Source organism: Gadus chalcogrammus, chromosome 18, assembly GCF_026213295.1.
Source record: "Gadus chalcogrammus isolate NIFS_2021 chromosome 18, NIFS_Gcha_1.0, whole genome shotgun sequence".
Classification (NCBI taxonomy): Eukaryota; Metazoa; Chordata; class Actinopteri; order Gadiformes; family Gadidae; genus Gadus; species Gadus chalcogrammus.
Window position 1 is genome coordinate 21,482,207 of NC_079429.1, and position 144,179 is coordinate 21,626,385.

The following is a 144,179-nucleotide window of genomic DNA, read 5'->3' on the forward strand; positions in this document are numbered from 1 at the left end:
CTAGTATTTTTTTTCTGGCTACGCCACTGCTGAGTAGGCCCTTGCTTTACCCCAGAACCCACTGAGTAAATCAGGGAGAGAGTGAGGGGGGAAAAGTGAGACGGAGAGAAGAGAGATGGGGCACAGAGTTAGGGGGAAAGAGGGAGAGGGAGAGGAGGGAGATGGGGCACAGAGTAAGGGGGAAAGAATGAGAGGGAGAGGAGGGAGATGGGGCACAGAATGAGAGTGGAGAGAGATGTAGAGAAAGAATGAATTGGGAGGGAATGAGATTGAGAAATAAAGAGCGGATTTGGGGAGAGAGGAGAGTATGAAGGACATTGCAGGGTTGAATAGAGGAGACCTAGCGGAGATGTTTTAGATTAGAGATCAGCATAGCAGTTTAATGTAATTAAACGTGTAACTGTTACCCCAAAAACCATCAAAATCAACGTCCATGTAAAACCTCAGACAAAAAAGGCTTGACCTTGATACAAAATCCATCCCCCTGGTTAATTTGGGAGTAGCCCTTTAAACTCTGGCCATCCAATGCCCTCTTAAAGGACATGCTCAGTGTTTACCATGATGCGGTCTACTTTTTGGCTTTAAAGTTTGAAAGTTTTTAACCATTATTTCACTGTAATTTTACCTTGATAAGTTTGCAGCGGATCTGTGCTGACACCATGTGGCTGTCCCTGAGGTTCCCCACCCGGAACATGAGGCACAGCCGACCGTCCCGCCGGGAGAGCACGGCGGTGCGGCTGAACATCAGCGTCTCGGCGCGCTTATTGGGCTGCGACATCTTGATGAACATGCAGCCGATGAGGAAGGCGTCCACCACGGAGCCCAGCAGCGACTGGAAGAGGAACAGGACGATGCCCTCGGGGCACTTCTCGGTGATGTACCGGTAGCCGTAGCCGATGGTGGCCTCGGTCTCGATGAAGAACAGGAAGGCGGACGGGAAGTTGTACACGTTGGCGACGCACGGCGTGTGGGACGCATCGTGGCCGCCCGGCCGGAGGTCGCCGCGGATGAGGGCAATGACCCACCACATGGAGGCCATGACCAGCCAGGCCACCGTGTAGGTCAGGATGAAGATTAGCAGATTCCAGCGCCACTTGAGGTCCACCAGGGTGGTGAAGAGGTCGGAGATATAGCGGCCGCTCTCCCCTCCCAGGTTACCGTGTTGCACGTTGCAGCGGCCGTTCTTCTCCACGAGCCGCTGCCTCTTCTGCCTGGCGGGCTTGGAGAGAGGGGCGCCCTGGTCGGTTTGGACCACCTGGTCGGTATGGACCCCCTGGTCGGTGTGGACCAACCGGTAGTCCTCGGCAAACTTCCTTCGAATCGTAGACATGTTAGGCTATGACTTCCTCAGTCTCCCCAAACTGGGGCAGAGAGAAAGACGCTGGCTATCCTTGAGAGAAGTTTGCTAGTACTGACCCCCTCACTGACATGTGATTCTAGTTCATGGAGAAAGCGAGCGATCCCGTCTGCACCTCCACCATCCAAACCACTGCGTCTGTTGTGCGGAACACGGGTTCCGAGTCCTGCAGCCTGCGGTGTTCCACCACCGCAGCAAAGTTTGGGATCTGACGCCTGCTAATAATACCGCTCAGAAATCCAATGCATCATAAATACATTTCTCCAGGCGGGCCCGTCCCCGGTCATCCAGGTATGACTCCGGCGAGGAGCTGCGGCACTAGTGCAGAGCCCGGAGATTGTTAGTGGATGAGAGGACGGTGTGGAGGACAGTAGTATATAGCCCTGGGATTATCCTTTTGTCCAATCAGGCAGCCCCTCGGAGTCGATCACGGTCAAAGGCTGTAGGATCTCCACCGCGGACGTCAACATAACATGCAGTCAGTTTGCAGTATTTTTTTTTACCCAGTCCGATGAAGAAAATGCGATAGTTTTTGAAGGTCCATTGGTTGCGGTCGTACATAAGCTCATTGCAGCCCTCTAGTGTTCACTGAACAGAAGTACACCTTGGTGCGCACGTCCACACGCATTGTTTGATAATGACCATTTATACAACCACCAAATAGTTCAGTCAGAGCATTCGTTCATGTTTAGCAGCATTTGTAAACAATATAAAAAAGTGTAATTATGAATCAGAATTTTATTTTCAGGAAAGCTTTCATGGTTTACAAAATAAATAAGATGCCAGAAAAAATAAAACAGTTTTTCTCTCCATCTTTATCTATCTTACTACCAACCCGTCTAAGCCAGCCGTCCAGTAGTCTAGCACTGGTCATTTAGCAGAACTACCAACACAAGTTTTGGAAGATCATTTCAAACATGTGTGCCACTCACAAATTTATTTTTCAGACACTAGGATAACTTTACTAAACCATGTGGTGGTTAAAAAGCGTTGATTTTAAATAGGATCAAATGTGTTTTTGCTGTAGTGTATATAAAAGCAAATATATATGTCTGCATTGATAGCCTACTTCTTTGATGATTTGGAAATCATCTTGCGACCACAAAATATATTCTCCCAACATCCACTTTGAACTGTCAGTTGGTGCTTTGACCCATAGCTCTCTTTCTATGGTCACCAGATGCCACAGAAAGAAACTGTTTCATTTCAAGATTGCTGGTGAATGCAGGTCAGAATAATAATAATAATAATAATAATAAATGACATTTATATAGCGCTTAATATGGTACTCTAAAACGCTTTACATGTTGCCCTATCCAAACTATGTAACAGACATATATTAAGACAGACTAGGATTAAAAGAAAAAAAAGTTCAACATGAAGAATAAGGTGGGAGTTAGGTGGGGAAGGCTAGTGTAAAAAGGTATGTTTTGAGTGCAGATTTGAAAGAAGAGAGGGTTGGAGAGACTTTGATGTGGGAGGGGAGTGAATTCCAAAGGGTGGGGGCAGCAACTGAGAAGGCTCGATAACCCCAAGTCCGGCGCTTAGCCCGGAGGACTTGTAGCAGGTTGGCAGAGATGGACCTGAGGAATCGGGAGGGGGCGTGGTGATGGAGGAGGTCGGTAAGGTAGGGAGGGGCTAGGCTGTTGAGGGCCTTGTAGGTGATGAATAAGATTTTGAAGTTGATCTGATGTTTAATTGGAAGGACTCTTTGCTTCATGACACGATGGTGTGCACACACAATTATAATATAGCATGAGTCATTGGTCACTTCAAGAGCTGTATTATTCTGTGTAGGCTCCAGCTGGTCACCTCGTGTCCAGGGGTTCAGGCTCCGATCCAATCCAGAAACTCAACAAACACAAACTTAAAGTAAGGGCTTGATTACAGAAAATGTCAAACAAGGATATTATATAGATATACTAGGATGGTTATAAGAAATGTTTGCAACATTTCACACACTGCACACAGGAACAATATCACATGGATAATAGGTTGAAGAACGTCACATGGAATAATTCATCAATAGATGGTTGGCTACCTGCCCCAAGATCATATAAAATAATCTGCAGCCTAGCTGTAGGCCCTCTTCAGAATGACACCCTAACCCTACTCATCATAACTAACAAAGGCCGTTTCTAGACTTAACAGGGCCCAATGCAAAACATTGGGGCCACTAATTTTTGAAACAACAAAAAACATTTAACATTAAAATGGACCTTCTTGTGCACTTTAAGAGGAAAGGAGACAATAAACGGGAATAACTGGGGCCCACATACAAGAAGAAAACATTATGAATGAATTATAACATCTTCCAAGACTGGTGAGACTGAGACTACTGCATTATCCTCACTTTTTTTTAAATGTTAAGAACAAATTTGTTAAAGGGATTGTGTAGGATTTACTCCAATCAAATGGTAAAATTGTATATTGCATTGAAACGAATGGTGCTCGCTTTTTAAAATTGCAAACTGGTTGCCAAACGGAGCGGAATAACCAGGAGATGGAGAAGTCCCTTCATCGTATGACCTCTCAGCACCCATCGTCCTGGACTGAGCGGCTCTTGTGGGTAGAATACGGCCACAACAGACTGACCAGTTCCGCCACGAGCCTCTCCCCCTTCCAGTGCGCCTACGGCTTCCAGCCGCCTCTGTTCCCGGCTCTGGAAAGGGTGGCTTCCTCCCTATCGGTCCAGGCCTTCATTCACCGATGTTGCCGGACCCGGGTCCAGGCCCGGGCAGCCTTCCTCCGAGCTGCTGGCCGCTAGCCTCCGACCGTCGCCGCTCCCAGGCTCCGGAATACCAGCTGGGTCAAAAGGTGTGGCTCTCCACCAGTGTTGCCAGTAACGAGTAATCTAACATGTTACTATTTCCAAACCAGTAATCAGATTAAAGATACTCATCAAAGACACTGTGCGTTACAATTTTTTTACCGGATCGACGATTGGATTGGGAGCGATGGAGTGGTGTGTGTGTGTGTGTGTGTCTGTCTGTCTGTCTGCCTGTTTGTGTGAGAGTGCGTGCGTGTGAAGCGTATGTCTCTGTTACGGTTGCGGACCGACGCCCCGCCCTCATGGGTAAAACCCACCGTTTGTCGATGGCCATGCAAATTACCATGTGTTTTTCCAGGCATGTGATTTGTTTACATTTATGTTAGTTTTGATGTTCCTTTCCCCGGACGTGATTGGTTGCTGCATCGGAAAGCCGAGGATCCAGAGGGGTGTTCCACGAACGGAGGTTTAACAAACACTGAGTTAACGCTGAACTCTAGGTTGATTGACCCTGTACCGACCAACCCAGAGTTTTCGGTTCCACAGCAGCGGTTATGCATTAGTTCAATCAACTCGGGGTTGGTTAACACAGGGTTGTGCGCGTCCACGCCAAACTTAAAAAGACGTGATGTAGCCTATGGATCATGGAAACCCTGATCGATATGGCGAAACGGGCCGCTTATTTCAATGAAATGGAACTCCAGGGGTGTGTTCGAAATGACTTACTAATTACTACTTACTAGTCTAGTGTACAACCCTACTGTCCACAAGCATCACCCCCCCCCTCCCCATATGGATTTGGAGAATTGTTGCCACGTCCCAGTGGTGGAGGTATCATGTATATGAAAGAGGGCATTCAATTATACTACAATGATCAATTAGGAGGCCGAAGCCCTAAAGGAAGTGATGCAATAGGTGACTGGGTCGACAACATTCAAGTAAGCTGTACTTTGAGGTCTCTTATATATCAAAGGGGGTCTCAAAGGACGCATACGCTTCAACCTGTGGCTCCAGCCCTACAGGAAATTACTCAGTAAGTGCTCCATCTCGTTGCACCTGCACCCAGCGGCTCGCTTGCAAGATTTTGGCCTGAAGTTCCTCCCAGACCAACACCCTAGCCATCCAACACGCATATCTGAGAATCAGGCTTCTCTTTAATAATGACAAAAAGTTACGAGAGAAATACACATTAACTTTTTGTTATCTCATAAGCGGCGTGGTGCCGGCTCCTTTTGACCTTTTGACCCCAGACTTCAAAAACGTGGCCACAGGCCAGCTGTGTCTACACACCTTAAGCCACAAATGTACACCTCCATCTCACAAAAAATGGGGACTAGAAACTAACCTCTGTCTTATGTACATTTACTGTAATGTTGGAGGTCACGCCCCTTTTCCGGCCTTTTCGAGATAGCTAGGGAGGCTAAAATATTTACACACATTTCCCGGGGCCCCGAGAACGACATATCCGAGATTTGGAGTTCTAGCCCTTAGAGAAAAAAAGTTTTCCCAAATGGACTGTCACCGGCCCGAAACTTGGGCCGGTCGGACCCCGAGGGCAGGAAGGGGTGGCCCTTCCTGCCCGAAACTTGGCCCAGTCGGACCCCGAGTGCAGGAAGGGGGGGCCTGGACTTTCATAATCCTCGCTCGGTGACTGTAAAGGATGTTTGGTCGGATGTTATGACGAAGAATCATAATGTGAATGGGAATATTCTATAAATGTCTTGATATCATCTTTCGTCTCAACACTTCTGCTGCAGCCGCTTAAAGCCTCACTCCGAGAACCTTAAAATATGAATCAATCCATTAGAAGTATGAAAATATCTTCCCGGTGGCGTAACGGGGGAAACAAGGTGTCCTTTGACATCTACGTTTCGAGGTGATTGCAACAGTGCCACACATATTTGAATATGTTTCGGGGTAGTAATTAGCTGTCGATTTTTGAGGCCTTTATCAATAATGACCAGCTATAGATTTGCTTCCCGATGGAGATTTTTGACAAATTACATGTTATTTAGCATCTACACATTAAGCTGAGTCCAATGAGATCAAGCTCGCCCTCTTGCTACACCGAGATCATGTCCTAGACCTAGGTGTACCATGTAAAATACATGTTACCATTTGCTAGAGTGTCATGCTTGGTGTCATTGGACTCAGCTCAACGTGTAGATGCTAAATAACATGTCATTTGTCACAAATTTCTGTCGGGAAGCAAATCAATAGCTGCTCATTATTGATTAAGGCCTCCAATTTCGACAGCTAATTACTACCATTAAACATGTTCTAATATGCTCATGTGTGGCACCGTTGCAATCGCCTGGAAGCGTAGATGTTGAAGGACACCTTGTTCGCCCTCTTACGCCACCAGGAAGTTATTTGCATGCTTCTGATTGACTAATGAATTGATTCAGCTATTCCCCCAGAAGTCTGGGGTCAAAAGGTCAAAAGGAGCCGGCACCACGCCGGCTGAGACAAAAGTTAATGTGTATTTCTCTCATAACTTTTTGTCATTATTAAAGAGAGGCCTGATTCTCAGATATGAGTGTTGGATGGCTAGGGTGTAGGTCTGGGAAGAACTTCAGGCCAAAATCATGCAAGCGAGCCGCTGGGTGCAGGTGCAACGAGATGGAGCACTTGCTGAGTCATTTCCTGTAGGGCTGGAGCCACAGGTTGAAGCGTATGCGTCCTTTGAGACCCCCTTTGATCTATAAGAGACCTCAAAGTACAGCTTACTTAAATGTTGTCGACCCAGTCACCTATTGCATCACTTCCTTTAGGGCTTCGGCCTCCTAATTGATCATTGTAGTATAATTGAATGCCCTCTTTGATATATATGATACCTCCACCACTGGGACATGGCAACAATTCTCCAAATCCATATGGGGAGGGGGGGGGTGATGCTTGTGGACAGTAGGGTTGTACACTAGACATAAATAGGAAGCAAACTCAGGAGAAGGAATGACCTCTCATAAATATTTATTTAATAAATTGTTTCAAATAACCCTGCCTCCTTAAATCAATGAGCTTGGTGTTTTGCTTTCAAAAATAGGTTATAGAAGAAGTCTAAACTGCAGAAAATAAAAACATCCAAGCTGCCTTTTAAGGATACCTTGGAATATCTGTCTATTTTTTAACCATCGGACCCTAGTTGACGACGAAAACAACACAATTTACGGCAGCTCCTTTGCCGCGTGGTTTTTAGAGCCATGTAAGGATTAGAGGGGCTGGTCGATAGCAACCACCATAGCAACCATGACGGTCAAGTGACTGGATGCAGCCCCGTTGAAAAAAATAGAATACCACCCTACACACTGAGGAGAATAATGATATTTAAATTATCATGACCATGAAGTCTTTATTTGCATGGGTTTGCATTTCGTTCTGTGTAGCATGGAAAATCGGAGAAACACTCCCATTCAGAATGCATTGGTTTACATTTCGTTCTTTGGAGCACAGTTATTTTTATTTATTTATTTATTTTCAGTTTTTGTGGAGGTGCTTCAAAGATGCAAATTTTTCTGCAATAATCCAAAATCCAATGGAAAAACCTGTTGGCTTTTTGTCAAGGGAAACACAGGTCGACGCTCACTTCCGGGTTGGCCAACATACGTCATCCCTCCACCACTCGATACTGTAAAAACACATGTTCAAGTTGACTGATAATGCATGAATCTATTCTTTATTCTGCCATAGTATTTATTTAAGGGGGGGCAGACAATTATTTTGGCCATGGTGGATCCAGATCTGTTCCGGAGCATTTCTGCACCTCGGGCAACAGCGCAGGGTTGCCAGGTCCTGCCTGCAAAAAACGTCCTGCCCACATACCGTTCAAAATCCACCCAAAATGTCCTAGAAGCAGCCCAAGTTGTTGTTTTAGCAGCGAAATGCATTGTGTGTGTGTGTGTGTGTGTGTGTGTGTGTGTGTGTGTGTGTGTGTGTGTGTGTGTGTGTGTGTGTGTGTCAATACCTCGCCTGTGGTTATTACAATATCATTAAAAGTTACATAAAGTAACGGTTTAATAACACAAACGCAGGAAACACGTGAGCTGCTAGTTTAGCGAAAGCAGCGTCCCTAGCAACCTGACGTCGTTGAAACATGCGAGCGAGCCGATTAAATCTTCCTAATAACTATAAAACTAAAGATCAGACACAATCACTGACCGAAGATTATGCAAGTAAAAAGTATAATTCTCGCTAGAAATGTCATTAGAAACACGTTTAATGGTGTATCTGTCCTAAAATATTGCATTTCCCATTCAGATAATAACGATTAATATGGCTACGTAACAATTTCACCAAATGCTAGGAGAACGTATCGCCCCCTGTTGGTGCTATTCCCCCATTCATTTCGAATGGAGAAGGACGCGTGTTCAGGGTGACGCTTTGGTCAGGCAAAGCGTGACCCTGAACACGCCTTGCGATGTGGACAGACGTTTTACGCCTTGGCGTGATACCGGGTTCAGGGCCGTTGCTACAATTCCTGGGCCCCTAGACAAGATTTACTGATGGGCCCCCCTGCGCTGAATTGTTGACGGGGGGGGGGGGTACTATGGTAGTACTATGGGCTGGTGATATAATAATAATTTATAATAAAAAAAAAAAAATTTTTTTTTTTTTTGTGGGCCCCCCCTGGGCTGTGGGCCCCCTGAATCGTCATCACCTTTCACCCCTTATCGACGGCCCTGACCGGGTTGGTGTGTGTGTGTGTGTGTATGTGTGTGTGTGTGTGTGTGTTTGTGTGTGTGTGTGTGTGTGTGTGTGTGTGTGTGTGTGTGTGTGTGTGTGTGTGTGTGTGTGTGTGTGTGTGTGTGTGTGTGTGTGTGTGTGTGTGTGAATACACACACTGGCCCTCATTTATCAAACGAGCGTACGACAGAAAACGTGCGTAAAATGGACGTACGCTCATTTCAACGTTGAGCTTGGCATTTATCAATTTGAACGTGAGCGCAGGCTGCGATGAAATCTCACGTCAGGTCTGAGCTTGTGTACGCAAGTTTTTTTGGCGCAACATACGGGTATTTCAATGATGAATAGTGCAGCACAAGTAGCCCATGTTCAACATCTGGATTAATTACTAAATAAATTGGAATTAGCCCAGCCGTTCAAACAATTACAATCAAGTCAGGCCTAATTAAAAACAGTATTGCTATGAAAATAATTAGAATGTGACAGGTGAAATGTTTATTCAGCTGTCTATATTAACAGGAGCTTTGCCAAATAGGTGGTCGTGTCTCAGCGATGGCAGATCTGGCTCTGTTAAGGACCTCAACGCACAGACGAGAGAGTTTTTCGAGACTGCGCCGATTTTTTTAAGGAGGGCGATGAATGGCTCTTGAGTCGTTTTCGTCTCCCAAGGCATCTCCTGATGGAGCTATGCAATGCTTTGGAGCCACAGTTAAGGCGAGAAACTAGGCGATCAAACGCAATACCTGTGCAGGTTTGCTCTACCTTGGGATTTTTGGCCACCGGGATCTTGCAGCGGGAGATCGGGGACAGGTCTGCTATTTCCCAGCCAAGTATTAGCCGAACCATGGCAGCAGTTTTGGCAGCTATAATGTCCCTCTCCGAACGTTATATTAAATTCCCATATAATAACGATCAGCAAACTGGAATCAAACGGGATTTTTATTATATTGCTAGGTTTCCAAATGTGATTTGGCGGTTGATTGTACCCATGTGCGTATGAACCATCTATTAATGATTACGCGTACATCAACCGCAAAAGTTACCATTCAGTTCAGATTATTTGCGATGCCAGAATGTCAATCCTGAACATGTAGCCCGATGGCCTGGGGGCACGCACGATTCTTTTATTTTCCAAAATAGCAACGTTGGGCATCGTCTACATCAGGGCGCACTACATGGTCAGAGTCATCTCGGTGAGTTACGCTGCAGTCGCACTGCACCGGCCTCCTCCCGTTTCTTGCTTGGCCGGCTTCACAGCCGCAACACGTTTTTTGGTGCTGAGCTTCATGTCGGACCATTTTTTCTTCACCTTATTCGGAATTAAATAACTTTAACGGAATGCAAACAATAGCATATATGTGAAATGTTTTAAGCTGGATAACAGAAGTTGTACATTTAATTTATTATTTAATTAATTTAATTAACAAACCTCTTCCGTAGCCCGACGAACATTGGAAACACTATTCACTGGCCTTTAATGCCAGCTTTTAGGCTACCAAATAAAACCAGACGGTTCGCATCCACCAGTGACCCGAGCGTCTCCATTTGGGTCTCGGAAAAATTCCTCTATTTTACCGTTGGACGTTTCTCCATGTCGTAAAAGTTAGGGGCGAGACTTCTGAAGACGTGCTTTTATATGGGCGTGTTACGTTAATTACGATCGATCTCAGCCGCCGTATTTATCAACACCAAGATCCTTCGTCCGCTGGGATTGGTGTGATACGAAGGTTTCGTAAATCTCACGTGGGTCCTATCGTAAGATGAATCATGCGTTCAGATTTGCGCTAATTTCTACTTTGTTTGATAAATGAGGGCCACTGTAACGCAAGTGTTTCTTGTCGGTTCTTTGACGTGTCTTGTATTTCCACAACGAGACTGTTGTGGGGGTTATCTGAGCCATGGTTGAGAAGGAATTGGGGGAAAGGAACTTTGGCTTTGACTCGCTGAAGTACATGAACTGCGACATGCCGCCGGTTGCCGCGAGGCACCATCGCCCGGCAGCGGGCAGCGGGCAGCAGGCAGCGCCCGGTTCAGTCGACTTCAGGTTGATGTGAAAGTGGAAGAACCAGAGACGTCGCAGAACCCGACAAAGTCGTTTGTGATTCATTATATCGTCTGGAGGCGCACACAGCTTTTGGCCGTGATAATATGTATTAAATGATATATATTTCTATGTATTATATGATATTATTTAGATATAGAGCTCCAGGACTGTAACGCAAGAGTTGTAGGGCCTACACTTCCTTATTATTTGGATAACCGTTCTGCTTTTGGTGTTATGGCGCATAACACGTCGGACTCTCGTCTCTGGTATTTCTACAACGAGACTCGTATTGGGGGTTATCTCAGCCATGGTTGAGAAGGAATTGGGGGAAAGGAACTTTGGCTTTGACTCGCTGAAGTGCATGAACTGCGACATGCCGCCGGTTGCCGCGAGGCACCATCGCCCGGCAGCGGGCAGCCGGCAGCGGGCAGCGGGCAGCGGGCAGCGGGCAGCCGGCAGCCGGCAGCGGGCAGCGGGCAGCGGGCAGCGGGCAGCGGGCAGCGGGCAGCGGGCAGCGGGCAGCGGGCAGCGGGCAGCGCGCGGTTCAGTCGACTTCAGGTTGATGTGAAAGTGGAAGAACCACAGACGTCGCAGAACCCGACAAAGTCGTTTGTGATTCATATTATCGTCTGGAGGCGCACACAGCTTTTGGCCGTGATAATATGTATTAAATGATATAGATTTCTATGTATTATATGATATTATTTAGATATAGAGATCCAGGACTGTAACGCAAGTGTTGTAGGCCTACAATTCCTTGTTATTTGGATAACCGTTCTGCTTTTGGTGTGATGGCGCATAACACGTCGGACTCTCGTCTCTGGTATTTCTACAACGAGACTCGTATTGGGGGTTATCTCAGCCAAGGTTGAGAATGAATTGGGGGGAAGTAACTTTGTCTTTGACTCCCTCAACAACATGAACCACGACATGGAGGAGAAAGGGATTGTTGGCGGCGAATGTCTCCCGCTTGAGACCCGCTGAGGGACCACCGCCGTAGGCGGAGGTGCCTAAGCGCTGCCCGGCAACGATCCCTTTCTCCTCCTTGTCGCGGTTCAGTCTACTTCACATTGATGAGAACGTTGAAGAACCAGGAACATCGGAGAACCCAACGCGGTCATTTGAGATTCATAATATCGGCTCACACAGCTATGGCCGTGATAATATATATTATATGATATAGATATCTATGTAGGCTATATGATAATATTTAGATATAGAGCTCCAGGACTCCCGTGTGTTCTAGAACAGGGGTTTTCAAAGTGTGAGAGAGTGAGCCCCCCCTCAGAGAAAAAAATTCAGCTGAGCCCCCCCCCCCCAATTTTTTTTTCTAAATACCTGTGTTTTGAAAGCTATTTTAATTATTTTACACATTTCAAACATCTCCGATCATAATTTTAAAACATTTGGAACATATTTTTGAAACATTTGAAACAAATTTTTTAACATTTTTTTAAACATATTTCTGAAACATTACAACATCTTTTTGCGTTTTTAAACAACACAATTTAACAACTTTATCTAAGCAAGTTTTAGCTTAACCTTTTTTAAATACATTTGAACATCTTAATCTGTGTAAACTGCCAGTTTACAGATTCATTCAGGGTCCCCGACTCTGAATTTTCTGAGTCGAATCAGATCTGCCTTTTCAGTCCAGAGATTCGGCGGGGTTTGTTTACCGGCGTTGCTATGGTGACCTAAATTATTATAAGCAACTGAAAATGACGCCGGTTTGAAACTAAAACTGTGATTCTGAAAAAAGTATAAATGCTATCAAAATTCCGTTTCGATAGTATTGAAGATACAAGTGTGTAGATTTGTTTAATGGTTTGAACGATGGTAAACGGTTGAAAAAGGAATGAGTTACGATGTCTAGAAGTAGGTGTCAGAATGGGCTGACGTCTTCACTGAAAACAGCTGAAAACGAAGCGGTATAAAACTAAAACTGTGATTCTGAAGACATTTTAAATGATATCGAAATTCTGTTTAGATATTATTGAAGATACAAGTGTGTAGATTTGTTAAATGGTTTGCACGAAGATAAACGGTTGAAAATTGATTTAGTTATGTTACTTCTACAGTTGAAGTACGACTGATGATTTGAATCATCGTCTTTCAGGGTTTTTTCGGGTTTATTTTTTTCTCACGTCGCGCCCCCCTGAAGAACTCTGGCGCCCCCCAGGGGGGGCGCGCCCCACAGTTTGAAAACCACTGTTCTAGAATATTTACAGAACACGGCTAAAGGCTGTGCGCCTCGCCATTGCGATACATCCACTGTAAACAGAGCGCATGGTACCGTGGCTGCAAGCTGCTCAGGGCCACACCCCCACCCTCCTCCTTGACCCGCCTCGCTCCTCCTTATTTGCATTATAGCTACAGACACCAAAACAGCTCATTTGGGGGAGGCTTAATGTGCGACTGGCTCGGAGTGGCTGTAACTCTGCACCACGGCTGAATTTCGGGAACGTCTTTGAATACTGTGTTAGTTGCCCACTAATACCTATATTAAAGAATACATAAAATAGCATGTCATGGGACCTTTAAGAAACACTAGGCGCACGTGTATTTTGGGAGCTTCTCTTTGGTTATATTAATTTCTTTGATTTGGACAGCACCCAATGGTCCTTTTCCTTTTGTAGTTTTGCCTCCTCTGTTAGTGTTTAATTGATTACCCCAAGCTCCGGGTTAAATCAACAACTTTAAGTTAACCAACGACATCTGGTTTTATGTTGCCACCCCTTCCCCTAGCGGGGGACGTAACGGTCTCCAAAGTGTCGACATTGACTCTCCAGAGTCCGCGCCACCAGTTGTTATTAGCGACGGTATTAGTCGCGCGGTGCTGCGTGTGTGTGTGTGTGTGTTGCGCTGGAGCGACGGCAGCAGAGAGATCGTGTGGGAGCCTCTACGTTATCGCCAGAGAACCAAACCCACGGGGAGGTCCGATCAGCTCGAACGCTAGAACGCGCTGTTTACGTCACGCACGTGGAGATGCGTCCGGTGATCACCCCGTAAAGCGCACGGTGATATTTTGTCTAGCGGTTGAAAGCCGTGTGTCAGTGTGTGCATCCCAGGCCGTAGCACCAAATTCTGGGCCCTGTATACAAGAGGTACTGATGCCTCTTGTGGGGGGGGGGGGGGGGTGGAAGGACAATTGTTGAGGGGGGGGGCAAAAAGTTAGTCTTGGCAAAACCGGTTGTAATCTTTTATTTTGAGGCGGCAGGGGGTGTTTTCGCAGCTAAATGTAACTAATAAAGTAACTTGTAATCTAACTTAGTTACTTTTAAAATCAAGTAATCAGTAAAGTAACTAAGTTACTATTTTAAGGAGTAACTAGTAATCAGTAATCAGATTACTTTTTCAAGGTAACTGTGGCAACACTGCTCTCCACCCGGGACCTCCCCCTGAAGGTGGAATCAAAGAAGCTGGCAACACGGTTCATCGAGCCATTCAAAGTGGAGAGAGTCATCAACCCGGCGGCTGTGCGGCTCAAGCTCCCCCGGTCCATGCGTGTTCATTCCACCTTCCACGTGTCCAAGGTCAAACCAGTTCGGGAGAGTCCCTTGGTCCCCGTGACGCCCAGGGCTGTAGTGGAGGGTAAACGCACGTAAACGCAGTTTACGCACCTCTGGAATTTAGGAAATAGCGTTTAGGCACCTCTAAATAGCGTTTACGCACCTCAAAGTTCCCTGTGCCTTGTATTCTGCCGTTGGAATAATCGGAAGTAAATTCAGCATCATTTTAAAACACCTAAGACAAGGTTTCATATTGTTGAACAAATAAACGCTGTAATCTGAATCATTTTCATCTGCGCTGTAGGCCTATGCTATTATGGTCTGTGACCCTCCAATCAGTGCCTTGCGGCTGCGGCAGCGACACCAATCAGGATCCAGGAAAATATGTAAACAGGAAGTATGTAAACACATGGCCCTGCGCGTTGTGGATTATCATGCCTGCCTACCTGTCATTAATTAGCCATGGATATCAGGCGATTTTTGAAGAGACCTTCGAGTGCTCCCACTCCAACAGATGCCCGAAAAAGGCCTCAAGTACAAAGTAAGACTGAAGATGATCAATTCACATGAGTTGTTTTTGTGATTTATAAATCAATTTTACTTGACAAACTATTAAGTGACTACGAGCATTCAGATTGGCCAATGCGTAGTCATGCTATCCGTGTACTGCCCACGTCAAAATGAGTGAAAGTCAGTCAGAGTTTTACTATCCATATTAAACTCCGGTTTCGGTGTATCAACTTCGCTATAGCTTGGTCGCTATGTTAAAGCCTCAATTTGGAGATGCGAGGTTGGCGGTTGCAGCCGTGGACTCCGCGGCTGAACCGTGGATCGGGCGGATGACGCGACAAAAAAATATATTTTAATTAAATTCGGGCGGTGGGCGGTTAAACCCAATAAAAATTAAAATATTTATAAATATTTGTATTTTATATATTATAAATATTTTTATTTTATTATTTATTTTCTTTAAAGTTATTTTCCCAGCAAACTGGCCTGTTCCCTAGAGGAGCAGTATGGGGAATCCAAGTTGAAACAACTTGCCCAAAGGTTCAGACTTGATGACAGAAAAATTCTTGAAGGCTATAGGGATTTTAAGGATAACATTCCAGAAAACCTTGCACCACTCCTGAATATCGACCATCTCATTCCAGTTAGCACTGCTGAGTGTGAGAGGGGGTTCGGCTTAATGAACATCATAGTGTGCCCCCTGAGATGCAGTCTGCATTTGGTCACAGTGTCGTCCTTGATGTTTATTCAACTGAATGGCCCACCACTCAGCCACCACAAAGTTCAATCCAACACGTATGTGAAGTCCTGGCTGGTGAAGCACAGGGGAGCCATGAACTCCAGAACACGCCCCTGCAAGGCAGGACCTGACGTGGAGGACAAGGAGGCCCTCTGGGTACTACTGTGAAAAGCATGCATACTAATACACACACATACACACATGCCATAGATAGATAGTTCTTAATCTACACATACTTTTCTTTACTGTTGAATTTGAATAACTTGAATAAGCTACAAACACATTCATTGACTGTCATTGATTGATTTAATATGACTTTAATTGATAACATAATGGAATATAGCCAGGCTAGCCTTACAGAGTCGCAACACTTTGCGTTGCGTTGCGTTGTGTCGAGGTCGGTCTGATCAAAAAATTCATAGTTTACCCACCTCTAATTTGACCACTACAGCCCTGGTGACGCCTCCTCCTCCTCCCCCTCGTCTCATCGACGGGGGTCCTGCCTAACCACTCCGCGGCCTCCTACGGCCCCGTCGGCGGGGTATAGGGCACCTGGACACCTGGTGGACTGGAAGGGCTACGGTTCCGAGGAGAGGTCCTGGAAGAACCGTACTGGACCATGCCCTCTTCAGATGGTTACACCAGGAGCATCCTTCCAAACCCACCGGCCGTATTCCTCAGCCTCTGGGTTGGCCTCCTCAACCACCTCCTCTGCTCGACCCGTCTGAACACTAGTCCAAAGCCGACAACGTCAGCTCCAGGGACCCCTCCTCTGACGAGCGTGACGCGCTCCTGAGAGCCGAAGATGAGAGGATGGAGGTCTCTGAAGATTATTAGCTCTCCTCCGGACCCCCTCCTCCCAACGACTCGGTGTGAGGTGGTTTTTGTTTTGTTTATTTTGCGCTTTTTAGGACGTCGGGAGCCGTCCCTTGAGGGGGGGTTCTGTCATGATCTCCACTCTCAGTCATCTCATTCACTTTAGCTCCCAGTGTTTTTCCACCGGCCCCTCCTTCTCACCTGCCTTCCTGCCATTCTCCACTATCAGTCTGACTCTCCTCACCTTTTGCGCTCAGCGGCCTCTGGTCCACCAATCCACCCGGCATATAGAATCTCCTCTCTGTTCACTCAGTGCCAGAATGTCCTATGTCTTCTGTACTATTCTCTCCAGCGTTTTCCGGTCTGATTCCCTGGTATCGACCTGGCCTGTCCCCGACCTGCCTGCTCTGTCTCTGTCCCTGTGATCAACTCTACCACCCCTCCCCCCGACAACGGAATATTGACCCTGCCTGTCCCTGACCTGCCTGCTCTGTCTCTGTCCCTGTGATCGACCCTGCCTTCCGCCCAGAGGCGTCGTCAGCCCCATTTTTTACTTGGGCAAAAGTCTCCAGTGCCCAAGTAAAATTCCAGTGATCATTATTAAATTAATCTCGCTATGGAACCGGCAGGAATCATCGCGCATCTCCTGCTGCCTCGGGAGTACTGAGTCGAGCCTGCCACTTACCAGCCAATCAAAAAAAGAAAGGGGCTACATAATAGCCAATCAGAAAATAGCACTATTGTATCTGGGCAAGATTTAACGCAACAACCCATGAAACAAGCATAGTAATTCTGGAACCGTTCACGTGATTCTTCTGAATGTTTCATTGTAAACACAGTGGAAAAAAAGGGAGCTGGAAAGAGCGCAGAGTAAGTCGTCTCCTGTTTTAATGTTACAACAAATTCACAACTTGTTTTACCCAAATAAATGACAACTTCATTGTTGTTAGAGAATGTTGCCCACATAATTAGCATCAGTTTTTCAATACTGACCGTCAGTATTGACGCTCAGTGTTGACGCTGAGCGTTGACAGTGTTGACGCTGAGCGCACACACGCGGAAAATTAATAATGAATGAATAATTGTCGGTCTTCAAAACTTGAGGGCCCTGTAAAAGTATAGGCCCTTGTTTTGTGAAGCTGTCCTGTAAAAATACATATTAGCCTTCTGAAAAACGTTTCAGATGGACATCAGGAAATTCTTCATGAACAGAGGCAGAGGGAGAGGAGCAGTGAGGAGAGCTGAGGAGGACGAGGGAGGTATGATAATTGCCCACATTAACGTTAACATTAATATTTATGCTGGTAATAGCCAACAATTGCTAGTATAATATGCTGTGATTTGATCAATGGTTTAATGGCAAACTTAAAGGTTGGGTATGGAATTCTCTTTTTTGGTAATTTTTGCAAAATTACTTGAAATCCTTGTCATAACCCACTTACAGCCACTGAGTTAGAAGGACTGCCATGACAATTAAACAAGATATAGAGATCTGTGGAATAGTCATCTGTGTATAGTCATCTGTGGAACGGGCAGGGCTCGAAAAACTTCCAGAACCACCGAGTGGCATTGGACAGTAAGTACGTCGGTATTTTCCCCGGGTCCTATGTTCCCCGGGTCCTATGTTCCCCGCTTTTCCCAAAAAGGGTCCTATGTTCCCCTGTAGCAATACATACCGGGGAGCAAAGGACCCTTTTTCTGAAAAAGGGTCCTATGCTCCCCACTGTTGCGGGAAACATAGGACCCTTTTCTGAGATAAGGGTCCTGTGTTCCCCGCAATCTATCAATCTTTAAAAATATTTAAACTTTGACGCGACATTCGCGTGATGATAGCCAAACAGCGTTCAACAGCGTGACCACTGAGTGCCATGTGTAACGTAACAGCCAATCGGCGTTCATCTGGCCAACTCAGTGCAGTGCAGTCCGGGGTGAACTGCAGCATGGAGGAGAAAGTGATCATTGCCGTTTGCGACTCCCGGAGCTCTATATATAATAGTATATAATATAATATAATTGTAATATATAATATCACGGCCAAAAGCTCTGTGCGCCTCCGGATGGCCGTAGCGCGGGGAGCTCTCGTAGGGATTGGGCTCCTCGAGGTTTGTTTACCGGCGTTGCTATGGTTTCCGGTCTTGTGTGTTCCAACGGTTTATTGGCCTATCTAATAAATCTGTCTAATCAATACACGACGTCGCGACGTCTATCCCTCTTCCACAAAAGGTAAAGACATGCAATGGTGGTTATCTCGGCCGGAATTTGGCAGTAATGGTGGAAAAAGAAACAGACCGGGGAACATAGAACCCTTTTTTTGAAAAAGGGTCCTATGTTCCCCGGTCGAATACATATCGGGGAACATAGGACCCCTTTTGGGAAAAGCGGGGAACATAGGACCCTTTCTTCAAAAAAGGGTCCTATGTTCGGGTAATTAGGCTACTTTGGGGCAACCCAGGCCTGGTTCCAGAACAGAATGCATTTGGGTGCATCAGAGATTACAGGGGGTGCACCAGTAGGCCTACTATACTAAAACCAGCTACCCAGCTTCAGTTCAGACTTCGCTTTTTACACAGGCCTTTCTACCAGTAGATAGACAAGCACTCCTGGGTAGTTCTACTGACATGTTGGGACAAAAACATTTACTTTGCTTAATAGATGGTATTACATCATGTCTTGTGATGTGGAGAACATTTCAGCTGCAACATTAGCTTATTGATATCCAAGCTTTGGATATGAGATAGGTTTTTGATATGTGTGATGGGTGAGGTGTAAAAAATAATGTGACTGCAAAGCAAAAATAACAATTTTTTTAATAAATTGTGGCAGGATATTTGACATAGCCAATAATTGTCGTTCACATGTTGTCCAGTATTCATGAACAACAAGCTGGAGATCCTGTGCTCCCTGGATCCACTAGGGGGCACAGGATCCTTGTTGCACAGTCAAAGTCAAAGGTTAAACGATATACATAACAAATTGTACATTATTACATTTTCAATACAAACTAGGTATTCCCCCCTCAGTAGAATAAAATTACTAACATTACCCAACAACTATAGCAGTGTAGGATACATAATCATGTTAAAATAAACATAATACTTGATAAAATAAAATGTGTGATTACAAAAAATATTTCTTACCCTCAGAAGAGCTGCAGCCTCCTTGAAGCTGTGCTGAATCTTCTATGCAGCGTCTCTTTCCACTCTCCAGTGAACATTTTGGTGATGAGTTGAAAATGAATTTGTGCATGTTGCAATTGATGCACCTAAGGTAAGGCTCAGCTTGAGTCTTTTTAGCACAGTAGGCATGGCTGCTAGAGTCTCAGAGTATCTTGTCAAAATGTCCTGTGTAGTCCAGTTTTTATTCGATTGGGTCATTTCGTCCTGCTCAAACTGCTGTGCTACAGCAAACTCAGCTTCCTTCATCTCTGTGCCTGTGAGTTCAAGCAGTGGTCTCACTCTGTTTGCATCCAGGAAATCTTCGCTCCCTGGTTGTAAGGTGAACAGGGCCTCCACCAGTTGGCGGTTTCTTACGCTGAATCTAGCTTTAATCTCTCCCACTACAGCATCCAGAGTACTGAAATTCAGTCTTTTACACCCAGTCCTCTCTTCCGCTTCTTTTTGACGGTGATCAACTGTGGTGTCCACCACATAGTCACTCAAGTGGCTCATATTTCTTGGTCGTTTCTGTGGGGGTGCTGCTGCAGGAGGTTCTGTGGTCTGTCTGTCTTTAGAGAATTTCTCCCAAAATATGTCAAACTGAGTGTCACATCTCGGCTTCTCAACACACACCATGGCACTGTGGACCAGTCTGACACCAGTAGAGGTCTGTGGATTTGGCTTGGAGTGCAGTGTTGGGAGGATCCAGCAAACTCAATATTTGACGCGTCATGCAGGCAATGAACAGGAAGCTGGGCTGGGTATTGGCCTTCAAAAGCCCTGTGGCCTCTATTCGCACCTCTGCTGCACTGGTTTGGGTGCTTTCGATCCCACGAAGCAAGAGGACAATGTTTTCAAAGGATTTCAGGATCACTGTCACTGTGGCCAGGTGGCCTGTCCACCGTTGCTCGAGCTACCTCTTCAACTTCTCTCCTTTGTACACTGCAGCCACTGTAGGTTTCTTGAAATACTTGTAGAGTGAGTTGAATACACTGAAAAAGTTTTCCAGTGTGAAATCAGAAGACATGCTGTGCACCACTACCAAATGCACCTGATGATTAAAGCAGTGTACACATGGCACCTCTCTCTGCAATTCTTCCTGCACGATATTCTGCATTCTGTGTACTCCAGACATGACACTTGCCCCATCGTAACACTGACTGAGCACCTTGTGCCAAAAGCAGCTGAGTCAGAGACTTGGCATCACATTGCTTGGAGGTGGACATTGAGACAAATCACTCCCTCACAGTGTTGTTTGTGTCCATGTAGCGAAGCACTCTGGATATATTCTCGCAGACAGTGGGATCTTTGGTGCCATCAACCTTTAATGTGTACCAAGCCTCTCCTATATCATTCATTATTTCCTCTGTGATGATTGTACTCATGATTTCAATAATGTAATTTTGTATGTGATGTGATGTGCATGTGGCATTCGCAGGGATGGTGCTAAAAATCCTAGCAAGGTCCTTTTTAAGGGTGTAGTCCATCTATGCAAGAAAAATGCCACTGCTCACCTCACCTCTTGCATCCAAAGCATCATCTGAGCTACGAAAAGGCAGCTGGTTTAAAGCTATAAATTGAATGATGTGAACAATAGCTGCTACATAGGTGCGGTTCCTCTCCAGTTGTGCTGTATTTACAAGTGTAGAAATCTCTGTACCAGTCACACTCCTTGCACGCCTCTACTTCCACAATGCCACTGACTTCATGTGCTCTTTGCTGGACTCGTGCCTTCCCAGCCCCTTTCCACGTACAAGAGCATGGCGCCAGTTGTTGTAGCCAGTCGTGGTGAAAGCATCGGTGCTGTTTTTATTTGACCCAAAGTTTCTGCAGGCATAGCAGAAAATTGAATCTTTCTCACACGAATACTCGTGTGTGTTGTTTTATTTTTTAAGAAATACCTGGGTAGGCTGTGTTGTTCCGAGATCCCCTGGCACTTGCGGGCCGCCAACGGGTGGCAGTGTTGAAGCCGAAGGCTGCTTGTCCGGGAGTGAGGGCGGCGCCGGCAAAGGCAGCAAGTCGGGCAGGATTGAGCTAGCGTTGCTAGTGCTAGCCTTGCTAGCCGTCACCGTGCTAGCCTCCACAACGGTTATACTAGTAGCGCTGACGTTGACAGAAGCCGAAGTAACGTCATCGTCTGCTGTGTTCTTTTGGAGCTATTTTCGGATATCCATTGCTAAATGCTTAATTGTTGCTGCCGAAGAAGTTCAATGTCACTGCCGTGCACGCCATATAAATGGGTGCGCGCATTTTGCACACGATGCCGGCTGCCAGCCGGGGCACAGTTCACGCGCACCTTTCATAATAATAACGTTCTTTAGCAAAACAAAATAAATGCAGCAAACAACGGTATTTTATGAAATTGTCACAAGTTTGATTACAATTTGTTTTGTGAGCAAGTATTTTATTATTTTTATCATATTTATAAAAAATAAATTCCCTCCCTCCTTTTTTCAATTAAGGGTGTAAACAATTTTTTTGGGGGTACAATGCATGCTTATGCACCCCCATAGAACCGGTCCTGGGGCAACCCATTTAGATTTGCGTCGGAGTCAATTATCCACTGGTATAATAGCAACAGTGGCAGAGACCCGTCCACAAAGCTACTTCCGTTATTTCGGCCATGGTTAAGAAACCATGAACCGCTGCCGGGGCACCTCCGCCGGGGCACCTCCGCCGGGGCACCCCCGCCAGCGCACCTCCGCCGGGGCACCGCCGCCAGCGCACCACCGCCAGGGCTACTTCGCAGCCGGGGCTCCGTAGCGGGGCTCCGGCGGGAGAACATCACGGGCAACAATCCCTTTCTCCTCCATATCGTGGTTCAATCTGGACTTCAGGGAGTCAAAGCCAAAGTTCCTTTCCCCCAATTCCTCCTCAACCATGGCCAAGATAACCCCCACTACGAGTCTCGTTGTTGAAGTACCAGAGACGGCAGAGAACCCAATGCAGTCGTTTGAGATTCATAATATCAGAGGCTTTTGGCCGTGATGATATATATTATATCTATACATAATATGATAGTATTTAGATATAGAGCTCCCAGGACTCCGCCGGAGTACCCGAAGTGTTCTAGAATATTAACAGAACAAGGCCAAAAGCTGTGGGCGCCTCCGGATGAAATTATGAATCCGAGCCATGGCGATCCATCCACTGTAAACACTAGCGCATGGTACCATGGTCAAGCTGCTCAGGGCCACACACCCACCCTCCACCTGGACCCGCCTCTCTCCTACTCGTTAGCATTTAAAGCTACAGACACAGAAACCACACTTTTGTGGAAAGCTCATTGTGGGACTGGCTCGTAGTGGCTGTAATTCTGCACCAAGGCTGAATTTCGAGAATGAGTCTTCAAATGCTGTATTAGGGGCCAGTAACACCTATATAAAAGCATCCATAAAGTAGCATGCCATTGGACCTTTAAAGATTATTATTACTTATTTTTGCATTTAGGTGATTTGACTCAACATACAAAGGCGCTTGGTCAACATATGGAAACCGGTCCTTCTAATCTCCAGAAAATAAATATGCAACCGCATAGTCTGCATATAGCGAGTATCGGCCATGGATACCTTCATTTAGCTGATTAAATGGGGATTGGTGAATGGGGATGTTATTCTCGGTAGTGTGTGGGTATTGGAGGTTTTTTCTGTTATTCGGTTATGTGAGGTTAATCATTTTCATCATTATCAGCGATATTATGTTGAGATATATTTGATGCGTAATGTTTAATTTAGATACAGGCCTAGTCACCATCCATATATATTTAGGAATTTAAATATACTCATTCACATATGTTGGAAGCAAATTATTGAAATTATAGGCCTTTCATTGACTCATTGCCTACATAAGGATGAGGGTCTAGTGGTCAAATGTGCTTTAAATCACCGATACGTTCAAAGTGTGTAATGTGAGTGAAATGTACAGCTCTGGACGCCATACAATAAGCCTTTTCTTATTGTATGGCACATCACAGAGCTCTTATTATTGTATGGAGCATCACAGAGCCCTTTTCTTAATGTAGGGAGCATCACAGAGCCTCTAATTTTTGCAGGGGAACAGCTTCACCTCCGCCTGGCTCCTCTCACGACCCGTCCGCGCGGCGACCCACAATCCCCCGCGCCAGGACAAGATGGAAGAAAGCAGCGCCCGCAGGAGAACAATGTTTTGGCAATAAAACCCCGAAACTGGCGAACAACGGAAGAAAATACACTCGTTTCAAACCCGCTGCTGCGATGTGTAGGTGAGTGGAAAACGCGTAAACCCATACTCAGGATTAAACTCCTGAATGTGGGATGTGTAGAGAAGAGCGGCGCTCGGCGGCAGCATTGTTTGTGTTGCATGGGCCGTAATGTGGCGGCTCCCTACCGGAGGAGTTAGCCGCTAGCTTCTGGCCGGAGGAGTTAGCCGCTAGCTCCCGGCCGGAGGAGCTGTCGGCTAGCTCGCTCATGTGCCTTTCTGATGTTATACTGTTGATTTTTTGTATTCATTTAGCCTCCTAATGTGAGATCCAAAGGCCAGATGTACCGAGGAATGCACGTTGGAGGCTAAATGTAGCGGGGAACGCTAGCAGCTCTAATTATACCACCGATAAATAGAGCGCCAGACTAGTGGACCTCGTCAGAGACCTGGATATAAGAGACTCTGGACTGGATGAGGACTCCTTCTGGGCACTCGGGTCACATTAATACATCCAATCTTATGGTGGTTTTCGGCCCCTATGATTTTGTGTGATGGTGTTTTTAGACCCGACACGGTTTGTTAAACCGTCCTTTGTGTCACAATAAGGACTGATCTGGCGTCAGGGAGTCTTGGTATCAGGGTTGAAGTACAAAGGCTGTGGGATTGAATGCTACGAGTCGTTGATATTTGAAGTTGGGGTGCGTACACAGTGATTGTTTCGGTGGGTTTCCGAGGTGAAGGGTAAGCCTTCAGGAAGCTTCTAGGAAGACTGCTTTGATAAGCTCGATTGTCTCATTGTGACTAGCTGGCTAGCTATGCTAACTAGCTGGAGTGCTACTATGCATCACAAAAGACTCCTCGTCCGCCACACAATAACATGTCGCCGAGCCCAACGGTCGGTCTGAGATGGGACCCGACAGTGTCCTTTAAGAGCCCTCGACTCATCGCGATAGGTGCACCAGGACGAGCCAGAAGCGTGCTAGACTAGACCTTTAATATCGCCTGTTTATGCCATGGGATTGGAGCCCAATCCCACCGAGCAAATCGGGACTAAACGAATACAGACTAGACCTTTTAAGAATGTGAGATACTACGAAGTTATGTTATTAAAAATGGTGGAGCGGCTCCTCTGTATCGGCTGTGGTCACATCCAGGGTTGATGTGATTTAGTAACATTTGCTCCATATGTTTAATTATTGGAACCTAGCTGATTGATTATTTTTACCATCTGAACACATAACCGATGGCGCTCCATCTACTTAATATTATTCTAGTGTGTTGAAAGGTGTATGCATTTAGCTTTGTCTTTGTTTAACGTATTACAATATTATATCCCATTTTATTCAGAATATGAACATAATCGGACTAGTGTTAGTGTCTAGTGTTTTATGGCATATGGTTGCATTCTACTCTAGGAGAAAAGTACCTTTGGGAGCTCGTATGCTTCACATGTAGTTAGTTTCACCAGTTAAGTCTTTCTTTTTGGTCTTTAAAGTTAATCTCTTATTTTCTACATGGTCAAATGTATGCCCCTTTTCCATTTTAGTTTAGAGTGGTCCAGACTACAATTGTTTTATCCAGAAACGGGACATGAGGTTCCCCCAGTACTTCTGTAACTAAAGTCTCTCATTATTTCAATGTGTATTTTCTGACACAACCGATACAGATTGAAAACATTAGAATTCATTTTATTTAATTGATTTTGTATTGGTTTAACACACTGAAGTCAGTAGCTCACAGCTAAATGGCCTTTATTTAGCCCTAGTTAGAATTTTCCAAGATGATTTATCAGGGTTTAAAGTAACTGTCACTCGCTAGTAGACTATAGCCCTATTAATCCTTTGAAGTCATTATTGGTGACAAAGGATAAAGGTGGACTTGGGTACCAATAGACAAGATAACTGGTTTACCGAACTAATTTTTTTGTCCTAAAGTTGACCCAGCCTTCTCTCCCCTCTCTCTCTCTCTATTTTCTTGTAGGATATCCTCCTGCATCCTTTTCTAGTTTTCTCACCTCCCTTCCTCCCTCACCCCTCCTGCACGGCCCCCCGCCGCCATGAGCATCATCCAGGACAAACTGGGAAACGAGTTTTTGCGTAACAGTGGAATGGACCCCAACTTTGCGCCGGGCATGTTGATGTTCAGCCACCTGCCGCCCGTCACCAGCTTCACGCGCCTATCTTCCCAATCGGTCATGGGCGAGCTGCCCCAGGAGATGGTGCTGAAGAAGGAGCGGGACTCGCCGCCCGACCACCCAGGAGTTCAGGGCGCCAACGGTGGCTTCCTCCACAGCATGGGCATCAAGCAGGAGCGCCTCAGCGAGCTGGACTACCGCATGCCCGTGTACGCCTCGAGCGCGGGCAGCTGTGGCGCTGCCGGCGGGAAGGACATGCTGGAGATCTCCTTCGGCAACCATCACCACAACCACCAGGGCATGCTCCTGCATGACCTCAGCCTGGCCAACGTGCGGCCGCTGGGGGAACCGGTGAGCACGGCGGGTTGTTTATATAATCTGTTATGATCTCCTCATCCTCTGAGGCCCATCTTCTCAGGCAGATTGTGGGTAGTGCTTGAGGTTGATTGTGAACCAGACTCTACAGACTCCCCATTTGTTTTGAAAACGCATCACTCTTTTGTTTGAATTGTTTTCCATTTGATTTGAGGCCCCAAGTCTGTTGTTGTTTCTAGCCTCTATTGAACCAGAAAATTTGGAATGGAATCCTTGTCTTTTTTTATAACAGAGAACATGGTTGTATTGTGAAATAAATCGCATTTAGTGAACCAGGCTAGGAATCCAAGAACCATTAACAAACGGTAACCGAAGACGGGATCATCTGCATTATGGTCATTTTAGCCTGTTTTGTACTGTAGTACGGAGGCCGGTCCGACTGTGTGGGGGCTAACCCAGGGTTTTGTGTCTCCTAGGTACCGGGCCGCCCCGGCAGGGAACCCAAGGAGCAGACGGGCCGACGCGGGCGCAAGAACGGAGACGGGCAGGGCGGGAAGTCCCGGAGAAAGAGAGGCGATGCAAAGGTCAGACGTTTAATCTTCTCTGAAATAATCCCGTTTTTTGTCAGATCTTCTTAAAACAGAAAGAATTGTCTTATGTGTCTTCCTTTGAGCTACTAAATCTTTTCCTGTATATGTGGTATTAAGCAATTATCAATTTATTATATTAAAATCAGATTTTCCTTTAGACTTAGACTACAACAATTTGTTCACAGACAATTATTTGCAGCGATATGTCGCCCCAAACAACTCGATTAACTCTTGTCCCCCAGTCCAGTGGTGTTGGTAATGCATCAGATGGCTAGTCAGAAATCACAGACGCCATAGTTTATGAAGGAAGAAGAAGAAATCAAACGACAACAATTGCGGCAGCAAGCAATATCAAAAGGAAATACACGGTGCTCTGTCAGGTTACTTACTTGCGTTGTTTTGCTTAAACCGGAAGTGTGTTTTATGTGTCCCTTGATAGAATATGACGCAAATAAGACTTATTTTCTGTCTGATAGGCTGTCTAAATTAATCGTTAGATTAGTCTATTAATCAAACAAATAATCGCTTGATTTATCGTTTGAAAAATAATAGTTTGAGACAGCTCTAATCTACATATATTTCCTCATTGTTAAACGTTGTCTAATCTAATTACGACAGACAAATAATTCCTTAATGTATCCAAATTAGGGCTATCAAATAAGGATCATTTTTCAATCGCGATTAATCGCATAGTATTGGTGAGTAAACTCGCGATTAATCATACTTTTAAAATTATATTTTATATCCACTCCAATTTTAATTAAATTAGATTATCAAATGGAATTCAGGGCTCTAAACTAACATTTTTCACTGGTTGCACTGGTGCGCCTAACTTTTTTTCTTAGGTGCACCAGCACAAAAGTTAGGTGCACCCAAATTGTCGACCATATCGCATTCAACACTGCAGTTTTACAGGTTCACGTTTTTTAAATAGCTGTCCATGTAGGCAATATTGACTTGTAAATGATGAACTAAGAATCTGGTCAACCTAATGTTCTTTATTTGAATGTTTGCACAAGAAAGGTAATTTCACTGAAACATTTTGGTGCTGTAAGTGCTTCACTGAGCTGCAATTTAAACTTAAAACATCTGAAGATAAATGAAATAAAAAGAAAATCTAAATTAAAAGTGCAAGTGTTTTAAACTGAAACTTCAAACTGAACATCTCATGGCTCCAGGTCTTATGGACTATCCTCAATTGCAGTCAAATGCCCCTCTGATGGCCAACTCATGTAGTTTGGCCTTCTTGATCTTTGGCAATAGCCCGGGCTATTATTTGTTTTCTATCACTGAACTTTCGAACAAAACTCTTGCTCAGCAACGATGGGAAATAGCCTACTATCAAATGCATTATTTAAACCAGTATGAATATTACCGTAGGCCTATATGTTTACCAGGCAATTGAATAACGCCTGCACACACACACACAGGCACGCACGCACGCACGCACGCACGAACACGCAGAGTGGTAATCGGGAGAGTTGGGAGAATTCCCGGTGGCCCGTTAACGTTTCGGGCGGCGCCGGGTCAACGTCGCAACCAATTCCGTTTTGTCTAGAGGGGAGTAACTGAGCGCCCCCTCCCGAAGTGGAACAGCCCAGGTCGGCCTTGAACTGCGATTGGCCAGAAAGACGTAACAGCTAATGACAACATTGAACTCTCATGCAGGCTCGAACAGAGTGACACACAAACACACACACATAGTTTTTCACCCACTCCGTATCCAGCTTATTCCATGCTTAAAGCACCCAGGCTACTATGCGGCGAGCTGGGGCTCTCATGTTCTCCCCTGCGGTGTATACCTTGTCCGCATCCCCTGCCATCCAGTTGTCATACGATTCATGCAGACTGGTTTTGAACGGCTGATTCCATGGATGTAGCCTACTTTGCGTGTGCCGTGTTTTCCCGCCGATGTGGCGAAGCTGTATGGTTATGCTGTTGAGAGCTTAAATAAATGCACGATATAAGTTGACTGAACAATTATTGAAGTTTAACATTTTGTTCAGCAAATTTGACAACTGACAGATGCAATATTGTAGCCAGTGAAAATCGCAAAATTCTGACGCGCATTCTTAAATGAAGTAGAATAAACAGGAATATCTGGACCACGGCCAATCAGAGGGGGGTCCCGCTCTTCATTATCTCTGATTGGTTTGGACCATGATATGGGCCTTTCAGAGTCGCAGAGTTTTTTTCTTTTTGAACGGCTGGTTGCACCGGTGCGACCTCAGATTTTTTTTAGTCGCACCATTGAGAAATTAGGTCGCATGTGCGACCAAATTGGTCGCACTTTAGAGCCCTGGAATTACACATTATCATTCTTACCAAGTGTACTAAATAAGCAAAAACTAGACCCAAGTGATCCTTTTATTGACTCACTCAGAGTTGAATATGAAATTTACGGAACACCATAAATTTGGGAATTGTAGAAACAGGCAGTTAATAAGTACAATACAGGTAAATACAAGTGTATTTTAATTCAAATAAGTAGAACAGATTTTGGAATTGTAAACAGGCTGTCACTTGCTGCAAGTGTAATTGAATGTAAAGTAAGTGGGACTAAAAACAAAAATGATTTCTGATATGAATGTTGACATTCTGCAGGCGAAAACGTTCAAAATCACAATAGAAAGAAAAAGCGTGCATACATTTTTATTAGTGCTGTCAAGCGATTAAAATATTTAGTCGCATTAATGTCATAGTTAACTCGTGATTAATCGCAATTCTTTTTTCTAGCTACAATTGTTTAAGAAAAATGAAGACACAAAACCAAAAGTGATGCAATTTAAATTGCCTCATTCTCTGAATCATTCTATAACATCCTTTCCTCAATATCAAACAACGGTCAGAGTAACAAACAATTAAAAGAACCAGTACATTATTTCACAACTATTTACATGGGCTGTAAGCTTAACATTGTTTAAGCAAATGTGGATGTTAATGGATGTTTCAGAATGTAGGTCAAGGTGTTAAGCCATTATAAGATTCATTTATAGAGCAACTCAATCCTCATCGCGGCCTCCGCAGCTTGGCCCTGGGCAGCCCGCCAACACTTTCAGGGAAATTAATGGGTGTCAATGGAGGCTGAGGGAGGGACATCCTCCCTGAAGAACATTTCATAAACGAAGGCATTAAAGTAGTCATATTTAAGGGCATTAATTCATTACAGTAGTCTGGACAATCTCCATTTTTTATTCTCAACAATGTTATGGAGGATCTTCCTCCCTCTCCTCACTGGAGAAGCCGCCTATAAATTATTTGATCCCTCACTGATTTTGTAATATTGCCCACTGACAATAAATTGAAAGGTCTATCATTTTAATGGGAGGTTTATTTCAACAGTTAGAGACAGAATCTCAAGTAAAATACATTAATTGTTTTGCATTTCATTAAGTGAAATAAGTATTTGATCCCTTATCAAAACATTGCTTAGTACTTGGTGGAGAAACCCGTTCTTGGCAAGAACAGAGGTCAGACATTTCTTGTAGTTTTTGACCAAGTTTGCACACATCTCGGGAGGTAATTTGGACCAATCCTCTTTGCAGATCCTATCCAAATCGTTAAGGTTTCGAGGCTGTTGCTTTGCAACTTGAAGCTTCACCTCCCTCTATAGATCTTCAATGGGATTAAGCTCTGGAGACTCGCTAGGCCACTCCATGACCTTGATGTGCTTCTTGTTGAGCCACTCCTTTGTTGCCTCCTGCTGTGTGTTTTGGATCATTGTCGTGCTAGAAGACCCATCCACATACATTTTTATTAACCCTGGCGGAGAGAAGTAGTTTGTGGGCCCGACCGAGGGAGCCCCAGACCAAGGGAGATTGACAGTCATTTTGTGCTTCCATTTTCGAATAATCACACCTATATTTGTCACCTTCTCATCCAGCTTCTTGCAAATAGTCTTGTAGCCCATTCCGGCCATGTGCAAGTCTACAATCTTATCCCTGATGTCCTTAGACAGCTCTTAAGTCTTGCTCACAATGGAGAGGTTGAAGTCTGATTCTGATTGATGGATTCTGAGGAAAGGTGTATTTTATACAAGTAGGGAGATAAGTGCTGCCACTAACGACTAATTTTCTAACGACTAATCTTTCGACAAATTTTTCGAATAGTCGACTACCGTAATTTTCGGACTATAAGCCGCGCCTTTTTTCCCATTTTTTGATTCTGCGGCTTATATAACGGTGCGGCTAATCTATGGATTTGTACAGCTATTAGTATTCAAAGCTTAAATCAGTATTCAGAGCTTTGTTGTTTCTTTTCACGTACTTAACGTTACCAGAGCAAGGGAGGCAAACTAAGCGTCAGCGACACCAAGCAGAGAAGCGAGAGAGGTGGAGGAAGACTAGATATCTTGTTTCCCTTTACTTTATAACACAACATTAGCAGGATCTCGGGAGGTAAAGTAATACTTAGCGAAATGCTAACCTTAGCTTAGTGGTTTGTTTACGTTCGCTGTACAGCGCCGCGCCAATCAACTGTGACTGGCTTGCTGCAGAGCGTGAGCGGCTTGGGAATACCCGGTCAATATAATGGATATTAGGGGTGTGACCGGTAGGCCTGTCGCGATATGCAATAAATCAATTAATTGCGCGATAAATTTAAATGAGCGATAATTTTTTGCCGGCCACAATAATTTCCATTCGCACTCTTTTTTTTTTTTAAATCATTGCTTTATTGCCCTAATCTGAGAAGAAATATATGCCATAAACAGAAATATTATAGGCCTTTATTACACGGGTCTTCTCAATGCCGTGGAACGCTCCGTTCACTTGCAAAGATAGTCCGGTAACTTGTCAACCCCAGCGTCTTCGTTTGCTAAGCAACGTCAACGTCTTTGAAGGACTATTTCTCTGCTGATCAACACTACGAATGCTGCTAACGAATAAATTGTAAAAAGACACACCATGTGAAGTTATTTTTTCGTCTTGGCAAGTAGCCTTGTAATAAGCGGGATGATGTAGTATAGAACGTCGCCGGTCATTATCTAAAATAAGCCCCTTCAGGGTGAGACACCTCCGCTGCGCGTCGGTCGCCTGTTCGCCCTGTCAGGGCTTATTTTCCCGATAGTGACCGGCGTTCTATGCATTATATATATTTATATATATTATATATATTTAGCAGGGTAGGCCTAAGTAACAAATGTCGGGTTGAAATCGGGCTCCGGCTCATAATTACAGGGCACAACGAGTAAACCCCCTCGTCAAGTGTCAGTAGCCGCGTTGACATGGACACATCTGTTCCGCATAGATTTCTATGCGGAACAGAAAATGATCATGTATACGCCTCATTCGGAATACAATTATCTGTTCGGCATAGATTCTATGCCGAATAGAAGAGGTGGTGTAGTCCGTTTTAATCGCCATGTATGCACTTATTCCGAATAGATTGGGGTTTAACTTGGAGCAGCCACAGTAGTTCGCAATTGGTCCACTGAGCTCCGTCGGTACTTTTAAGCACACCGAACTTCACCGCTTTCAAGGAAAGTGGATTTATTGCCTATTTCACGTCTTTGTTATCACTCCGTAAAAGTAGTCCGGTAAGCGTGTCCGGTTGCTAAGCGACGGGACATGGGTGTTTATTAATGACGTGTTCGCGTATCGTAGTGTCCGCGCGCGTCCGAGGTAACTGTAAATGAGTAGGCTACTAGTAGTACTTTTGCAGGCTGAACGTTAAAATACTTCTCAACTTAGAGAGATGGCAGCTGCAGTAGTTCGCAAATGGAACTTCGAGGATTCCTGGTCACTAAATTCCTGTAAGACCACTCTCTCCCACCAGTCTTGGCTGCAGACTCGCATCCAAATTCCTCTTGTTTGCGGCGGAGCTTAAGGTAAATATAAAGATCTGACGAGAAATTGACGTTGCTGCGCTGTCCTCCTCCTTCTTAATTGAAGGAGCAGGCAGAGAAAAGCTCTCTCCTGCTGTGCTTTCATTAAAATCAAATTTAAAATCCCCGATAGTGATAAGACATCCATTATGTCGCCGCCGGTCCAGATATGTGTCAGGTGTGTGCGAGAGACAGAACGGACACTTTTGTTACTGCCATGTACACAGTAGCCTACATTGGGAACACATTTTAGGAACAGATCTATGCCGCATAGAAATCTATGCGGATCAGATGTGCCATGTAAACGCGGCTACTAACTTGTTGCATTGTCTGTGTGGGAGGCGGAGTCCTGGCGCAATCGTGTTTACATCCTTTTATTTCAATTGTATTTATTGTTTTTGGTGGTGTTTGGTTTTTATTCAAGAGCATTTTTTGTTCATAATAGATTGTTTTTGGTTGTTTTGTTCATTTATTCTGGATATTTTAAATGTCTTCCAGACGTCCAGTTCCAGTGTTCTTTAAAAATAAAGGTTTATTGATCTTCGAAAGGGTGTACTTTATCATTATATTAGTTGAAAAACTGCAATATTATCGCTTATCTCAATAATTCCTGGGGCAATTAATCGCCCAGAAAAATTTGTTATCGTGACAGGCCTAGTGACCGGGTACACGTGTAACCGGTTAGTAAATCATAACCGTTCAGGAAAAATCTGTAAACGAAAACCGAAAAAATAAAATAATAATAATAATTTTATCAAAAATAACACATAGGCTACTATTTATTTAGCGATTAATAAAGCTATAAATGTTCCACTTGGACAACATTAAGGAGCTAATAAATGCATGCGATAAATGTTGGGTAACTGAACACCGGGCATAGGCTACGTCATGTAACGTTGCCACTGAGTCACATGTGTAGCGTAACGGCCAATCAGCGTTCAATCGTCAAACTCAGTGCAGTGCAGTCCGGGGTGAACTGCAGCTTGGAGGAGAAAGTGAATGTTGCCGTTTGCAACTCCCGGAGCTCTATATATAATATAATATTTATCTATATAATATCACGGCCAAAAGCTCTGTGCGCCTCCGGATGGCCGTAGCGCGGGGAGCTCTCATAGGGATTGGGCTTCTCTGGGTTTGTTTACCGGCGTTGCTATGTTTCCGGTCTTGTGTGTTCCAACGGTTTATTAGGTAGGCCTATCTAATAAATCTGTCTATTCAATACTTCTTTCACTGCCTCTTCCGTGGTCATTACAATATTATGAATATACTGCGTCGGGTCCTCCGACGTCTCTCCCTCTTCCACAAAAGGTAAAGGCACGCAATGGTGGTTATCTTGTTGTGACACGACAAATTCGAAATTAGGCCTACCCAGGGCTCTACGCTAACTTTTTTTTTCAGGAGCACTCGTGCCCCTAAGTTAAAAAATTTAGGAGCACAGGAAAGAAAATGGGGGCACAATAGGTTTTTGTTTAGAACATTTATTAGCGTGCAGAAATTGCACACACCAGCAGAACCCACTTACTAAAGCAAAATTAAGACAAATAAATAGACAAGATTACATTCAGGCTACACAAAACGGCACCACTAACGCATGCCGTGGGCTAGGGCTGGGCGATATAGACAAAATCTTATATCACGATATGAGTAATTTTTATATCACGATATGGTTTTTTTGAAGTAAATTAAAATAATAAATGGCTTAAAATAACCATACTTCACATTTGATCAGTTTTTCCTTTTATTTTGAACTTGAATTTCCATGCTTACAAAGGAGTAAGTAGCGAACAATCGGTCATTAACTGCAGTGTCATATAGTGCAAACATCTTGTAAACATTGAACTGTTTTTTCAATACAAATAACATATTTAAAGGTGTGCTTCACACCTGCCTGGCTGTCAGTCAGTGCAGTGTAATATAAAATAAAAATCACAGCATCACACAAATATTTTAAATACTAATTATACACTTATAAAATAAAGTTATGTGCTGTGCAAATAGCTGGTGGTAAAAATAGAACTGTTTCTTCAATGCAAATGAGATTTTTTTTCAAGTTAACAGGTGAGTCTCACACCTGCCTTGCTTCAGTCAGTGCAGTGCAATATAATTTTTTTTATTTGTATTTTTTCTCTCTCGGTATAAACGATATGGCCAAATCTCTCCCGGTAGACACTTTCATATCGTCCACGGTATCATATCGTCATATGGCCCAGCCCTACCGTGGGCACAAAGCAAATTAAATGTATCAAATTTCTGTGTAGTGTGTGCCGTTCCGTGTGCAGGCACGCCAGAATTCAAAAAGTTAAGAGATGGCGGTTAAAGCAAAGCGCAGCGAAGAAATGAAATAGGAGATCATAAGGTGAAATGTAAAATATGCCAATCGAAATCGAGCTACCAGAGTACTACAAGTACTATGCGGCAACAAATGCTCCTGAAACACAACGGTGAGTTCGGGAAAGCAGACCCGCAGCAACCAAGTGTGTCGGCTATTTTCACCGCCGCAAGACGCAGCTGTAATCCCGGCCGTGTAGAGAAATCACAACGCTGAGTATTTCCATAGTCCATTTGCTGCCGTTTTATTTGCAGCTTTAAATTAATTGCAATGGTTAGGCTACTTGTTTCGTTATTATTATTTTTTTAAACCGTTACAGGCGGTAAACCGTTAAATTGTGAGAAGCATATTTATTTTTGTAAGGAAAATGTGTTTTGAACGTTTGCAAAAATAAATAATGAATACTCTGATAACTCTGACTGTTTTGATGGAGAATAAGCATTACATGTTTGGTTGGTAATATTGCCGTTCATCATAAGGCCTATTCCTGCTGCAGATGCGTTACATTCTAAAAATAGATTTGATGAAACGGAAGGAATTCCGGAGGAATTCCTTCAATCACTCGAGTTTGGAATTTACTACTCATGCCCATCCCTAGTTTCCACCACTCTACTTATTATTTGCGCCGTATTTAATTCCCAAGTTCTGAAAAGAAAAGTATTAGAAGAGAATAAGCAACGCTGTTTTTGATTTTGTTTATTTTGTTCTGAACAAAGTTTTGGATGCATGCATAGTTTTTGAGTTTGTTTGTTACTTTGAAATCGCATACGTTCGCAACACACACGTTCATTCATTCACGCACGTACCCACTACAGCCTGCCAATCTTCAATCAAAACAACATCATGTAAGTGATGCCGCAGCGCGTCGACCAGTCCGTCCCGAGGTGTCCATAGACTTTATGGTTCATACAGTATGTTTGAAAACCGGGACACACCCTTTTACCAGTTGGTCTGATTTGCTCGACTTGATTCTGAGAACTCAGACATTTTTTCATATCAAAGCATTGACGGGGAGGGGAAAGAAAGAGGATGGCAGATTAACCAACAGTTCGCGCACAGCGCACAGATTTGTGTGAAGGTGAATTACGGTGAGCTGTTTGAGAAAGAAGGCCCTGAACATAGAAGAACAAAAATAAATAGGCAGTAAATAGTAAAAAGACTTGTCTCCTAAAGAAATTCTGTCTACAAATTTAAATTGACTAATCGCAACAGCACTAAACGAGATCGGGAGTACTTTCTTAAAGCAAAAGGACTAATCTGTGGGAGCCAGAATCCTTTATGATTGATAGGGGATGAAATGCTTTTTTCACTCATGAAATGCAAATCAATTAATGTATTTGTTTTTGATGATTTTCCTTTTGATTCTCTGTCTCTCACTGTTAAACAAACCCACCATTACTATTATAGACGATTCATTTATTTTTCAGTGGGCAAACTTAAAAAATCAGTGAGGGATCAAAGTGTGTGTGTGTGTGTGTGTGTGTGTGTGTGTGTGATGAGGAAGGGGCATTGTTATTCGAAATGACGTGGGTATTCGACTTTAGCTGTAGCGGATTCTTTTAAAATTTTGCCTAAAGTTAATTAAATATATTCATTAGCTATATTAATTACATATTGTTCATTAAACGTGTATACAAATGCCATTTAATACTTGGCTATACCGGCAACCTCCGTTCCAGCTGAGTCTTTTCCACGGCGGGCTTGATTGTAAGTCGCCTCTGCACACGCCTATCCCCGAGCACGTAGATATGCTCATTCTTTTGAACAAGAATGAGTCAAGCAGTAGGTGGGCTTATATGTTGTGTTAACTGGAAATGTTTTAGACAAACTGTATTTCCGTCATACACATTCTGTTATATGCGCATCATGCGTAATGCAAGGCAGGCCCATGCACTGCAAGTGGAGTTCTGTAGATATCCAAGCCCACCAGTACTTTTTGCTGTTGTGCTTCAGTTACTTGAATCTATTCAGTTTGTGCCTTAAATTTACTTTAATCTCATTTCAGTTTGTGCCTTAAGTATGCAATACTGTTCATTCATATTCTTGTCAAAATTGATTGTTTAATTTCAACTCGTTTCGAGGCAGCATACTGATTTCAAGTGTTTTTTTCCTTCTAAAATGCTCAATAAATTGAACAAATTGGATCTGATTTCCTTATTTATTTGACTAATAGATGGAAAACGAATATATTTGTTTGGTGAAGGCCAGATCAAGGAAGTTCTTCAGGCTTCATTATGAGTTGGCTACACTTTTCTTTTCTTTTTTCGTAGTTCGGTTAACTGGTAACTCGGAAAAAATAAAATCGAAAAATTGATATGCCTTCAAATGCCCGTCCCTAGTGCGGTGTGTATATATGGCTCTCGCTCTCTCAGTGGCGGCTTGTGGTTTTTAAAGTGAGGGAGGAAGGACTGCACACTTGGTTGCCATTAGCCTGCTTGCACTGTTAGTGGCGTGTGGTGGCATAAGTATGTGAGACTCAAGTTATTTCAGGGTGTTTTGGTGAACTACAAAATAGCACCGAGGGATTAAGTGAATTGATACAAATCCACCAGTGGCAGCATTGTACTTTGAAAGCTGGTGGGCAGCATGTCTTGGACTACAAGGACAGAAGGAAAGGATGCAAAAAAAATAGTCAAATCAGACCTACTCTTGATTTGTAAAACTAAATAATAAAATCTGGGCCTATCATTGGGCCTACTTTTGCCCTCAATGACTGAAGCTATTGGTTGTAATTTGGCTATTTTTATTTTCAGCAACAATTGTTTTAAGAAAAATGAAGAAACAAAACCAAAAGTAATGCGATTCAAAATTCATCATGCTCTGTATCATTCACTAACAATCTATCCACAACATCAAACAGAACGGTCAGAGTAACAAACAATTAAAAGAACAAGAACATTATTTCACAACTATTTACATGGGCTGTAAGCCTATCATTGTTTGAGGCAAATGTGGATGTTAATGGGTGTTTCAGAATGTTGGTTGTTCAAAGCGGGATGTTTATTGCCGAGGAGGAGCCGCAAATTTAAATATTGCCCCCGTGTGGTAAAATGTTTAATTGCACACTGCATTAGTTTAATCGATGAAAAATGTACGTAATCGACGAAATTCTTAATGATCAATTAGTCGATCGTCGATTAATCATGCCCATTCCTAATCCGCAAGGTATTTCTGGACAACAGCGAAAGCTTAGTTTATTGAAGAAAACGTTGCACAAAAGACATCCTTCTTGGATGTCCTTCATTGTTGATCTTTGTTCATTGTGTGCGTTCATCTTTTTCCTTGGATTTATTGTCAGGCTACAGTGTGTCGGGCTGCTATGAGGTCAAATTGCTAACGTAGCTGCTGCGGCTATCGTCATCCAGTTTAGTCTTAATCTTTCCCTTTCCCTGGGTGAGTTACATTTTTGCCTATCTAGGGGGTTAAGTGCAAGGTACTTACCGCAGGTCAACAGCCATCGTAGGCAAACAGCTCTCTGTGTCACGCCGCACCGGCACCTCGTCTCCAAGTGTCCAGTCCGCGCTTTGATTCCCGCTGTGTACAGTGTTGCAACCAAAAAGTTGTGTCCTCAACAAAACCTTGGTTTTAATCCAACAAACTTCGAGTCTCATCTACAGAGACCCACCTCCAGAGACTTTCAACTAAGAGGCTGTTTCCCAAAGTGAAGGCTGCAGCCTTACTAGAACACTTCCTTGCTAGTCGCGTCCTATGGAGATGAGGCTAGAGTGCTGCCTAGTGTTTGTAGCTTTCAGAGTTTGGAACGACTTGCTAATGTGGAAGCGCTTCCGCTTTTTAAATATTGCTCCAGTGTTAAATATTTTAATAGTTGAAAATGTTATTGGCGACAGTAGTTTGTTTAAACACCACCTACTTACTAGGGTTGTAACGATACACCTACTCAGGATTCGGTTTGTATCACGATTTTTAACCCACGGTTCGAAACATCCCACGATTTTTTTAAATTTAAAAAGCAGTTTATTTAAACAATACTTGTATAACAATTAACTTAATGTAACTTTTAATAACAAATAATTTGGAACACTGAATCTTATTTAAGTATAGAAAAATTTATAAATAACTAAAGATTGCAGTTGGAGGATGCTTGCAGGTAGGCAAAAACCCTCAACCCTCAACAAAACCCCCAGTTTTTTGGTTTAGGCTTATGTATTTGAAAATATTAATATCAAATAAGTAATAGTAATTTGAATAGTTTGGTATCACTAACCAGCGTTCCCGCTAGGAAAACCGGTGCCGGTCAAAGTGACTGCATAGGTTTTGTTTTCGGTCAAATATCCTATTATCGCTTATTAGTCTATGTAGCTTAAATAATGAGATAATCAGGCCGTATAGAATGCAACATGTTTAATAGCCTAACTTTCAAATAGATGGGAAAAACATGAACGTCTGATTCGCAATAACGAGGAATAGTGATTCGAGTAGCGTATGTGTGTGCGCAAGGGTGTGTGGGAGTGACGTCAACGAGTGAGTTGACGAGCGAGGAGAGCGAGCGGTAGCGTGTGTGAAGAAACAATCGAGTCCGGTAGAAAAAAGGACCCAGCCTGTCAATAATCTGTGGCCGCTTCATTCCGACCTATAAGCAGACCAACTGCCGGTCAAAGCAAACAAAACACTAGAGACAGGGATCACACAGGCTATTTTTACGCGCTTGGCCCACTCTGGATAAATGTCGTTCATATCGCATATGAGGACGTCGCAGGCTGTGGAGAAATGCAATCCTCCGTAGCCACGGAGCGCTGTCATCACAGCGAGGGCATCTCGTCGCAGATTTGCGGCATCGATAAGAGGGGGCAGTGTCAGCAGACTGGTATTTAGACAGATTATAAGCAAATTTCAATCTGACAATTTGACCGGAGAGATACAATTTTGTCTGACACTTAATTTTTCTATTACCGGACAACGGAAACCCTGGTACTAACGGCTCATATCACGTGGCTGGATCTGGACTTGAGGATAATGGGAGTTAGAAAGGGCGTGTCGCGCTTCTGCCTTCTCACACCGCGAGACAGGTTCGTGGCTTTGAGTGTCGTGATTTCGGTTTCGATACGCATATCGTTACAGCCCTGCTACTTGCATATTAAAACAAATCAATCAATGCAAAATATAGCCTAACATTACGTTGCAAAAACGTTTGAAAGAAATCGCACCGGTGAATTTTTTTGCATTTACATGATTAATCTATAAAAAGCAATATGGCACAAAGATTTTCTGAAACGCTCAAATAACTTCACTTGTGTAAAGCAATGTGTATTGTTTTCTATACGCAATTTTTAATTATCCCGCGCCGCTTTTGAACTTGGGATGGGCAAAACGATTCTTTTCCGGGAATCAGTTCTTTAAGTTCCGTTCACGATTCGTTTGTTTGATTCGTTCGTTTGGTCAGATGGTTTGTGACGTCATTTGCCAGAGAATTGGAAATTATGGAATAAATGGTAATCAACATGCATGTAACCTACTACTTTCTAACGTTCTGGTGAAATTACCCAGGTTAAGTATAAATATTAAGTATATATATTGGTGCTGTCAAGCGATTAAAATATTTAATCGTGATTAATCGCAGTGATGTCATAGTTGACTCACGATTAATCGCGAGTAATCGCAATTTTTTTCTATGCTAAATATCACTTGATTTCTTGGTCACATTAATTTTTCTAATTTTAATGCTTATCAACATGGAGAAGTGCATCGGCTTGCCTTGTGCAAATGTTTTTTTATTGATAACATTGGCATATACTGATCAAAACAGACCGTGCAAAAAAATATTACAAAGTGCAAAGGTAAACTAGGACTCAGCCTATAGTGCAATTAAACAATGAACAAACGAACATACTGCCTTTTAACATAGCAGTCAGGCTACTGCTTCTTTGTTTTGAGCCAAAGAATAAAAAATAAAGCGTTAATCGCCCGATAAAAAAATTAAAGCCCTTAAAATTGGTTTGCGCTAACGCCGTTAATAACGCGTTTAACTGACAGCACTAATGTATAGATATACGTGCCTTTTTTTTTCTCGGTTTTGGGGCCTCAGTGGTGGAACGAGCTCCCTGACGCTCTCAGGACCGCACAGTCGCTCACTTTTTTTTTGAAAAAGACTCAAGACTCACCTGTTCAGAGTCCTCCTCGACACTGCATAGCCACCCTCTCCCTTCTGGCCACCATTGTACACTGTATTGTATTGTGTTGTATTGTATTATAATACTTGTAGTACTAGCAACTGCAGTAGCTGCTATCATTGCTGTAACACGGGGAATTGGTTAGCCAAGCGATTGTTGTACTTGCACTTGGTTCTATGAACATCCTTTCTGTACCGACAGAGATATATTGATGTACTTATTGTAAGTCGCTTTGGATAAAAGCGTCCGCTAAATGCCCTTAATGTAAATGTCTTCCAAGTAGCGCTAATAAGCAGTGAAGCACGTTGGCAACTAGACCAAAAAAGACTTGTAATGGTAGGTAAAAACAATACTTTATTAAATCATGCAATTGTGATGTAGAACAAAATAAAAAGAAAACATAAAGTGCTTCCATGATATTGAAGCCTACAGCTATCGTTAGTTAACTTGTGTGGCGGTGCCTTATCATTTGTTTACCCATGGGCCATGGCAGCGCGATTGCTACCTGCTCTCATTGGCTGATTCGATGAGAACGTATTAGACTCAATCAATGTAAGGTCGCAGGGAGACAACGCTCTGTTCGTTTGTATATTTTATTCATGTGACCATATTTTTGTTATGTTTTAAAAAAAGGAATAAATAATCAGTTCTCTTGTTTTGGGAATCGGTTCTTGTCGTTCACCTTCAGGATTTGTTCGTTCTGACCGAATCTTTCGCGACCGACCCATCACTAGTGTAAACGCAAAGGATTGTGGATCATTTTGTTCATTGAGGATCCTCGATGCATCCTTGAAAAATCTCGGAATTCTCAAATATAAAGGACGCGAAAAGGGCGTGAATTTCCGAGTGTTCTCAATATTGGAACAGTGCTTGTCGGCGTTCTATGACGTAGCGTCCTTAAAAGGCAAGCCGTTGCGCATGCTTCCTTCACATTGGGAATAGAGCTGAAACGATTCATCGATTGATTCAAATAATTCAATTACAAAAAAGGATCAATGAATTTTTCTTGCCTCGAGTCATCGTTTATTTAATTTTACAGCTGAGGTCACAGTTTTCCGTACGGACCATTTTTAGTGTGACACAACCGGCGCATACGCAACCCACAGAACGGACAGACGCGGCATGTTTTGACTTGTTTAGGGGCCAACATTAGCACTTGCTAAAATGGAAGACATGAGCGAAAATAGTGAGGAGAGCCAAATGGGCAGGAGAAAGCGACAGCGAATGTCCAAGGTTTGGGATCATTTCACGTTGAACATTAATGAGAAGACTGTGGTGTGTGTCCACTGCAAGACCGAGCTGGCGTACCACAGCAGCACGACATCCATGCTGCAGCATCTCAACAGAAAACACCCATTCTACTTGGCAGACCGCCGAGTAGAATGGGTGTTTTCTAAATTGGTACTTTTGGTAGAAAATATGGTTTGCTACTCCATGCCTTTTGAAATAAAAAATGTTGATTTTTCAAAAAAAGGAAACAAATTGGTTGTTCATTATTAATTGACATGTGTTACTTATTTTCTCATGTTTATTGGGTGTCAAGCAACTATGTTGCGAGACAACCTATTGTTTTTGTATGAATTCCTATTATTGGGTGTCAAGCAACTATGTTGCGAGACAACCTATTGTTATTGTACGAATTCCTATTATTGGGTGTCAAGCAACTATGTTGCGAGACAACCTATTGTTATTGTACGAATTCCTATTATTGGGTGTCAAGCAACTATGTTGCGAGACAACCTATTGTTATTGTACGAATTCTTCTTCTTATTATTGGGTGTCAAGCAACTATGTTGCGAGACAACCTATTGTTATTGTACGAATTCTTATTATTATTATTATTATTATTATGCTGCCATTGGAGTCAATGGCAGCCCATAGAACCGCTTGGCGAAAAGTTGTGAAATTTGGCACACTTGTTCAGGACTGCCCCATTAGCCCATTAAGCCAATCTAAGGTCGCTAGCCCAACAGCTCTAGCGCCACCAACAGGTCAAAGTTGGGCATGCATTCATGTTCATAACTTTTGACCTATTCGACCAATTTTCACAAACCAGGTATCATTGGATTCCTTGAACCAAGCCCAGTTCAACAAACCCTATGACGTCATTGCGCCATGACGTATATGTCCGCCATCTTGGTTTATGTCAAAAACCTTCAAAATGCTACTCCTATCACAAATCTTGTCCAATCATCTCGAAACTTGGCACACATGATCTTCTGGCCATCCTTGATGAAAAACATCGAATAGATTTGTCAAATTCAAAACCGTTTGCCCGCTAAAGCCAATCAAATTTGGCGGCGAAGCCGCCAAACAGGAAGTGAGCCGATTTCTCAGCATCCCTTTGACATATCATAACCAGACTTGGTATATAGACCCATGGCCTCATAAAGGTGACACTGATTTAATTTGGTGACCTTTGACCTGTAGGGGGCGCTGTTATTAATGTCCATGTGTTTTGACCTCTTTCCCTTCACATGAGTACATTTACAACTTATTTTCAATGTCTGGTGATACTATCAGACCTCCCCGTATAGCTAGTATATTATAACTTGCACAAATATCCGCGACAGCCAATGATATTCAACCGCGAAGCCGCCAAACTGGAAAAACGCCAATATCTCAGTATCCCTTGGACAAATCATAACCAAACTTGATACCTAGACCCATAACATCATTATGGGGACACTCAATGAATTTGGTGACCATTGACCTCTAGGGGGCGCTATAATTAATGAAGACGTGTTTTAACTCCTCTCTCTTCACATGAGTACATTTCAAACTTATTATCAATGTTTAATGATACTGTCAGACCTCCCCATATATCTTGTAAATTATTTTGTTGATATTGTTCCGAATACCCCTATGTATTTGTGACATTTGTTCTGTCAGGCAGACTGCATTGCCCCCTTACCTCTAGGTGGGGTCCTTTTCCCATTTACTCATCCCACCGGCTGTCGGTATTGCCGATTTCCGAGGCGGTCGTCATGTAGCCCCCTGGCCGATTGCGTCCATCCGGCAGAATAAGCCTACCGAGTCCGATTATGCTTGACACCCACATTGCTGCTCGCAGCTATATTTATTATTATTATTATTATGCTGCCATTGGAGTCAATGGCAGCCCATAGAACCGCTTGGCGAAAAGTTGTGAAATTTGGCACACTTGTTCAGGACAGCCCCATTAGCCCATTAAGCCAATCTCAGGTCGCTAGCCCAACAGCTCTAGCGCCACCAACAGGTCAAAGTTGGACATGCATTCATGTTCATAACTTTCGACCCATTCGACCAATATTCACAAACCAGGTATCATTTGATTCCTTGAACCAAGCCCAGTTCAACAAACCCTATGACGTCATTGCGCCATGACGTATATTTCCGCCATCTTGGTTTATGTCAAAAACCATCAAAATGCTACTTCTATCACAAATCTTGTCCAATCATCTCGAAACTTGGCACACATGATCTTCTGGCCATCCTTGATGAAAAACATCGAATAGATTTGTCAAATTCAAAACTCTTTGCCCGCTTAAGCCAATCAAATTTGGCGGCGAAGCCGCTAAACAGGAAGTGAGCCGATTTCTCAGCATCCCTTAGAAATATCATAACCAGACTTGGTATATAGACCCATGGCCTCATAAAGGTGACACTGATTGAATGTGGTGACCTTTGACCTCTAGGTGGCGCTGTTATTAATGTCGAAGTGTTTTGACTCCTCTCTCCACATGAGTACATTTCAAACTTATTTTCAATGTCTGGTGATACTAACAGACCTCCCCGTGTGGCTAGCATATTATTTATTGCAGAAATATCCGTGACAGCCAATGATATTCGACCGCGAAGCCACCAAACCGGAAACACGCCAATATCTCAGCATCCCTTTGACATATCATGACCAAACTTGTTAAATAGACCCATAACATCATCATTGGAACACTCAATGAATTTGGTGACCATTGACCTCTAGGGGGCGCTATAATTAATGAAGACGTGTTTTAACTCCTCTCTCTTCACATGAGTACATTTCAAACTTATTTTCAATGTTTAATGATACTGTCAGACCTCCCCATATATCTTGTAAATTATTTTGTTGATATTGTTCCGAATACCCCTATGTATTTGTGACATTTGTTCTGTCAGGCAGACTGCATTGCGCCCTTACCTCTAGGTGGGGTCCTTTTCCCATTTACTCATCCCACCGGCTGTCGGTATTGCCGATTTCCGAGGCGGTCGTCATGTAGCCCCCTGGCCGATTGCGTCCATCCGGCAGAATAAGCCTACCGAGTCCGATTATGCTTGACACCCACATTGCTGCTCGCAGCTATATTTGGGTGTCAAGCAACTATGTTGCGAGACAACCTATTGTTATTGTACGAATTCTTATTATTATTATTATTATTATTATTATTATTATGCTGCCATTGGAGTCAATGGTAGCCCATAGAACCGCTTGGCGAAAAGTTGTGAAATTTGGCACACTGGTTCGGGACAGCCCCATTAGCCCATTAAGCCAATCTCAGGTCGCTAGCCCAACAGCTCTAGCGCCACCAACAGGTCAAAGTTGGGCATGCATTCATGTTCATAACTTTCGACCTATTCGACCAATATTCACAAACCAGGTATCATTGGATTCCTTGAACCAAGCCCAGTTCAACACACCCTATGACGTCATTGTGCCATGACGTATATTTCCGCCATCTTGGTTTATGTCAAAAACCTTCAAAATGCTACTTCTATCACAAATCTTGTCCAATCATCTCGAATCTTGACACACATAATCTTCTGGCCATGCTTGATAAAAAACATCGAATAGATTTGTCAAATTCAAAACCGTTTGTCCGCTAAAGCCAATCAAATTTAACCGCCAAGTTGCCAAACCGGAAGTAAGCCCATATCTCAGAAGCCCTTTGACCTATCATAACCAACCTTGGTAGAGAGACCCATGACCGCATCACGGTGACACTGAATGAATTTGGTGACCCTTGACCTCTAGGTGGCGCTGTTATTAATGTCGATGTGTTTTGACTCCTCTCTCTTCACATGAGTACATTTAAAACTTATTTTCAATGTCTGGTGATACTATCAGACCTCCCCATATAGCTCATATATTACGTCTTGCAGAAATATCCGCGACAGCCAATGATATTCGAGCGCGAAGCCGGAAAACCGGAAACACGCCAATATCTCTGCAGCCCTTTGACATATCATAACCAAACTTGATACATTGACCCATAACATAATCATGGGGACACTCAAAGAATTTGATGACCATTGACCGCTAGGGGGCGCTATAATCAATGAAGACGTGTTTTAACTCCTCTCTCTTCACATGAGTACATTTCAAACTTATTTTCAATGTCTGATGATACTGTCAGACCTACTCATATAGCTTATAAATTATTTCTCATTGCAACATCAGAACTTGGCCGCCATGTTGAAAGTTGTCAAAATCAGTTGTAAATTCCCACAGGCCACAAATTATGTCCAATCTTCATGAAACTCTGCATATATGATCTTCAGACCAAGCTGAACTAATGTGTTAAACAGCTTTCTCAAATTCAAAACCGTTTGGCCGTGACAGGCAATCAAACTTGACGGCGCTCATTAATGGGTAGACACTGCACTCGTGTGGCGATAAGCGGTACTTAATGTATAATGCAACAATGACTATATTTACCATTCCGCCCACTTAAAATATAAACTGCAATTCCCACTGGATCAGATGCTTCACGAACCACCTCCAGAAGGGATGCTTGTTTACATGGTGTCTCTTTTAGGGATATTGTTCCGAATACCCCTATGTATTTGTGACATTTGTTCTGTCAGGCAGACTGCATTGCGCCCTTACCTCTAGGTGGGGTCCTTTTTCCCATTTACTCATCCCACCGGCTGTCGGTATTGCCGATTTCCGAGGCGGTCGTCATGTAGCCCCCAGGCCAATTGCGTCCATCCGGCAGAATTAGCCTACCGAGTCCGATTATGCTTGACACCCACATTGCTGCTCGCAGCTATATTTATTATTATTACGCTGCCATGGGAGTCAATGGCAGCCCATAGAACCGCTTGGTGAAAAGTTGTGAAATTTGGCATACTGGTTTAGGACTGCCCCATTAGCCCATTGAGCGAATCTCAGGTCGCTAGCCCAACAGCTCTAGCGCCACCAACAGGTCAAAGTTGGACATGCATTCATGTTCATAACTTTCGACTCATTCGACCAATATTCACAAACCAGGTATCATTGGATTCCTTGAACCAAGCCCAGTTCAACAAACCCTATGAAGTCATTGCGCCATGACGTATATTTCCGCCATCTTGGTCTATGTCAAAAACCTTCAAAATGCTACTTCTATCACAAATCTTGTCCAATCATCTCGAAACTTGGCACACATGATCTTCTGGCCATGCTTGATAAAAAACATCGAATAGATTTGTCAAATTCAAAACCGTTTGCCCGCTAAAGCCAATCAAACCGGATGTAAGCCCATATCTCAGCAGCCCTTTGACATATCATAACCAACCTTGGTACATAGACCCATGGCCTCATAAAGGTGACACTGATTTAATTTGGTGACCTTTGACCTGTAGGGGGCGCTGTTATTAATGTCCATGTGTTTTGACCTCTTTCCCTTCACATGAGTACATTTACAACTTATTTTCAATGTCTGGTGATACTATCAGACCTCCCCGTATAGCTAGTATATTATAACTTGCACAAATATCCGCGACAGCCAATGATATTCAACCGCGAAGCCGCCAAACTGGAAAAACGCCAATATCTCAGTATCCCTTGGACAAATCATAACCAAACTTGATACCTAGACCCATAACATCATTATGGGGACACTCAATGAATTTGGTGACCATTGACCTCTAGGGGGCGCTATAATTAATGAAGACGTGTTTTAACTCCTCTCTCTTCACATGAGTACATTTCAAACTTATTATCAATGTTTAATGATACTGTCAGACCTCCCCATATATCTTGTAAATTATTTTGTTGATATTGTTCCGAATACCCCTATGTATTTGTGACATTTGTTCTGTCAGGCAGACTGCATTGCCCCCTTACCTCTAGGTGGGGTCCTTTTCCCATTTACTCATCCCACCGGCTGTCGGTATTGCCGATTTCCGAGGCGGTCGTCATGTAGCCCCCTGGCCGATTGCGTCCATCCGGCAGAATAAGCCTACCGAGTCCGATTATGCTTGACACCCACATTGCTGCTCGCAGCTATATTTATTATTATTATTATTATGCTGCCATTGGAGTCAATGGCAGCCCATAGAACCGCTTGGCGAAAAGTTGTGAAATTTGGCACACTTGTTCAGGACAGCCCCATTAGCCCATTAAGCCAATCTCAGGTCGCTAGCCCAACAGCTCTAGCGCCACCAACAGGTCAAAGTTGGACATGCATTCATGTTCATAACTTTCGACCCATTCGACCAATATTCACAAACCAGGTATCATTTGATTCCTTGAACCAAGCCCAGTTCAACAAACCCTATGACGTCATTGCGCCATGACGTATATTTCCGCCATCTTGGTTTATGTCAAAAACCATCAAAATGCTACTTCTATCACAAATCTTGTCCAATCATCTCGAAACTTGGCACACATGATCTTCTGGCCATCCTTGATGAAAAACATCGAATAGATTTGTCAAATTCAAAACTCTTTGCCCGCTTAAGCCAATCAAATTTGGCGGCAAAGCCGCTAAACAGGAAGTGAGCCGATTTCTCAGCATCCCTTAGAAATATCATAACCAGACTTGGTATATAGACCCATGGCCTCATAAAGGTGACACTGATTGAATGTGGTGACCTTTGACCTCTAGGTGGCGCTGTTATTAATGTCGAAGTGTTTTGACTCCTCTCTCCACATGAGTACATTTCAAACTTATTTTCAATGTCTGGTGATACTAACAGACCTCCCCGTGTGGCTAGCATATTATTTATTGCAGAAATATCCGTGACAGCCAATGATATTCGACCGCGAAGCCACCAAACCGGAAACACGCCAATATCTCAGCATCCCTTTGACATATCATGACCAAACTTGTTAAATAGACCCATAACATCATCATTGGAACACTCAATGAATTTGGTGACCATTGACCTCTAGGGGGCGCTATAATTAATGAAGACGTGTTTTAACTCCTCTCTCTTCACATGAGTACATTTCAAACTTATTTTCAATGTTTAATGATACTGTCAGACCTCCCCATATATCTTGTAAATTATTTTGTTGATATTGTTCCGAATACCCCTATGTATTTGTGACATTTGTTCTGTCAGGCAGACTGCATTGCGCCCTTACCTCTAGGTGGGGTCCTTTTCCCATTTACTCATCCCACCGGCTGTCGGTATTGCCGATTTCCGAGGCGGTCGTCATGTAGCCCCCTGGCCGATTGCGTCCATCCGGCAGAATAAGCCTACCGAGTCCGATTATGCTTGACACCCACATTGCTGCTCGCAGCTATATTTGGGTGTCAAGCAACTATGTTGCGAGACAACCTATTGTTATTGTACGAATTCTTATTATTATTATTATTATTATTATTATTATGCTGCCATTGGAGTCAATGGTAGCCCATAGAACCGCTTGGCGAAAAGTTGTGAAATTTGGCACACTGGTTCGGGACAGCCCCATTAGCCCATTAAGCCAATCTCAGGTCGCTAGCCCAACAGCTCTAGCGCCACCAACAGGTCAAAGTTGGGCATGCATTCATGTTCATAACTTTCGACCTATTCGACCAATATTCACAAACCAGGTATCATTGGATTCCTTGAACCAAGCCCAGTTCAACACACCCTATGACGTCATTGTGCCATGACGTATATTTCCGCCATCTTGGTTTATGTCAAAAACCTTCAAAATGCTACTTCTATCACAAATCTTGTCCAATCATCTCGAATCTTGACACACATAATCTTCTGGCCATGCTTGATAAAAAACATCGAATAGATTTGTCAAATTCAAAACCGTTTGTCCGCTAAAGCCAATCAAATTTAACCGCCAAGTTGCCAAACCGGAAGTAAGCCCATATCTCAGAAGCCCTTTGACCTATCATAACCAACCTTGGTAGAGAGACCCATGACCGCATCACGGTGACACTGAATGAATTTGGTGACCCTTGACCTCTAGGTGGCGCTGTTATTAATGTCGATGTGTTTTGACTCCTCTCTCTTCACATGAGTACATTTAAAACTTATTTTCAATGTCTGGTGATACTATCAGACCTCCCCATATAGCTCATATATTACGTCTTGCAGAAATATCCGCGACAGCCAATGATATTCGAGCGCGAAGCCGGAAAACCGGAAACACGCCAATATCTCTGCAGCCCTTTGACATATCATAACCAAACTTGATACATTGACCCATAACATAATCATGGGGACACTCAAAGAATTTGATGACCATTGACCGCTAGGGGGCGCTATAATCAATGAAGACGTGTTTTAACTCCTCTCTCTTCACATGAGTACATTTCAAACTTATTTTCAATGTCTGATGATACTGTCAGACCTACTCATATAGCTTATAAATTATTTCTCATTGCAACATCAGAACTTGGCCGCCATGTTGAAAGTTGTCAAAATCAGTTGTAAATTCCCACAGGCCACAAATTATGTCCAATCTTCATGAAACTCTGCATATATGATCTTCAGACCAAGCTGAACTAATGTGTTAAACAGCTTTCTCAAATTCAAAACCGTTTGGCCGTGACAGGCAATCAAACTTGACGGCGCTCATTAATGGGTAGACACTGCACTCGTGTGGCGATAAGCGGTACTTAATGTATAATGCAACAATGACTATATTTACCATTCCGCCCACTTAAAATATAAACTGCAATTCCCACTGGATCAGATGCTTCACGAACCACCTCCAGAAGGGATGCTTGTTTACATGGTGTCTCTTTTAGGGATATTGTTCCGAATACCCCTATGTATTTGTGACATTTGTTCTGTCAGGCAGACTGCATTGCGCCCTTACCTCTAGGTGGGGTCCTTTTTCCCATTTACTCATCCCACCGGCTGTCGGTATTGCCGATTTCCGAGGCGGTCGTCATGTAGCCCCCAGGCCAATTGCGTCCATCCGGCAGAATTAGCCTACCGAGTCCGATTATGCTTGACACCCACATTGCTGCTCGCAGCTATATTTATTATTATTACGCTGCCATGGGAGTCAATGGCAGCCCATAGAACCGCTTGGTGAAAAGTTGTGAAATTTGGCATACTGGTTTAGGACTGCCCCATTAGCCCATTGAGCGAATCTCAGGTCGCTAGCCCAACAGCTCTAGCGCCACCAACAGGTCAAAGTTGGACATGCATTCATGTTCATAACTTTCGACTCATTCGACCAATATTCACAAACCAGGTATCATTGGATTCCTTGAACCAAGCCCAGTTCAACAAACCCTATGAAGTCATTGCGCCATGACGTATATTTCCGCCATCTTGGTCTATGTCAAAAACCTTCAAAATGCTACTTCTATCACAAATCTTGTCCAATCATCTCGAAACTTGGCACACATGATCTTCTGGCCATGCTTGATAAAAAACATCGAATAGATTTGTCAAATTCAAAACCGTTTGCCCGCTAAAGCCAATCAAACCGGATGTAAGCCCATATCTCAGCAGCCCTTTGACATATCATAACCAACCTTGGTACATAGACCCATGACCCCATAAAGGTGACACTGAATGAATCTGGTGAGATTTGACCTCTAGGGGGCACTGTTATTAATGTCGATGTGTTTTGACTCCTCTCTCTTCACATGAGTACATTTAAAACTTATTTTCAATGTCTAGTGATACTATTAGACCTCCCCGTATAGCTAGTATATTATTTCTTGCAGAAATATCCGCGACAGCCAATGATATTCGACCGCGAAGCCGCCAAACCGGAAACACGCCAATATCTCAGCAGCCCTTTGACATACCATAACCAACCTTGGTACATAGACCCATGACCCCATCACGGTGACACTGAATGAATTTGGTGACCATTGACCTCTAGGGGGCGCTGTTATTAATTAAGACGTGTTTTAACTCCTCTCTCTTCACATGAGTACATTTCAAACTTATTTTCAATGTTTCATGATGCTGTCAGACCTCCCCATATAGCTTATAAATTATTTCTCATGGCAACATCAGAACTTGGCCACCATGTTGAAAGTTGTCAAAATCAGTTGTAAATGTCCACAGGCCACAAATTATGTCCAATCTTCATGGAACTTGGCGTATATGATCTTCAGACCAAGCTGAACAAATGCATCAAACAGCTTTCTGAAATTCAAAACCGTTTGGCCGTGACAGCCAATCAAACTTGACGGCGCTCATTAATGGGTAGACACTGCACTCGTGTGGCGCTCATTAATGGGTAGACACTAGGGCTGTCACTTTTTCCAAAAATGAAATTCGAACGAATTTAGTATGTCCATAATTAATTCGAATACATTCGAATACATTCGACCCCCGCCCCTGCCCATAGAACTATTAAAAAAAAAAAGAAAAAAAAAAAGAAACACGACAACGACTGTTGTCGTGTTTCTTTTTATTTCTTGTGGAAATCACGTATACCTACTGAATTCATAACAGCACAGCAGGATAAAAACACATCTTTGATAACACATTTGTAAACACAACAAGAGGAAGCTCCGACACACAAGTGCGGCTGTCTTTTACGCATTAACAATAACTGCTCGGAGCGCGATATGCGGAGCGCATGTCGTCCATGGCACACACAGCCTATATAAACGAACAATCTGTGAGGCCGACCTCCAACACGGCATGCTGCTCTTTTTATTCCTTACGGAAAGAAAATTACATGTAGTCTCGCAGCTCTCCGTTACCGCTGCAGCTGCTTCTGTCACCCGTGCTGTATAAGTCCCCAAACAGGCTGCCCATCGCGCCCAGCGCAGCAGCGGACTTTTCTCCCTGTCGTGTGCGATCAGTGTAGGTCTCCGTTTCAATGAGCTCGTGTGAGAGGCTTTCAGTCACGAGATGTTTCTGTGCAGGGGAAAGGTGGACTAACCGGGAGAAGCGGGGATCCAGGAGGGCCGCTTTATTGAGGAAAAGCCACTCGCCGCTCTCTTCTTTATAGCGCATTTTTACAGTTCGAATGGAGAATTACACTTCGAATTCGAACTTTTCACCCCACCTTCGAACGAATATTCGAACTTCGAATAAAAAGTGACAGCCCTAGTAGACACTGCACTCGTGTGGCGACAAGCAGTACTTAATGTATAATGCAACAATGACTATATTTACCATTCCGCCCACTTACAATATAAAATGCAATTCCCACTGGATTAGATGCTTCACGAACCACCTCCAGAACGGATGCTTGTTTACATTGTGTATCTTTAAGGGATATTGTTCCGAATACCCCTATGTATTTGTGACATTTGTTCTGTCAGGCAGACTGTACTGCGCCCTTACCTCTAGGTGGGGTCATTTTCCCAATTGGTAAACATTGACGAGTACTCGCATAGCGCTCATCCCACCGGCTGTCGGTATTGCCGATTACCGAGACGGTCGTCATTTAGCCCCCTGGCCGATTACGTCCATCCGGCAGCATTAGCTTACCGAGTCCCATCATGCTTGACACCCACATTGCTGCTCGCAGCTATATTTTATAATTACTTTTCAATTAAGCAATGCATGTTTTATCCGATTACTCGATTAATCGATTACTAAAATATTCGATAGCTGCAGCCCTAATTGGGAAACATGTAGTGTCGCACTTCCTGAGACTCACCTGCAGCCTCAGCACCACACCCTCTGTGATGTCAGTTCTGACCCTATCCATAAGCACTCTAAAGTTAACTCTAGTCCTCATTTCGATAAATAGTAAAAAGGTTCAACACGCGTTTGGTTTCAGGCAATGCTGCTGGACCCAGACGGCTCCTGCCTGTCGCCGAGCTCCAAACCACACATCTGCGAGCACTGCAGCGCCGCCTTCCGCAGCTCCTACCATCTGCGCAGACACGTGCTCATCCACACAGGTGAGTGGCTCTCGGTGGTCCCAGCAGCTTCACCTCCCTGCACCAGCCTCATCTCTGTGCCCACTGTTTTACCCTCCTGCTCTTTGACTCAGGAGGTGCCCTCAATCGTCCCAGATGAACACGGTCCAAGCCCGGCAATGTTGTCTCAGAAATTAAATATAACAGGCAATTGACTCAACACGTTATGAGCAAGGATACTAATAATAATGTTGCCCTACTCCGGAGATGGCAGTGACCTAGTCCGTGTGATATGTTTTATGTCCTACACTGCAAGCCTCTGGTGCCAGGTCTATAAGCAGACCTAGGACTGAAGCGAGCTGGGAGTCAGCTGTGACTCACTAGTGTGGAAAGCCTTGATCGGCTGTGACTCACTAGTGTGAGAAGCCTTATGGTGCGTTTCCACCGGCCGGTTAGGCACAGCTCAGATACGGCTTGCGTTTTCACCGCCGACAATACCTTTATGGTAGGGCTGGATAAGCTGGATGGCGATGCCGCGGCATCTACGTAAGCATTGTGACACCTCATAGCAGCCCGACACATTGTAGCCTGCTAATAAATCAAAGGAAAAGAAGAATGTTACACAATAAACAAAGAGCAACAATGTAGGATGTCCAAGAAGGACGGCAAACTTTTTCATGACATTTTCTTCAATAAAAAAGCTTTTGCCGTTGTCCAGAAATACCTTGAGGGTAATGTGTATGATTTTTATTATCCCCCTGTCGCACGGGAGTGATGATTCTCTCGACCAATCAACACACTGCGTGTGTAGTTTGAACTTGTTGGCAACCTCTCAGACCGCTTGGTACACCAACGGAGGAGCACTGAGAGATAAGTACAGCTATACCCAGCTAATGCCGCTTTTCCACCGCACATGTAGCTCGACTCGACACGGTAGCAGCGCGGGTCCTTCTCCACCGCAAATAGTACCTCCGGGACGTGGGCGGGGTCGTCTGCGCGAAAGGGCCGTGACGTATTTTTGTACGCGACGCAAACAACACCTACGTAACCCACACATGGACAGAATCCACATACCAACAATGGAGAACATTGATGCGATGGTGTTCGTATTATTAGCTGGCATGTTGAAGAAGTGGAATATGTTGGCTGCGGCGCTGCTATGGCTGTTACCAGCATGGTTGCCATGTCGCTCTCGTGACTTCGTCACACTCTCTGGCCAATCAGTGGCCGGCCGTCTGCCGACGTCACCTTTTAGCATCGGCTCAGCCGCTTGGAACCTAGAGCGAGGCGGTACTAGAAAAAGCAGCCACTTGAGGTACTAGATCGCGGTGGAAACGCAAAAAAGGCGAGCTGAGTCGAGTCGTGTCGAGCTGGTACCATGCAGTGGAAAAGCGGCATAAGTCTGGCCCCCGCCCACTTTGGGCGATGGAAACGCGAACAGTTCCATACCTATTCTTACCTAACCGAACCGCACCCACCGGTGGAAAGGGCCTATCAAGCCTGTAGCTATCGGTGAGCAAGTGGCCTCATCCTGTCTAACTGCCTTTTACGAAGGAGCACTGAGCTGGGGGAGGGGCGGTGTGACGGGTGCAGGTAGAGTGTAAAATAATGTGGTGAGCTGGTGGTTGTACTCTTGATCGCACAGGTGAGAGGCCCTTTCGGTGCAGTCAGTGCAACATGAGCTTCATCCAGAAGTACCTGCTGCAGAGACATGAGAAGATCCACAGTGGTGAGCCTCCACCCTTCTACCTCTCCATACACACTGAACACTAGACCACGTCCACAGTACGCCACGTCCACAACTGAACGATTGAAAATATTTTGTTATAAAACCAAATAGCTTTTTGAAAAAGGATGTCTTTCAGATTAGTCTTGTTCTAAAGACATTGAACGATCTGTCACACTGTTAAACCACTGATATTGTTAAGAAAGAAGTGTTTCTAATATCACGGTCATCGTATGGCATTGGGGAAATATGTGTTAACGAGACCTATCTGAAATAAATCTGCTCTCAATGAGCTATTGTGCTTAGGAAGCAAAAAATAGTGAATATTGAACATCACACTGAATTTATACTGCAGATAATATTGCATGTTGCGATTGTCAACAAACCAAATGACCAAACTAAAAATGTTTCAAAATGAATCAGATTTCATGATGGGCCACTATACTATAATGATTGTACCTCAGGACTGTCTGTAAAGTCTCAACGGCGTGATTTGTTGTTTTTCGTTTGCATATATAATTACAATAGTAGCCTACCAGTATTGACATGTCCCCTAAACTAAAGGAATGTGTCTCAAATTTTACAATATAGCCTGTGAAACTAACTCATTGTGTGTTTTGGTCATGTGACAAACACGCACCAGCAAAAGCACAGTAGACTTATCAAGTTTATGATTATACTGCAGTGTTTCCCACAGACCAAGGACCAATGTGTGGTGCGGGGGTGGGTGGGGGGGGTTGGGACGGGCGGGCGGCGCGGGCGGCGCGGGCGGCGCGGCGAGGCGGCGGCGTCAGCGCATAAGTTTAGTTTTTACCAGAACTTTTGATTCTGTGACATTCAAGGAATGAATTGCAACAGACAACTAAAGCTGGAGGTTTTTATTTCAAGTACAAATTATCTCAAGACCTACCTGAACCAATATTTAACTTTTTTGGAAAAATAAAATAAATAGTAACAATATACTACTAGTTACAACAAGGCAACTAACTAAAATAATGAATGCAATGCACATATTGTCAGGGAGGGCAGCCGACTGAGGTCTAAGGACTTGGAAGGCTCCTAGGATGTCCAGCTCCTGGAACCTCCTTTTCAGTTCTGTCTCCAGGCCAGTAATGTAGGGTTGGATGACCTACAATGAACAGATCAGCACATTTTCTCTACCAGGAACGGAAGGATCGAAATTACTTTCCCTACTTATTTTTTTTAAGTTAAAATCTACACTAATCTGTTTCCACCTCACCTGTTGTTTCTAGGGCTGAACGATCTATCGTTTTCGACCGAAAATCGCGATCTCAAGCATTACGATTTTGGGATCGTCAAAGCTGCGTTTTTTTTTTATTTGTTTTTAAAGAAATAATAATAATAATTTTTTTTTTTTTTTTTAATATTTTACAAAAGTGCAATTATTTTGATGCTGATGAGCCATTGAAGCAAGTTTACTTAAGAAAGAGGGCTCCCTTTTTATTTGACTTTTTTGGTTGTTGTTTCTTAGGTACTTGAATAAACAGTCTTGCATTTGAAATCTGTTGCCAGCAGTTTTCATTATTGCATTACCTTAATGGAATTCATTGGTTATATTAATTTATACTGAAACTTGATTTAAAGAAAATAAATCGTGGTTGAAATCGAAACCGCAATCTCTACCAGAAAAATCGCAATTTCAATTTTTTCTTAAAATCGTTCAGCCCTAGTTGTTTCAGCAACATTTGTCTGCTGTCCTCCTGGCCTATATTAATCAGTATCTCTCCTGAACAGCCCGGCCCCTGAGAAGCACTGTTTGATGCCTGGGAACATTCAAAATAAATTTATTATATATTTAATAAACATTTACTAGCCACAGCCATTTGACTGTTCAACTTGATTTCAGACTAAGCTAACTACCTCCTCAAGCTGCTCCGCGTCGTCTGGACGAGGCCTTTTTTGGTGCAGAAAAAACTTTTCAATACTCATCTGGATTAAAGCAACAAACATTCAGAGTCAGAATAAAATAATATTAAGAATAGAATGTAATAATTGTTTTCTATTCTTTTTGATATGGGCACGGTATAGGTCTATCTAAACTATAACCGTATTTCCTCTTAATCGCAGTGTTCGCTGCGTTACCAACGACGTTGTCTATGATGACGGGTGCGGGATGTTCAATATCAATAACGTTAAGTTCATAAAGCTAATATTACCTTTTCTGAGTTAACAAAAAATTTGGGCAAGTGTGTTAGACCACAGTATATCATACTAACCTTTGGTAAACTGCAAATGTCGCAGACCGTCTTCTCTGTGCCAAATATATTTTTCCATTGACCTCAAGCATTGCGCGTGGACAGGAGGAGCGGGCGAATCAGCCGTCAGTGAGTGTGCATGTAACTGTAACTGTGGAAGAACAGCTCAATCGGAATAGAAAAGTATCATATACATACGCCTCAATCGGTTCGGAATAGAATTCTATGCGGAATAGAAGAGGTGGTGTAGTCCGCTATAAACACTTATTCAGATTAGTTTGGGGTTTAACTTAGAGCAGCTGCAGTAGTTCGCAATTGGTCCACTCCGTCTGTACTTTAATGCACACCGAACTTTACCGCTTTCAAGGAAATTGGATTTATTGCCTGATTCACATCTTTGTTATTATCACTCCGTAGTAGTTACAGTAGTCCGGTAACTTATCAACCCCAGCGTGTCCGGTTGCTAAGCGACGGGTGACATCGGTGGGTTCATGTGTTAGCGTATCGTCGCTCTCGCTCCGTGTGTGTGTGTGTGTGTGTGTGTGTGTACGAGAATGACAGGGAGAACGAGTGCTATGCGGAGATGAATGGACGGAACAATTTTTAGATTTCCAAATCGCGTTATAAAAAAATAAATAATAATTTTAATTAATTAAAAAAAAACGTCAACTTAAAGCATGTCTGTATGTATAGCAGCCATACTGGAACGATTCGATTCTGTAAACCACGATTCGATACAGTAACTTTGAACCAAAATTCTATATCCGTGAATGCAATAATGTGAGTGAGACTCTATATTCTTCTGAAAGGTGAAAAAAATGAGCTGACTAGCTGATGACGAGTTACGGATTACCAAGCTGCATTTCACAAAATAAACGTGTAAACTAAAGTCTTAAAACATTAATCATAATCGATTCATACGATTTAAAGCATTTATATTGATTATTGGTGAAGCCAAAGCGATTCATTCTATTTATTTATTTTAGCAGATCGATTTAGTTGAATCGGTAGGACTGACAATCGATGCATCGCATGAATCGTTACACCCCTACTGAGTAGGCTTATTTCTCATTAGACATGGCATTGTAGGCTAGAAAGTCAAATATGGTACAATGACTTCTATCACCAGCAGTTCAGTGTCAACCTTTATTTATATTCATGGTTCTTTGTGCACAAATACAGTGCTTTACTGTGACATCCGGGAAATGTCAGGAAGGTAGGGCAGAAATTAACCAACCTAGACTGAAGCATACAAGGGTTGATAGTTTTTCCAACAAATGTTTTTAAAGTGTTACAATATAGCCTTTAAAACTAACCAATTCTGTTCTTGTGACACAAATATCAATACACACTTGTACGATTTTCAACTCGGTTTTCATTAGTTCTTTCTGAATACATGTAAAATAATAGGTCTTACCCTTCTGTAAACTCAAAGCGACAGAGCTGTTTTAAACTTAAGCACTCTGAAGCTCTCAGTTCGAGATGCACAGAGTAGACAGGTGGGGAAAGAAGGAGCTAATGTTAAATTTATAGTAATCACAATGCTCGAAAGACCCTTTGGGGTCAGAGATCCAAGTTGAATGCTGCATAGTTTCTGTTACAACATGATTACAACACACTGGAACTTCAGATAGAGGTTACTTTTTGATTAGGGTATTTGCTATTGACCCCATGCAATAACCAGCTAGGGGGGATGGGTCCAAACTTCGGACATTTAACAATAAGCATTGGTACTTATAAAAATGTCGATGTAGTAAATGGTGGCGGCTCTGTTAGCAGTGAGTAAGGTACATGAAGCCTGATGTCACCATAGATAATTCTCTGAACCCAGGGATCATTCTCTCTCTATATATTAATACACATCGCTTCATTCTGCAGGAGAGAAGCCCTTCTGCTGTGACCAGTGCAACATGCGCTTCATCCAGAAGTACCACATGGAGCGACACAAGAGGACGCACAGTGGCGAGAAGCCTTATCGCTGTGAGACCTGCCAACAGGTAGGGCTCATCAGGGGGCCAGCAGCCACTCCTGCTAAGGCGGCTGATGATTAATCCAACGGGGCAGGATAGTGTGGGTCTAACCCTAACACCAAGGGTCTAACCCAAACCCAGCCTAAATGTTCTGGGTTCCAGACCCAAATCGTAGTCCGATGCCCTTTCCCTATCCTAAATGTTAAAATGCGCTGCTTGCACAGAGGAAATGCCTTATTAATCGATATTCATAATGTCAATACTATAATAGAACTGTTATTTTGTATACAAGGTGTCCCACACTATCCCAATCTTTCAAGCTGATTACTACACGGCCTATACTGAGAATTGGATGATTTAAGGCATAACATGTCAAACTGTTACATTCCCCCCCCTCCCCATCAGTTCTTCTCGAGAACCGATCGGTTACTGAAGCACAAGAGAACCTGTGGAGAAGCCATAAAGAGGGGCCTAGACCCCAGCATGCTGGAGCTCAGCGAAGCGGAGCTGGGCCAGGGCAGCTTCTCGCTCACTCAGGGAAACGCCCCCGCCTCAGGCCGCAAGCGGGCCAAGTCCAAAAACAGCGAGGGTGGCGAGCGCAAGAGGAAGAAGAACGTGGCGGGCGCGTCGTCGTCCTCCGGGGACATGGGCGTGCAGAACTTTGGCATGGAGCAGCTGTCGGGATCCGGCCCGCAGATACGCACGCCCAAGCTAATGTTCAAGAAAGCCGGCCGCAAGAGCCTGATTCTGGGGGACGACGCCGGCGGGCAAAAGCTCCTATCCCAGAAGCCCGGTGCCACGGAGCACGCGGCGGGGTCCGGGGACCCAGACGGCATGGGTCTCCTGCTGGGCCCTGGGCCAGCCAAACAGGGCCCAGCCACCACCAGCAACTATGACGACGCCATGCAGTTTGTGAAGAAGCGGCGCTACCTCCACGCGGCCAATAGCGACTACGGGGCGGGCGTCCAACAGGGCCCCCTGGGGCCCGAGCCCACGCTGGCCATGCTGGACAACTCACCGTTGGAGCTCAAGCACGACAAATCAGGCATCCCGGACGAGGTGCTGCAGAGCCTGCTAGAGCACTATTCCCACAAGACAGATGGCGCACAGCACCACCACCACCACCACCACCACCACCAGCAGCAGCAGCACCACCAGCACCACCTCGACGTCAACTTTGACCTCTCAGACCACCCCCACCACGTGGACCTGCAGCCGGCCGCCCCCGTTACCCCCGAGCTGGAGGAGGACGAGTCGGGCGGGGACAAGACGGTGGTGATGAGCGAGTACTCCAAGTTCCTCCTGCAGGCACTGGAGCGCACCAGTCACAGCGGCCCGTTCCCCAGCCTGGGCCCCAGCGGGCCCTTCCCCACGCCCTTCCCACTGCTGGCGAGCAGCTCCAGTCCCACGGGGCCGCTGTTCTCGGAGAAGCACGTGTACTCCACGTCGACGCTGGAGTGCGTCTACCCCCCCGCCATCGCCTCCCCGCTTCCGGTGGCACCACCACCGTCCGCCAGCAGTTCCGCCTCCTCGACCGCCGCCGCCTCCTCCTCCGCCAGCTCCAAGTCGAGCCACTACGGCCTGCTGGTGGGCTCGCCCGCCCCGCCCGCCTTCCACCTGGGCGTGGAGCAGCAGCAGCTCACCCCCTCCCAGGAGCTGACGGAGCAGCTGGAGAAGCAGCATTCCCCCGGGGGCTTCGGGCTGCCGCCTCCCCAGGACCTTTCGTCCCCCGGGGAGGGCCCCAAGAGAGCCCCGGGCCCAAAGGCCGGGGGCGGTGGAGCCACTGCCAACGGCTTGGGATACCCGGACCTGGCGGCGACGCTGGACGGGCCCAAGGAATCCCCCTACCAGATAGAGAACTTTGCGCAGGCCTTCGGTTCCCAGTTCAAGTCCGGGCGCCACACGCCGCTGGGGGGCTACGGCCCCGGGGGAGAGGCGGACCCCCGCATACGGACGGCCGTCTCCGAATTCTCAGGGTACACCAGTCTGCTGGCCGATGTCGGCGAGCCGGTGAGCGCGGGGGTCAAGACCCCGACAAGCCAAAGTTTCAGATAAGGGTCAGGTGTCGGCCCTGGGTCCGGCAGGGGACAGGGCTTCCTTGAGGGGAGCCCCTCCCCCATTCTCTTACTTTGCGTCTCGTAGCGCGGCAACATACAGGAACAGATGAACAGAAGAACACGGAAATGAAACACTGCCAATGTCGATACTCTACCAGGGAGGGTCTTCCATGGCCTCAAATGCAATTTTAAAAAAATATTCATTTTTTTTGTACTATGTATTTAGTCTTTCTTTTTTTGTAGAGTAGTGGGTAAAATGAACATAAACCGTAGATATAAATGTAATTTAAAGACATTTAGAGGGTAGCTATGAACATGCTTGATTTATTTTTGTTGAATTTCTTACTCTGAAACTTGTGTTTTAGTGATCACCAGGCCATTGTAAAGTAATAACTGATGATGTTGATCGTTTCAATAATGTTTGTTGCAGGGAAAGGCCCAGAATTCAAATGGCAAAAAAAGTATATATTGTCTGTTACAAAATGTATTAACTCAGGAAATAGGCAAAATTGTGTAATAAGAATTGTATTTTGAGATGCAATTAGTTCACTTTTTACAGGTGTACTTTAAGACTAAAAAGCTTTCTTTTTTCTTATTTTTTTTTTTTTTTTTACTCACGAAAAAGTTCCAGAAGCTTCCATTTTGTTTCATGTTTTGATTTCTGTACAGCTTTGTCGAGATTATGGTACAGTTGTGTCGATGTGAAGATATCCACTGACGCATGTTTTACTTTTAAATATTTCTTTTTTATAAAGGGCCACTTGTGCACAATAGTTCAAATGGATTCTTGTTGTTTTTAAACGCTCGCTCACACCAGACTGTTAACCCAAATCCAACGATCGATATTTGGTACGTTTTAAGGCCAGCGGTCAACGAAAATACCCCCCCCCCCGTTACATGCGGTGCCCCTGGTTAACCATGTGGCCCCTGGTTACCCACGGTGCCCCTGGTTAACCATGTGGCCCCTGGTTAACCGCTGTGGCCCCTGGTTAACCATGTGGCCCCTGGTTAACCATGTGGCCCCTGGTTAACCGCTGTGGCCCCTGGTTAACCGCTGTGGCCCCTGGTTAACCATGTGGCCCCTGGTTAACCTTGTGGCCCCTGGTTAACCTTGTGGCCCCTGGTTAACCTTGTGGCCCCTGGTTAACCGCTGTGGCTCCTGGTTAACCGCTGTGCCCCTGGTTAACGGCTGTGCTCCTGAGCGCAGGACTCCTGTACGTCGGCAGGGCGTGCTGTATACCTGGTCTATTCCAATCCTCGCTGGGACTTTCCAGTTCGTCAAATTAATCAAAAAGCACTTTTTTCTTTTCTTTTTTAAACAAAAACAATGTTTGATCTGACAGGAACCCATCCGGACGTGCGTGTTGACTGATGGTTTATATTATTTTTTAATGAGGAGAAAACTGTGAACGGGGAGTAAGGAGTCTATGGGCTTAGATAAGAGTTGATATGCATGGGCATTTAGATGTACTCTTTTAATGGGTGGGTGGGTAATGTAAAAAATATGAAATGCCATAACTTTCTTACTATACAATATTCTGCGAGTACCAATTTTGTATTTAAGTTGTCTTGAGAGAGGGACAGAAATGCTGGAATCGCTGTTTATTTTTTATGACAATGTTTTTTTGTTTTTTTTATATCACACTGTTGGGAAGTTCTGACCGCTGGATGCGTCCATAACCTGTTACATTGTATTTATTCTCCTCTCGCTGCACACGCCTAGTTTGAAGCGTGTTCAAAAAAACAATCCTGTTTCGCTTTAATGCCACCTCCTTGATTTATCAACCCCAAAGATCACACACTGCAGTGATCCAGGGCACACTACGCCTCTTATCTCCCCCACACCCCACTGCAACTACCAACAACTAGTATTTTATACAGTCCCCCACGCTCTTGTGAGGGCGGTCGTGTGCTCACAATAGAACCATGGCCATCGCTGTCTTCCAGGGGCGCTGTCCGGCCAGCCAGGGTCTAACTTCTCCTACATCTGTGAGCTCTACAACCAAGAGACTTTGAAGCACATCGGTTTGCAGGGAACAAAGACTGACTGATGACCAGCTTTACTAATTCACGTGCACACACACTATGCTTTCAGCGAAGAGGGAGGAACAAGCAGTTAAGAGATGGAGCAAAAGATGGACGGGGGAGAGAAATGTCCACCAATAGGATTGACCTAAATATACCTCATATCATTGACGCGTTAAAAGGCAGGGATGTGCGTTTCTTGTATGTTATGGAAACATTTGTAGGATAGGTTGTTTAATCATCTGACACAGCACCCGTGTTTACATTGTTTCTTTTTTTGAGACTGCAATTGACTTGTTGAAATGCAAATGTATAATTTTATTTTTATTTTATTTTGGGTCTGTAAAAGCATTCACGCCGTGCAGTGTTCAATTCTCGATGCCTAGGGGAGAACGATTTTTTTTTTCTCATCTTATATCCGGTATTTCTGTTACTCGCCATAATGTGTTTTTATATGATCTGTAGAAGGACATTGTTTACAAAAATGTACAAAACACTAAAAATGTGTTAATTTGTTTTGGGTGTCTTGATCTGACCTGCATGACGATACCATGTTTCTATGGCTTCCTTCAGGTCATCTCAACACCAGATTTTGTAGCAGAACCTCCGTTCTCCCTTTGGTTGGATTTCTTGTGCATCCCTTTGTGAAATGGTTTCCAGGGCTGTAACGGTTAACTTTATGAATGGATTAGAAAAGCCAATAAAAAAAAATAAGCATTTGTTATAAAAAAAAATGGTTGGTTTTTATTTTTATTTTTTTATGGTTTAATTTAGAAGGTTTTTCCTCTACTGACTTTAGACATTTCATAACAGATGGACACTTACAATAACAAATACTATTACAACTAATGAAGAGTGGCACACTTTACTTTCTTTGAAGTGTTTTCACCATTTTATGGTAAGAAGACCCTGGCGCTGACACCATTATGAGATATATTCATATTTAATGGTCTAATATAGATGCCATATAAAGGATAGAAACGAGCTAAGAATCTCAATGAGAATAACCCAGAAAGATTTACTTATTAGACCTGCTTTACGTTTTTTTAGTCTATGTAGGCAAGGCAAGGCAACTTTATTTATATAGCACTTTTCATACACAAGGCAGACTCAAAGTGCTTCACATATAAACAGTGTCATACAATAAAATAAAATAATAGGTAAGTAAAAGAAAAACATGCAAAAAATAGAAAGTTAAAAAGACATTTTAGTATTATAATAGAAAATAAAGGCAAAGTTATTTAGCAGAAAGCTAAAGCAAACAAGTCTTCAGTCTTGTTTTAAAGGTGCTCAGAGTTGGGGCAAGTCTTAAATCCTATGGGAGTTTATACCAGCTATTTGTTGCGTAGTAACTAAATCCTGCTTTCCCATGTTTTGTGTTTACTCTGGGGATAATTAACAGATTGGTCTCGGAGCTTCTTAGTGGTCTAAAAGGCTGATGTAGTGGAAGCATATCAGTTAAATATTTTGGGCCTAAACCATGTAGGGATTTATAGGTAAGCAACATGATTTTAAAATCAATTCTCTGACTTACAGGAAGCCAATGTAACTTTCAGAATTGGTGTAATATGATCAAATCTTTTGGTCTTTGTTAGAACTCTAGCAGCAGCATTCTGAACAAGCTGAAGCTTCCTCAGAGTTTGTTTTGGGAGACCTGTAAGGAGACCATTGCAGTAATCAAGCTTACTAGTGATAAAGGCATGTACAAGTTTTTGTAAGTCTTCGGTGGACATGAGCCCTCTAAGTCTTGCTCCATTTTTAAGGTGATAATATGCCGATTTTGTAACTGATTTGATGTGACTGTCAAAATGTAAATCTGAATCCATGATAACCCCTAGATTTCTGGCTTTGATGAGGTTTTCAGGGACAGAGAGTGAAGGTGTTGGGTTACTTTAAGCCTTTCCGTTTTAGAACCAAATACAATTATCTCTGTTTTGTCCTCATTTAGTTGAAGGAAATGTTGGCACATCCATTCCTTCACTTGCTCAATGCACTGACACATCAGATCTATGGGCCGATAGTCATTTGGTGATAGCGTTTCATAGATTTGCGTGTCATCAGCATACCAATGATGGTCAATATTGTTATTTTGCATGATTTGCCCTAGTGGGAGCATGTAGATGTTGAATAAAGAGGGTCCTAAGATCGAACCTTGTGGGACTCCACATGTCACGTTGGTTGATTCTGATACAAAGTCGCCAATGGAAACAAAGTAGTTCCTATTTTGTAGGTAGGACCTGAACCAATTTAAGACAGTGCCTGAAAGCCCCACCCAGTTTTCTAACCTTTCCAGAAGTAATGTATGGTCTACAGTGTCGAATGCAGCACTGAGGTCAAGTAGCATTAGTATTGAGGTTTTGCCAGAGTCTGTGTTAAGACGGATGTCGTTTACAACTTTAATAAGGGCGGTCTCAGTGCTGTGTAGGGGTCGAAATCCTGATTGGAAGGTGTCATAGCAACCAGTTGATGCCAGGAAGTAATTTAGTTGCTGGAGGACAACTTTCTCAATGATTTTACTTGTGAAGGGTAGATTCGATATTGGTCTGTAGTTGTTAATAATAGAGGCATCTAGGCTCCGCTTTTTTAAAAGGGGTTTAATAACTGCAGTTTTCAAAGCTTTTGGGAAATTGCCTGACTGGAGAGAGTTGTTAACTATCTGCAATATGTCTACTGCTAGGCAGTCGAAAACATTCTTAAAGAGGTTGGTAGGTATAGTATCAAGGCAACAGGTGGATGGCTTTAGTTGTGTCACAGTTTCCACAAGATTTTGAGAGTCTATAACATTAAAGTATGCCATCCTTGCCACGTAATTTTTGCCTGAACAGGGTGGTAGTCCAACATTTTTGTTTGAAGTGGAGATATTGATGGCGCGTCTGATACCTTCAATTTTATCAATATAAAAAGCTGCAAACTCATTGCATTTCTGCCTGTAATGGAGGTCAGGTGGAATTTCTGTTGGGGGGTTGGTCAGTCTGTCAACAGTTGCAAATAGGGTTTTTGCATTATTAGTGTTGGTTTTAATGATATTGGAGAAAAATGTTTCTCTAGCATTTTTTAAGTCTAAATTGTATTCACGGAGGCTCTCTTTATAGATATCATGGTGAATGTGAAGTTTTGTTTTACGCCAGATGCGGTCAACCTTCCTGCATTCCTTTTTATGTGCTGTTACAGAAGCAGCTTTTCTCCAGGGTGCCTTTTGCTTTCCAGAAATCGTTTTAACCTTATAAGGTGCAATGACATCTATGACTTTCAAAAATGTCAAATTAAAGTTTTCTACAAGATCATCAGGAGAACATGGGTTTAGAGGTGGTAGCAAGGAGATGGCCTTTTTAAAAAGTACATTTGAATCTTCATTGATCTACCGTTTTTTGACAGTGTTTGATTTTGTCTGTATATCGGGAATAAAAGATATGTTAAAGAAAACACAAAAGTGGTCAGACAAGGAAAGATCAGTCACAGAGAGATCAGAAATATTGAGGCCCTTTGTGATAACCAGGTCTAGAGTGTGCCCCTTACAATGAGTAGCCTCTTTCACATGTTGAGACAGTTCAAATGTGTCCAAAATGGCAAAACGTTTTTTTGCACACTTGTCATTCAAATCATCAGTATGAAAATTGAAGTCACCAGTTATATTCTGTGGAGATGCTAGACAATAGTTCTGTGAAGTCATCGAAAAAATTTCAATACAGCACTAAGGTATTCGAACGATGGAAAATCACCAAATAACATCTGTTTCCCCTGAAATACATTTTTAAATATAGCAGCAACCCCTCCACCTCTTTTTCCAGATCTACATGCATCAAAAAAGTTATAGTTGGGAGGAGCTGTCTCTATCAGAACGGTTGCACTGTTAATTTGTTCCAGCCATGTTTCAGTTAAAAACATAAAATCCAGTTTAGAAGTGGTAATAAAATCATTAACTAAAAATTATTTCTTATTAAGAGACCTCACATTAAGTAGAGCCATCCTGATGGTGTTGTTGATAGGCTTTAAGGTTGTTTTTGGTTTGGAGGCAATAGATATGAGATTTGTGAGGGGCCTGTAGAGTGGACCACGGGCCGGTACAGTGGACCACGGGCCGGTACAGAGGACCGCGGGCCTGTAGAGTGGACCACGGGCCGGTACAGAGGACCGCGGGCCTGTAGAGTGGCCCGGTACAGAGGGCCACGGGCCTGTAGAGTGACCCGGTACAGAGGGCCACGGGCCTGTAGAGTGGCCCGGTACAGAGGACCGCGGGCCTGTAGAGTGGCCCGGTACAGAGGGCCACGGGCCTGTAGAGGACCACGGGCCGGTACAGAGGACCGCGGGCCTGCAGAGTGGCCCGGTACAGAGGACTGCGGGCCTGTAGACTGGGCCTGTACAGAGGGCCACGGGCCTTTAGAGTGGACCGCGGGCCTGTAGAGTGGACCACGGGCCGGTACAGAGGACCGCGGGCCTGTAGAGTGGACCACGGGCCTGTAGAGTGGCCCGGTACAGAGGACCGCCGGCCTGTAGAGTGGCCCGGTACAGAGGACCGCGGGCCTGTAGAGTGGACCTCGGGCCGGTACAGAGGACCGCGGACCTGTAGAGTTGCCCGGTACAGAGGACCTCGGGCCTGTAGAGTGGACCGCGGGCCTGTAGAGTGGCCCGGTACAGAGGACCACGGGCCTGTAGAGTGGGCCGGTACAGAGGACCACGGGCCGGTACAGAGGACCGCGGGCCTGTAGAGTGGCCCGGTACAGAGGACTACGGCGCCGTGCACTAGGGCCCCACTCTGGGATGTCGTATGTTCTGATTTGACGATCAAAAGCTACATCGGGAGTTTTTTTTGTCATAAATATTTATTTATTTCGTTACCATTTAAATAATGGGTAGGCCTAGGTTATGTAGTGCCTCCAGAGGTCATTATCCATTTCATTGTTATTTGTAAACACTTAATTACCCTTGGAAATAATTGTAAAATAATTTTGTGCTACATTTATTCTGATAGATTTTATTCTGTTTAATTTTATACTCCCATCAATTTCTAAATCTGACATCATTCAGAGATTGGTGTAAAGAGCAAGACCCCTAACCTGCCTCTTAAAGTTGCTTTACTAGAGATTTAAGTGCTGTACTTTGAGTGCCATGGGTTAGAAATGCCATGCGATAATGCAATGAGAAACATGGGGAGGTAGGGGACATCTTTTGGGGTGGTTCAGTTTCTAGTCATGGTCTTTTCTTCTCTTTACAACTCTCTAATCTTACCTGCAGCAGCCCAAATACCATACAGCTATCTGGATTCACTTAGTCATTATGGTTAAATGCTTTGACTAAACACAAAAGTATCAAATGATAAAATCAATATTATTCAAAAAGTATTTGAATAATATTGATCCAAATATTGATCTAGGAGCTCATAGCATTACAACCACTGTCGTAATTTCATAAAAGCAGAGCTCACTTCAATGCCCATTTACCAGGTAGTGAGGAGTGGCACGATCGCGGGACGCCCAGTAATTGCATGCACTATACTTTGGACTTTGGCTGTGCAACAGGACACGAAGGCAGTATCCTTTTTATGGCACGGTGTCAATATCTTGGTTCCAATAAAGAGATCCAATTTGAATCCAATGATTATGTTGTGTCCCCCACCCTCTGGGGCAGAAAGGGCCACATCCAAGATCGAGAGAGGCACACCTCTCCTAAGGGCTGGTGTCTAGGTGACTGCCTTGTACTGTACATTAGCTTGTAGGTTACTGGTCATAGCTTCTAGAAGATTGTGTTTGATTTATGTTGTTGGCCATGTACCACTCTAATCTTCCTCGCTGGTCCCTCCCCTGTTGACATTGTCCAACCCTTTGGGAAAGTCTTGGAGGAAAACAATGTCCTAACTGGGAGAAAAAAACGTTTTTCTGGGAATGGCAAATATTTGCCTTCAATTGGCACACAAGCGATCAAAACAAGAAAGGCTCTTATAATTCCTTATTTGTTAAAGGGTAAATGACCTCCAAGCCCAGTCTACTGGCACCTTCATTCGGGTAAGAGTGTTTTCAATTTGGCACTATGTCTGATTGGATGGAACTGGTTTCCAGCCTAGACATAGAACTAGCCTATAGGTAACTTATGGCATTTATACAGTGCCTTTCAAGATACTGAAATACTTTGCATAGTGAGTGTTTGTGTGGGGCGGGGCATGTGCTTGGGTGGGGGGGTTCGAGGAAGCACCCATGATACAAACTTGCGATGAGTGTCATGGGATCTTTAGTGACCACAGGGAGTCAGGACCTTGGTTTAAATTCTCATCCTAAAGACGGTGCTCTGGACGGTGACCAGGATAGAACCCCGGTGTCTGTCCTGGGCACTGGGGATATGACATAATTCAATTCAATTAAATTTTATTTGTATAGCCCTTAATCACCATTACAGTCTCAAAGGGCTTAACAGGCCAAATATTCATGACACCCCCCTTTACCCAAGCCCCCACACGGGCAAGAAAAAACTCCCTTGAAATCAGCAAGGAAGAAATCTTGAGAAGAAACGCATAGTAGGGGATCCCTTCTTCCAGGGATGGTCAGGAGTGCAATGGGTGCCACAATTGACATACAGGTAAATACATGCACATCATAATAAAATGGTGAATGGGATCTGGCCGGTTATCCATGAGGAGAGTCCAGGCATCCAGTCCAGCACCCGCAACAAGCTAGAACAGACAGAATAGTGAATTAAACGGAGAAGTACGTAGTGGGAATGTATACTGTAATAACAAAAGCGCAAGCAAATAGAGTGGTCATCACGTCACATCTGTCATTTTCAAACTCCTATGTTCCAAATGCAAGATTGTAGAGAGTGAAGAAGAGTGCTGTGGTCGATCGCGTCGAACGCAGCGCTGAGGTCCAGCAGCACAAGCATTGAGCTTGTATTTTTATCCAAAGCAAAAAGGATGTCATTTACAACTCTTGTAATAGCAGTTTCAGTTGAGTGGAAACTCCTGAATCCTGACAGGAAAGGTTCGAAGAGATTGTTCCTCGTCAGATAATCGATGATTTGCTTTGCTACAATCCTTTCCTGTACCTTGGACAGGAAGGGCAGATTCGATATAGGTCGATAGTTCCTGACTAGTTCAGGATCTAGGCCAGGCTTTTTGAATAGCGGTTTTATCACCGCAGCCTTGAAATTGGAGGGTACAATTCCTGTTGAAAGTGAGAGATTCATAAGTGAGTGGATTGCAGGCCCCACCATGGGAAGAAGTTCCTTAAGAACCCTGGAAGGGAGAGTATCCAACATATAAGTTGTTGGCTTCGATGCCTTTATCACCCTTTCAAGTTCCACCAGAGAAATTGCCTTGAACTCCAGGAGAGCCGCGCAAGAGGTCCCCATCCTGCCCCGCAGGATGCGCAGGACAAGCCGTACGGCAAGCATACATTTCCTCTCTGATTGATTGAATCTTATTCTCAAAGAAATCCATGAATTCACCTGCCACGATCGAGGAGCCTACGGTCTGAGTCGGTTTCTGAGTCAGACTGTTCACCGTTTCAAAAATAAACTTGGGATTGTTTCTATTCAAGTTGACCAGACCAGAGCAATGAGCCGCCCCTACTGGCCCTCCCAACACCAGCAATAAATGGGGACTCATTTGCTAAGGCTTGCCTGGATTTCTTACTGAAACTTTGCGCACGCAAAAATCTGTAAAGATGCGTCAGAAAAAAGAAATCTGGATGTATCAATCCTTGCGAGCCAAAAAAATCATAGAAGTCGCGGAACACCCGTTCCCTTTGAATGCGACCATTCGCAATATCTTCTAACACTTACAACACTGCCATTGTCGACCTATTGATTATTGCCTCATTTTGCGCATGCTTTTATATCCTCATTTATTTGAATGCATGGTGATAATAGGTTGTTCCCATACACCCAAGGTGTCAATATATTTACATAATTCAAAATCGACCGACTGGTTCATTGATGGATTGATTTTAAGTAGCAATGGCTTGTGCTTACGCCACGCAACATCAAATAATACTATTGCAGTCAAGAATTTCACGACAAATGCGTGAAGAGATCCATTAGCGCAGTCATCACTGAAAATAATATTGCTGGGGCTTCAAATTTCCTATTAATTCCAATATTGACATTATAGTTTTATGGGTCTGTTTAAATGCTACTTTATAGATGCTTTAATATAGATATTAGTGGGCCCCTAACACAGTATTTGAAGACGTCCTTGAAAGTCAGCCGTGGTGCAGAATTACAGCCACGAGCGAGTCGAACATTGAGCTTTCCCCAAACTTTGGCTGTGTCCTGTAAATATTCTAGAACACTCCGGGTGCTCCGGTGAGCGAGCGTGTCTAAAAAGCCACAATCCTGAAAGACCGTGAATATTTTGATTAAGCGCAAAATAAGTCAAGACATTTAAGTCCTGGAGCTCTATATCTAAATAATATCATATTATACATAGACATCTATATCTATATACATATCATATAATATATATTATCACGGCCAAAAGCTGTGTGTGCCTCTATACGATATTATAAATCTCAAACGACTGCGTCGGGTTCTCCGACGTCTCTGGTTCTTCCAAGTCCACATCAATCTGAAGTACACTGAACCACGACATGGAGGAGAAAGGGATTGTTGCCCGTGATTGTTGACCATGATTGACTCCCGCCGGAGACTCGCTGCCAAGGGACCACCGCCTCGGCAGCGGGCAGCGTTTAGGCACCACCGCCTCCTGCAGCGGGCAGCGCCGAGGCGGTGGACCCTCGGCAGCGGGCAGCGGGAAGCGCCCAAGCGGGAGGCAATCGCGGGCAACAATCCCTTTCTCCTCCATGCATTGATTCATGTACTTCAGGGAGTCAAAGCCAAAGTTTCTTTGCCCCAATTCCTTCTCAACCATGGCTGAGATAACCCCCACTACGAGTCTCGTTGTTGAAATACCAAAGAGACAAAAGTCTGTTGTGTTATGCGCCATAACACCAACAGAAGAAAGGGTTATCCAAATAACAAGGAAGTGTACAACACTTGCGTTACAGTCCTGGAGCTCTATATCTATATAATATCATCTAATACATATCATATAATACATATTATCATGGCCAACAGCTGTGCGCCTCCAGACGATATTATGAATCACAAAGGACTGCGTCTGGTTCTCCGACGTCTCTGGTTCTTCCACTTCCACATTAATCGGAAGTAGACTGAACCGCGCGCTGCCCGCTGCCGGCTGCCCACTGCCGGCTGCCCACTGCCCGCTGCCGGCTGCCCACTGCCGGCTGCCGGATGCCCGCTGCCGGGCGGTGGTGCTTCATGGTGGTGGTGTCTCGCGGCAGCGGGCGGGGGGCAGCGGTGCTCAACGATGGCTGAGATAACCCCAACTACGAGTCTCGTTGAGGAAATACCAGAGACGAGAGTCCGACGTGTTATCCGCCATAACACCAACAGCAGAACGGTTATCCAAATAACAAACACTTGCGTTAGTCCTGGAGCTCTATATCTAAATAATATCAGAAAATACATATCATATAATACATATTTTCACAACCAAAAGCTGTGTGCGCCTCCAGATGATATGATTCACAAACGACTGCGTTGGGTTCTTTGACATCTCTGGTTCTGCCCGCTGCCGGCTGCCTGCTGCCGGCTGTCCGCTGCCCGCTGCCCGCTGCCCACTGCCCGCTGCCCACTGCTGCCTGCTGCAGGGCTCACCAATCAGATCAGAATCAGAAAGGATTTAATTGCCAAGAAGGATTTTACACCAACCAGGAATTTGGCTTGGTGATCAAGGTGCATACATTAAGACAATAACAATGAACAATGAAGAAGATATATATATATATATATATATATATATATATATATATATATATAACACCATATAAACAAGCAGGAACATAAGCAATCAATTAAAAAAGGATCAAATAGAATAAATAAATTAAAAACTAAAGTAAAGATACAAGAATTTAAGAATTTAAGATACAATAATATAAGAATTTACATATTGGTGATGGGTATGAATGCCAATGGCTGAGATTACCCCCACTAGTCTCGTTGTGGAAATACCAGGGACGTCAAAGAACCGACGTGTTATGCGCAATAACACCAAAAGCAGAACGGTTATAAGAAATGTACAACACTTACAGTGTGTGTAAGCACACACCCACACACACATGTGGCGCTCGCACTGTCGTAGCTCATTGGCGGGCAAAATTCTCTGGGCTGGCAAGGCAGAGAAAGGGGAGATGGGATCTCCCCTTATGACGACATACGGCGCGTCTGAGCTTAGTTTTTTCAAAGGCGGAGCAGAATGCCTAGTGCTCGTTTTACACCCAACGAAATGTCTAGCTACTGGGGGAGCATAGGTAGGCTAGGGGAACTCATATTAATGTTAGAAAACCTCAGAAAGTGACATTTTCATGCCATGGGATCTTTAAGTTTAGCTCAATGACATGTGGAGTCCCACAAGGTTCGATCTTAGGACCCTCTTTATTCAACATCTACATGCTCCCACTAGGGCAAATCATGCAAAATAACAATATTGACCATCATTGCTATGCTGATGCAAATCTATGTATCGCTATCACCAAATGACTATCGGCCCATAGATCTGCTGTGCCAGATCTATGGGCTGTGTGAGGACAAAACAGAGATAATTGTATTTGGTTCTAAAACGGAAAGGCTTAAAGTAACCCAACACCTTCACTCCCTGTCCCTGAAAACCTCAATCAAAGCCAGAAATCTAGGGGTCATCATGGATTCAGATTTACATTGCGACAGTCACATCAAATCAGCCACAAAATCTGCATATTATCACCTTAAAAATGTAGCAAGACTTAGAGGGCTCATGTCCACCGAAGACTTACAAAAACTTGTACATGCCTTTATCACTAGTAAGCTTGATTACTGCAATGGTCTCCCAAAATAAACTCTGAGGAAGCTTCAGCTTGTTCAGAATGCTGCTGCTAGAGTTCTAACAAAGACCAAAAAATTTGAACATATTACACCAATTCTGAAATCGTTTAATTCGCTTCCTGTAGGTCAGAGAATTGATTTTAAAATCATGTTGCCAACCTATAAATCCCTACATGGTTTAGGCCCAAAATATTTAACTGATATGCTACATAAGCCTTCTAGACCACTAAGATCCTCTGAGACCAATCTGTTAATTATTCCCAGAGTAAACACGAAACATGGGAAAGCAGGATTTAGTTACTATGGAACAAATAGCTGGAATAAACTCTCAGAGGATTTAAGACTTGCCCCAACTCTGAGCACATTTAAAACAAGACTGAAGACTTTTATGTTTGCTTTAGCTTTCTGCTAAATCTTAAATACATTGCACTTTCTAAAAACCTTTTTTAACTTTGCCTTTATTTTCTATTTTAATACTAAAATGCCTTTTTAACTTTCTATTTTACCCATTTCTTTGCATATGATTTATTACTTATCTATTATTTTATTTTATTGTATGACAATGTTTATATGTGAAGCACTTTGAGTCTGCCTTGTGTATGAAAAATGCTATATAAATAAAGTTCCCTTGCCTTGCCTTGCCTTAAAGAACAACAGTGTCACATTATGCATCTCAACAATGACGCATGATTGAAAAGCATTTAAGATCACGCATCCTGACGTTCAAATCCACTTTAAACTATTCTCATATTGCAATATTACGTCATGATACGTGATCGAGTAGGCCGATTGTTGTTGTGCTGCATTGCCTCTTTGTGCCGCCAACTGACAAAATTCACCCGAAATGTGCGGACGGCAGACATGAAGTTTGCGTGGAGGACCGCACCTTCTCACATCAAGTCAGTCTTTGTACATCCGATAGTTTGTGTGAGAATCGGCATACGCAGCTTTTTTGTGCATACTTTTTTGTGCTTTGTACATGAGTCCCCTGGTCTTCCATCCAAGGCTGGCCCAGTACCAGTCTTGCTTGGCAGTATTGAAGCCTTTGTGCTGGATTCATCCTGAAGCCTATGAAAAAAAGAATGGATGAATGATACTAATACACAACGAAATAATTAATAGAACATGATATTTTTAGAACATGAATCCATCATAATTCAGTGACAATTAAATCATTCCATGTCAGTTCGTCTTTTCATTAGGCTCCGACTAGATGTCTCCACATGGAGCTGCCCCAACATGCAAGATGCCCCCACATGCGAGCTGCCCCAACATGCAAGCTGCCCCAACGTGCTAGATACCCCAAAATGCTAGATGCCCAACATGCTAGATGCCCCATCATGCTAGGGGCCCTACATGCAAGCTGCCTCAACATGCAAGCTGCCCCAACATACTAGATGTCTCCAAACTGAGCTGCCCCAACATGCCAGATGCCCCCACATTCGAGCTGCCCAAACATGCAAGATGACCAAACATGCAAGCTGCCCCAACGTGATAGATGCCCCAAAATGTTAGATGCCCAACATGTAAGCTGCCCCAACATGCTAGCTGCACCAACATGCTAGATGCCCCAACATGCGAGCTGCCCCAACATGCTAGATGCCCAACATGCTAGATGCCCCAACATGTTAGCTGCCCCAATATGCTAGATACCCCAACATGCTAGATGCCCAACATAATAGCTGCCCAATCATGCTCGCTGCCCCAACATGCTAGCTGCCCCAACATGCTAGGTTAGGGTGACCAGACGTCCTCTTTTTCCCGGACATGTCCTCTTTTCGAGACCTAAAAAATGCGTCCGGCAGGGATTCCAAAAACGTCCGGTATTTTGCCTCGTCGGTCTCTTATAAAAATATATATATTATTGTTATTATTATCTTTTTATTTTTTTTTGCCTCGTCGCATATTTGTGTTTCTGGGTCTTTCACATAACCTACTAGTTATTACCATTGTATATGTCTATGGTTGTTACGGCCTTCCAAGTTCTGGAAATGGTATCTCCCTTACGTTCCACCTTCTTGCGCGAGTTGACTGTAGAGAGAGTCTGTCATTGGGCGACCGATCTCATGTGCTCGTTGAGAAGGTGCCGTGTATAGACGGAATGAAACCCCCACTGAAGTACGTAGGCCCACGATACAAACCCCCACCCCCCCCCCCCCCGTCAACAATCTTGCCCGGGGCGCAATTGGACCTACGATCGCCTCTGTCTGCAGCCATGCCTAAACGTAAATGTAAGTTCACGGACGAACTAAAGAAAAAATACCCATGTTTTCGCCCCCCCCCCCCCCCCCCCCCCCCCCCCGCGACGAAGTGTCCTCTTTTTCACAAACTCAAATCTGGTCACCCTATGCTAGGTGCCCCAACATGCTAGATGCCCCAACATGCGAGCTGCCACAACATAGTAGATAGTAGCTCTAAATCTCAACAAAGTGTGTTCTAAGGACTTAGACCTTAAGATTCCAATAGTTTAAATATTTTTTGTGTTCTCTTTGTCATCATGATTCATTGTTGCAGTGACGCCCATGATGACACCTTGGGTTTAGGGCTGTGAGTGTTTTATCGTACCAAAGTTCAGGTATGCAATGAGGTGCAAAGGTTACCAAGAGATTATACAAATTATCCAAGCGCAGTTGATGGGCCTTTTCAGATAAGATGTTCTTCAGGTGGTTCTCACTTGTCCATATGTCAACAACATCCATATGTCATCATGTTTAGCCACCATGAACTACAATCAATCCTAAGAATAAAAAGAAAACCAAAACAGGAGGATTGGTGAATGATTGATAAATAAATGAACCAAACAAAAAATAGAATGAATCAATCATGATCAATTAAATAACAAAGAAGTCAGAAGGTTGTTTTATGGCTAATGCATCTACAACACATGCATCATGGCCTCATTTTAGAATCAAATAGTGATTATTAATGTAGCCTCATAATATTACGGACTAGAGACACAAATCATAACTATGTCTGTACGTATAAACCTTCATTTTTTTGGATCCAATGACAATTTGTCAATCTTTTTGTCTAAAGAGTTATGTCTCTAAGTAAGGTTGCCTGGTTGACAAAATGCCTGTAGTTGGGGGGCCCAGTGGGAGTGTCCTGTTCACACACCTGGGCCGCCCTTTGGAGGTGTGGCGACAAGCGAGTCATCAAAACCTCCAGCGGACGACACCTGCTTAGTCTTCCTCTCACTACTGCTCGCTTAGCGGAGTCTGTTCTCAGCTGGCTCCTCTACACTTGTGCGGCTCGCTCAGCATCTTCTGTTCTCACCTTGCCCCCCTGCGCTCGTGCTGGCCAAAATGGCGCGATTTAAGGGTTGTGCGTTCTTCATTGTGTTTTTGCTTTTGGTAGCCGGGTGCCAAACAGGTGAGCAGGCCTTTTGTTCTCACCCTCTCTAACAGCCGAGTTGGTCTTATTATCCAGTAGCCAATATTTAAACGTGGCATAATTTCAATGTGTATACATCGTAGGCCTCTCGTTTACATTTGCCTGTAACATTGGTTGAGATATTCATTTGAATAGCCGGAAGGGTGGGCTGCATGTTGAAACAGAGCTTTTCTTTAGCGGGCCTATCCTATTTATGCTAATGAACTATAGTCAAAATTGTATATCATTAAAAAATATAATAATATAATAAAGGTAGCCAGATTATTCTTATGTTGAATCATTGACTGCCTTTATCCATTATAGGCCTATTCATTTTTATTTCAGCTATCTAATACGCTATTTGGGATTTAGGATTATGACCATTGTAGTTATTGAAAAATCATATATGGCCTATTTATTTGTGATGTCCCCACCACCCCTCCAGATTTCACCACCACCACTCCATATTAGGGATGGGACAGAATATTCCGATATTCGATGATTCGTTCCCCAGGGTCAAAGTCGATTTTTAACATTGGACCGTTAACATTTTTTCCCATTCAAATAAACAAGAATTAACGGACAGAACTAATGTTGGACACCTCGTGGGACATTATCCCGCTTATACCATGGTCACTTGCCAAAGAGAATAAATTAAGACCATTCATTGATATTTTCATGCCTTTTACAATCCAAATATAAAGTTTTTCACAAGCCATAACTTTTTCACAAGCCATAACCATCAGGCGTTACATAACTGTAACGCCTGAGGGTTTGACTAATTCCTGGAACAATCATTACCCTCCCGTAAGGTTCTTATGCAACGGAAACGTTGTTCACTCCAGTAAATAGGACAGTCCTTAGCTTCGGCTTGGCAACGGAAGGTATTGTAGTCCACTCAGCTATGAGCCAGAGAGCTAGCGTTATGCATTGTACATATTTATAATTCGAAATTCAGCCTAGAGCCCGAGGTCTGGAGCATATAACTGCGTTGTCTGATTACAGTTTAATTCATTTTATACAATTTACCAGCCCTCGTTTTGAAGACCGCCATTCGTTTCAATGGGAATCGCGACTGTCTATACTTTCAGGTGTCCCCACCACCACTCCAGGTGTCTCCACCACCACTCCAGAAGTCCCCATCACCACTACAGAAGTCCCCATCACCACTACAGGTGTCCCCACTACCATTCCAGGTGTCTCCACCACCCCTCCAGGTGTCCCCTCCACCACTACAGGTGTCCCCACCACCACTCCAGGTGTCCCCACCACCACTCCAGAAGTCCCCGCCACCACTACAGGTGTCCCCACCACCATTCCAGGTGTCTCCACCACCCCTCCAGGTGTCCCCACCACCACTCCAGAAGTCTCCACCACCACTCCAGGTGTCCCCACCACCACTCCAGAAGTCCCCACCACCACTACAGGTGTCCCCACCATCACTCCAGGTGTCCCCACCACCACTTCAGAAGTCCCCACCACCACTCCAGAAGTCCCCACCACCACTAAAGGTGTCCCCACCACCCCTCCAGGTGTCCCCACCACCACTCCAGACGTCACCACTGCCCCGCCTTCCACCTCTGGTAATTGATTTTATATTTGTGCTCTATGACCATGAGATAAGTAGTACACAAACTAAGTAATACACATTCTTTTCATGCATTTTTTAAACACTCGAAGGTATTTATAAACCTACTTAACATATTATGGGAAAAACAAACCATAAAATAACTTATTTATAGTGCTACTTTTTGTTGGTCCACTACACTTAACTACAACCTGAACCAATGCATGTAAAAGTTTGACCTTTATTGCTGAGAATTCTATCAAAATGGAGAGCAACAATTGATTAGGGCGAGGGTCAGTGACCAGTTTAAGCAGCTTTAGGATTTAGGACTTCTGGACCACAGCATCTGTGGATGACACCACCACCCCTGCGCTTGTGGTTGTCACCACCACCCCTGTTGATGTCACCACCACCCCTGCGGTTTTGGTTTGTCACCACCACTCCCACCACCTTCGCCATTGGTTTTCACCAGCTTTAGTACTGGAAAGCCAATAAAATGCAACCATGTTTACCTTCAAAAACATGGCTGTGAATGCTGTTAACAGGTCAAAGCCTTTCGTGATTTCCTTATATCTGGGTTAGTTGGATAATGTTGGTTGAAGGCTTATGAAAGGGTTAGTAAGTTAGGGTGCACTTATACTAGGCCATCTGGCCATGGCCGTGGCCGTTTTCACACCTAACCGTGCTCAAATCTGCCAGTGTGAGTGTGGCCAGTCTGGCCAGGCCAGGCCAATTTGGCCACTTGGGAGAGGTGTGCTGCTATGGTACGGGCCGCTACGGTACAGATGCTAATGAGCTGACACGTGCACACGCACGGCTACGCAACCTGAGCTGGATGAAGTATAGTCCATGCGACGACCATGGACATATAAAGGCGAAGAGCCTTCTTTCCCATTAAACGGTAAACATGGCGTCATGCGGTTCAACTGTTGGTTCACGTTGGTCCCATAGAGAAGTCGAGTGTCTGTTAGCCATTTGGGCACACGATAAGCAACAGACTCAGCAAAGTGTGAACTGTGTTCTCTGTGTTGTTGTCCATTGTTGTTAAAACTCTGACTGGCGGCAGACTTTATTATGGTCCATGCAGCGGACGCTTGGTGATGACGTGTTACGACGTGATGACGTATGTACAAGAGCCTACCGTGGCCAACGGCCACGGCCAGATGGCCTAGTGTGAGTGCAGGCCAGAGAACAATGGGGCCAGTTGAGCACGGTTAGGTCTGAAAACGGCCAACGGCCACGGCCAGATGGTCTAGTGTGAGTGCACCCTTAGTTGACCCTTAGGTCTAGCCCCCGCTGGCTTCACTCCCATTTCATTGGGATGGTGTCGCAGTAGACAGCTCAACTTGTTTGACCTGCTCCCGTTAGTATAACTGGTGGAGGACGCTCGCTGATTTCGACATGAAGTATTGGAATGTTCACAGACTGCTGTCCCTCCCCGCTCGCCATTCTCTACCTTCAGGTTCTCCGCTGCCCAGCGATGCCCCAGTGCTGAAATCACTGACCTTATAGATAGTCATCATTGCTACTGGCTATGTATTAATAAACTACAAAGAGTGCAGCCAATATCAAGTATCACTTTTTATAATAATAATGTGACTGACTCCAATATGAACCTCAAACAGGAGCATTTCTTTGACGGGATCCTTTACACACAGGTTGTTATAAGACAATATGTCATAATAATACCTTATCTCAAGTCCAATATCGTGTATGGTATGGAATGGTGAGCTAAGTGACTAGTCACACCCCTAACCCATCATTTGTCAAAGCCATTCACCAAGTTAAGCCCATTGATCTTCTTAACTTGCAGATCCATGTAACAAGAATTCCTGCGGTGGTGGGAGTAGTTGCCAGAGACGATTTAATGAAACCTACACCTGCCTGTGCTTGGTGGGAATGAATTACGATGAGACTGAAAGGCAGTGTGCAGATGGTCAGTATCCGTACAAACAACATTCAACCTCTTTTCTTCTCATACTTGTCGGTGTATATACCTGTATGTGTTTAATTAGCTGTTCCAACTGCTAAATCGCCATGTCTTTTACAGCCAAGGTGTTCCCTGGCAAACTTGAACTGCGGCTGACATGGGATAAACAGCTGAAAATTAAAACATCAGAAGGCTTCGAAAAACAATCCAAAATCGTTATTGCTAGGGTGAGATAATTTAGTTAGCGCTCTACGGTCCTTACACGCAGATCAAATACATAAATGACGAAGCAAGCAACCTAAAAACTGTCTGGGGTGCACACAAAGGCCTGGGTAGGTATGATAGCGTCTTAAACTATGAGTCTATTTGCTTCCCAATTACAGCTCAACCAAACCTTCAAAGATCTGGATCTAAAGTACCTTAAGAGTACAGTATTGGAGTTCAAGTAAGTTCTGTAGTACTGGCTGTCATTACTATTTATTTTTGTGCTCTTATGTAGTGCTGGCTCAATATGCTGTTAGAAATTTCAATAACCTCGACAATGTCTACAGAGTGTCTTTGTTCTCTTGAATGATCCGGCTTTATGGAAAGTCAAAACCTAACAGTTTGTTTAGTGTCGGCGTCAAATGAGTGTCGGCGTGAAAAGAGAACTCAGAGGTTCCTCCCACATTAGAGATGGGGGGCAGTATTGGTGTCTGTGTGGTAGGATGATGACTGTATGAGATTTGAACTCTACCTGTGAGGGAGCTGGCACTTTACAGAAAGAAAACGGAAACTAGCAAATCTTCCTATGGAACTTTGAGTCCGGATAAAGTATTTCATTTCATTTCCCTCATCATATTTCCTCCTTCCATCTGGAAGAACCATCCCACCCAGTGGTCAGAGATGTCATACTCAGTATGTCACTGGAGCAAGTAGCTCCTGCCTCAAACCACCTAGCTGCTTTACTGGGCCCCTCTGACACCAGCACACAAGTTGATTGTAGAGTTAGGATGGTTTGTAGGCAGATCAGTTGTTTCCTGACATGTCATTGCTCTCCCTGAGTGTGTATGCTATTGGCTGGTCTTTCCTGTGTGCGTTGATTCCTCTATGCACCACAGGTGTGAAGCTTTACCCAGAGTCTTACGAATCTGACTTTGGAGAAGTGAGGCTGCTTAAACCAGCCCTCAACCACACACACTCCAATGTCAGTTCTATGGGTTAGGATTAGGGTTTAATGTACATATCTGTTTGGATACTGGGACCCATAGTTTGACTTCCTTATCCTTCCTCCAAATAGCCTAATGCCAAAAGGCTATTTGCAGATTTCTTTCCTAAAAGGGAATAACAGCAAAAGGCAGTTTGGGCTTTGTGGGTTTTTTTTGTGTAATGCGGCATCGCTGCGGGTTAGGAACAAATGCAGGACGTGTGTTTCCTTACACTTGTTTGCTGACACAGCCTTAGCAAAGCCAGTTTATTGACGTATTGTACTCTATCAGCTACATGGCTGTTGTATCCATGTTTTCTATAACACTGTTAAGTAATCGAAGTAATGCTGAATTAATGCTTTTCTTCCAGTCCTAGTGAATCTGTCGAGATGAACCTGAGGAAAAACAAATATACAATAGCAACTGTGGAAAACCTCTTTCGACTCAGTTCTAACGCTAACGACAGTTGGGTTACAGACACAGTGTTGAAAGCTATTACAAATGACCCACTGATCGCATCATTCAATGGTACGTGTGATCTTTGATATATCATTTATGTTTTTATATTGATAAAAAACATGATATTATTTTTGATGCAAGATGGTTGCTGTAAAGTAACTTTACCTACCTTCCCTGTTAAGGAACCCTGCTCTATTACACCATAAAATGTGTTTATAACCATTTATTATGGCCTTGAATAGTGTTATCAAAAAAAAATTAAAAATAATTTTGAAATCAATCGATATCCGAGAAGTTTAACCCTCTCTCGGATGCCAACATCAATCGCTTCACAGACAGAGCTACACACATCAACACACACCATGGTGTTAAGTATGTCGTAGAAGCTTATCTCTCTCTCGGATGTGGACACCTTTCACAATACAGGCCAGTACAGGAAACTTCACACAATACAGGCCAGTATAGGCCACTTCACACAATACAAGCCAGTACAGGTCACCCTAGTTGTCAATCTCTAACCTCATCTCTAGTGGCCTCCTCAATTTCACACACTGGACCTTTTTAATGGCCACAAGTACAGTATGCTTGCCAGTCTTGTTTGTCGATTTCTAATCCTGAAACTTCAGTCTCACACCTTGTCACGCAGAACACAGTCCATAAAGTGTTTGACATTTAGAAATTTGTATTTTCTACCTCTTTGACAGCTACAAATTTGTGTGATCGAAATGCCTGTGATAAAGCGACTGCAAATTGTAAAACAGGCGACGAAGGATCATTCAACTGTTCTTGTGTTCCTGGTTATCTCGCTTCTAAGTTCAGCACCAGAGCATGTTTTGGTAAGATCAGATTATAAGAGATTCACATGGTGTGTGCATGTATGTGTGTATGTGTTTGGGTGAGAGAGAGAGAGAGAGAGAGAGAGAGAGAGAGAGAGAGAGAGAGAGAGAGAGAGAGAGAGAGAGAGAGAGAGAGAGAGAGAGAGAGAGAGAGAGAGAGAGAGAGAGAGAGAGAGAGAGAGAGAGAGAATGAAAATGAGAGCATGTACACATTCTGAGCATCTGATTCTTAAATGTTGGCCTGTGTTGATCTTGCAGCTTGTCCCAGTGGAGAGAGGCCCTACAATGATACTCATTGTTATCCGTAAGTATCTACTATGAGATGAACATAAATATGTTACACTAATGTGCTAATGTTATAATATATGTTTATTAGTAGCCGATATCTATAACAAAAATAATACAAATAATATCTCATATATTTATTTCGTTATAATACGGCATATGTGCTGAACAATAGGCTTACACAATTAAAGTCAATATGTTTAAGGCTTGTAGGCCGATGTTTATATTGTATTGATTCACAGACTTTTAGGATTGAATTGGTATTTCAATTACAATTTAATCTAGCATCTCTTTTGAGACGCTAAGGGTTGGCCCACCTCAGGCGCCTGGTGACCTTTGAAATTCTTCTTTTCAGTTGTGCCTTCGGAAAATCTGGATTTAACTGTGAAGAATGTGAGTAAGCAGATGTAAAATGAAAGTGGTATCTATCTTTTGTTTTCAGGGATTATCACATATTGTATTTTCATGTTGATTGTAGGAATGGGAACAATCGTACTACCCGTCATTGAAAGCACACGTTTGCCTGACTCTCCTCGGAGATCTTTTGATTATCTTTGGTTTGTTTGTTTGGTTTCAGCCTGGCAACTGGCACTGGTGATCGTTGGGTCTGTATTGGGAGGTCTGCTCTTCCTCATGGCCATTGTTGTAGGTGTGTTGTCATGCAGGTATGTTCTACCACCTCTTCCTCTCCACTGCCCCCTCGCTCCCTGCTCTCCTTTCAACACTCTCTTAAAATGATAACCCCCCAAAAAAGAGGACTTTATGAATATGAGTTCCTTGTGCCAAATCACAAACATCACAAACGTCATCACAAACTCGAGGACCTTGACATATGTGCTGATCCTGAAGCTTGCCCTTGCTTGTGTCCCTGTGGTTTTCAGGCCTTCAAGGAAGAGCAGCAAGAAGACGTCGGGCACGGAGGAGGACACGGCTACATACTACAGCCACTCTCTTGCCAAGGCGCCGCTCATAAACCCCAATGGACCTATGCCGGTCGCCGCAAACGGGTTCCCCAAGATACCAAGGGCCACATCCACCAGGGACCCACTTGGAGGGGGCCGCATGGAGATGACCCCCAATAACAGCCAGCTCATCGCTGGTCCGAGGGCCGGCCATGCAGCGGTAAGCGGGTGCATGTGGGTATGTCGCTGCTGGATGAGCGACTTTATTGAACCAGCTCTTGGTGATAGTCTGGGGGTCTGATATACCCGCAGGGTACAAAATGTACTTTCACTTTTGAAAATGTAATGTTTTACCTGCCAGAGTGGAAGAGGCCAGGCAATTGTTAAAATATCTAACCCATGTTTTTTTTTACCAAGCCCCACATTCAGAACCGAGACCCCTATGAGCAGAACCGAGCGACGACCAACCCCTACGTTCAGAACCGGGAACCCTATGAGCAGAACCAAGCGACAACCAACCCCTACGTTCAGAACCGGGACCCCTTTGAGCAGAACCGAGCGACGACCAACCCCTACGTTCAGAACCGGGACCCCTATGAGCAGAACCGAGCCATGAACAACCCCTACGTTCAGAACCAGGCTTACAACAATAAGAAGCGAGGATACACAAATTCAAACTACATGCACGACGATGAGAGAAGCTATTAATGAGGCATCTATGAGCCGGCCCCTGCCCTCCAGCTGATACGAGGAACAGCACACCTTCTGACGGCACACTTTCAGCTGCTTGCTTATTTATTAATTCATGGTTTTCAAATTAAAATGAAGTGAGAATGAATTTGCTTGAAATTCAGTGCCAAAATGTGTTTGGTATTCAGTGTATCTAAATATAAATTGTTTTACCTCACCTTCAATGTAGATGGGCCAAACTTTTTTCACAGATCTAATGAAAACAAATAAATATATTTTGATTTTATGAACCTTAATTATTGGCTACCTTAAATATTAATCAATGAGCAAATGAGTCAGGTTCATCAAATACCATTTATGGTGGTCTTGGTGACGTTTATTGAAAGGATCATTGTCGATATGAGCCATATGAGCCAGCAGTAAGAATAGGCTGTAACTATATGCCTTTTGCAATTAGTCTGTGCTCACAATGATGTTCTTAAATTCAAGGGCAATGACCTACTAATTAGGGGATCTAATAGGGGTTTGAACAGTGTTCCCAGTCTTTTCAGCTTATCATTTTCCTGGTAAGTAAGATATAAGTTGAGATATAAACTCTCCACTTAGTCTTGCACACAATGGTGCAGTAAATGGTGCAGGTGCACCCTAACTCACAGAGGTACTTGAACTCCTTCACAGGGGGGTAAGGACTAATTTCCTTTTTTTTTCTCGGAAATTGAGCCTTCAATGCATTTCCTATCTGGAAATAGCCGTTCCAGAATCACCCCAGAATCATACTGTGACACCTGTCAACAAGGTTGCCGTACATAAATATGTGTGCCTCATATATCTTACGATAAAGTGAAATTGCTTACTTTATAAATTCTTGTGTGCCTTATGTCAGGCGGGCTCTAGAAAGAGGACTCAGATGCAGATAGGCGATCGAACAAAAAACAAACTTTATTAGGACTCCCTGTCCTATCGTCAAACACGAGCGATCAAAAACTTAACAAAACGCTAGAGACAATAATCACGCTTACGTGACAAAAACAAGAAACTAGAACTCAGCTCTGTATCTTGGTTCAGGTAGTGACAAGGACAAGGCTGGGTCAGGAGCTGGAGGTACATGGACGGTGACGATACACATGAGGAGGGGAGACACAGGTGGAAACAATCAGGGATCAGGGAAGTCACCAGGCCGGTGACCAGGTGTGACAGTACCCCCCCCTCTAGGGCCGACACCTGACGGCCCATGCCGTTCAGGGTGGTCCCGGTGGAAGTCGGTGATGAGGCTAGGGTCCATGATGTGCCGGGACGGCACCCATTGGCGCTCCTCGGGTCCGTAACACTCCCAGTCGACCAGGTACTGCTTGCCCCGGCCCCGGTTGCGTACCACAAATAGCCGCTTGACCTTGTAGACCGGGCCCCCGTCGATCACTTTGGGCGGTGGTGGGGACGTGGTGGCCGGAACCATCGGACTCTCCCTGACCGGTTTCACCTGGCTTACATGGAACGTCGGGTGGACACGCAGGGACCGAGGCAGGCGAAGGCGTACAGCAGCGGGCCCGATCTTCCTGGTGACGGGGAACGGACACACGAAGCGTGGCGCAAGCTTCTTGGAAGGAACCTTGAGGCGCAAGTCCTTGGCTGACAACCACACTCTCTGTCCTGGCTGATAGTCTGGAGCCGGCCGTCTCCTGCGGTCGGCCGATCTCTTTACCCGGTCCCCCTGTCGAATCAGGACCTGGCGGGCGGCTATCCAGATGCGCCGACAGCGTTGGATCATGGCATGGGCAGAGGGGACCGACACTTCCAGCTCGTTGTCTGGAAATACTGGCGGTTGACAACCGTAAACACAATGAAATGGCGAAAAACCTGTGGCAGAAGTAGGTAGCGAGTTGTGCGCATACTCTACCCAGACCAGGTGCCTGCTCCATGTTGAGGGGTTCTGGAAAACCACACAGCGAAGACCGGTTTCCAATTGCTGGTTGAGGCGCTCGATCTGGCCGTTGGCTTCCGGGTGGTAGCCTGAGGTCAGGCTGGCCGTGGCACCGATGGCCGGCAAAACTCCCTCCAGAAACGTGACACGCATTCGGGCCCCCGGTCCGAGACTATGTCTGTGGGGAAGCCATGGATCTTGAAGACCTGGTCCATGATGACTTCTGCCGTCTCTTTGGCAGACGGCAGCTTGGGCAGAGCAATAAACCTGACCATCTTGGAGAATCTGTCCACCACCGTGAGAACGGTGGTGTTGCCTTGAGAAGCCGGGAGGCCCGTGACAAAGTCGAGTGCGATGTTGGACCACGGTCTGGAGGGGATGGGGAGCAGTTGTAAGAGCCCCAGGCGGTTCCCCGGAAGAAGTCTTGTTTCTTCTGCAGACCGCACATGCATCAATGTACTCCCTGACCCCCACCTCCATGGGTGGCCACCAGAACCGCCGGGAGATGACGAACACCGTTCTCTTGAGCCCCGGGTGACATGACAGAAGTGAGGTGTGAGCCCAGTGGATCACCTGTGGGCGCAGCTTGACGGGGACAAACAGACGGTTAGCGGGGCACCCTCTAGGTGCCAGGGCACCACCATTCGCCCGCTTAACCTCAGTCTCTATGGGCCAAGTAACCGCTCCAACCACACGGGTCAGTGGGAGGATGGTTTCTGGTTCCTTGGCCTCAGGTTCGGGGTCGAATAGTCGAGACAAGGCATCCGGTTTGATGTTCCGGGACCCCGGCCTGTACGAAAGAGAAAAGGAAAAGCGGTTAAAAAACAGCGGCCCACCTGGCCTGACGAGAGTTGAGGCGCTTAGCCTTTCTAATATACTCAAGATTCCTGTGGTCTGTCCAGACAATGAACAGAAGTTCGGCCCCCTCTAGCCAGTGCCTCGATTCCTCCAGGGCGAATTTAACAGCCAGCAATTCCCGGTTGCCGACATCGTAGTTGCGCTCCGCCTTGGACAGTCGCCTCGACAGGAAGGCGCAGGGGTGCACCTTACCATCCTGGTCGGAGCGTTGCGACAGCACGGCCTGATGCCCTCATTGGATGCATCCACCTCCACCACGAACTGGCGCTTGGGATCTGGCAAGGTGAGGATGGGGGCGGAGGTGAACCGACGCTTGAGTGTACTGAACGCCTTCTCGGCTTCGGGGCACCATTGGAACTGCCTCTGTGGAGACGTGAGAGCATGGAGAGGAGCTGCTATCGCGCTGAAGCCTCTGACAAACCGCCTGTAAAAGTTAGCAAACCCGAGGAACTGCTGAACCTTCTTGCGGCTGTCGGGGGTTGGCCACTCGGACACAGCGCTAACTTTAGCCGGGTCCATCTGTACACTTCCGGGGGCTACGATGAAGCCCAGGAAAGAGACAGTGTCGGCATGGAACAAACTCTTTTCTGCTTTGACATACAAGTGATTAGCCAGCAGTCTTTCGAGAACCTGGTTGACGTGATTACGGTGGGTGTCGAGGTCAGGAGAGTAAATGAGAATATCATCAATGTAAACATAGACAAAGCGATCAAGAAAATCTCGGAGAACATCGTTAATCATGGCCTGAAAAACTGCGGGGGCATTAGTGAGTCCGAAAGGCATAACTCGATATTCGTAGTGGCCACTGGGGGTGTTGAACGCGGTTTTCCACTCGTCCCCCTCCCTGATGCGGACCAGATGGTAGGCGTTTCGAAGGTCTAGCTTCGTGAAAATGTTGGCCTGTTGGAGCTGATCGAAGACAGAGGACATGAGAGGGAGGGGGTAGCTGTTCTTTATGGTAATGTCATTGAGTGGACTGTAGTCGATGCAGGGTCTTAGTGATCCGTCCTTCTTTCCGACGAAGAAAAAAACAGCGCCAGCAGGGGACGAGGAAGGACGAATCAGACCTGCTTTTAGGGAAGCGGAAATGTACTCCCTCATCGGCTCCTTCTCAGGGCCGGAAACAGAGTATAGGCAGCCCTTGGGGATGGTGGAACCGGGGATCAGGTCTATGGCGCAGTGGGAAGGGCAATGAGGAGGAAGAGACAGAGCCTTGGTCTTGCTGAAGACTTGGCCGAGATGATGATAACAGGGAGGGACCTTGTTCAGGTCCGGGAACTCGGCCTCTAAGGTTGGGTTGGTAAAAATTAATTTCTGTGACAAGCTCATCTTGAGAGAGCGGAACAAGGCATGTCTGCGTACAACCGTCCCCCCATCCTCTAATCTCTCCCGTTCTCCAGTCGATGTGGGGATTGTGATTCAGCAGCCATGACTGCCCCATAGTTCCTTATGGTCATTGATGTGCAGGTGTACTGGTTCACTGATGTGGGTGATTAGGAAAAGATCCATCCCATTAAGGGAGCTGGCCCTAACGGGCCGTTCCAGGAGTTCAATATTAAGCCCCAATTTTCTGGCTAGGCCCCAGTCCATCAGACTCTCATCTGCCCCAGAGTCTATGAGGGCTTCAAGGTCAGTGTCGGTGTGATGCTTTACCTGGACCTTGGTGAGAGTGCGAGCTGTGGGGCTCGATGCTGTGACATGGCTCACTGCTAGGGACTTCTTGGTCGGACAGGAGGCGACGAGATGACCGGTCTCTCCACAATAAAAGCATCTGCCCTCCAGTTGACGTCTTCTCCTCTCCTCCGGAGATAGTCGAGCCCTCCCCAGCTGCATGGGTTCCTCCTCTCCAGCGACAGCCGACGGATAAAGCTGGTCCTGCGGTGAAGACTGAAGAGCTGCTCCAGGTGAAGGTTGAGGGCGAAGCTGAGCCTCTGTGTTCGAAGATCTCCCCTCCCGTTGCCGCTGGAGCTGGGTTCGTCTGTTGTCCGTCCGGATCGCGAGGGCGATGAGTTTATCCACGTCGGTGGATAAATCCAAGGGAACGAGGAGGTCCTGGATACTGGGCCAACTTACTGCCCGCTCCGATAAGCGGCATGGGGACAGTTGGAGTTACTTCCGGGGTCGGAAGTGGAGCCGGAGCGGTCTGGCGAGTGAGCTGGCAAATTATGTCCTGCAGCTGCGTCGAAACCAGCCCCATCTGTGAAGCCATCGCCGACTGGAATTCCTCCTGGCGAGAAAGACGGGCTTCCTGGGCGCGTAGGGCGCTGGACAAACGTTCTGCCTCTGCTGAGTCCATATCTGGCCAGAGTATTCTGTCAGGCGGGCTCTAGAAAGAGGACTCAGATGCAGATAGGCGATCGAACAAAAAACAAACTTTATTAGGACTCCCTGTCCTATCGTCAAACACGAGCGATCAAAAACTTAACAAAACGCTAGAGACAATAATCACGCTTACGTGGCAAAAACAAGAAACTAGAACTCAGCTCTGTATCTTGGTTCAGGTAGTGACAAGGACAAGGCTGGGTCAGGAGCTGGAGGTACATGGACGGTGACGAACGAAATACTCTGGCAACAAGGACAAGGGAAGACAAAGCCTATATAAACATGAGGAGGGGAGACACAGGTGGAAACAATCAGGGATCAGGGAAGTCACCAGGCCGGTGACCAGGGCCCTGTACCACGAAGCTCGCTTAGAGGGTTAGCGAGGTATGTTGAGCTCCAAGCCTGGGTTAGTTGTACCACGAAAGTCGATCTCTTTTAGCGTCGCTGTATCACCATGGTGACTTATGCTCGCAACCAAACCTGGTCGGGAGCAGTTTTTCGGCTTAGTCTAGCCGGAGATCGGCTACTTAAATCGGCGTGCGCAGCTTCCTAGCCCCTCCTCTGACAATGGCGTCACCATTTGTGGGTGTTCCCGTGGACCCCGGCGCACTTCTCCGGAGACAAGGGTTTTACGGGACAGAACCGATCCCTTGGCATTGTCTGACGATATTCAGATTTCAGACTTTATTGTCATTGTGCAAATAACGAAATTGGGGTTCTTCATGAGAGATACAGATTCTCATCAGAGGGTGTTCGTTATTTGATCGTCCTTTTGGACCTTATGTAGACAATCATTACTGTTCCGCATTGTGTATCAGTGACAGAGTGCTAGAGTGGAGGTAGCGCGTCAGTCTTGAATTATTGCGCGGGGGGTTCGACTCCCAAGTGACGCGAATTTATGTGAAGCTTAAAAAGTCCTAATTCTCATGCATATGGAATACTTATTCACTAAAGCTTATGGAATTATATTTTTGTGCTTATTTCGAACTTGAACCCATATTTTCAAGGCCGTGCTGGCACCACATCTATGGGGGTAAAATGCATGATGATAGACCGGCGAATTTGAACCCCGGTCGCTGGCGTTCGGGTCTTATACTAATCCACTACGCTACAGCCGCTACCTCTCAGCGGTCGAAAACATGCCATACATTTCTTAAATAGGGTGTATTTAAAGTGAATTCCCTAAATGATAGAATAAGGCAGGATGGACGTTGCTTATGCATTTTTAAATCATCATCATTCTATTTGGATTAATGGTGAACAATTCTGCATTTGGCATAGTTATTTTACAGACAATATGCAGAATCTTTTCACTTATACTCATATAGACTGCTTGATCTATCGTAAAGGTGAGAAAAATGACGCAAAAAACGCCCCTTTCACATGAACGCGCACTGAACCTAAAGCGGAAAACCTGGTTCAACTAATTGAATCTAAAGTGAGCTTTGTGGTACCATTTAACTCTGATTGCGAGTTGCGGCTCTGTCGAGCCAGGTTTTCCCAAGAAAGCCTGGGTATGTTCAGCGAGCTTCGTGGTATAGGGCACAGGTGTGACACCTTATATATCTTACGATAAAGTGAAATTGCTTACTTTATAAATTCTTGTGTGCCTTATATATCTTACGATAAAATGAATTGCTTTCCTTATATCCTTTTTTGTGTGCCTTATATATCTTATGAGAAAGTAAATTGCTTACTTTAGATATTCTTATGTGTTAAATTATGTGCCTTAAAAAGTCTTATCATAGAGCCAACTGGTTACCTTATATACCCTTTTTATGTAGTAAATTGAATGCTTAATCATATCTCCTTGTGGAGAAACATTAGAGGAATACAAAGAACGTGTGTCCCTTTAGACCCCATGATATGGGAACACTCGGCATGTGGAGGTGGGGGTAAGTCATTCATGTGCAAGTCACAAGCAAGTCTCAAGTCATAACCTTCAAGTCTCAAGCAAGTCCCAAGTCACTGTGGTGAGAATCAAGCAAGTCACAAGTCAAGTCATTGCTCAGGTCAAGCAAGTCACAAGTCAAGTCATACAAAAATCTGATGATCTAACCCAGTTTCCACATTTAAAAATCGGTAAAGAGAGTGGTTCATTTTATTTCAACATTAACAATAACAATGTCTTAACAATAACAATACCTCAAACTATTCAAAACATTCCAAAACCATTATGTGCATAGTTTGAAAATGTTTTTTATGATCATTACCTCCAACCTATGAACAGAATCAAATAGAACCTCTAGGTAGCTGTATACGACAACAGTTCAAGTCAATCACTCAATCTCCCTACATGTTGTAGAATATTATTTGCAACACATGGCATCAGACATGAAAAAAAAGAATATTTCAAAAGTAATATCACATACACATACTGTAGGAAGGGGAAATAGTAATACACAAGCCTGAAAGCTGGTAGCAATCTTGCTGCCTCGCAACATACATCGACTTACAATTGCAAAAAAAATTATTTGACAGTACTTTTCACTGAGTTCTGAATGATGCGGTCACATTATCACCCCACCATGGCTGAACACACGTTCAACAGGTGCACTTGATGCAGGGACTGCTATAACTCGTACCTCCACCTTGAACAAAAAGACACTTAAAACCACTGATTTAGAAGTAGCCTACTGACATGAAAATTAAACAAGTTAATCATCTGTGGAACGGGCAGGGCTCGAAAAACTCCAGCCAATGATTTTCAGAAACACAAAGTGGCATTGGACAGTAAGTACGTCAATTAAACGGTCGTACTGCACTCCCCCTCCCCCCGCGCGTGACCTCTTCGTGCACGTGCACGTACTCAAAGCTCGTGACCCAGAGCAAGCTTCTGTTTGTTGTTATCCTGCGGTAGCTACTGGAGCTAGTTTACTAGCTAATCCACATTTGGACCTAGCGCTAGAATACAACCCTAAACTCCAACCTAGCTAGCCTGCCCTGGCCCACTCTCGCGCATCTGTGTTCGCGCTCTTGTGTGATTGCGCGTCCATGTACTTGGAATGGGTGGAGTCAGAGTCAGCGTTGAAGGAGAGGGGGTAGGACCATTTGAGTTGCGTCTTTTCAAAATCTGCTGGCGTATCGCAAATCACATATCCAACCTATAATCTAACTTTAGAAAAGTCATTTCGAGTCATCTGTCTCAAGTCTAAGTCAAGTCTCAAGTCATGAAGACCAAGTCAAAGTCAAGTCGAGTCTTTTATCAGTGTTAGTCAAGCAAGTCTCAAGTCCTCAAATTTGCGACTCGAGTCTGACTCGAGTCAAGTCATGTGACTCGAGTCCCCCATGTCTGTAACATGTGCATGATTTCAAGCTTCTTGTGTTGCCCCTCGGGCAAAATAAGGGCAACTTGGAAACTTATAACAAAAGATCTTATGTTATCAGGGGCCGTATTCACAAAGCATTTCACTCCTTACCGCTAGGAGTGCTCCTAACTCGCGCTAAAACATTTTACGTAGGAGTTTTTTCTTAAAAGTTATTCACAAAGCCGCTGAGACCTACTCTTACTAAGGATAAATCACAAAGAGTGAACTAAGAGTGACGCGCCGTTGCTATGGATTACGTCAATTCTCGTGCACGAGTTTAGAAGCGGTCAGTTCGGGGATTGGTTGTTCAACCCACTGAATCACCGAAAAACAAGGAAATAGCCTAGGCTAAAAATGAATTCCTATTAAGTAGTTATAGTGCAGTTAGCAGAATACACGCATGATGACAAATTTGTGCAGACCACGATAATGACGTTGTAGCCTGCACGTTCAAGAGAGAGAGAAAGCAAACAATAAAAATACGTAAAAATTAAAAGAAAATAAATGTTATGAACTACCCAAGTGTTGACTGACTTGTGCCAAGGTGTTTACCTAAAATGTGTTTTCAAAGTGATCCCTAAATGCCTGTCCACTCGGTTCCACACGGCCAAATTCCTTGTAATGTTGATTGCCATCATCATCATCATCATCATCATCATCGTCTGGCTGTGGAATGTTCCTCCGCTTGCAGAGGTTGTGTAGAATAGCACATACAGTGATTACTGTGCTTGCCCTCTCTGGTGAGGCGTATTTCGCCGTGGAGGACATGAAACCAACGTTTCATCTGCCCAATTCCTCTCTCCACAACATTTCGTGTATGTTTGTGTGCTCAAGGATACATGGAAGAAATCAGTAAACAATAATAAATATGGATTCAACAAATAAAAGGCGTCAAAGAGCCAATACGATGTGTTTTACGCATAGGACTAAGCGTAATCTGCGTAACCACTTACATGTTACACTTTAACTGTGCTCCCGGTTGTGGATTAATGTAGGCTGTCTAGAGCCACGTCATGCATGGATAGTCACTGTCACCCAGCAAGTGACACCCAACTGGTACATGTCAAAAAGCTGCCTCAGACCGCTCACCATTAAAATGCGCGAATCATGGGTAGCTGAAGAACCAGGCCACTTTGCAACAACATCCAGTAGGCTATGTTAAAATTTGCACCAAAAACAACCTGCGTGTTGATGGAATGCACTTTCTTCCTATTGACGAACACGTCCTCGTCTTTTGATGGCAATAGCACCGACCACACCGGGCATACCTGCAATTGCCATGAAGTTGGCTTTGATCCTGTGTAATTGTTGAATGTCCAAAGGAAAGTTTATGGCACGGCTGACTGATGGTTGCGATAATTTTAAATCGTCGGCATTGCAAAGTTGCATTTCCCCTGTTGCTAAATAACGTAGTGTGGCCAAACATTTTATTTCGGGACTAATCAGATTATTCCTGTTATGCCGCTTTTCCACTGCATGGTACCAGCTCGACACGACTCGACTCGACTCGACTCAGCTCGCCTTTTTTGCGTTTCCACCGCGATCTAGTACCTCAAGTGGCTGCTTATTCTAGTACCGCCTCGCTCTAGGTTCCAAGCGGCTGAGCCGATGCTAAAAGGTGACGTCGGCAGACGGCCGGCCACTGATTGGCCAGAGAGTGTGACGAAGTCACGAGAGCGACATGGCAACCATGCTGGTAACAGCCATAGCAGCGCCGCAGCCAACATATTCCACTTCTTCAACATGCCAGCTAATAATACGAACACGAATACCATCGCATCGATGTTCTCCATTGTTGTTATGTTGGTTCTGTCCATGTGTTTCGCGCAGACGACCCCGCCCACGTCCCGGAGGTACTATTTGCGGTGGAAAAGCACCCGCGCTGCTACCGTGTCGAGTCGTGTCGAGTCGTGTCGTGTCGAGTCGAGCTACATGTGCGGTGGAAAAGCGGCATTAGTCTGGGATGTTATTGCATCGCGCATTAACTCCACAATAAGTTGAATACCCTAACATTTCGTCTCGCAGGCATTTTAAGATTCTTTGTGAATAGGTCTTACTGAGTTAGGAGTCCTCTTGAGGACTTTTAAGCTCTCCTAGACTTAGGTGCTACTTTTAGTCCTAAAATACTTTGTGAATTGCTCTTAGTGAAAAAAGTTAGGAGTCCTAAATTTAAGAGTGATACGCCCATTATTTTTAGGAGTTACTCCTAAATTCGCCAGTTAGGACCTACTTTTAGCCCTAAGATCCTTTGTGAATATGGGCCCAGAAGTGTTAAGCAGAGAGATCTACAGGGAGAGCTCAGTCGGTTTTTGGGTGTTCTGCTGTTGGTGTGGTGTCGTGTGCTCTGCTCTGCTCTGCTCTTCTGCTCAAAAAACTGTGGCCTACATAGCAATAGATTTTCATCTTAAGGACTCGGATACCGCAGCGCTCGGTTCCGACTCTTTTCCCCTTTAGCATTAGTTTAGTCTTAAAACCCCTTCCCCGAGACCCGCTCGGGAGCCGTTGGTGGTTTTAGTAGGAATCCCCTTTAGCATTAGTTTAGTCTTAAAAACACCTTCCCCGAGACCCGCTCGGGAGCCGTTGGTGGTTTTAGAAGGAGTCCACTTTAGCATTAGTTTAGTCTTAAAAACACCTTCCCCGAGACCCGCTCGGGAGCCGTTGGGGTTTTGAGAAGGAATTAGTTTCCCCCCCCCCCCCCCCCTTTACAGCGCTGCCTACCCTTCCTTGGGAAAGTCTCAATTAGGATCCCCTCTTAGATTTAGCATAGTTTGGTTAAAATCCTGTCCATCTTACATCTATTTTCTTCTTCTTTTATTGTCTTCTCTTTTCAAATCTATACTCAGTTGTAAAAGTTATTGTGATTATTGGACCTAAAAATAAATCTACCCGACTACATTTGTAGTAGGTTAACTCAATCGTTCGAGTCCTTTTCCCTGTTGAGTCCTCGACACAGGCAAAGCAGAACGACGCGCTCTCCCAGCTGATCCCCTCACGGTAAGTGGTGCATAGTACAAGCAATGGTTGATTGTGACTGACGTGTATAGAGGGTGACAAGGCAGAGACGTAAAAGAGGTTTTGTTCATTCACAAGGCAAAAAGATACATCATTGTTTCGTATTAACCAAGAGAGACCCCCGTTGATCCCGCTAAACGGGGGTCAGGTCTGAATTCGTATTAAAGCTTAACTGTTGTGAAGGGACTTAACAGAGTGACCTGGGTCGGGCCGGGTTAAGACTGAGCCGAGCCGGGCCGAGTGCCTCCGTGAAACAGACGAACCACGGAAACAAGCGGGTCTCGACCTAGGTTGGTCCCGGGGAGTGTGCGTGCGACACCCACACACACACCTCTGCGGAGCGGTGTGTGTCGTACGCAATAGTTCCTATAAATCACCGTGCGTGCGGTGCGAACACTCGACAGCACAAAGAACAGTCAAAGTTTCCCCCCCCCGCCCCACCAACCTTAGAGGTAGGGAGGCGACTCTCGTCCACCGGGGTAAACTCCAACACCGCGGCGCTCAACTGGAGATTTATGAGTATCCCCACACCCGCCCGGCGCCTCACACCCATGGCAACTCCAACCCCTATCCAGGAGTACGGTACCAGAGACTGCGTAGAGGTAAGCCCCACCAGATCTAATTGGTAGCACTCCACCTCCCTCACAAGCTCCGGTTCCTTTCCCCACAGTGAGGTGAAGTTCCACGTCCCCAGAACCAGCGTCTGCCACCCGGGTCCGGACCGTCGAGGTCCCTGAGGGGCCCCAGCGGGTCTTCCTGAGAGTGGTCGGACCCAGAGGACGGAGAGGGGTGGGTGGGGGGGAGGGGTGCCACAACAACAACGCTTCTTCGGGCTGTGCCCGGCCGGGCTCCGTGGCAAACCCGGCCACCAGGCGCTCGCCGACGAGCCCTCTGTCTGGGCCTGGCTCTAGATGGGGGGCCCCGGGCTTCCTCTGGAGAGGGTCTCTCCTCTTTCCCAATTTTCCATGGGGTATTTTGAACCATTCTTAGTCTGGCCCCTCACATGAGACCACTCTGCCATGGGAGACCCTACCAGGAGCACCAGGCTCCAGAAAACACAGCCCTCAAGGTTCACAGGGACACTCAAACGTCGCCACCACGATTAGGTGACGGTTCCCTGAGAAGGTTGCAAGATAAAGGAACACTAAATAAATATAACATTAACCAGAGGGGGGCTAACGCTTCATTAAATGCAGAGCAAAATAATGGTCTACAAAAGTGTAGACTTTTGAAGACTTTAATCGTTTAAAGGTCCCATGGCAAGAAAAGATTTTCTAACATTAATATGAGTTCTCCTAGCCTGCCTATGGTCCTCCAGTAGCTAGTAAAGGCTTTAGGTGTAAAACGAGCACTAGCTATCCTGCTCTGCCTTTGAAAGGACAAAGCTCAGACGCGCCGATTTGGAATTTTCGATTTTGAACATGTTACCTCCCCTTCTCTGATTTGCCCAATGAGCTACGGCCGTGCGAGCGCCACGTGTGTTTGTGTGTGTGTTAATACACACACTGTTACGCAAGTGTTGTACACTTCTTTGTTATTTGGATAACCGTTCTGCTGTTGGTGTTATGGCGCATACCACGTCAGGTTTTCTGACATTTCTGGTATTTCCACAACGAGACTCATAGTTGGGGTTATCTCAGCCATGGTTGAGAAGGAATCAGGGGAAATGAACTTTGGCTTTGCTTCCCTGAAGTAGCCTACATGAAAGCGATTGTCTCCCACCGGAGCCCCACTGCCCGCCGGTGAGTTTATTTTTTGCAGGGTGGTAGCGGGAAGCTCGTGAATATTCATGAGGGAACTCATCCCTCATTGGCTGGGACTTGGCTCGTGAATATTCATGAGAGAACTCATCCCTCATTGGCTGGGACTTGGCTCGCTGGGACTTTGTCAGAGGGCTTGTGAAAACAGAGGGCTTGTGAAAATCACGAACGCAAATAAATGAAATGATGTTATAAATCAACACAAATCGTTGTATCAATAGTGTGACACATTACTACAGTAGTGTTTTTTAGACGAGTTAGCATTACGAGCTAACGTTTGTTTCGGCACTTACAGAAAGGTAGCTATAGAGTTGCCGTTTAGTAGGTGGATTGATAGGTGAAAATATAATATTAAAATTCATGTAGCCCTACGCGGAAATATTCTATTGGATAGGCCTACAGATTTTATGGCCCTTCTTTCTATAATGTAATTGGTTGTGGGGTGTGGCAGAACCACTATGAACAAATATCAGAAATCATACGGTTTCAATTGCCATGTGGAAGATTGTCATTAGGGCTGATGAAATGGGAGACAAGAAACATTGAACATATGTAACAAAATGTATTCAAATGCATAAGGCTGCATTCAATGCAATTATAAGGACACGTTTGTAAACGAATGACAGCTATACATTTAAACTGAGCAGCCATCACTATCGCCAGCCTCGTCCACTCCTCGGGCTGGGCTTTCTAGGCTCTCCGCTGCAGCTGCACAAAGGGGATCTAAATAAAGAAAAATTTAAAGAAATTCAATATTTTTTTAACGAAACTATGGCTGATTATCTAATGAACAGTATATTCATTCAAAGTTATTTACCTGTGACAGACTGGTCTGCATTCTGATCTTCAGTCATTCCCCTGTACCAGTTGTCTGGTATGTTGTTCTTTCCTTTATAGGGCAGAGGAAGATGTTATTTCTTGCTATACTGTATCAAAATACATAAAGCATTCGATGAAGGGCAAATCTGGTGTAAACTGACCCATAGCCCTGTTTTAGAGATCCCCATGTGCTGTTCATATAGAAAAAGGGACAACAACTGTGGAGGTGGGGCGGCGTCTGGCCTGCAGGGGGAGTTTGGAGCACCGGGTCTGCTGGGATGATGGGGTCTGATTGCGGACAGGTGTCTGCAATCTGACCCAATCAGGAAGTGTGTATTTATGTGCCTGCATGGCTTTCAGTGAGGGGAGAGAGAGAGAGAAGGAAGACGCTCTCTGCGAGCCAGAGAGAGCGTCGATAGACCACGAGACAGACTCAACGAACATTCGACCCTGTCCATTTGATCTTGTGGGCCCACCGTCTCCTGCCTCTGCTGACGGGAGAGGCCCAGCTCGCGGCCCACAGCCTACCAGCGGCGGCCCAAAAGGACTTTGACACCGTCGCCAGGGCTATCCGGGACCGGTTAGGCCTAAACCCGGAGGAACATCGCCGCCGGTTCCGGGCCCTGGCCTTCACCGACGGCGACCGGCCCTTCACCTACGCCCAGCAGCTGCGGGACCAGGTGAGGAGGTGGCTGGGCCCGGAAAGAAACACACAGGAAGAGATAGTGGAGCAGGTGGCCCTGGAGAGGTGCGTTGAGGGGCTTCCGACCAGAACATCAACCTGGGTCCTGTACCACCAGCCCGGGAGCCTCTCGGCGGCCGTCAGCATCGCGGAGGGCCACCTGGCTCCCCCTCTGTCGGACCAATGAATGCCCTGCAGCGGGACAGGCCCACCCCGGGGCCGAGGGCGAGATGGGGGGGGGGCTCCCAGTCAGGAGCAGGCACATACTGCACCTTCCCATCCCATCCCGCAGACGGGCACTCAGACGGCAGGGGAGGCGTGTTGGCGGTGCGGACGGCCGGGCCACCTTCGGCGGGACTGTCCGTTGATGGAGGTGGGCCAGGTCGTCCGCGTCACCGGTGCCCCGGTTCTTCCCCACGGTCCCGGCAAGGTGTACCGTATCCCGGTGAGGATACAGCGGGGTACATATCAGGCACTGTTGGATGCAGGGTGTATGCAGACCATGATCCATCAGCGCCTGGTGCGATCCGAGGCATTGATAGAGGCATCGAGCGTTTCGGTGAGATGTATACACGGGGATGTTCACCTATCGAAATTCGTTATGGGGGGAAAACGCATAGAGTCAGGGCGGCGGGTTAGTTCGAGCCTCACGCACTCCCTGATTCTAGGGATAGATTGGGCTGGGTTTCCAGGGGCGGTTAGCGAGACTGAGGGGGTGCGGACACGACAGATAGGGACATGTAAGTCATGCGCTGTGTTCTGCGCCGATTAAAGGGTGTCCGACGCTGATCAGGGATCGGGGGAGGAGGCGGGAGGTTCTCAACCCGAGTTCCGAGCGCCGAGATTTCCCCCTCGAGCATTCTCGTGACGCTACTTTACCCTCAGCCTTCGACCAAGTGATTGCTATTGATGGTTCGAGGGTACAACCAGACACAGTGCTGACTTACCCACACTTTGTGGTTGTTAGGGATAGGCTTTAGGAGCCGCCAGGAAATTATTTTCCAGGCGGCGCATTACAACCCAATGGCGGGCGATTTGGGGTACGAGAAGACACTAAACCGGATAATGGCTCGATTCTATTGGCCGGGGATTTGGGCGGAAGTGCGTAGGTGGTGCGCCCCCTGCCCCGAGTGCCAGTTGGTGAATCCCCCCGCCATCCCCAGGGCTCCCTTGCGGCCCCTTCCCCTTGTGGAGGCCCCATTCGATCGCGTGGGGATGGACATTATCGGGCCATTAGAACGTTCCGCACAGGGGTATCGATTTGTGTTAGTCCTGATCAACTACGCAACCCGATACCCGGAAGCAATTCCGTTGCGCAATATCTCTGCGAAGAGTGTTGCGCAGGCGTTGTTTCATGTCATATCGCGGGTGGGAATCCCAAAAGAGATTCTCACTGACCAGGGCACCAATTTCATGTCACGCACGATGAAGGAACTTGAAGGGTTGTTGAAGGTCAAGGCCATCCGCACGAGCGTCTATCACCCAGCCACTGACGGCTTGTGTGAGAGGTTTAACCTGGCCTGCAGGGGGAGTATGGAGCACCGGGTCTGCTGGGGTGATGGGGTCTGATTGCGGACAGGTGTCTGCAATCTGACCCAATCAGGAAGTGTGTATTTATGTGCCTGCTTGTCTTTCAGTGAGGGGAGAGAGAGGGAGAGAAGGAAGGCGCTCTCTGCGAGCCAGAGAGAGCGTCGATAGACCACGAGACGGACTGAACGAACATTCAACCTTGTCCATTTGTTCTTGTGACATTGTGTTTATTTGCCACAACTGGAAATAAACAGTTTGCTTCATTTTGACTAAAGAACTGTGTCCTGACTGCTGTGAACCCGTTACAACAACATTTGCCACAACACAGGCAAAGTTAAGGACCAAGATACAATACCTGTGGCAATTTCATAATATCCCTTCCTGGCAGCTGGTGTGAGTTTCCGTTCTTTGTGGGTGTCAACCATGAAGTTCACCTCATCCTTCTACAGTGTCACATCAAAGGAGACATGGATTTTCTTTTTAAATTATAGCAAACAGCATATGATAGCATATTTACATCTGGCTGTCATTCGGTAGTCGTAAAACTGAACTGTCATGACAGTTGTTTTCAGTTCCATTGACAGATGACAGGCGCGGAGCTATCGTTATCACTTTATTTTTTATTTTTTCCTTTGATGCAGACCGACCTGTTTGCGGTCTATCTTTGGTCTTCGTCTATTGTTTTAATTTGCCCCCCTCATGGAGATGCCTTGGCCTAGGATGGCTGGGGCTGCTGGGTCATCATTAATGTTTTTCGTGTTTCTGTCTGTTTTGTATTGTGTTTGTTTCTTGTCAGTTTTGTGTTTCTGTGTTGCAGGCCTATTTTTTTGTGTTATATTGTCACAACCCTCTACAACATTTTTTGATCTAATCTGCCTAGCCCTGAACAGTGTTATTATCCATATAAACCTAAATATCCCAAATGAATAATAGTAAAGGTTTAAAAATCATTCATCTGAATATTCGAAGTCTTGTGCCAAAAATGTATTTACTTTGTTCATGGGTAGCCCAATATTATTACTCTGTCCGAAACATAGCTCAATAGCAACATCTCAGACAATGAAATAAAACTAGAAAATTACGTATTATATAGAGCTGATAGAGGCTCCAGGGGAGGTGGTGTGGCTACCTATGTCTCTTCTAATTTAACTGCTGAGCTAATTACACCTACAGTTAAACCAACACACTTTGAATGCCTTTTTGTTAAAATTATATTTCATCAGAATAAATATATTACTGTTGGTAATGTATATAGACCACCCTCTGCCCCGGTAGAGTCCTCCAAGTGCTTGATGTCTACCCCCTCTAAAAATGAAATGATCATTCTAGGCAATTTTAACAAAAATTGGCGAGATAAGTCCTCTCGCAAAGATAAAAATAACTTTGAAAAACTAAATTGAACACAAATCATTAAGGAACCCACTCGAATTACTCCTATTGCCCAGTCCCTTCTTGATTGGATACTTGTCACTCATCCTGAAAGATCTGTTGAAGCTGGTATATTGTCAGACTGCCTCAGTGATCACTCTGTTATCTATTGTGTATGGAAAATTAAAATCCCAAAAGCACCACCAAAATTAGTAAAAATCTGACAACATAAGAAAATGAATATAGACCTATTTATCAATGATTTAATTTATATTAATTGGGACAGGTATCAGTTAATTCCAACTGTGCAGGATGCCTGGGACTTTCTGTACTCTGAGTTAACACAAGTAGTGGATAAACATGCTCCATGGAAAATGTCAAAGGTCAAGGGATGACATCTTCCTTGGATAACTGCTGATCTTCTAAGCCTTTTTAGACAGAGGGACAAGGCCTGGGCCAAATTTTGGCAGATAAGGGATAACGCTGACTGGGAAACATACAGGAAACTAAGAAACCTTTCCAAGACAATGACCCGCAACGCAAAATCTGTTTACTATAAGGAATGTCTCTCCAACAAGTTTAAAAATCCTAAACAATTCTGGAACGCTTTAAAATCCACAATAAATACCTCTGATAAAAGCCCTATCAATAAAATACGTGATGATAATGCGATAATTCATGACCCTCTCTCAATTGCTCAAGTGTTCAGTCAGCATTTCTCCACAGTCTGTTTTGACTCAATATCAGATTTCTCTTACAATCAGTGTTCTAATAATATGTCTGCCTGTCAGAGTACCTTCTCATTTAATAAAATTACACCTGAAGAAGTCCAGAACGCCATTAAACAACTTAGTCTGAGTAGTGGTGCTGGCCTTGATGGGATTGAATCAAGATATATTAAATTGGCCTCCCATATCCTTATGTTTCCTCTAGCTGATTTGTTCAACCTGTCTTTTTCTACCTGTGAGATACCAACAATGTGGAAATACTCACGTATTACGCCAATTCACAAAGGAGGCGACGTTCATGATCCAAATAATTATAGACCAATATCAATAATCTGTACTGTCACAAAATTCTTTGAAAAAATAATTGTCAATCAAATATCACATTATCTTAAAACAAACAATGTCCTCTCACCTTTTCAGTCTGGATTTAGACCTAATTACTCAACAACCACTGCACTTGTTAAGTTGACTAATGATATATTTTCAGCATCTGACTCTGGTGATCTCACAGGAGCTATTTTTATTGATCTGAAGAAGGCTTTTGATTTGGTGGACCACTATTTACTTTTAGACAAGCTTTATGCAATTGGTTTTTCTCAAAATGTACTTCTCTGGTTTAATTCTTATTTTCATAATAGAAAATAATGTGTTGTTCTTCAGGGATGTAAGTCTGATTTTTTTGTACAACAAAGGGGTGTACCCCAAGTTGCAACACTTGGACCTCTTCTTTTCTCCATTTTTATTAATGATCTTCCTGTGATTTGTTCTAATACTTCAGTTCAACTTTATGCTGATGATACTGTCCTTTATACCTCTAAATTTAATATTGCACAGATACAAAATGCTCTTCAATTGGACTTTGATATTGTTCAAAACTGGCTCTCATCTTACAGACTTCTGCTCAATAAAACAAAGTCGTATTCCATGGTCTTTGGTACAAAACATAATCTAAAAACAAAATCTAATAATTTAATAATAGCATGTAAAGATGGTATGAATCTGCTTAGAGTTGAACAATTTAAATATCTAGGTTTATGGCTTGACTCACATTGACTATATGCTTCATAAAATCAACTTTCGTACTGGTGTATTATTTAGATCCAAGAACTGTTTTACATCTAATGTTCGAAAGAAACTTGCCTTACAACTTATTTTACCGTTTTTTGATTACGCTGATGTAGTATATCTAAATGCATCTAAAACCAATCTTCTACCTCTCAACACAGCATATAACTGTCTTTGTAGATTTGTTCTTTTGATTGTTCATTTTACACTCATCACTGTATCATGTATACCACACTCAAATGGCCCGCACTCAATATAAGAAGACATATCCACTGGCTACAGTTTATCTTTAAATGTATACACTGCAATTATCCTGCTTATTTACAACAATTTTTGATTCCATATTCCTCAACATATCAATTACGACACTCATCTCAGTACTTCTTTTCCATTCCTACAGTGTATAAAACAATGGGTAAAAAAGCATTTATGTTCAAAGCGCCATCGGACTGGAACAATCTCCCTTCAAACATACGAACACTAACATCTTCTCATAATTAAAAAATGCCCTGTCTTCTTATTTTGAGTTAAACTGCATGTGTTTCAGATAATGTTATATACATTTTTATTATTCTTATTCTTATTAATATTCTTATTCTTATATAAATATATATTTTTTTTTACAATAGTATTATGTTACTTCTTTCAGTTTTACTATGCTAATGCTATGGCCAATTTGTGGTCATTGAGAGGTTGTGTTCATTCTTGTACCCATTTTTTGCTATGTTAGTGTTGATGCCTGCTGTCTTTGTTGTTGTATGTCTGTAAATTGTTGAGTGTTTTTTGTCTTGTAATGTACTTTTAGGAACCCCTCGTAAACGAGAGGATTCCTCTCAAGGGGTTTATCCTACGCAAATAAAAAAATTCTGTATGAATATGAGAATTAAAACGGCAATAATAGACCATGTTACAATTTCATACATTGTTGGTTCTTCTTGTGTCCCCTTTCGACTGCGTCGATGAGCCTCCGGCAATAGTAGGCCTCTAGCCTGGTGGTAATAAAGGCCATGAGCTGGGTTATGTTGTAGGCCTTCAGCCTATAGAGGACCTGGTCCTTCAGCACCCTCATCGCACACTCAACATAGTTGTTTGTGTCGTTCCCTCGTGTGGGGAGATGGGTGCGGAGACAAATTGCCCAGGCCTCACGTCTGCTGAAAATACCCTTTAGATATTTGCAGCATCATGGGTGAAGCTTTGCCATGGGGTCCCCGGATAACTCCCCGTACGACCGCTTGAACATTTTGTAATAAAGCCTGAAATTACAATTATACACAGGATTTAGTACATTATATCACGTACATTAGCGTCTTAGAGTAACATATTAAGCGCTATATAAATTTCATTTATTATTACATTACCAACATTATCACAGAATCTTTCACTTGATTATAGTGATCACATTCTTAAAATGTTCCAATTGTATGTTTTACAATTACTTACCAAAAACAGAAACTTAGATCTGGACAAATGGAGCGATCAGCAGCTGCAAAGACGTATGAGTCACCCATCCCTTCCTGAAGGTCGTCTTTTAGTGTGGTAAGAGCAGAAGAGGGAGAGTGGCCACTTTCAAAAAGAGTGCAGTTTATTGCTGGTCTCTGGTGCTACATCTCGGTACAGCATAGCCTCAGCACACATGAGCAGGTGATGATGTGTATGTTTCAGGGTGATGTAGACACTATCCTTCATTGGTGTGTACATCAGCAGATCTGAGGACAATACAATTATCATTACATATTACATTATTTAGAAAACTGAGAGAGAGACTGACTTTTTTTACAAAACAGCAAGCCTGTTTTTTGGGGTAGCAAATCTATTTTTAGATCTAACCTGGACTTTTTTGTTCTTTGAAAAGCTTTGCCTCTTGATAATGACATACATCAGCAGGGCAGGATGCATTTTTTTTTAGGTTGAATTCCGCGTGTTGTGTTGGCATCTTAGGTCCACCTTCAAACACATTAAATTAAGGTTTTGGCTCAACCCTTGCAAAAAATAAATGAATGCACCTGCTATGGAATCACTTACTCTGTACATGTGCAACAGGGTGTTATATCTTTTAAATTATAATTACACAATTGCCTTTGTTTTTCTTTCTATTACCTGAAGTTTAGCTTTCCATGCCGCCTTATGTTCTATTTGATTTTGTTCTTTGATTTGGCTCCACCTCCTTCTGTCCTCCCGCCCACATTCCAGAGAACCCCATAAGTTTCCCCCGCCCCCTGCCCTCTTCCCTTTGTTCTGATTCCCTTGGGAAGAGGTGTGTACATTAATTTTGTAATCAAATCTTTGTGCATCTTATTGCTTATCATTATTTATATTAGTTATTTTGATTATACATTGTTTAATTGGAAGTCTGGGGTATATATCTATCCATAGTTATTAGATATATTTCAGTGTTTTGGGGAATTTTGTGTTTTGTTGCGATGTCCTAGCATACACCTGACCCTCGTGTAGTCATGCTAGTTCCCCTTCCCCCCCTGTGTGTCTCGTAGAGGAGTTGGAGTAAGGGCACAATTGCTAAGAGGAAGCTATTTGTATATGTGTGTATTCAGGTATGTCTTTTATTTCTTTTATTTCAATAATTTTTGTTATAGTATTGTATGTAGTCTCCCTTTGTTCTGATTCCCTTGGGAAGAGAGGAGTTGGAGTAAGGGCACAAGTGCTAAGAGGAAGCTATTTGTACATGTGTGTATTCAGATTCAGCAACAAATAAATGGACGTCGGAGTGCCCGAGTCCGGACAGATCATGGGTCACGTCATTCATTAAAAAAAAGAAACACAACGCAGATTCAGCCGGTCACACTTGGTGCCGTGACCCGGATGAATCTGCGTTGTGTTTCTTTTTGTGTCAGTGTGCAGCCAGAGCCCTGTGGCTGTGTCTTCTCATCGTCCCCAGCATAGTGAACCACATCAGGCCCCTTCAGTGATACACCAATCACTGCCTCATCCTGTCTCTACTATCGCTCCTGTCTCTGCCCATTGCCAGCCTCAGTCAGCCCACTTGATAATGAACCCGCCCCAGTCCCCTCCTGTGTCCCCCCTCTATCCTGCCCCAGCTACTGTCCCTGTTCCCGTCACTGCCAGTCCCTCTGGTGTTGAGCTTGGTCCTCAGCAGGTGGTCGCTATGTTTGACAGAGTCCTCTCTATGTGTACTGCTTCTCTTGCCACTGGTCAGAGGGGTCCTTGTCAGAACGCCCGCTCACAGAATCAGCAGAGTTCTCTGTGTAGAGTATGTAGCTCTGGGGATTACACAACCAATGCGCACTGCAGGTTTCATAGGCTGTGTCTCAACTGCTTCAGACCTGGTCACTTCAGGCATGAATGCCCCAATGCCTCCCAATCTCCAGCTGTGTCGACAAGCCGTCCTTCCAGTGCACCTTTAAGCTAGCCAGCCCACATAGAGAGAGGGATAGCGTGGGCAGTGATGGAGTCACCCTCATTGGAGAACGAGATTTGCAATCTGTCTATGTAAATAGTTGCAGCCAGCTTCCTGAAGACAAGACGGTCATAATGGTAGGGTCGCAGAGAGTGGACAGAGCTAGTGAGTTGTTTTATGCTCCAGTGTCAATCGGTGGCCAGTCTATATTGAAAGGAATGTTAGATTTAGGCAGCATGTCATGCACGCTTAATGAGGAGGCAGAATCTAAACTGAGAGCTGCCGGTGTTCTCCCTTGTTCTCATCCTGTGCCTGGTAATGTGGTGCTGATCGGTTGTGGTTGCCTCACTACACGGCCAAAGTGTATCTACGATCTGGATGTTGATGTCTATGGATTTAAGTTCATTGTGCCGACATTCGTTGTTCCTGGACAGAGAGATGAGTTCATCCTTGGGAGCAATGTAATCAGACCTATCATACAGGAGATGAAGTCCACTGAGAGGTACTGGGAGCTCATCTCCTCCAGTAGCAGTGACCCAGAGTGTGAGCAGTTCCTCCAGCTCCTGAGCTGCGTTTCACGATGGTCGGGCCCTGAGCTGCCAAGTAAGATAGGCACAGTGAGGCTGAGGCAGGCTGTCACTCTCCTTCCTCAGCAGGAATATGTAGTCTGGGGGAAGTTGCCGAGCAACGCTCCTGTGTCCCCAGGGAGCACTGTGATCGTGGAGCCCACCTCGGCGCGGTCAACCCCAAAGAATATTCTGGTGGGGCGTCTCGTGACACCCATGTGGGGGGATCGTTGGGTTCCTGTCAAGGTCCTGAACCCCACACACAGCCCTGTGACGCTCCGCCGCAATGCCAAGCTGGCTGACGTCTCTCCCTGTCTGGTTGTTGAGGATCTGCCCATCACTCAAGGTCTGTGCGAGACACAGTCTGATGTCTCTGGTTCTCCTACTCCTTCAAAATCCATGCTTGATCCTGTGCAGCTGCTGAAGGATCATGGGTAAGCAGCAGTGTTGGGTATCGTTACTTTTGAAAGTAATCCGTTAGGTTACTTTGTTACTATCAATTAAAAGTAATCCGTTACGTTACTACGTTACCTATAAATAAAAGAAACGCGTTAGAGTACTCGTGCGTTCAGTGGCGGCGCCAGAGATTTTTTTCTGGTGGTGCTATGGGGGTGCTCGGCGTTTTACTGAGGGTGCTATGAAATTAGGGTGATAGCATATGAGTCTCATTTTTCTCTACTACAACACCTCCCCACCATATCGTCACATATGTTTACACGTTTGCTCTCTAACGGGTCTTTGGGGTACAAAAAAAGCGCCATTCAAATCGATCGTATTATTATTGTCATTAGGCTACTTCTGACGGACGCGCACAAAGCCGCGTTCATCTCCGACGGTTAAAATGGAGATGTTATAGATAACGTAATCCCAAATACTTCACTTACTTCAGTGTGTGGATTAAAGTTTGCGCCAGATGACTACCAGGTCACCACTACCATGAGCGACAAATTAAACTAAACATACCAAGTTCAATACACTTCTAACTAAAGACGGCAGATTAGAATGTCAGACAGAATTAACTTAAACAGGCAAAGAGTCAGAAATGCTTTCAAAAAGAGTATATTATTTTAGGTCACAATCAAAACATGAATGAAACCAAACAGTAGGCACTCAAAACCACAATAATAAGAGATCAAAAAGTGTATATGATTTTGTGAACGCTTGATTTAAAATTGACCGATCGCCAGGATTACTGTTACTTAGCCTACTACTCATTGAACAATCACGTTCACGCACGCAACGTGTCTGTGTCGTGCTACGTGAACAATCTGTTTATTTCAATCTGTTATTTTCTTTTGTGATTAAAATATTATTATCACACAATACATTTTATTAAGAACTCAGAATGAAATTAAATAACAATAATAAATAAACCATTATTTTCTTGGGGGTGCTATGGGGGTGCTATGTCCAATCTAGGGGGTGCTCTAGCGCCCCCTAGCCCCCCCCTGGCGCCGCCACTGCGTGCGTTACCAACAATTAAAATGCGTTTGGGGTGCATGCGTGTCCGCCTAGCGCAACAACAACACACATCCTCCTTTAGATGCACCAACAGTGCTGACTGTTTATGAATCAATCATGAACCTATAGCATAATGACAGGAAAGACAGTCATCATATTGCACGTTTTATTTAACAGGCATTCATCCTTTGATCATTTGAACAGCTTCCATGAATAACATACTCCGGTAACAGGCAGTTATTTTAACAGAATGTAGCTTACCGTATTGGCTGCGCACAAAAGAACAGTGCGTCACACATAGCTTATCCACTTTACAAGTGCAGGCGCCTAACAAAGTGCTTAACAGGTAGGCACGCAACCTTTTAGAATTGGAAATTTAACTCAATTTAACCTTATGCGTTGCACAAAAGAACAGTGCATGGCACTAAAAAAACATTGAAGAACTGAAAATGTTCGTGTGACCCTATAGCCCTACATTCATAACAATCACGTAGGCTACCTTTAGCCTATTTATCACCAAAGTAATGGTTGAAACATAGGAGAAGAAGGTGCTCAAAACGACCACTATGTTCTTCTTGTCCTTTTCGCTCTGTAACTCAAAATAATGAGCGTACCTCCAGGAATCTAAGGCTATCTTCTCGTCCATCTTGCCGCCGTAACACACGTAGCTTACACACACAGGTGCGCGCGCACACACACACACACACACACAGAGAGCGAGAGAGAGAGATGCAAGGAGCAGGGCAGCAGCATCTGACTAAATGCAGAAAACCCGGGACTTTACTTTCCTTATCGAGGGAAAATCTTAAAGTAACGGAGTAACGAGTGGTTATTTTGGAAATTAACGAGTTACTGATTACTGAATTCGCAAAACTAACGCGTTAGGTTACTCGTTACTGAAAAAAACGAATAAGAGTACTCTAACGCGTTAGTTCTAACGCGTTACCCCCAACACTGGTTAGCAGACATAGACATTAGTGGCTGTGAAGTGTCTGCTGATTGGAAGAAGGAGCTGGCTGAGCTGTTGTTAAAATTTCAGGATGTCTTTTCCAAGGGAAAGCTAGACTGTGGGGAGGCAAAAGACTTCGTCCACCGTATCCACCTTTCTGACGACCGTCCCTTCCGACTGCCCTACCGTAGAGTCCCTCCTGCTCATTACCACCACCTGAGAGAAGTACTGTCTGAGATGGAGATGAAAGGCATCATCAGCAAGTCTCTGAGTGAGTACGCCTCTCCACTAGTCATGGTGTGGAAGAAGAACGGGGACCTGAGAATCTGCACTTACTTTCGCTTGCTCAATGCAAAGACCGTCAAGGACGCCCACCCACTGCCCCATCAGGCAGACTGCCTTGCCGCCCTTGGGGGAAATGCCTTTTTCAGTACCATGGATCTGACATCAGGGTTCTATAACGTCCCTCTCCATGAGTCTGACAGGAGATTCACAGCCTTTACGACACCTCTGGGCTTGTATGAATACAATAGGCTCCCCCAGGGCCTGTGCAACAGTCCAGCGTCCTTCATGCGGATGATGCTTAGCATCTTCGGGGACCTGAACTTCTCCAGCCTCCTTTGTTACCTGGATGACCTGTTAGTCTTGCTCCCTCTGAAGGCGAGGCCCTGAGTCGTCTGGGGGAGGTCTTCTCCCGGCTGAGGGCCAACAATCTGAAGCTGGCTCAAAAGAAGTGTCACTTTCTAAGGAGGTCTGTGACATTTCTTGCCAATATGGTGGACAGCAGTGGCGTCTCAGTTGACCAGGAGAAAGTCAGAGTTATCTCTTGTTTCAGTAGGGAAGATCTGATGAAAGCTGATGGCTGCACACCATCACAGAAGAGGGTGAGATCTTTCCTCGGAATGGTCTTGTACTACAAACACTTCATCCCTGGGTGTTCCTCCATCGCAAAGCCCCTCTTTGCCCTGACAGCGGGCCAGAAACGCAAGGGGAGTGGCACTGGTGGTACCAGGAGAGCTGGCACCTTCCGTGAGCTGACTCCACAGGACTGGACCCCTGTCTGTGAGAAGGCGTTGGAAGATTTGAAGAGGGTGCTCCTCAATTGTGTGGTGTTGGCTCACCCAGATTTCGATAGGCCATTCATCCTCTCCACCGATGCTTCATTGGATGGCCTAGGTGCAGTCCTTTCGCAAGTTCCTGCTGGCGAGGAGAAGGCCAGGCCCATAGCGTTTGCCAGCAAGTCCCTCAGTCACAGCCAAGCAAATTATCCTGCCCATCGACTAGAATTCTTGGCTCTGAAGTGGTCTGTGTGTGACAAGTTCAGCCACTGGCTCAAAGGTCACAAGTTCACTTTCTGGACTGATAACAATCCTCTCACGTACATCACGACCAAACCGAAGCTAGACGCCTGCGAGCAGCGCTGGGTCTCTAAGCTTGCACCATACTCTTTCGAGATCAAACATGTTCCAGGGAGACTGAATGTGGTGGCTGATGCCCTCAGCAGGGACCCCTTTGTGAAGCCTCTGAGCCAACGTCTTCTGTCTGAGCCATACTCCGGGCTGCTGGAACAGGTGTGTGAAGTGGAGGCGGGATGTGTACATGTGTACATGATTGAGGCTGACATGTCAGCCTCAATCATTAGGGAGCGTTGCTCCTTGTGCGGCCGTCGATGTGTCCATGTCAGAGGATGACGTCTCCTCTCTCCTCTCCTCTTGTGATGACTGGGACTCAGCACCGAGGCAGAGGGCTGCTTCTATGAGTGACCGCTTGAGCTCGTTGATCCCTCCTGGCCAGGATTTGTTCTCCTCTCTCTCACTAGCAGACCTGCAAAACCATCAGCAGCAGGATTCGGTTGTTTCGAGAGTATTCTGCTATGTAGATAGGAAGCAGAGACCCTCCAGGCGTGAGCGCTGCAACGAGAGCCAGTGTACTCTGAGGGTTCTGAAACAGTGGGAAAAGCTCACTATACTGCATGGAGTCCTCTACAGGGTTACCAGGGATCCACTGACAAAACACAAGAGGTTCCAATACATCCTGCCTGAGTCCCTGAAGTCACAGGCATTGTCTGGTGTTCATGACCTGGGTGGTCACCAGGGTCAGCCTTGTTCTCTCTCTCTCGCCCGTCAAAGGTTCTTCTGGTGTGATATGGAGAAGGATGTACGCGATCATGTCCGTAACTGCCACAGATGTGTTCTCAGCAAAACCCCGGAGCCCGCAGCAAGAGCACCTCTGGAGAGCATTAAGACCACTGCCCCTCTAGAGCTCGTTTGCATTGACTTCTGGTCAGCCGAGGATAGTAACAACAAGTCTGTGGATGTGCTAGTGGTCACTGACTGATGAAGAGAAAGTTCTCTCACGGACACATCGGACAGCGAAATATTTAATTTAATCTTAAGGCATGATCATGGGAAAAGTACTGGCGGCAAAGGTTACCAAGAACACATTCGGCGAGACAATAGGTGAACAAGATTCTTATAGGCAAACGTTTTCATTGTGGGTAGGGAGTGGGAGTGACCTAAGGCTTTTAAATTTGTAATACAATGGGTGGATATTGGACATGTCTGCAGGTTTGTAAGACATGGCTGTAAACAGTTTACACAACAACGAGGTCAGTCGATTGGCCTGATCTCAATACCAGACTGACTGGCTCCAGTGGGAACTCAAATACGAATTAACTTAACCTCTCTTAGTTAAAAGAGAGGAAGGGATTTGTTTTAAGTTACAGGGAGAATGTATACAGTTCCTTCTAATGTAATAATTATATAAACAAGGTTAATATAATTTGTATGTGATTGTATATTTATAGTTATGATTGATATTTCCACGACACTGACCATTTCACCAAATTAGCACATGCTTTCCCCTGCAAGGACCAGACGGCGAGGAAAGTGGCGAAGAAGAAGTGGCCCCAAATGGTCCAGACGATGACGTTTGTCTATAATTGCACAGCACATGAGACAACTGGCTTTGCGCCATTCTATTTGATGTTTGGGAGGGTCCCTCGGCTGCCGGTTGACCTCCTATTCAAGAATGTCCTCCGTGACGAGACAGTCTGTGACTATGATGCCTATGTGAAGTCTCTGGCGAGCGACCTCCACTCTGCTATGCTCCTGGCTCAGAAGAACTCTGCTATTGAGCAGAAACACCAGTCTGACCAGTATAACAAAAAGGTCAAGGGTCTGCCTCTCTCCGTCGGTGACCAGGTTCTTGTAGCAAACAAGGGTGGCAGAGGGAAGCGTAAGCTTGCTGACAAATGGGAGCCGGTTGTTCACACGGTTGTGGCCTCCAAGCCTTCTCTCCCCATCTATAAGATCAGGGATCGAGTCGGACATGAGAGGGTGGTGCACCGGAATCTCCTGCTCCAGGTCAGCTTCCTCCCCTTGGATGAGAGTCTGGATACCCTGGGCGTCGGCAGTGTGAATGATGGCTGCCCCAAGTCAGACTTACCTGAGTGTGAGGAATCAGCAATTGAGACAGACTGTGGTGCAGTTGATCCCACTATGGCTGATTCGCTCTCCTGGGTCAGTGAGGGTAGCGATGACCGTACAGCTTCGTGGGTCCGTGAACAGTCCCCAGTCAGGGATGAGGATGACACTGGCAGTCGTGACTTACCCATTCTGATGGTCCCTCCTGCATTGGATGGGCTTGCTGGTGCTGTTAGTGTTACCCCGTTGTCATCCCCATCCCCATCCTCTGAGCCCCATGTGTCTCCGGTAATTGATGCTCATCCTCAGAGTTCTCAGACAAGTGATCGCCACACTTCAAGATTTGGGAGAGTTATCAAGCCGGTCTTTAGGTTCATAGAGTCCATGGCACAACTGGAAACGATTCTGGGTGTTCGGCCAGTATCCACTGTAGTCCATGTTTGAGCTTATGTGACAGGTGTCTCCTGGTATTACTCATGGCAAGTGAATTATTATTGTTTTTATTTATTTGTTATTATTTGCCCGGTCCGAGTATGGCCTAAGTATGTGTGGTGTAAATGGCACTTCACGTTGTCTATAGTGTTCCCAGGGGCTTAGCTAACCTCTGGGTACTCTTAACTCTTTATTGGGTGGCACCTATTGCCGAAGTCTTGGTTTTCTTGTGGTCAGTTTACAGTCCGGTCTGGGCAAGTTTTATTTATGGTTCAAATGTTTGTGTAATTCTGGGGGGTGAGTGTAACAGGGTGTTATATCTTTTAAATTATAATTACACAATTGCCTTTGTTTTTCTTTCTATTACCTGAAGTTTAGCTTTCCATGCCGCCTTATGTTCTATTTGATTTTGTGCTTTGATTTGGCTCCACCTCCTTCTGTACTCCCGCCCACATTCCAGAGAACCCCATAAGTTTCCCGCGCGCCCTGCCCTTCCCTTTGTTCTGATTCCCTTGGAAAGAGGTGTGTACATTAACACAAATCTTTGTGAATCTTATTGCTTATCATTATTTATATTAGTTATTTTGATTATACATTGTTTAATTGGATATATATTGGGTATATATCTATCCATAGTTATTAGATATATTTCAGTGTTTTGGGGAATTTTGTGTTTTGTTGCGATGTCCTAGCATACACCTGACCCTCGTGTAGTCATGCTACACTGTAAAAAATAAAAAGTTGAGCAAACTCAAAATTGCAAGGCAACTTACTGCAATCAATTTTTGAGTTTTGAGCCCATCAAAAAGGTCATTTTCTACTTTAGACAAACTTGAAAGTTAGAGTTATACCAACTAAGATTTTTATATTTTACAAACTCAAAAAAATAAGTCAGGGGTGTTAACTTAATATTTCAAATTAAGGTTAATATTATTTAAAAAAAAAAACATTTCAAAGAATGCAAAACGAGTTTTAAGTTCCCTTTATTAAAATTAATAATTTGAAACTTCCATTTTACATTTCTGAATGCCAGACAGCAATAGAACAAGCAACATGTAGCTAGTTCACCAGCAGAGAATCGCTGTCTAAATGCAGCAAACCAAAGTGCAGAACAAGTTTGACATTATGGTCAAACTTGTTCTGCAAGAGACGGGAGCCCAGGTTAAACGTTGATGCAACTCTCGTGCCTCATACACCGCACGATCCCGAGAGCTGCCTTTATTTAACACACACCCAAAACACACAGCGCACCGCACACCCAACCAACGGACATGCAAGTCTCGGTAACGGTGGCGGCAACACTACGCACAATAAACAACACACAAACAATAAAGACCCCAAACCCGTTGACCGTTGACACTTAACCTAACAGAAACAAATTGACAAAAGGCAATAAACCCCTTTTTCCCAACCGGCATCACGAATACCCAGACTCCCCGGGGGGTAGTGTCGAAATGCGCATGTGCACCGTAGTTGGCCCAGCCTCAGACAGAGTCTGACTTAAACCCGTGTGTCTTGCTAACAAAGAGACTACAGTGAGCCCAACTCTTGACCCAAAACTCAACATTGTTGGTTGGACTAAATTGCATTGCACAGTTGACATGAATACTTAATGTTTTATATTCATTTTACTCAGAAATCATAATGAGACCAACAATTTTAAGTTTTCGTTTTTACAGTGTAGTTCCCCTTCCCCCCCTGTGTGTCTCATAGAGGAGTTGGAGTAAGGGCACAAGTGCTAAGAGGAAGCTATTTGTACATGTGTGTATTCAGGTATGTCTTTTATTTCAATAATTTCTGTTATAGTATTGTATGTAGTCTCCCTTTGTTCTGATTCCCTTGGGAAGAGAGGAGTTGGAGTAAGGGCACAAGTGCTAAGAGGAAGCTATTTGTACATGTGTGTATTCAGATTCAGCAACGAATAAATGGACGTCGGAGTGCTCGAGTCCGGACAGATCGTGGGTCACGTCATTCATTAAAAAAAAGAAACACAACGCAGATTCAGCCGGTCACACATGTTCTGCCTTTGTCACGCTTTTGTTCAACCGCCATGTCGTTTGTGATGACTTCTGAAAGGCTTGAAGCCATCAGCGAACTTCCTCCTCAGTGTGAAGTCTTACTTTAAGAGAAATGTTGCAGTTCTTACACTCAAGAGACTCAAATTGACAGATATGGTGGTGATAGTCCTCAGGGAAGAGTTTCTGTCGAAGCACCAAAGACATTTAAAGAATAGGCAAATGCATGTTGTAACCAAATATCTATGCCTTTAGGTTTGTTAAGCGTGCACCATGCACGGATGGTAGAAGTTGATTTCCTTTTACTGATGTAAATGTTTGTTTAAATTGTTTAGGTAAATTAAAACAAATGGGACATATACATTTAAAACCCACCCAGAAGAGGTTGTTTGTCTATACCAGGGGTGCCCAACCTTTTTCGACCCAAGATCTACTTTTCAAGTAGCCAACCTCCCGAGATCTACCAGTCAAACCTACCTTCAAGCGGGGGGGGGGGGGGGTGGTGGTTTGTATCGTGGACCTACGGACTTCAGTGGGGGTTTCATTCCGTCTGCACACGGCGTCTTCTCAAAAATAATCAATATTATCTTCCTCCCACTCAGGGTGAAAATGGTAGGTCTTAACTCGTTTCCCCTCAGCCATGCCAACGTTTAGGACTGCGTAACTACTGTTGACGGCTTTCAACTACTGTTGACAGCGCATGCGCTACCGCACGTATATGTCCCGCGCAATTTTTATTTTTTATTTTTTTTCACCCCTCGCGATCGACTTGGGATCTATCGGCGATCTACTGGTAGACCGCGATCGACTGGTTGGGCACCCCTGGTCTATACCCTCTGTACTGCTAAAGGGGAAAAAGGGGTTGTTTGCTAATAGCCTAACAAGACCTGGAGCACCATTAACATAAAGGGCCCTATTTTAACGGTCTGAAACGCAAGTGGGAAGCGCAAAGCGCAAGTAGCTTTGTGGGCGGTTCTACGGCGCTATCGCTATTTTACAGGCGGATAAATGACACTTGCGTCGCGGCGCAAGTGTCAAAAGGGTTGGTCTGAAGCAGCCTAGTTACCCGTAGGTGTGGTTTGGGCGTAACGTCCAACAAACCAATGAGAGTGCCAGCTCCCATCCCCTTTAAGAGCCATGAGCGCATTTGAATCGTACGAGTTGATATTTTGACAGCGCGTCTGCAGTCTCCGATGAGACAGATGCACATGAATTTCAAACTGTAAATGGCTCAGTTTATTGCCAAATAATATGGCCTAATTCACACATGGAATAAGGGGTTTTCTTCCACAACTTCAGAAATACTGAGTCCTCAAATAAATTTTGGCAAAGAAAACATATATGATATAACATATGATATGCGGTAACTGTGGTTCTATTTAATGATAGACGCAATACATTATAAACATTGTTTCTTATCAGTATTGTATGCTATCCTAATATGCATGTGTCCCCGCGGTAATAGACATTGCTATTGATTGTATTATGCGTTACGTGTTTAGTTTGCGTGTGTTTAAAGAGAGCACGCACGCGCGCCCGCATTCATTCATTCTTTTTAACACTCACTCACGGTAAAACAATGTTTTTCACGATCAAATACTCATCAATCCTAAAAGTTATGGGCATGTAGGCCTACACGATGTCTCTGTCAAGAAAATATGTGTTTGCTGTACGGTGTTTGCAGATGCATTGATTTAAAAGTACAACTTATTACGCACAAGCAATCCGTATGCATCGCATGCGCATGTATGCATGCGCCCTTAAAATAGCATCTGAACAACGCGCCACTGACTTTAAACCAGGTATTTCCTGGTCAGTAGCGCAATGGTATTCAGAAACGGCAAAATACCGTTTGCGCCAGAACGCGCCTCCTCCTTCCGCCGAACCGCCCCTTGGGGCGCATGATCAATCCCTAATTTACCGGCGAGTGACGGTGGGAAAAGAACGCTCTGCGCCAGTTCTAAACTAGCAACGACACATGTGCCAGTGACTAAGTCACTTGCGCCGGATGCAAGATAGGGCCCAATAAGTTTGACATTAACCTTGATTTAACAACACTTTTTTTTGGTTTTATTCTTATCCATCTACGCGTAACCTCCAGCGGCTCCATCTCCTCAAAGTTGACATGGGTCTGGCAAATGTTGCAAGCTTTAATAAATCCTGCCATTATGCTCACCACTTCTAGAAACAGAACAGAATGGAATCTTAATGGGAATATGAAAACAATCACCAGCTGCCGAAAGCACTGCGATGCGCTATACATAACGTTATAAAATATAATAAATAGAAAAAGGATTTACTACAGTAGCCCCTGTGACCCATAACAGTTTCACACTTACAGAAAGGTAGCTATAGAGTTGCCGTGTAGTAGGTGGGTATCATGTGTCACATTAGTGCTAAAATGATTCGTGTTGATTTATAACAACGTTGAATTCATTTGCGTTCGTGATTTTCACAAACCCTCTGACAAAGTCCCAGCGAGCCAAGTCCCAGCCAACAAGTCCCGCCAAGTCCCAGCCATCAGGGATGAGTTCCCTCATGAATATTCACGAGCTTCCCGCTACCGCCCTGCAAAAAAAAAATTCGCTGCGAGGCACTGTCACACCAAATTTGTAACGGGTGCCAAATTTGTACCACCTACGTAATCAGCTGTCCGTTGCCAGGAAACGGTCAACTGATTACGTAAGGGGTTGTCCGTTGCCAGGCAGGTTTCAAAAAACATTTGGCTCATGTTGCCAAAGACGAAATAACATAATACAGATAACGGATCGCTAGATAACACTTGTTTTTACTTTATATTTGTATTGCATTTAATCGTTTAATCGAATTTAGCTAGGAAACTGAGTGTTTAAAGTGTATCATAGTCTAGCTAGCTTGTGTTCATTTAATTGCCTTAATTTAATTTAGATAATAGATAGATTATAGGTAATAGATAAATAGATGGATAGATAGATAGATGGATGGATGGATGGATGGATGGATGGATGGATGGATGGATGGATGGATGGATGGATGGATGGATGGATAGATGGATCAATCGATAGATAGATAGATAGGTGAGCAGACATTTTCTAACTGCTAAATGTTTTTTATTATTATTCACGTTATCCCCATAACATTAAGCTTTAAGGAAATAGATAAATACATTGATAATATTAATAAATACGTTTATAATATATGTATAGAAAAGTAGATAACTTAAAATAATATCCTTGATATAGGTTTTTTTTGGACTAAACCTTAAGGTAAAGTTGAAAATGAAAACAAAACAAGCACAGTATGGGGTAATATATTTATTCAACAAAGTGGCAGATATTTTGTGATCTCAGAATAGGACGTAATGAGGCTAGTTGTTATCTCATCTCAGGAGGAGTTAAATCAATCTGAACGCTAGGGTATAAATCATTTTCTGAACCTGTCTGTCTTCTCTATGTAGAATATATTAACACTGTTTGCACTATTGTCCACTGCACTAACACAACACTGACAATACCTTACACCAGTGTTTCCGCTAGAAGAAATTGGTGCCGGTCATGTGACCGGGAAGGTTTCATTTTACCGGTCAAATTGGAAGAAAATCGGTCGGAAATTGTCCGTGTTTATTGCATTTAAAAAAATTGATAGGCAGGCTATATAAAGAAGATGAAGTGTGTGATCATATTTTGATTCGCCATGGTTGTTAAATACCGGTACTCCGCAAAGCTTGCCGCCGGCTTTCGCTAGCTTGCCGCCGTTTAGTTCATAAACCTACTGTAGTCTATAGCGATCAATTTGAGCGAGTGCACGAAATGTAACAACTAATTTATTTTATCACACAGGCTACGCTACAATCAAAACCCTCATTGTTTTACATGAATTGGTTAAACCAATGACCACTGTAGCATATTTAAACACAATTCAAATGAACACATTCAAAAGTATTTCTGCTAAATTTAAAAGGTTGAATCTCCTCGTGACTGAATGTTTGTATACAGCGCGCATGCTGTATGCACGCAGGGTTGATGCGCTCCACTTTTTTCTGTGGAGAACCAGCGCCTTGAATATTCCGCATAAAACTAAACCGGATCGTTTTCGCCCGTTTCGGCTCCGTGTGGACGGGGCCTTATTTCCAATCGGTCATTCTGACCGGAGACATTTAGAATTTTCGGTCCTCCTCATTTTTTTAAGGTCAAAGACAACGGGAACTCTGCCTTACACATAGCATCACTTAACCCATTCAATCACAGTCTCATTTCAATTAATCTAACACCAGGCCACATATGAATAACATTTAATTATTTGCCTCAGATATACTACTAACATTGACAACAATCTTATATGCAATGATCATGCTTCAATATAAAATGAAAAAGGTTATAATGCAGTTTCTTGATGCATATCATTTATAAGCGCTGAGTGACAGGTCTAGCTTGTTCCAGGTTCAGGTTGATGCACCACACTTCCAGAAGATGCTGATTCTTGATGTCCCTGGTGTTCTTTGGCCTCTGCATGATAAACTCTTCCTGTCACGATGTCTTTGAGATAAGGATAGGCAAAGAAGCCTGAAAACAGGAAAAGAGGTGACTGAGCATTTGTCCTTGATAGTATTTGACTGTGGTGGGACCCTCACTGCTGCAGAGAGCAAAACTGTTGGCAAAAGCAAACAACAGCAAACTCTTGGTCCTTCTCTTGTATGCCTCTTTCTGTCTCTCCTGGGCCTTCTGTATGTTGGCAGTCACCTGATGCAGGTTAGTTAATCGATATATGAATATTCTGCCCTCGCAATTGCCTTTCTGCTGTATTTAAAAATGTATTTCCGGGGGAAAAATATGTTATTTGGTGATTTTCCATCATATGAATACCTTAGTGCTGCATTGAAATGCTCCCCCAGAGTTCTCCTATTAATTATTTACAGGCCACCCACATATTTTTGCACACATTTTTGCACACATAATAGTGTGCAAAAAAACGTTATACCATTTTGAACTTTATACCATTTGAACTGTCTCAACATGTGAAAGAGGCTACTCATTGTAAGGGGCACACTCTAGACCTGGTTATCACAAAGGGCCTCAATGTTTCTGATCTCTCTGTGACTGATCCTTCCTTGTCGGACCACTTTTGTGTTTTCTTTAACATATCTTTTATTCCTGACATACAGACAGTACTGTCAAAAAACGGTATATCAATGAAGATTCTAATGTACCTTTTAAAAAGGCCATCTCCTTGCTACCACCTCTCAACCCATGTTCTGCTGATGATTTTGTAGAAAACTTTAATTTGAACATTTTGAAAGTCATAGATGTCATTGCACCTTATAAGGTTAAAAAGATTTCTGGAAAGCAAAAGGCACCCTGGAGAAAAGCTGCTTCTGTAACAGCACAGAAAAAAGAATGCAGGAAGGTTGAACGCATCTGGCGTAAAACAAAACTTCATATTCCCCATGATATCTATAAAGAGAGCCTCCGTGCCTACAATTTAGACTTAAAAAGTACTAGAGAAACATTTTTCTCCAATATCATTAAAACCAACACTAAAAATGCAAAAACCCTATTTGCAACTGTTGACAGACTGACCAACCCCCCAACACAAATTCCACCTGATCTCCATTCCACGCAGAAATGCAATGAGTTTGCAGCTTTTTATACTGATAAAATGTATAATATCTCCACTTCAAACAAAAATGTTGGACTACCACCCTGTTCAGGAAAAAGTAACGTGGCAAGGATGGCATGCTTTAATGTTATAGACTCTCAAAATCTTGTGGAAACTGTGACACAACTAAAGCCATCCACCTGTTGCCTTCATACTTTACCTACCAACCTCTTTAAGAATGTTTTCGACTGCCTAGCAGTAGACATATTGCAGATAGTTAACAACTCTCTCCAGTCAGGCAATTTCCCAAAAGCTTTGAAAACTGCAGTTATTAAACCCCTTTTAAAAAAGCGGAGCCTAGATGCCTCTATTATTAACAACTACAGACCAATATCAAATCTACCCTTCATAAGTATAATCATTGAGAAAGTTGTCCTCCAGCAATCACTTCCTGGCATCAACTGGTTGCTATGACACCTTCCAATCAGGATTTCGACCCCTGCACAGCACTGAGACCGCCCTTATTAAAGTTGTAAACGACATCCGTCTTAACACAGACTCTGGCAAAACCTCAATACTAATGCTACTTGACCTCAGTGCTGCATTCGACACTGTAGACCAGTCATACTCAAGTAGCGGCCCGCGGGCCTTTTGTGGCCCGCGGGGTGTCTATTAATGGCCCTCGAGCTGTTTTGAAAAGTTTTTTTAATTATAAAAAAAAAAAAAAAAAAAAAAAAAAAAATCGTGCTGGGCGCTATTATTTTGAAACCGCGCGCCGCGATCTCAATACGAGGCTGGGGGTTGCAACGATAAACAGATAGCACTCCAGCCCACAGACCGCTCCAGCCCTCCCAAACTCGAGGCAGACAGTCCATCTCAGCAGCAGTCAAGGCCGATTTAGGGTCGTTTTCGACGCAGAGACGTAAGCACGTAATTTACACAAGGGACTTGTTTTAGACAAGTTTTGATTTACGGTTCCTTTAAGGTTCCTTAAGGATTGCGTGTGTTGCAAGGGGATTCTCCGCCAGAACAGTAGGGGGAGCAACGAACAAATCTGTGGGCGTGGAAGTGGAAATCGCTGGCTTGTTTATATTTATAATTATCATAATACGTTCTTGTGTTTTCTTCTTCTCCTTCTTCAAAATTCTTCATTCGCTTCTGTCACAGCCTTTTAAAAATGGCGCTATTATGCTGTAAAACCGGAAATGTGAGACTCCTGAAAGGATGTGGTTAGCTGGCCAATCACAGTCTTTGCGAGCTGCGTAGGGCCGTAGTGTTTTAGTCGCATAGTCAGGAATTTTGGCCGACGCACTTAAGCACGTAAGGGGGGATATTTTACCGCGCAAGGGGGGGTTATGTATCTTACGTGCTTACGCGTTACGTCTAAAACAGAGCATATATCGGCCTCAGTCACACGTATACCGACCGGCCCCTTGAGTCACTGGAAAAAAAATTGTGGCCCTTCATCATTTCTACTTGAGTACCCCTGCTGTAGACCATACATTACTTCTGGACAGGTTAGAAAACTGGGTGGGGCTTTCAGGCACAGTCTTAAATTGGTTCAGGTCCTACCTACAAAATAGGAACTACTTTGTTTCCATTGGCGACTTTGTATCAGAATCAACCAACGTGACATGTGGAGTCCCACAAGGTTCGATCTTAGGACCCTCTTTATTCAACATCTACATGCTCCCACTAGGGCAAATATGCAAAATAACAATATTGACCATCATTGCTATGCTGATGACACGCAAATCTATGTATCGCTATCACCAAATGACGGCCCATTGATCTGCTGTGCCAGTGCATTGAGCAAGTGAAAGAATGGATGTGCCGAAATTTCCTTCAACTAAATGAGGACAAAACAGAGATAATTGTCTCATCTCATCTCATTTTCGTCCGCTTATCCGGGGTCGGGTCGCGGGGGGAGCAGCTCAAGCAGGGGGCCCCAGACTTCCCGTTCCCGGGCCACATTGTGGCCACAACGGGCCACAACTCTGACGGGGGGATCCCGAGGCGTTCCCAGGCCAGTGTTGAGATATAATCTCTCCACCTAGTCCTGGGTCTTCCCCGAGGTCTCCTCCCCACTGGACGTGCCTGAAACACCTCCCAAGGAAGGCCCCCAGTGGGCATCCTTACAAGATGCCCGAACCACCTCAGCTGACTCCTTTCTAAGTAAAGGAGCAGCGGCTCTAATCCGAGTTCCTCACGGATGGCTGAGCTTCTCACCCTATCCCTAAGGGAGACGCCAGCCACCCTTCTGAGAAAACCCATCTCGGCCGCTTGTACCCGCGATCTCGTCCTTTCGGTCATCACCCAGCCCTCATGACCATAGGTGAGGATAGGGACGAAGATCGACCGGTAGATCGAGAGCTTTGCCTTGCGGCTCAGCTCTCTTTTCGTTACAACGGTGCGGTAAAGCGAACGCAATACCGCCCCCGCTGCTCCGATTCTCCGGCCAATCTCACGCTCCATTGAACTCCTTCACTTGGGCTAAGGACTCATTCCCTACCCGGAGTAAGCAATCCATCGGTTTCCTGCTAAGAGTCATGGCCTCAGATTTAGCGGTGCTGATCCTCATCCCAGCCGCTTCACACTTGGCCGCCAGCCGATCCAGTGAGTGCTGAAGGTCACAGGCCGATGATCCAATGAGGACCACATCATCTGCAAAAAGCAGTGACGAGATCCTCAGACCACCGAACTGCAACCCCTCCCCACCACGACTACGCCTCGATATCCTGTCCATGTATATCACAAACAGGATTGGGGACAAGGCGCAGCCCTGGCGGAGACCAGCACCCACTGAGAACGAAACTGACTGGCTGCTGAGGACGCGCACACAGCTCTCGCTTTGGGAGTACAGGGATTGGATGGCCCTGAGGATAGACCCCCTTACCCCATACTCCCGCAGCACCTCCCACAGTTTCTCCCGGGGGACCCGGTCATACGTCTTCTCCAGATCCACAAAACACATGTAGACCGGATGGGCATACTCCCAGGCCCCCTCCAGGATCCTTGCGAGAGTGAAGAGCTGGTCCGTAGTTCCACGTCCGGGGCGAAAACCTCATTGTTCCTCTTCAATCTGAGGTTTGACGATCGGCCGAACCCTCCTTTCCAGCACCTTGGAGTAGACTTTACCAGGGAGGCTGAGAAGTGTGATACCTCGGTAATTGGCACACACTCTCTGGTCCCCCTTTTTGAACAGGGGAACCACCACCCCGGTTTGCCACTCCTTTGGCACTGTACCCGACTCCCACGCGATGTTGAATAGGCATGTCAACCATGACAGCCCCTCAACACCCAGAGCCTTTAGCATTTCTGGCTGGATCTCATCAATCCCTGGGGCTTTGCCACTGCGGAGATGTTTGACTACCTCAGTGACCTCCACCAGGGAAATTGACGACGAAACACCATCAACCTCGAGCTCTGCCTCCAACATAGAGGGCGTGTTATTCGGATTCAGGAGTTCCTCAAAGTGTTCCTTCCAACGTCCGACGACCTCCTCAGTTGAGGTCAACAGAGTCCCATCCTTACTGTACACAGCTTGGATGGTTCCCCGTTTCCCCCTCCTGAGGTGCCGGATAGTCTTCCAGAAACACTTTGGTGCCGACCGAAAGTCCTTCTCCATGGCCTCTCCGAACTTCTCCCACACCCGCTGCTTAGCCTCCGACACGGCAGCAGCTGCAGCCCTTCGGGCCTTTCGGTACCCTGCAACCGAGTCAGGAGTCCTCCAGGATATCATATCCCGGAAGGCCTCCTTCTTCAATCGGACGGCTTCCCTGACCACCGGTGTCCACCACGGTGTCCGAGGGTTACCACCCCTTGAGGAGCCTAAGACCCTGAGGCCACAGCTAACCACCGCAGCTTCAGCAATGGAGGCTTTGAACACCGCCCACTCCAGCTCAATGCCCCCAACCTCCACAGGAATGCCAGAAAAACTCCGCCGGAGGTGTGAGTTGAAGATACCTAGGACGGGGGCCTCCTCCAGACGTTCCCAGTTCACCCGCACTACTCGTATGGGCTTACCAGGTCTATCCGGAAATTTCCCCCATTCCCTGATCCAACTCACAACCATATGGTGGTCGGTTGACAGTTCCGCCCCTCTCTTTACCCGAGTGTCCAAAACATGCGGCCTCAGATCAGATGACACGATCACAAAATCGATCATTGATCTTCGGCCTATCTTCCAACCCTTATCCAGGAGTACGGTACCAGAGCTGAGACTGTGCGTGGAGGTAAGCCCCACCAGATCTAACTGATAGCGCTCCACCTCCCTCACAAGCTCCGGTTCCTTTCCCCACAGCGAGGTGACGTTCCACGTCCCCAGAGCCAGCTTCTGCCGCCCGGGTCTGGTCCGTCGAGACCCCTGACCTTCGCTGCCACCCATGTGGCTGCGCACCCGACCCCAACGGGTCTTCCCACACAACCCAGTCGCCAAGAAAAAACGTTGACGGTGTACGTTTCCATGAACACTGGATACGTAGCATTTCAACGTAAAAAATAGCGTGTTATACCTACAGTATCCACGCGTGCCGCTGTGGAGGCGGGTTTCGGGGTTTGGGTCACGTTTGTTGAGGGGGGGGGGGGGAGACACGTTTGTAGGGGGGGGGGGGGCACGCTCGACAACGAGAGTTGGTTTTTATTGAACGAGACTTCAACACGGAACAGCTGCACGAAACGATGGTCACGTCACTCTCGGTGACGGTGTCGACAACAATGAACACACGAAGAATGTTAATAGAACAACACACAACCACATAACATCCCGAACCCATTAACCCCACTTAATCCTAACAACAAAACAAGTTAACAAAAGCCCCTTTTGTCAACTGACAACCCCAATTCCCAGAATCCCCCGCGGCTCCGGAACACGGCGTAGCCTATATTAATCTTTATTATCTGAATGGGAAATGCAATATTTTAGGAGAGATACACCATTAAACGCGTTTCTAATGACATTTCTAGCGAGAAATGTACATTTTCCTTACATAATCTTCAGTCAGTGAATGTATATGATCTTTATTAATCTTTATTATCTGAATGGGAAATGCAATATTTTAGGACCGATTCACCGTTAAACGTGTTTCTAATAACATTTCTAGCGAGAAATATACTTTTTACTTGCATAATCTTCAGTCAGTGATTGTGTCTGATCTTTAGTTTTATAGTTATTAGGATTTGATCCGCTCGCTCGCATGTTTCAACGACGTCAGGTTGTTAGGAATAGGGACGCTGCTTTCGCTAAACTAGCAGCTCACGTGCTTCCTGCGTTTGTGTTATTAAACTGGTACTTTATGTAACTTTTAATGATATCATCTTGTTAGAAACACATATATCTGAGAGCCAACCCAGTCGCCAAAAGCATACGTTGACAGTGTATGTTTCGTGAACACTGGATTACGTCGCATTTCAACATAAAATAGCGTGTTATACACACACACGCACGCACACACACACAAGCACACACACGCACACGCACGCACAGACACACACACACACACACGCACACGGTGCATTTCGCTGCTAAAACAACAACAACAACAATTGGACTCAGCTTAACGTGTAGATGCTAATTAACATGTAATTTGTCAAAAATCTCCATCGGGAAGCAAATCTATAGCTGGTCATTATTGATAAAGGCCTCCAAAATCGACAGCTAATTACTACCCCGAACCATATTCAAATATGATCATGTGTGGCACTGTTGCAATCGTCTCGAAACGCAGATGTCAAAGGACACCTTGTTTGCCCTGTTGCAGGACCGGGAAGATATTTTCATACTTCTAATGGATTGATTCATATTTTAAGGTTCTCGGTGTGAGACTTTAAGCGGCTGCAGCAGAAGTGTTGAGACGAAAGATGATATCAAGACATTAATAGAATATTCCCATTCACATTATGATTCTTCGTCATAACATCCGACCAAACATCCTTTACATTCACAGAGCGAAGATTATGAAAGTCCAGGCCCCCCCTGGCACTCGGGGTCCGACCGGGCCAAGTTTCGGTGCGGGGGTCCCAGTTAGGCCCTAGAATATGGTATTCAAATTTCAGGGCGGTAGGACCTTCCTATCTCAAAAACTGTTTTTCCACCACATTCTGAACCATTAGGTCTCGCAGGCAACACTTCTGAAGGGGCTTTGTCCAAATGACAGTCCATTTGGGAAAACTTTTTTTCTCTATGGGCTAGAACTACAAATCTTGGATATGTCGTTCTCGGGGCCCCGGGAAATGTGTGTAAACATTTTAGCATCCCTAGCTATCTCGAAAAGGCCGGAAAAGGGGCGTGACCTCCAACAATACAGTCACTGTACATAAGACAGGTTAGTTTCTAGGCCCCATTTTTTGCGGGATGGAGGTGTACATTTGTGGCTTAATGTGTGTAGACACAGCTGGCCTGTGGCCACGTCTTTGAAGTCTGGGGTCAAAAGGTCAAAAGGAGCCGGCACCACGCCGCTTATGAGATAACAAAAAGTGAATCTGTATTTCTCTCATAACATTTTGTCATTATTGAAGAGAGGCCTGATTCTCAGATATGCATGTTGGACTGTTAGGGTATAGGTCTGGGAAGAACTTCAGGCCAAAATCTTGCAAGCTCGCCGCTGGGTGCAGGTGCAACGAGATGGAGCACTTGCTGAGTCATTTCCTGTAGGGCTGGAGCCACAGGTTGAAGCGTATATGCGTCCTTTGAAAGGTATATAATATATAAGAGACCCCAAGGTACAGTTTACTTAAATGTTCTCGCCTCAGTCACCTATTGCATCACTTCCTTTAGGGCTTCGGCCTCCTAATTGATCATTGTAGTATAATTTAATGCCCTCTTGATACTTCCACCACTGGGACGTGGCAACAACTCTCCAAATCCATATGGGGAGGGGGGGGGGGGGATGCTTTTGGACAGTAGGGGTGTACACTAGACATAAATAGGAAGCAAACTCAGGAGAAGGAATGACCTCTCACAAATATTTATTGAATAAATTGTTTCAAATAACCCTGCCTCGTTAAATCAATGAACTTGGTGTTTTGCTTTCAAAAATAGGTTATAGAAGAAGTCTAAACTGCAGAAAATAAAAACATCCAAGCTGCCTTTTAAGGATACCTCGGAATATCTGTCTATTTTTTAACCGTCGGACCCCAGTTTACGACAAAAACAACACAATTTACGGCAGCTCCTTTGCCGCGTGGTTTTTAGAGCCATGTAAGGATTAGAGGGGGCGGTCGATAGCAACCACCATAACAACCATGACGGTCAAGTGATTGGATGCAGCCCCGTTGAAAAAAATAGAATACCACCCAACACACTCAGGAGATTAATGACATTTAAATTATTATGACCATGAAGTCTTTATTTGCATGGGTTTACATTTCGTTCTGTGTAGCATGGAAAAATCTGAGAAACACTCCCATTCAGAATGCATTGGTTTACATTTCGTTCTTTGGAAAACGGTTCATTAGTAATAATATTTGAGGGAATTTTGTTGTTGTTTTAGCAGCGAAATGCACCGTGTGCGTGTGTGTGTGTCTGTGTCTGTGTGTCTCTGTGCGTGCGTGTGTGTGCTTGTGTGTGTGTGCGTGCGTGTGTGTATAACACGCTATTTTATGTTGAAATGCGACGTAAGTGTTCACGAAACGTACACTGTCAACGTATGCTTTTGGCGACTGGGTTGGCTCTCAGATATACGTGTTTCTAACAAGATGATATCATTAAAAGTTACATAAAGTAACAGTTTAATAACCCAAACGCAGGAAGCACGTGAGCTGCTAGTTTAGCGAAAGCAGCGTCCCTATTCCTAACAACCTGACGTCGTTGAAACATGCGAGCGAGCCGATCAAATCCTAATAACTATAAAACTAAAGATCAGACACAATCACTGACTGAAGATTATGCAAGTAAAAAGTATATTTCTCCCTAGAAATTTTATTAGAAACACGTTTAACGGTGAATCGGCCCTAAAATATTGCATTTCCCATTCAGATAATAAAGATTAATAAAGATCAAACACATTCACTGACTGAAGATTATGTAAGGAAAATGTACATTTCTCAATAGAAATGTCATTAAAAACGCGTTTAATGGTGTATCTGTCCTAAAATATTGCATTTCCCATTCAGATAATAAAGATTAATATAAGCTACGCCGTGTTCCGGAGCCGCGGGGGATTCTGGGAATTGGGGTTGTCAGTTGACAAATGGGGCTTTTGTTAACTTGTTTTGTTGTTAGGATTAAGTGGGGTTAATGGGTTCGGGATGTTATGTGGTTGTGTGTTGTTCTATTAACATTCTTCGTGTGTTCATTGTTGTCGACACCGTCACCGAGAGTGACGTGACCATCGTTTCGTGCAGCTGTTCCGTGTTGAAGTCTCGTTCAATAAAAACCAACTCTCGTTGTCGAGCGTTCAATAAAAACCAACTCTCGTTGTCGAGCGTGCCCCCCCCTACAAACGTGTCTCTCCCCCCCCCCCCCCCCCCCCCCCCCCCCCCCCCCCCCCCCCCCCCCCCCCCCCCCCCCCCCCTCAACAAACGTGTCGTCGTCCCCCCCCTCAACAAACGTGTCTCCCCCCCCCCCCTCCCCGGTCAACAACAGTCTACCTCCCCCCCCCCCTAAACAATCGTGTCCACAATTTGCCGCGAAAGCCGTGAAACCCAAACCCCGAAACCCGCCTCCACAGCGGCACGCGTGGATACTGTAGGTATAACACGCTATTTTTTACGTTGAAATGCTACGTATCCAGTGTTCATGGAAACGTACACCCTCAACGTTTTTTCTTGGCGACTGGGTTGTCCCACAGGTGGTGGGCCCATGGGATGAAGGGAGGGGGTGTGCCACGTAGTTTGTTCGGGCTATGCCCGACCGGGCTCCGTGGCAAACCCGGCCACCAGGCGCTCGCCATCGAGCCCTCCGTCTGGGCCTGGCTCCAGACGGGGGCCCCGGGCTTCCTCCGGGCCGGGTCACATCTCCTCTTCTTTCGTTGTTCATTGAGGATTTTTGAACCATTCTTAGTCTGGCCCCTCACCTGAGACCACTCTGCCATGAGAGACCCTACCAGGAGCACAAGGCTCCAGACAACACAGCCCTCAGGTTCACAGGGACACATAAACCTCTCCACCACGATAAGGTGACGGTTCCAGGAGAGGAGAGATAATTGTATTTGGTTCTAAAACGGAAAGGCTTAAAGTAACCCAACACCTTCACTCTCTGTCCCTGAAAACCTCAATCAAAGCCAGAAATCTAGGGGTTATCATGGATTCAGATTTACATTTCGACAGTCACATCAAATCAGTTACAAAATCGGCATACTATCACCTTAAACATGTAGCAAGACTGTGGGGGGACGTGCGACGTCTGGCCTGCAGGGGGAGTATGTGCAGGTTGGGAGCGCACCGGATTGGCTGGGGGGATTGGAGTGCGAGCAGGTGTCAGCACTCAGGCCAATCAGGGAGCGTTTGTACTTATGTGCCTGCTTTGTGTTGTAGTGAGTAGGAAGGTAATCCAGGGGAATGAGTGATCCAGAACGGACCAAAGGGATTACTCTGTAAAGAACCTTTGTTATAGTTTAAGTATTTTTGTTGTGAATCAAAGACAATAAAACAATCCCCCGCTGAGGGACGACAACTCCGACTGCGCTCATTCCTTGGAACCCGTTACAAAGACTTAGAGGGCTCATGTCCACCGAAGACTTACAAAAACTTGTACATGCCTTTATCACTAGTAAGCTTGATTACTGCAATGGTCTCCTTACAGGTCTCCCAAAACAAACTGAGGAAGCTTCAGCTTGTTCAGAATGCTGCTGCTAGAGTTCTAACAAAGACCAAAAATTTGAACACATTACACCAGTTCTGAAATCGTTACATTGGCTTCCTGTAGGTCAGAGAATTGATTTTAAAATCATGTTGCTAACCTATAAATCCCTACATGGTTTAGGCCCAAAATATTTATAACTGATATGCTTCCACTACATAAGCCTTCTAGACCCTTAAGATCCTCTGAGACCAATCTGTTAATTATCCCCAGAGTAAACACGAAACATGGGAAAGCAGGATTTAGTTGCTATGCAATAAATAGCTGGAATAAACTCCCAGAGGATTTAAGACTTGCCCCAACTCTGAGCACCTTTAAAACAAGACTGAAGACTTTTATGTTTGCTTTAGCTTTCTGAAGAGTAAAAATTATGATTTAGAAATTGTTAACATGGTAATATGAAAAAGTAAACCACTACACACCTCTGAAAACAGACGTGGCTCCCGTCCATACATCAGACGAAAGGGCGAATACCTGGAAGAGGCTTGGACACAGTTATTTGTTACACAGTTATCAGTTATTTGAAAAAATAAATTATTTTAATTTGTCTTCCCACCTCTCCTGTTGTCCATCAAGGGTCTTGCCAATGGACCTCTTCAGTGTCTGATTGGTCCTCTCATCCAGTCCGTTGGTCTGTAAAAACAGCAAAGTACAAGAAAGGGGAATAGAGAATTGAAAGAGTGTCATAAATATGTATAAGTTAAAGGTTGGGTACGCGATTTGCGAAACGCCAGCAGATTTTGAAAATACACAACTCAAATGGTCCTACCCCCTCTCCTTCAACGCTGACTCTGACTCCACCCATTCCAAGTACCTGGACGCGCAATCATGCACGAGCGCGAACAGAGATGCGCGAGAGCGAGCCAGGCTAGCGTAGGTTTTCGTTTAACAACATGGCACTATATTCAGCTGTAAATTGCACCCAGTACCGCGGGAAGTAGGGGTTTTGGGGGTGCTGCAACACCCCCTGTCCGAGGCCCTGTCTTATCACAGAAAACGATCATTTCTAAAAACTCCGGCCAAAGTGGAGATTTCTGAAAACGCCGGTTATGTGTTGTCGTATCAACGGGGAGAAACGGGATTTTAGGTTCTGAAGCGTCACATTATGCACCAGGAAATGCTTAACGTCATGTGAGCGTCCGCTGTACCGTATTGGTCCGAATATAAACACAAACCCCATTGTAATACGACCTATATTTGGAAAAAAGATTTGAAGACCAGATCTTGATTTCATGAATAAATAAATTGTATGAATTGAAATAATATACGAAAATAAAAAGGCATAGAATAAAACACTGCATTGCCACTAAACAGTAGTGCAAATAGGCCGTACTGATGTGTACACCAAAGACTTCCTGACACTCCTCTGCCCCGCTGTGTTCGCTCTGGCTGTGGTCGCTCCGAACTGTTTCGGCCCGTGGCAAAGCGAGTCATCCTCGCTGCTGTCCAAGGCATGTTGAGACGCAGCATTTATTTAATGCTCATATGTCCTAGTGCTGAAAAAAGGTTATATGAAAAAGTGTGAGGGTAGCGGTGGTGCGCTAAACTTGTTCTGTGAGCAGCTGGATGTGAACCATGGTGTGAAGGAAGTGAACACAACGATCGATTTTCAACTGTGCGCGCATGCACTGGTGTAATTGAGCTGCGCTGCTATATATCTTTTTTTATCAATGTGACGAGTTGCGAGTCTAGTACAGGCCGGGTTTTTTTTCCCAGCACCCCCTGCTGAGAATACGTTCTCGCGGCTATGGTTGCACCAGATGTTATAAACATTAAAGGGTCACATAAATCATTACTATTTTTAGAAAATGTATGTTTGTTTCATATAATTGCACTAACTGCACGAAGGGGTCGCGCGCGCGGCGCGGGGGAGGAGGGGAGGGGGAGTGCAGTACGACCGTTTGATTGACGTACTTACTGTCCAATGAAACTCGGTGGCAATGGAAATGATTGGCTGGAGTTTTTCGAGCCCTGCCCGTTCCACAGATGATTGACAAGTTTAATTTTCATGTCAGTACTTCTAACTCAGTGGCTGTAAGCGGGTTATGATAAGGATTTCAAGTAATTTTGCAAAAATTGCCAAAAAAGCGAATCACCTACGCAACCTTTAATAGTAACATTATTTAGAAGCTTATCGATCTTTATTTTATTTCAGTTATATTTCTTCATTACACAGCTTTGTTGAATACTCGATTCTGATTGGTCAATTAGGGCATTCTACGAACTGTTATTTCTGTATAGCAGACCGCTGCTATGAATAACAGACTTTTGCTATGGACGCCATTCTGATCATATTCGCGTCGGGGCCCTGCATCACCCTGTTGGGGTTTATTTCTCAATAATGACCGTCTCAGTGTACATTATGCCATACATAATATACACTATACCTGAGGATGGTATACTGATGTGATTTGGTGCTTGACACCAAACTCCTCAAAAAGGGACTTGTTTACCTGAATTAAGGAATTCAAGAGTTATTCGATTTCTTGTTTGCCAGTGTTAATCAATCACTGTTAAATGTATTGCAGTATTCTTGAAGAAAGTTGTCCAATCCCGGGTTGCTTTTAACTCACTTTATTTGTTATAAAGTCGACATGTTTCGGTATGGTGAACTATGAAGCTTAAGGGAGGGAATTGTATCTAACGCGTGGAGAGGAAAATACCGTGATCTACTTCAAGCCCCCGGGCTTAGGCCCGGTGGCTCTCCGCCGTCTACCTACTGATCTCTGGGGCTGTTTCCTTCGAATTCCCCGCTAGAGCACGTCAAGTGGGCGTGTCCTATGTAGTGGGCGTGGCCGGGGTGACGTAATGGCTTCGGCTTCTTCACCTAACTAAAGGTGATGCCTTCTGTGGTGGAGCAGCCTTCAATAAGGTCTTGCTCCCCTTGTGGCTATGTATAGTATTTACGGCTTATATGTTTGGTCCTGCTTCATAGGGTCCATGTTTGGGTAGCTTAGATTCTTAAAATACGTAACAATCCCTTCTTGGTCATCTCAGATGACCATACAATAATATTTTAAATCATAAACACTATTTACCACACCGAAAACATAGTCAAAGTAGGATAAATCATCAACACCACCAACCGAGTGGGAAAAACTTCATAATGGAGTAAAAACCACTACGCGTCCCCATAATACTGAAACGGCATTCACCTTGGTGGGTCTCATAGGAAATACAGGTCATTATTAACAATACAACAATGAACATATATCTTGTTATCATACAATCATATGGTCAAACAACACACAAACAAAAGAATCCATAGAAATCCTAAGCTAATACTTTTCGGTTATGTGCTACAAGGTCATAAAATTTTCAACATGTGCAAAAGTAAAGTTAAAAATTAGTAGTCATAATAAAATTATTGATAGGCTAGCATGGATTTGGGTGGTTCAGGTGATCTTCGTGTATTGGTGCGCTGTTGCATGTGGGTGGTTTTGAACATTGTTATTATCGCAGACATTGTTTCTCCTATCGCCGTCGGGGCCTGTAATTCATGAACCCAAGACTCGTCCCTCCTTGTCAAGGGCTCAGCTCAAAGAGCTACTTAGAGTTACTTTTACATCATGGGAGCCTCCAAACAGGTTCTCCATCGTCGTCGTGTCAGCAAAAGGTGGCCTGTAAACAACCGTCTCAAGAAATAACGGGTTGCACTCGCAACCAAGCAACACTACACAATAACAATATTTTTCTAATGGTAACAACCAAAACAGAACCGATTCAAATCCTGCTGTTATTTGATCTCCTCATGTGACTGTTAGTCCTTGCTCGGCGGTGGTAGTTTGTAGGCTCCGGGTGTGTCTGCATCTGGTTCTGGAACTTTTTGTTTCTATTGTAGAAATACAAACTCATGTACAGCAGTTAGTTGTTCAAAAGCATATTTCCTTTAATTCTAATTTTAATTGTTTTACAGTATCTACTATTTTGATTTAATTTCACACTACATCCCTCCTTGCGCATTGCTTCAGCCATGCGCATTGAATGACAACCAAACCTAACAACGCCGTATTGCAACCAAGTTGAAGTTCCTTTCCTTAATCATCTGTATTTAAACCAATCTATTGTGAAGAGAAATGAAAACCAGTATACAAAACCAAAGGTCGTTATTGGTGGGTCTATGCAGCCGTCTTGAGACCACACTGTTCTCAAATGCATTAAACTGTAAACGATACATGAGTCAGTATACCTATGTGTCGCAACTTATCAGAATTAAAAAAATATCATATTATGAAACGCTGACGTTGTATCAAAGCGTTACAGCAGCAGTGGCATTTGAAAGGTGAGCCCACTACTTCTGACTCAAATTGAGAACCCTAGCATATAGGTTTCCTTCCCAGCAGATGTATCGCTAATCCATTTCTTATCTATAACCAAAAAGATGTAAAAGGGAAATAACAATGTTAAAATGTGCATGTTCTATATCATTTCTGTGTTAACCGTATCTCATAATAACAGTTACCTTCATCATACTACCCGATTGTCCTACACTAACTATGTATATTGGATGACCTAATCTTCATTTATTCCACCTATTGCTCGTATTTGATGTTGTCCACACTTTGATTCACTCCTATATACATTGCATACCACATCAAACGTGCATACGCCTTATTCTCTGCACAACATCCTATTGCGCCACCTTTTGCATACCACATCAAACGTGCATATGTCTTAGCAAAGTGAAGTAAAGTAAAACCCAGTTTTATCTTTACTTATTTTATAGCTATAGAATAGAATAATCTTTATTGTCATTGTACAAGACAACGAAATTTTGTTTGGAGCAGTCCTCCTCCAGTTGCACAGTTCTATAAATAAAAAAAAAATAATAAAAAAAAAATCAGTATCAGCAATATATAAATAAATATATATATATATATACACACATACACGTACACACATACATACATATATATATATACACACATAAATAAAATACGTATATAAATACATGTATATATATATAGACATGTCCCGGACACGTTCATTACTATTTGCAAAACATTTTTTTTAGCTACGCAGGTCCCAGACCTAACTATACCATTGATTACATGAACAGTATTTATTATTATAATTATCTCGTTTTTTGTTGGTCAACATCAAATCGATACATTAATTCAACCTTCTGACTTACTGACTTACTTGATTTCTCCCTGTGTGAGCCCGTGATTGACAACTCTCCCGGGGCCTCCCCATAAGCCCCACCGTCACCACTCCCCATGTGAGCCCGTGATTGTTAACTCTCCCGGAGCCTCCCATTGAGCTCCACCCTCACCACCTCAGAACACTGCAGGAACGATTAGTCGATTAACGCGTGGCTCGGAGGCTCCCAAGGAGTGCCACAATCCTACGTCTTGACACCTGGTGCAGTCGACGTGTGGCTCGGGGGCTCCCAGGGAGTGCCACAATCCTACGTCTGACACCTGGTGAATCTTGAGCTAGGTCAATCAAAACCGTCTAAACTAGGTAGAATAAAGAGTCATCCAAACTTGCAACAATTATGCACATCTGGGTATTAAATATATGGTGATATTCTATAAACAAAACAAAAACTGAACCTAAAAGAAAAATTCAGAAGTTATCGGTTGAAACAAATGTTATTGTAATTGAACTACAGCAGTTGAGCTAACTCCCGCCTTGTGCACCGGTTAAAACCATGTGCATCATTTATTAATTAAACATATTATTTTAGCAGTTGAACCCCGTGTCTATTTGAACCATCCTGGTTCTCTAATATCCATGTGCAAGACACAACCAGTGTCTATTGCGCTCCTGTTTTGATACACAAAACGCATGAAAACAGACAGAAGGGCCCAGCAACCTTGAAAAACATTAATGTCTGTGAGTGTTAGGCATTCGTTACTGCATATACTTTTTTCCTGAAGAGAGAGAGAGAGAGAATATTAAGATCAATGGACAGAAGTAAAATGAACAGTGTTGGGTGGTAATGTAAACAATTAAAATGATGAATGCCGGGCATCCATTACTGCTTGGGTTGTAAAGGCTTGAAGAGGAAGAACAAATTTAGTACAAAGGTAAACATTTACAGATCGTTTAAACAATTAATGTTGGTGAATCAAAAAACATTGATTACAACCTACACAAATATTTGTGTGTTTTGCCGATATCAACTAGGGACTGGCTCCCTGTATTTCAGCACCCAGACACACAGACCCCCAAATATACTAAATTTACATTCTGGTTCCAACACATGACCTGGTGTCTAGGGTGGGAGGGAGCAAGGGGAAGAAAGAACAATAAGAAAATAACTTCAATTTAACTAACAATAGAAAGGCGACTGGCCTTCTTTCAGCAATATGAATAAGGAAGGGTAGGGGAAGAGAGTGCTTGAAGGTAGATTCACGAAGGGGGTGCGGAGGGGGGGGAGTAGGGTGTTGGACGGGATCTTAAGAGGGAGATGAAAAGGTTTCAAGCGGAGGGAGGCAATAGAGGGGTGGGGTGGGGTGGGGGGGTACTCGTGTGTAGGGGGCCTGGAGGGGGGGCTGTGGGGACTTTACGAGTGTAGGGGGTCAGGGGGTCTTTTACCGTAATAATTCATCGTCTTAAATAACAAAATACCAACAGACTTGAATGTAAAATGTAAGCATGTTTCTTAGGTGGAATTTAGCGGATCGGCAGATAAGATAGTATTCACTCCGAACGTCCGCTATGGTGCTACTGCTTAGGAACACAGACCGGAGAAGTGAAAGATAACTCTCGTTAACATACTATTTTGGCCCGATCTATACAGAGACCGATAGTGGAGGACATCACCTCTCAACCAGTACTAAGAACGATTTAACGACGAGTACTCAAAACAACTCAAGTGTAAAGAAGGGGGGAGGGAGGGCCTTCAGAGTTCCTTGCAACCGTTGATCTACACGTGTTGTTATGCTTTTTAAGTCGAGGTATAGGCCTCTGGAGCAGCACGACCGGACGGTGGCTAAAACAAACTTACACCTAAATGTTCTTATAACCAATCCTATTTCAGATTTAATCTTTAAGACAATGAGTTCTACTTACCTCAGACGTGTGTGGCCTGTTGAAGTTGTTTTAGCCTCGCGCCCGCCGGGATTCTCGGGACTTTCTTCCAAACGTCGCGGGTCACCAAATTATTGCAGCATTCTTGAAGAAAGTAGTCCAATCCCGGGTTGCTTTTAACTGACTTTATTCGTTATAAAGTAGGCATGTTTCTGATCTCTGGGGCTGTTTCCTTCGAATTCCCCGCTAGAGCACGTCAAGTGGGCGTGTCCTATGTAGTGGGCGTGGCCGGGGTGACGTAATGGCTTCGGCTTCTTCACCTAACCAAAGGTGATGCCTTCTGTGGTGGAGCAGCCTTCAATAAGGTCTTGCTCCCTTTGTGGCTATGTATAGTATTTACGGCTTATTTGTTTGGTCCTGCTTCATAGGGTCTATGTGGGGGTAGCTTAAATTCTAAAAATACGTCCGCGGAGGTCTCAAAAGTCTTAAAAAGTCTTAAATTAATTTTTCTAAATTTAAGGCCTTAAAAAGTCTTAAATTCGTCAAATGTCGTATGCTGGTCTTAAATTTATAACTCGGAGGTCTTAAATTTGTCGGGGCAGGGTTATTTAATTATTTTTTTTTCTCGCGGGACTTTTCGGGAAGGAGATGTACGAGAGGCTACTTTCTTGCTAGCTGCATATATAAACGGATGTCTGCGCGCTTGCTAGCTAGTCTGCAACAATGGGTAAATGCAAGTTCAACGTCAGTTGGCTGGAAGACGTCCGTTTCCGAGGTTGGCTAGCGTCCGTTGCCAACCCAGAACAGGCCAGATGCATTCCGTGCAAAAGTAGCCTACATTCAAGCTCGGCACCATGGGGATTAAGGCTGTCGTCAGCCATATGCAGAGCCAAAAACATAAAACCTCTGCCAGGAGCCACACACAGACCCCAGCCATTTTTTTGTTTTGCATCTCTGCCCCGGCGCCACCGCCGCAGACGGTCCGCGCTGCTAGCATTGACCTGAGGGTAGCATTTGGTGCGACACCAACACTGAAAGCGGAGGTGTTGTTGATTCTAAACAGTCACAGTGGTCAAGCACCAGTCCTACAACTCGAATGAGGGGATAGGAGATCTCTTCAGTTTGATGTTCCCTGACTCTCAAATCGCGAGCACCTTTCGCGAGCTGATTTTGTTTTGATATTTGAGACGTTGAACCACGGCACTAAAAGCAAGCAACTTGATGTGCACGTCCGATATTGGGTCGGAGATCGAGTGCATTCCCGGTACTTGGGCTCGCAATTCATGGGGCCCCACATATATGGGGGTAAAAGGGGTGATGATACATAATATTTTTTAGACAATATGCAGAATCTTTTCACTTTCACGAGTTAACACGGTCGGCTATTTTTGCCAGCACGCCACCCTAGCCATATTATGGGCAACCGTGTTCCCCTTGGCTGTGATTTGAACTTTGAATTCCTCGTAGGAGTTCATAATAATACATTGCTCGCCTTGGATGAAATACACCGCTCTTGCGTGATTTATTTTGCATAAGGGTGAGTCAAATGACGCGAGAAACGCCCCTTTTATGTGAACGCGCATTGAACCTAAAGCGGAAAAACCTGGTTAAACTAATTTAATCTAAAGTGAGCGTTGTGGTACCATTTAACTGTGATTGCGTGTTGCGGCTCTGTCGAGCCAGGTTTTCCCAAGAAAGCCTGGGTATGTTCAACGAGGTTCGTGGTATACTAGGGTGACCAGACGTCCTCTTTTTCCCGGACATGTCCTCTTTTCGAGACCTAAAAAATGCGTCCGGCAGGGATTCCAAAAACGTCCGGTATTTTGCCTCGTCGCAAAAAAATAAATATATATTATTGTTATTATTATTATTTTTATTTTTTTTGCCTCGTCGCATATTTGTGTTTCTGGGTCTTTCACATAACCTACTAGTTATTACCATTGTATATGTCTATGGTTATTACGGCCTTCCAAGTTCTGGAAATGGTATCTCCCTTACGTTCCACCTTCTTGCGCGAGCTGACTGTAGAGAGAGTCTGTCATTGGGCGACCGATCTCAGGGTTGCCAGAGCCACGATAATTATCCTCCAAATACGACCATTTTGGGCCTTTGGTACGTTACTTTGCCATTTCCAATCTGGCAACATTGAGCACCTTGCCGCTTCCACTCTGTTTACAACAGCACATTACATCTGCAGCCATGCCTAAACGTAAATGTAAGTTCACGGACGAACTAAAGAAAAAAAAAAAGTAATTTATTATTTAGAATATTGTATTTGTTATCATTATTGCTTTAATATATGAGGAGGACTGAAAAGTTTCTAATTTTCTTATTTTAATGTGGCCATATAAAGAATTTATTATTTAGAATGTTTTATTTGTTATCATTATTGACACATTTAAATGCCACAAAAAAGATTTGTTTTACATTTGCACTTTGCAATTTTGTTAAAGTTCAATAAATAGATGTTCATATTGTCATTTCATTTGTGACATTTGTATGCATTCACATGGTCATGGTTCGGCATGCTATACACTACCCCCCCCCCCCGCGATGAAGTGTCCTCTTTTTTACAAACTCAAATCTGGTCACCCTATGGTATACCCCCCAGGTCTTACTGAAGGCATTTATTTAATGGTGAAAATATTATTAATCAGTGGCGTAAATATCGACGGTGTAACCGGTGCAGCTGCCCGGGGGCCCAGACGCTGTCACCTCCCTCTCAACAACTCAAAACTTGGGTACACCATAAATACGTGCTGGTGCACCCAAATAAAAAATTTAGGCGCACCAGTGCACCCAAGGAAAAAGTTAGTCTGGAGCCCTGGAGTATCACTTTATGTTCAATAAACAGACAGATAGTAAACTTGAATGAGTCTCATTGAGTGACACACATGCTATGCTTGGGTTGTAATACAGCGGGATCCCACCCACCATCGCGGGTTTAAGGTCTTAAATTTCATTCAAGGTGGTATTAAAAAGGTCTTAAAAAGTCTTAAATTTGACTTGCTGAAACCTGCAGATACCCTGGACACATCTCTATGTGTAAATACTTCACCTTGTTCCAGAATTCACGACCCTTGTCTGTCAAGATGACCTCAGGAGCACCATGGGTGTAGAAGATTTCCATCATAGCCTGTGGAACATCAAAAGAAGCTGAAATCATTCTCCATCTTAAAAAAGTCGGTTGTAAGTTACAACATTCTGCATTCATAATATGTGGCTACGTTGCAAATGTTGCTATGATTTACACACCTGTGATGTGGCATTTGCAGTCTTGTCCTTGATGGGCCTGGCCTCCACCCTCTTGGTAATGTTACGTATTTTAAGAATCTAAGATACCCACACATAGACCCAATGAAGCAGGACCAAACATATAAGCCGTAAATACCATACATAGTCACAAGGGGAGCAAGACCTTACTGGAGACTGTAATAAATACTTTAGCCACAGAAGGCAGCACCACAGACCAGACGAGAAAGCCGTGGGTTATCTCACATCGGCTCCCCCCCACTACTTCCGGACCGCGCTGTTCAGACCATAACAGCCTACAGATCGAGCATTGTCTTCAGAATCTTCTCGGCAGCTATTAGACATAGATGGGTTTATGTTTTTGATCAGCTAGGAGACGCTCAGCACGTGTTTAGAATACATCTTCAATCTCTCTTTGCTTCAGAGTATCAGTTTACCATACCGAAAATACTTAATACAAATAAAGTCTCTTTAAAGCTATTCCTTTGGATTCGATCCCTTTCCTTGAAGAACTATGTAACAAATTGGTGACCCCGGCGTTCTTGGGAAGTTCCGGACCGAGACTAGCGACCGCGAGGTCGTCGGGAAGCAGTGCAAGCTACTTACAGGCCCCACAAGAAAGGTAAACAGAACCTGTTGTCAATGACTGAACTCTGTATAGTTAGAATAGTAACATAAGGTGAATAGCTTGTACTGCCTCCGTCAGGCTGCGGGGACGTGTGGTCTCGGTCTGGTTTGAAATTCATACAGCCGGTTAGATAAACGGCCTAGGATACGCTAACAGATTGAAATTAAATAACGAGCTCACGATGCAAAGGGCTAGGAGTGTATTTTATAT

General features: G+C 44.5%; 4 protein-coding genes across 5 annotated transcripts in view; 3 read left to right on the plus strand and 1 right to left on the minus strand.

Annotated features, from left to right (window-relative positions):
* Window positions 1-1,955, minus strand: part of LOC130371682 (G protein-activated inward rectifier potassium channel 1-like) — a 144,959-nt gene extending 143,004 nt beyond the window's left edge. The window contains exon 1 of the mRNA XM_056577540.1: window positions 626-1,955. Coding sequence (XP_056433515.1) covers window positions 626-1,330 — 705 coding nt within the window. The 5' untranslated portion in view covers window positions 1,331-1,955. The remainder of the gene's footprint in view (window positions 1-625) is intronic.
* Window positions 1,956-23,659: 21,704 nt separating this feature from the next.
* LOC130371680 (zinc finger protein 281-like) lies at window positions 23,660-73,237 on the plus strand. Of its 2 annotated transcripts, none has more exons than XM_056577536.1 (7): window positions 23,660-23,826; window positions 25,746-26,250; window positions 26,691-26,798; window positions 53,972-54,095; window positions 55,699-55,782; window positions 59,874-59,992; window positions 60,371-73,237. In XM_056577536.1, the coding sequence occupies exons 2-7, from the start codon at window positions 25,822-25,824 to the stop codon at window positions 62,018-62,020; spliced, it is 2,514 nt and encodes an 837-aa protein (XP_056433511.1). In that variant the 5' UTR covers window positions 23,660-23,826; window positions 25,746-25,821; the 3' UTR covers window positions 62,021-73,237. The 2 variants fall into 2 exon arrangements, with proteins under 2 accessions (XP_056433511.1, XP_056433510.1); XM_056577535.1 differs by having other exon boundaries at window positions 53,972-54,094; window positions 55,689-55,782.
* Window positions 73,238-78,221: 4,984 nt separating this feature from the next.
* LOC130371066 (mucin-13-like) lies at window positions 78,222-86,882 on the plus strand. The gene is made up of 13 exons (XM_056576695.1): window positions 78,222-78,288; window positions 79,401-79,589; window positions 79,695-79,871; window positions 81,669-81,791; window positions 81,906-82,012; window positions 82,169-82,230; window positions 83,343-83,500; window positions 84,136-84,267; window positions 84,526-84,571; window positions 84,908-84,945; window positions 85,130-85,217; window positions 85,434-85,674; window positions 85,872-86,882. The coding sequence occupies exons 1-13, from the start codon at window positions 78,222-78,224 to the stop codon at window positions 86,160-86,162; spliced, it is 1,719 nt and encodes a 572-aa protein (XP_056432670.1). The 3' UTR covers window positions 86,163-86,882.
* A 13,392-nt stretch (window positions 86,883-100,274) lies between these two features.
* On the plus strand, window positions 100,275-103,763 carry LOC130371067 (zinc finger protein 24-like). Its single transcript, XM_056576696.1, has 3 exons — window positions 100,275-100,292; window positions 100,561-101,268; window positions 102,461-103,763. Exons 1-2 carry the CDS (start codon window positions 100,275-100,277, stop codon window positions 101,008-101,010), a joined length of 468 nt encoding a protein of 155 aa, XP_056432671.1. The 3' UTR covers window positions 101,011-101,268; window positions 102,461-103,763.
* The last annotated feature ends 40,416 nt before the right edge of the window (window positions 103,764-144,179 follow it).

Bases quoted from the DNA above. Each gene is read 5' to 3' on its own strand.
- LOC130371680 (XM_056577535.1), top strand. From the start codon at position 25,822: ATGAGCATCATCCAGGACAAACTGGGAAACGAGTTTTTGCGTAACAGT. The intron at 26,251-26,690 runs GTGAGCACGGCG...TGTGTCTCCTAG, and splicing joins TGCGGCCGCTGGGGGAACCG to GTACCGGGCCGCCCCGGCAG. The intron at 55,783-59,873 runs GTGAGCCTCCAC...TTCATTCTGCAG, and splicing joins ACATGAGAAGATCCACAGTG to GAGAGAAGCCCTTCTGCTGT.
- LOC130371066 (XM_056576695.1), top strand. From the start codon at position 78,222: ATGGCGCGATTTAAGGGTTGTGCGTTCTTCATTGTGTTTTTGCTTTTG. The intron at 84,268-84,525 runs GTAAGATCAGAT...TTGATCTTGCAG, and splicing joins CAGCACCAGAGCATGTTTTG to CTTGTCCCAGTGGAGAGAGG. The intron at 84,946-85,129 runs GTGAGTAAGCAG...GTTTGGTTTCAG, and splicing joins TGGATTTAACTGTGAAGAAT to CCTGGCAACTGGCACTGGTG.